Source organism: Equus caballus, chromosome 22 (genome assembly GCF_041296265.1).
Source record: "Equus caballus isolate H_3958 breed thoroughbred chromosome 22, TB-T2T, whole genome shotgun sequence".
Classification (NCBI taxonomy): domain Eukaryota; kingdom Metazoa; phylum Chordata; class Mammalia; order Perissodactyla; family Equidae; genus Equus; species Equus caballus.
In genome coordinates, this window is record NC_091705.1 from 21,303,256 (window position 1) to 21,447,434 (window position 144,179).

At 46.8% G+C, this 144,179-nt stretch overlaps 1 protein-coding gene, 3 long non-coding RNA genes and 1 other non-coding gene across 7 annotated transcripts; 2 read left to right on the forward strand and 3 right to left on the reverse strand.

The window, feature by feature from the left end:
- Positions 1-4,106: 4,106 nt before the first annotated feature.
- LOC138920175 (uncharacterized) lies at positions 4,107-12,289 on the reverse strand. Its single transcript, XR_011430917.1, has 4 exons — positions 11,641-12,289; positions 6,877-10,793; positions 6,168-6,220; positions 4,107-5,421 (listed from the first exon to the last, which is right to left on the reverse strand). It is a non-coding gene; the product is annotated as an uncharacterized lncRNA (long non-coding RNA).
- Positions 12,290-26,123: 13,834 nt separating this feature from the next.
- Positions 26,124-71,306, reverse strand: STK35 (serine/threonine kinase 35). 3 transcript variants are annotated; one of them, XR_011430912.1, is made up of 4 exons: positions 69,568-70,290; positions 56,093-56,842; positions 26,531-30,967; positions 26,124-26,336 (listed from the first exon to the last, which is right to left on the reverse strand). XR_011430912.1 is itself a non-coding variant. In XM_070247504.1 (4 exons), exons 1-3 carry the CDS (start codon positions 71,060-71,062, stop codon positions 56,130-56,132), a joined length of 1,620 nt encoding a protein of 539 aa, XP_070103605.1. In that variant the 5' UTR covers positions 71,063-71,306; the 3' UTR covers positions 26,124-30,967; positions 56,093-56,129. The 3 variants fall into 3 exon arrangements, 2 of the variants coding, with proteins under 2 accessions (XP_070103605.1, XP_070103604.1); XM_070247504.1 differs by adding an exon at positions 70,754-71,306 and having other exon boundaries at positions 26,124-30,967; positions 69,568-70,165; XM_070247503.1 differs by lacking the exon at positions 26,531-30,967 and having other exon boundaries at positions 69,568-70,291.
- On the reverse strand, positions 27,064-27,186 carry MIR8966 (microRNA mir-8966). Its single transcript, NR_127970.1, has one exon. It is a non-coding gene; the product is annotated as a microRNA mir-8966 (primary transcript).
- LOC138920174 (uncharacterized) lies at positions 65,970-68,935 on the forward strand. Its single transcript, XR_011430916.1, has 2 exons — positions 65,970-68,102; positions 68,747-68,935. It is a non-coding gene; the product is annotated as an uncharacterized lncRNA (long non-coding RNA).
- Positions 71,307-100,351: 29,045 nt separating the features above from the next.
- On the forward strand, positions 100,352-104,669 carry LOC138920130 (uncharacterized). The gene is made up of 2 exons (XR_011430832.1): positions 100,352-103,216; positions 103,824-104,669. It is a non-coding gene; the product is annotated as an uncharacterized lncRNA (long non-coding RNA).
- Positions 104,670-144,179: the final 39,510 nt, after the last annotated feature.

Sequence of the window (144,179 nt, forward strand, 5' to 3'; positions counted from 1 at the left end):
CAAGACAGATGCAAGTCCTGCCCCCTGATGCTCATACCCTAGTAGGAGGAGAACAACAGACAATCACTGCGGGAGGTCATAACTGGGACACACAGAGGGCTGTGGGGCACAGAGGGGACCCTGGGGTGACAACCAGGAGCAAGGTTCGCTTCATGGGCAGGCAACCTATGCAGTGAATCACACAGCACTCTAGCTTAGAGGGGCCCCAAACTTGGCTTAATGCTTCATTGTTGCCATCTTGAAATTCCGAATACATTTTGAACAAGGGCCTACATTTTCATTTTGCGCCAGGCCCAGCAAATCAGGTATCGGGTACTTACTGGTGTGGGATCCACGCTGAGACATGAGAGGCTGCCTGGAGGGAGGGAGGATGCAAAGCATTATGTTCCAGGCAGGGGACACAGCATGTGCAAAGCCTCAGAGGTGAAAGAGGGCCCGGAACATTCTGGAAACTGTAGTATTTTCTTCCAGCTGGAGCGTAGAAAGCACAGGGATGCCAGAGAAGGTGGCGGGGGCCAGACTGTGAAAGGCCATGTGGGTGTTCCCTGCTCAGGAGTGTAGGTTTTTCCAGAGGCCGTATCAGGTGTTAATTGTGGGGCAGGAGGGCGCAGGGGGCAAGACCGGAGGCTGCGAGCCCAGTCAGAGCTGATTCCAAGAATCCAGGGCAGAGAGACAGGGACAACCTGGCAGATTGGAGTGACACTGAGGAGGTGGAAGCCAGTTCTCAGTGACTGATTGGATATGGAGGGAGAAATCGGGCCAAAGTCTGTGTTTACCCAACACCTTCAAAGTGAGAACCCCTGGGGAGAGGCTCCCACGGGCCTGGGCATCTCGCCCTCGGATGCCGGCTATGACTCACCCCAGCTCCAGCTGGGGGAGACGAAATCCCCATGGGGAGAGGCTTGGCTCCGGCCTCTCTTTTCCCAGCTCAAACTCAGGCTGCAAAAGAGCTTTCTGCCTGGAACTTTAATGTGTTCAAAATGACTGTGGCATCTGACTCTGCCTCCCCACGCCTAATGCTGCAGGAGCCTGCAGCCTCCCCCCGGGCACAAGAGAGGAGCTGATGGCACAATGAAGGGGCCTGGCTCCACACCACCGGAGGAGTCCCCAAGGGCAGACCATTCCGTTCTGGTGAATTCTGGAACACAGAGTGTCAAAGCCAGAAGGAAAGTTAGCTGTGATCTCGTCCAACCTCCTTCCCATTTGATGGATGGAGAAACAGAGCCCGCAGGGAAGAAATCCGTTGCTCAAGGTCACAAGGAAGGGCTGGAGCATCCTGGGTTCTTGACTCCCGTTCTGGTGCTCATTCCACCGCCCTGTGTTGCCTCTCCGACCTGTGACCTCTGGCTTCCCCTACTCCAGAGGATTTGGGAGGCACGCAGCTCCAGGTCACAGGATGCCTCAAGATGCTTTTGGCTTCATGGACCAAAAACCTTAACTCAAAATGCTTTAAACAGTAGTTCTCAAAGTGTGGTTGCCAGGCCAGCCAGCATCACTGGAAACTTGTTAGACATGCAAATTCTTGGCTTTGCCTACTGAATCAGAAACTTTAGGTGTGGGGTCCAGACAGCTGTGTTTTAGCAGGTGATGTTAATGCCCGTTCAACTTTGAGAACCACTGCCCGAAGCAGTAAAGATGCTTATCTCACAGCACAGGAGGGCCCAGGGCTGGTTATCTCAGCGGCTCGAGGGCATTATAAGGACCCAGGTTCCGTCTGTCTTTCCAGTCCTCCATCCTCAGAGCACGAGTCTGTCTTCAGGCCTGGCCGCTCCCAGTCACTAGGTGGCTGCCTCCACTGTCAGCTTCATCACGAAAACATCGGGAAGAGAGGAGACTGTTTCTGGGCATCTCTTTGAATCAATGAGAAAATCTTTCCTAGAAGTGCCCCGCAGACATCCCCTCACACCCCATTGGCCAGAAGTGCAGCATGTGGCCTTCTCAGACCAATCACTGGCCAGGAAAATAGTTTTTAGTTAGGAGTAATCTCCAGCTACGGAGAGGAAATACAGCGTAGTGATAAAAAGCGCAGTCTCCAGCCCGTCCACCCCTCAAACCCCGGCTCTGCCATTTTCTTGTTTCATGACCTTGGTCAAGTTACTTAACCTCTCTGTGCCTCACTTTTCTCATCTGCAAAGTGGACATAATAAGAACACCTATCTCATAGGATTGCTAAGAAGACCAAGTGAATTCATATTTAGAAAGCATATAAGACAATACGGTTGCGTGTCACTTAACGACGGGGACACATTCTGAGAAACGTGTCGTTAGGTGACTTCATCACTGTGCGAACATCAGAGAGTGTCCTTACACAAACCTAGATGGTACCACTTACTACACACATAGGCTCTATGGTACTAAACTTATGGGACCGCTGTCGTACACCCGGTCCATTGTTGACTGAAACATTGTTATGCGGTGCATGACTATACCTGGCTATATAAGAGTTTGTCAAATATACACACTGTCCTTTATCCTGATTTTTTCTTTATCTTGCTTTTTATAATGTAACTATAGGGCTTGGGGATCATCCAATAACAGTATAGAGAGCACTTCCTGGTTCCCTTTTTGTTTTGGTTGCAGAATATTCCATTACATGTGTGTACATAATTCAGCAACTAGGTTATTTTAATGTCTTTGCGATTACAAACAGTGCTGCAACAGATAAACTGATTGTTTCATGTGTGTGCGTGTATAAATGTAAGACAACATCCTAGAAATAAAACTGCTGGGTTGAAGGATTCGTGGATTTGCAACTTTGACAGATACCACCGCGTTGGCCCTCCGTAGCGGTTAGAGCACTTGACACTCCCGCCAGCAGTGTGTGAGGCAGCTGATCCCCAGACTCCCCACCAGATAGACACCATTTCCCAACTGCTCCTACCCTCGTGACAACCCGTGGGTATCGGTGCTTTCATTTCCTCAGAAGTCTCTTTCTTCCAACAAAGTGGGTCTCCAGAGAGGTGAGATGACTTGCCTGAGGGTGATCAGTGAGCTCAAAGAAGAGCACAGGTGAGGACCCTCCCACGCCTGGCGCAGCACTTACAGTTTACAGAGCACCTCCCTTCCTGGAGCAGATGCTTCCACCGCGGGCAGCCAGCACCCGTGTCTCTCAGAGGCTGGCGCCGGGCCTGCGTTTACAGGGAGCTGGAAGTGCATGACCTCCTGAGGGGAACTCACGTCCTCCAGTCACTGGTGAGTACAGGAGTATAAACACCCCAGCTCCCTTGCCCCACAGTGGGACGACTCCGAGACGTGACCTGCACTGTCTCCCAGGCACAGCTGCAGGATCCATCCAAAGCGGGGCTTTGAGATGACACACCCTTGCTTGGCTTCTGTCCCTTCCATGTCCTGGTCTCCCATCCTCTACCAGCCCTCCTGGGGATGCTTCACAGTAAGTAGACTATGTCAGGTTATGTTATACTATAGTATATGGAATCCTTTCTTTACTTTCACAGGAATCCTCGTCTCAGGCTCACCTCCTGGGGATCCTAACCTAAGACACCTGCCATAGTCTCCTTCATGCTTCCCTGTCACTGTCCCCACTGCACAGATGAGAAAACAGAATGGGGAAGTGACAGGCTGGAAGTTACAGAGCTGCCAAGCAGCCCAGGCAGGGAGTGGGACCAGGACTTCTAACCCCTCGTCCACGTTCCTTCGAAGGAAGGACGGAAGCTCCAGCCCTGGCTGGGGATGGAGTTTGTCCCTTCCTCTTTTCTCGCCTCCTGAGTGCTGTGAATCTTCCACAAACACCTACCCACATGGGCATCTCCCCGTACAGCGTGTCTGGGTCCCTGGGCTCTGCCTCAGCTTGTCCCTGAAGTGATTATGCTGTCTGATACTAAAATCAGTCCACTATTTCATGTCGGTCACATCTTCAGTGCTGCGTTTGACAATAATTGCAGCAGGCAGATCATAATACATTTAACACACCTTGAATTAGGACCTCTTGCATACATTTGCATGCAATTTGCATCTATTTGATTGGACTGGAAAAAAAATCTACAGATGTGGCTCCTGAGGCAGGCAAGCTGGAGGGAGTGGGAGAGCACCACACTTGGCCCGCCCCAGGTCTGCGCCTGCTCGGGTGCTGAGCAGACTCTCACCTCTGCACCGCCTACAGGGCTCACCTGGGCAGGAGCTGGGCTTTTATATGAGCTCGCCTCACCCCAGGACTCACCATGCCTAGGAGAGGAGTGACGCCCCCTCTGTGTCCGAACCTCCACTGCTGTACATGCTACCCCAGACCATGCTCCATGAAGGCCAATGGCACCTCTGTTTGCTCACTGCCGGATTCTGAGACTGTTAGAGGAATGAATGAATGAACAAATAAACAAACGAATGCACACGGTCTGGTTTATCTTTCCAAAGCACAGTTCTGATCCTGTCCTTCTCTTTCTCAAAAACTCACGATGGCTCCCTGTAAACTACAGGACAAAATCCAGGCTTCACCCTGGCATTCGAAGCCTTTCACATGCTATTCCAAACCTCTGAGGGTACAAACATTGATTACACATCTACCCTGCAGGCCTGTGACAATGACCCTGAATTTGGCTTAGAAAGGGGAATCGGGGAGCAACTCGCCTGAGTCATGCATTTCCCGCTTCTCTCCCGCGCTTGGTTTGACTTCCCGGGGCCAGACCCTGGCTGCACTTCCCCAATCTTTCCAGGAGGGGGCGGCAGCGTCACTGGTTACAGGCTCCTGAGCATGGCAGAGATTCTTGGCAGGATGCGTCTGGGAGTGTCTGAAGGTGTGAGCCAGGTGTGGATGAGTGTGAGTGTTTGCAAGTGTGGGAGAGGGTCTGAGCATGTGCTGGAGTGTCCGGAGTGAGAGTCTATGGGTGCACTTATTCATTCGACCCTCTCACTTATTCACAAGCGTTCGTTAAGTGGCCACTCTGTGCCAAGCCCTGCTCTCGATTCTTAGGACACAGAGCCAGACGGATGTGGTCCCTGCTTTCATGAACCAGGGCTGAGGAGAGGGGAGACAAAGAAAAAAGCCAGCCAACAAATACAGTGATGTCACAGGGTGATCAAGACGACCTCAGGCTGGGGTCAAGACTTATTCAGACCAGGTAGTCAGAGAGCATCTCTCCAAGGAGGTGGCGCTGGGGCTGAGGCCAGAAGGACGAGGAAGGAACCCACCACTCAAAGATGTGGGAGGTCATTTCCTCGTTCCTGCAGAGGGAGTGAAGTGGGCAAGGGGCTTGCGGGGACGCGGGCAGGAGTTTGAGAGTGAGTTTGAGTCCAAGGATAGGAAGTCCTCCGACTCTAAACAGGGCGTGATGTGCTGTTCGGTTTGCAGTTTTAGGAACTCTCCTCTGCTGAGCAGAGAATGACTTGGAGTTGAGCAGGGAGACAGTGAGGCTGCGGCAATGGTCCAGACAAGAGCTGACGGTAGCCGATCCCGGGCGTGATGTGGAGCTGCGGGAAGGAGATGGACTCATAAATTTTCGACTGTGGGGCGTGAGGCGAGAGGAGGAAGCACGGGCGCTCCTGGGCTCCTGGCCTGAACGGGGCGAGGCTTCTAAGTGGGAGCAGCTGTGTCAGGGGCAGTTTTGCGTTTTAAAGGCCTGCTTCTGCCTGGGGCCTCTGTCTCAGCTCCCTGGCCCACTGGACCAGCTGAGACCTTGGTGGGCCAGCCCCTCCTCCCGCCTCTTCCTTTCGGAGAGAGGTTCTGGGAGCAGCTGCCCTCCAGGCCTACTCAGGCTTCAGAGACAACATTCTGCTTGGACCCTATATGGAGGCCATCAGCACCAGGCTCCTCCCTCCTCCTGGAGCTTTATTCTCCACTCATTCAGTCCTTCCAGGCAGCGGGACATGAGGGAGACAGACCCTCTCAGGACTCCGGCTCTGGGAGCCCAGGCGCCATGTCGTGAGGAAGCCCAGGCCCCATGGCAAGCTGCCCCACTGGAGACTCAGCCAGCAGCCAGCACCAGCCACACAGCACACAAGTGAAGAAGCCTTCAGAAGATTCCAGCCCCAGCCTCTGAGCCAACCCTGCTGACGCCAGCTGGAGTAGAGCTGAGCTGTCTCCACCAGGCCTGCCCAAATTGCACATTCACGCACGCAATAAGTGTCGCTATTTTAGGTCATGACGTCGTGGGGTAGTGTGTTGTGCAGCAAGAGATAACTGGAATAATAACCTTGAATCCCAGCCCTGCCCTTACCAGCTGTGTGGGCTTGGCACAGTTGCTGAACCTCTCTGAGTCTTTGTCTTCAACTGTGGAATAAAAATAAGGATACCCATTATGAAGTGTCCTCAGGAGAAATCCTCGTAACACACAGAAGTGCCAACTCCCTTGTGAAGGGTCGCACAGACAGCGAGCAGACACATGGAAGCTGGAGCCTGAGGTTTGTGCAATGCATAGGCCAGGGGTCTTTGTCCCAGACCCCGAAGCACTCCCTAAAGAGCCAAGCTGGATTGGCCAAGGAAGGATGAGGTGGGGTCTGAAGAAATGGATCAGTAGGCTGCGGATTCCGTAGAAATGGACCCAGAGGCTCAATGCTTCAGGTCCAAGATCCTGAGTGTGTCCACTGAAGGGACTGCCTCCTGCAGGCGTGGCCCAGATGCGGTGCAGGCCCGTCCCACCCCGCGCAGCTCAGGACGTTGACCACTTCTCTTCCGGGGACGGCCGCCTCCGCCGCGGTTGCTCCCTGGACCTTATATCACCAGGACTTGGGAAGCATGAGGCCCACAGACGATTCTCTCTTTACCTCCCCACTTCTACCTCTCCCCCAAAACCTGCCCCGAAACCCACCAAGTCCTCAGGCCCCTCCGCACCTTCCTCTCTTCAGGCCACAGTTGAGGGGCTGTCTGCTGACCTACCACCTGACTCTGGCAAGACCCTTGGCCGGGCCAAGTCTCAGTTTCCTTACCTGTGCAGAGGGGGAATGATGATGGCTGTGTGCTGAGTTCTCGTGAGGATTAAAGATAGTAATAACGACCCAGAAGAACCTGGGCACGTCTAGGAGATGCTGGAGGCTGGGGGCGGGGACAACCACATGAAAATCCCCTGCAGACGGAGCTTTGCTCCCAGGCCTCCAAGGACTCTCCACCTGCCCTCGCAGCGCCCAGGCAGATCTCGGCTGGGCTGGTGACGTGGGCCACCACCGGAACCCTTGGCCACCCACAGTGTGGGATGCTGCCTGTTGCCAGGCAACAGGCCTCAGCTCAGGCCCTGGGCCTCAGGGTCAGCCGCCCACCAGCTGGCCTGCTATTTCTGGGCTGTGGGGGCTGCCAGTGGCCTCCTAGATTTCTTTGAGCCTGGGAGGGAGGAGGGGACAGGCTGTACTTTGGGGACTCCGTAAGTTGTCATGCCCCTTGAGAGGCAGCCCCAGGAGAGGCTAGAATGAAAGATCCCTATCCGTCATCACGTTTGGGGCTCAGCAAAGGGAAGGGAGTTGCCAAGACACAGAGCAAGTCAGTGGTGGAGCGTGGGCTCTAGAACGCAGATTGATCTCCTCATTCCCGTCTCCACTGGAGAGATGATGCATATGGTTCAGAGAGGTCAAGTGACTAACCTGAGATCACACAGTGAGAAAGCGGCAAAGCCAGTATTCTAGCCACATCTGTCCATTCCAAGACATCGTTTATGTACACTTGTGTTTGCAGGTGGGACTCCTTGGGGCCTTAGGTGTCTGCAGAAGTGTCTCAGGGGCCTCGGAGGGGAGGTGACAGAAAAGCTGAGCTCACAAGTGGGACTCTGTGACTCCTCCTCCATTTTCGTCCATTTTATTTGTGTCTTACAAGGAACAAAGGAAGGCTAGGATGTTTTGGAAAGATTGCCCACCCTTCAGCATCTTAATTACATCAACGTGAAAACTGAGGCTCACCCAGGGGAAGGGGCTTTCCCAAAGAGCCCAGCAAGGCCTAGAAGCCCGGCCTCCACATCCCCACCTGGGGCTTCCAGGGGGAGGGGAGAGAGACAACACGGAGGAGTACATTGGGACCTCGCGTGCGCCGAGCAGCAGCTAATAGGACGGTAACTCACTCCCTCTAGGCCAGTACCACGAGGGCCTCCCTTCATCCCATCACGTGGCCTGAGCAGCGCCTCGTCCCTCTCTCCCACTCGTCCTGGCACCTGGTGCTCTCAGGAGTCCTCCTGTCACTCACCGACTCACTTATTCAGTGCCAGCCTCCCCCTAGCTAGAAGGTCAGCCCCGGGGGCAGGGACTAGGTCCATGGTGGCAGGTGTCTCTGTCCTCCTGCACAGCACTCGGCTCAGTGACAGGAATGACGAAGCTGAGTGCTCACAGCACCCGCAGTGGGGACGTTTATCAAATTTGGTCGGGCCAGCCGCCATCCTCCCCTTCCTAACAATGCCGTGATTTCCTTTAAGGAGATCACCTTTCCCACATTGCGTGGAGCCTTAGCAATATGACAGATCCCTCTAGATAATTTCTGTAGCTCTCCCCTCCCACTACAGAATATAATAATAATAACAATTAATAATAATAATACCAAGGAACGTTTACTGGGTGCTTCCTGAATGCCAGGTCCTGTTCTCAGCCTTACACACACCGCTTCATTTCATCTTCGCAGTTACCCAGGGACGTAGAGATGCGGCTCCCGGCCCGTCTGCAGAGGCCTGGAGAGGAGCTTGCTCGTCTGCAGCCGAAGGGGAGTGGGACTGAGGTAGGCTGGCCCGGAGGCTTCCTGCTTTATCACTGCCCTGTGGGGTCTTTCCCTCTGGCCCTGCTTCTTACTGCAACCACACAACCGAGCCCAGACATGTGGCCTCATCAGCCGCCTGGGACTTTAACTCCTGCGCAGAGTGACTCGAGGTTGGGAGGACTGGTGGAGTCGCTCCTCCCACAGGCAGGGCCCCGACAATCACGTAGCTGCCGGTTTGATTCCTGCCTGACCCCCAGCCTGGCTCTCTAGCCTTTAGGTCAATTCTCTGATCCCTAATAATCTCCCAATAAATCCTCCTTTTACGCGAGTACCAAAGAACCTAATGGAGAACCAGATGAAGAGGGGATGGATCAGCTAGCTGATGCTGTGGAACAAAGCACCCCCCAAAATCTGTGGATTCCAACAAGCAATTATTTCTCACAATTCTGTGGGTCTACTGGGAAGCTCTTCTTCTGGACTAGCCCATCTGGGGCGGGAACGTCTAGCACGGCCTCGCGTGCTGTCTGGCCGTCTCTGCTGGGATGGCCCATCTCTGTCTCACGTGGACTCCCGTCCTCCGGTGGGCCAGCTCGGCTCATTCACATGGTGGTCTCAAAGTCCCAAACAGCACGTGCTTTGCAAGCCTCTGCCTGTGTCCCATTGACCAGAGCAAGTCGCACAGCTGGGCCCCGAGTCAAGGTGAGGGGGGGCCACCAAAGGGCATGGATGGAGGAAGGGGATAATGTGTGGCCATTTTCACCATTTACCACCCGCGGGGATTATTAGAGGTGGCTGCTGGGATGATGGCTATTGTCCAGACGAGAAAACTAAGGCACAGAGAGGGCAAGAGCCTCTCACGCAGCGCACGGTGGCTAGAGGCAGAGTGGGGATCTTCCCCACCCTCTGGAATCTCTCACCTCAGGCCCCTGTTTAAGGCAGGGCCTGGTTTTCTGTCTGATGTGAAACAAGCTGATACAATAATCCTTGTAGAGTGACACTGAAACATTTGTTGTGCAAAATTAGCGAGTCCCATTTCCTGTGTGGAGTGCTGACCTGGGATAATTGCCTTTGTGCCCAGAAAAATAAGAAAGGAGCCTGAAAGCGGTTTCCAGAGCCCAGAAAGGTCGCCTTCTTTAAAAAATCAATTACCTATTCCCACTTCAGAGAAAGCGCTTCACACATGCATTTTACATTCAAAGTAGAAGTGAGCGCTCCCGGCTGAAATCTACCTGAAAAATCTTCCCAGGGACCCAGCGGCCAGACAGAGGCCCCCAATTACCTCGGCTATCGACGTTTCAGGTGGCGGAACGCAGCGGCCACCTAGATAATGAACTGCTCTTTCCACCCAGAGGAAAACCCCAAAGTGTACAGTAAGCCGCGGATTTGCTTTCTCGGGACTCCCCCAGGCTGGGCAGCGAACACGGGGGATCCTGCCCCTCTCCCCCTTCCCCTTCCACTTAATGGTCACGTAGAACAGGCTCATTGAAGAAACTATCTTCCTCAAGGTCTGCATGAGCTCCATGTCAGACAGACGCAAGTCCAGCCCTTGTTCTGCCGCTGCCTAGTGGTGCCAAATTGGCTAATGACTCAGCAGCTCTTGACCTCGGTTTTCTCATCTGTAAAATGGGCAGGATAGAAGCTCCTCACCAGAGTCGGCGGTACTTTGTGGGAAGGCCAGGTGGGGGGTGAGCCTGTGTTCCTGGGGCCTGAGCCTCCTCCTGGTCCTGATGGGGGGCAGCCCAGGGTGGGCTCTGCAGTAGGGGGCAGCCTGGGTTCAACCCCAGCCCTGCCGCCCAGCAGCCAGCTGACTTTAGGCAACACTTCTCTTCTCTGTGCCTTGGTTTTCTCATCTGCACAGTGGGACTATCCATGGTGCTACCTCGTAGGGCAGATGCCAGGAGCCAGCCAGCTAATATCTGCTAAGCGCTGAGGGAGGCATGTGGTGGCCTTGCCCCAGAGTTGCGAGGAACAGTGTGAAGGAGGGAGGATGCGGAGTGAGGTCAGCTCCACTTTCAACCTGTTGACCTTGAGGTGCCCTTGGATGGACGAGTGGAGTCATGGGCACGTTTGGATGCAGGGCTGAGGCCCCGGGCAGGTGGCTGCGGCACAGACGGCTGAAGGTGTGGCAATTTCACAAGCCCCGTCATGTGATGGGGAAGTGGTGTCTGGCTGTGTCCTTCTGGTAGAAGGAAGAGTTTGAAAGGCAGATGTGAGCCCTGGCCTGGGACCCCACCACCCTGAGAAGGAAATTTCTCTGAGAAAGGTAGTGACAGCCCTCTGTGTCCATGCCTAGGCTGAACCAGGTTCAAGTAACCCCCTCTCACTGTGCCCCGTCCCCATATTTAAAATGAGGACAATAATGTGCTGCTTTCAGGGTGCTGGTCATTAGAGATGTCTCCTGTACGTAAGGGCAGGACCCTGAGAAAGGGTTAGTCACTAGTTGTCATTATTGTAGCTGGTCCCCTCTGCCAAGTCCAATGTCAGCCAATCCTGGTGGCTCTGCCTTCAGAATCTCAGAGGAGACTCTGGCTCCCTCTCCCACCTCCACCTCCACCAGGCCCAGCACGGCCGCCTCTCCCAGGGTTACGGTGCTGGCCTCCCCACACCCCTCGCCCCCCGCTTCTCTAACTACCCCACACCCCAAATCTACGCCCAACATAGAAGCTGAGGGACCTTCTGAAAATGGCATCTAGATCCTATCACTCAGCTCAAACCCTCCGAAGTCTCCTCCTACCATTCAGAGGAGACACCAAAGACCTGGCAGTGGCCTGCAGTGCCCTGCGTGGTCTGATGCTCCAACCTCATCTCCTCCCCTCGCTTACTCTGCTGCGGCCACCCTGGCCTCCAACCCACCCAGATCCTCCACTCAGGGCCTTCGTACCTCCTGCTCCCCCTCCTTAGCCATCCGCCCAGCTTACCCCTCACTTCAGCCAGGCCCCTCCTCAAACGTCACTCTGCGGGGAAGCACCCTGGCGCCCGACCCTCTCTGTCCCATTGCCCTGATTTCTCCCCTTCGAAGCACTCACCGCCTGCTGCATACTTTTATTGATGTCTGTCTCCCTGCACTGGGCTCTAAGTGCCAAGAAGGAAGAAGCAGATTGCATGCGTGACTCTGGATCCCCAGCCGTTGGCTGCAGCCTGGCTCAGAGTAGACCCTCCATGACTGGAACCATAACAGCAGCTCTCTCTTGCTGACCTCTGAGAGGGAGCTGGGCCTCTGATGTGCATTACAACCCATAACCGTGTGTGGTCAGTTACCACTAGGACTCCCTGGCAGACACAGGAGGATGCTGAGGCTGGCAGAACCCCATGACCTGCCCTGGTCACTCTGTGGCTAAGAGGATGCCTGAGGTGCTGGGTTGTGCCCCTCAAGGCAGCTCAGGCCATGAGTCCGAGCACAGGAAAGTCAGCAGGCAGATAGGCAGAGTTCCAAGTAAGCACCTGGAGCCCAGGGCATGTGTGGGCAGGGGGACAAGTGAGCTCAGCCTCCCAGCGTCACCAATGCCCAGGCAGGGCTGAGGCCTCAGGCAACAGCGTCCGGACACACCAGCACCTGTGCTCCTCCCAGGCCCCGAGCATCCATGCAGGTTCCTTTCAGAGCCAGTGGGCAGGGTGAATGGGCACTGGGCCCTGTCGGGGCGATTAGAGAGCGCAAAGCTGAAGGCTTGGCAGCTCGGGATGTGGCCTGGGGAAGCTTCTCTGGGCAAACGCAGAATAAAGGCCCTGCCTGCCCCTCTTGCCCCCGCCCGCTGCCAGATTATGTAATATGTCAATGCTGCCAGTGGCATGCACTCAGCCCTCTGCGAACTCTGTCTACACCCCAGGAAATGAGTCTCAGGAGGACGACCCAGCTGGCTCACATTCCCGGCCTGCCCAGCACACACACACACATATTCGCACATGTGTGCACATGCACACACACACTACTGTCCAGAGGAGAGCAGAAACCTGGCTTTGGAGTTGGTCACTCAAGGAATCTTTATTGAAAAATGGGCAGAGGATCTGAACAGACGTTTTTCCAAAGAAGACATACAGATGGCCAAGAGGCACATGAAAAGATGTTCAACATCACTAATCATTAGGGAAATGCAAATCAAAACCACAATGAGATATCACCTTACATCCATCAGAATGGCTATAATTAACAAGACAAGAAATAACAAGTGTCAGAGAGGATGTGGAGAAAAGGGAACCCTCATACATTGCGTGGGAATGCAAACTGGTGCAGCCACTATGGAAAACAGTATGGTGATTTCTCAAAGAATTAAAAATAGAGCTACCATATGATCCAGTGGTTCCACTTCTGGGTGTTTATATGAAGAATATGAAAACACTAATTTGAAAAGATATTGGACCCCTATGTTCATTGCAGCATTATTCACAACAGCCAAGACTTGGAAGCAACCAAAGTGTGCAATGGATGCATAGATAAAGAAGATGTGGTATATGTACACAATGGAATACTACTCAGCCATAAAAAAGATGAAATCGTGCTATTTGCAACAATGTGGATGGACCTTGAGGGTATTATGTTAAGAGAAATAAGTCAGACAGACTAAGACAAACACCACATGATTTCACTCATATGTGGAAGATAAACAAACACATGGATAAGGAGAACAGATTGGTGGTTAACAGAGGGGAAGAGAGTTGGCGGAGGGCAAAAGGGGTAAAGGGGCACATATATATGGTGACGGATGGAAACTAGACTACTGGTGGTGAACACAATGCAGTCTACACAGAAACTGAAATATAATGACGTACACCTGAAATTTACACAATGTTGTAAACCAATGTGACCTCAACAAAATTAAAAAAAAAAAGAAATCTTTACTGAGCACTTCCGATGCTGCAGGTGCTGGGAATAGAGCAGTGAACAAAGATGACCACCCTGGGGGAGCTGGCACCCTGGTGGGAGAGATGGACAATAAACAGGACAAAGAGATGGTAGGTGAGAGGGTGGTGTGTGCTCTGGAGGAAAAAATGAGGCCAGCAAGGAAGACAAGAGGAGAGGGAGTGAGCCGAGTGGCTATCAGGACATTTCAGGAGAGTGATCGATTGCAAAAGCCCCGAGGCAGGAGTGTGTCGCCAGGATGTGTGTCCTCAAAAGACCACAAAAGTGCTGGGCTGGAACAGCATGGTGAGGTGAGAAGGAGAGTAGATGAGTCGCGGAGGGGAGAGTGGCAGATGCAGGGTCTGGATGCCACGGCAGGACTACAGCTGTTATCCACAATGAGATGGAAGCCCCTCCGGGTTTTGGCGAGCAGGTGTGGGGCGAACCTGACCCTGGAAGCACACACTGTGTTTGTCATCTACAAACAGAGCTGGTGGCCTGTGCTCTTGAAGCCGTGGCAGGGGCTCCATAGGACATCTGCAGGCTGCCACTGTACTAAATTCTCAATATTTTCTTCCTCGCCTGGCAACCCAGCTCTGCTTTATTTTGAGCTCCACTCCAGGGGGCTCTAAGAGGGAAGAGGCAGGAGGAGGAGCCGGCAGAGAGGACAGTGGCCCAGGCCAGATGGGGCAGGGCTACGGCTTCTGGGAGAAGAAAGAGGTGTCAGGGGTGGTAGGTCGGGAGAGGCCCAGGGATTGCCTGGTGGTCAAAGTCTGAGCCCACCCTCCAAGCTGGAAAGACCTCTCTGGGCCAGCTAACTCTACCCGTTCTCCTCCAACTTTGTTTTGTTTTCTTGCTGAGGAAGATTATCCCTTAGCTAACATCTGTGCCAACCTTCCTCTATTTTGTATGTGGGTTGCCGCCAGGGCATGGCTGAGGATCCGAACCCACAAACCCAGGCCACCAAAGCAGAGCGCACTGAACTGACCACTATGCCACTGGGCCAGCCCCCTCCTCCAACTTTTAGCTGGAGTATTTTCATACCAACAAAAAAATTAAAAGAACCGTATAATGAATGCCTTGACTGTTTGCATTTCACCACATACGTGCTCTCTTCTCCCTTTTCCTCCCTCCCCCGCTTTCACTGTCTCCATGGAGAGGAGAGAGAGGGAAGTCTAGCAGTATAGGTATAGCTATCATACCATTTCACTCCTAAATACTTCAGCAGGTACCCAGGCATTGCCCCAAAACAAGGGCATTCCTCTACACAACAAAAACACCAAACACCAAGATAACCAAAATGCTTGCTGTTGTTATGATACAATCACCATAACACTGTTAGAATACACTCAGCATACAGTCTCTCATCATATAGCCCATATTCCCAAGTTCCCCAAACGTCTTGGTGATGTCCTTTATAGCTGTTTTATTTTGACTTTTTTCCGTCTAGGTTCCATCCAGGATTGGACACTTAATTTGATTGCTGCATTCCTTTAGTGTCTGTTCCAGAATGAAGAGTGCCCACTGTACCACCCACGGCACTTTTTTTTCTTTCATGACATTGACCTTTTTTAGAGACAGCTCAGTTGTCTTGTTGACTGTCTCTCCATTTGGGCGGATGTGATTGTTTCCTCGTGGTTAGATTTGGGTGGAACATTCTGGGCAATAACACTGCAGAGGTGAGGTCGCATCCTCCCCAGTGCATTATGTAAGTAGGGCCCCGTGCCAGTTCGTCCCACCACCAGTGATGCTAAATGTGATCATTTGATTAAAGTGGTTCTGACAGATCTCTCAGTTGTAAAGCTAATCCTTCTCTTTGTAAACAATAATTCATCTGTGTAATGAATTATGATGTTTGAGACTGTGTGAATATCCTGTTCCCCCACAAATTATCACACAGTGATTTTAGCAGCTACTGATATTTTGCCTGAATCCATTATTGCACTGGTGCCTGCGAAATGGAGATTTGTGTAATTCTATTATTCTTTCTACATTCTTCTGTAAAGAAAAGTTTTCCTCTTTTTGCAGTATTACCACACACTTATGGATTCTTCTGTTAATTACTAGTCAATGCGTTAAACATCTGTTATCATCATGGCTGTTTTTGATGTTCAAATGGTTCCAGGTTTAGGCTGTGGGAGTCCCTTCGAGCTGACTCTTACGTCCTCTTATTTTTTTTTTTTAAAAAAACAATTTTATTGAGGCGTAGTTGACATAGAATAAATTGCACATATTTAAAGTGTCCAGTGTATTAAGTTTGGATGCATGTATACACCCACGAAACCATCACAGTATTCAAGATAGTGACCGTGTCCATGGCCCCAAAGTCTCCTCGTGTGCTTCTGTCATCCTCCCCCAGAGCCCTTCGTCACCCCAGGCAACCACGGATGGATCTGCTTTCAGTTACCATAGTTTGTGTTTTCTAGAGCTTTATAGAAATAGAATCACTTTTGTACTCTTTTATGTCTAGTTCCTTTCACTCAACATAATTATCTTAAGATTCATCCATGTTACTGTGTATATCAAGAGTTCATCCCTCTTTTTTGTGTGTGTGAGGAAGATTGGCCCTGAGCTAACATCTGTTGCTAATCTTCCTCTTTTTGCTTGAGGAAGATTGTTGCTGAGCTAACATCTGTGTCCGTCTTCCTCTATTTTATGTGGGATGCTGCCACAGCATGGCTTGACAAGCGGTCCTAGGTCCATGCCTGGGATCTGAACCTGTGAACCTCGGGCTGCTGAAGCGGAGCGTATGAACTTGACCACTGCGCCCTGGGTTTGCCCCAGGAGTTCATCCCTCTTTGTTGCTGAGTAGCATTCTATTGGACGGATATATCACAATTTGCTTATCCACGTGTTGATATGCTGATGGACATTTGGATTGTTTCCAGTTTGGGGCTATTACAAATAAAGCTGCTATGAACATTCATAAGTCTTTGAATGGACATACATCTCTTTATTTCTTGGGTAAGCATCTAGGAGTAGAATGGCTAGATCACAAGGGAGGTATAAAATCACATGATTTTTAAGAAACCGTCAAAGTGTGTCCAAGGTGGTTATGCCATTTTCCATTCCTTCCATCAGCAGATATGAATTCCATTTCTTCCACATACTTGCCTTCATTGTCATGGTCAATCTTTTAAATTTTAGCCATTCTATTAGGTGCATAGCAATAGCTCACTGGGGTTTTAATTTAATTTTTTAATTTAAATTGAATATTTTTTAAATTTAATTTTTCTTAATGACAAATGATGTTGAGCATCTCTTCATGTGCTATTTGCCATATGTTTATCTTCTCTGGTGACATATCTGTTCAAATCTCTAGCCATTTTTTTTTATTGGGTTCTTTGTTTTCTTATTATTCAGTTTTGAGAGTTCTTTAAATATTCTGGATAAAAGTTCTTTATTTAAACATAGGCTTTGTAAAGGTTTTCTCCCAGTCTATGCTTTATCTTTCGTTCTCTTAAATGTCCCTTGAAGCACAGACCTTTTACATTTTGATGTAGTTCAACCTATCCGTTTGTTCTTTTATGGGTTGTGCTTTTGGTGGCATGTCTAAGAGATAGTTGCCTAATCCTAGGCTATGAAGGTTTGCTCCTATGTTTTCTTCTAGAAGTTTTATTGTTTTAGGTTGTACATTTAGGTTTATGATCCATTTTGAATTAATTTTGTGTACAGTGTGAGGCAGAAATTGAAATTCTTTTTTTCTTTCATATGTTTACCGAGTTGTTCCAGCATCATTTTTAAAAAGGCGATCCTGTCTCCACTGCATTGTCTTTGGGGAGACTCGCCATCTTAACAAGATTGAGTTTTCTGACCCATGAACAAAGCACAGTCGATTCTCATTAGTCGTGGCAGTCATGGTCTATAAGGGCTCCAAGAACACTGAATTAGCCAATACCGAACCGCTGCTTCTGGGGGAAACACAGGGCTGGCTCCTGGGGGCCTCGAGGCCCAACGCTTTCACCAACTGATCAATCTGTAACCTTGTTTTATGTGTTTCAATTTCAAGTCACCTTATGTGATATCTATTACTGATCCATTAACACTAAACTCTTGGCCAACAGTATTATAACTCAAGCCTGAAGGAAGCTCACCTAACACATGTATTTTCTCCATAAGGCCCACTACAGACTTCTTGCATTTAGGAACTCCACACAGCACTTCAGGACTGTGTTTGAGAGCCACGTAAAAATCAACAAAAATACAGATGTGAAAAAATGTGGCACGAAATAGACTGCAAGAAGGACACTTGCCTCTAGTACAAGAGCTGAAACAAGGAGAGAGCGTGGTGCCCGGTGTGACCTCAGCCAGGGATGTGCGCATTGGGCTCCTCAAAGTTTTCGCTGCCCTGTGCACGTCTGCGAATAGTTGCAGCGGCACTGCCATTATTGATTTTGGGGTTACAAATAAATTTTAGTGAGTATGTGAATTCACAAATGCGGAGTCCACAGATAACGAGGATTGACATATCTCCTCATTTATTCAGGTTTTCTTTAATTTCTCTCAGCAACGCTTTGTAGTTTTCACCATACAAGTCTTTCACAGCTTTTGCCAGATTTATCCCTGAGTAGTTCATATTTTTTGATGATATTGTAAATGGTATTATTTTTTTCTTTTTCAATTCCTGATTATTCATTGCTAGCATCGAGAAATACAATTGATTGTTGTATATTGATCTTGTGTCCTGGAACCTTGTGAAACTCAATTAATTCTCGTAGCTTTTTTGTAGATTCCATTGGACTTTCCATATAGAGAATCATGTCAGTTTTACTTCTTTCTAATCTCATGCCTTTTATTTCTTTGGTTTTATCTCTTGCCTCTTTGTACTGGCTAGAAACTCCAGTACGGTGTTGAATGGTAAGAGTGGACATTCTTTCTTGTTCCTGATCTCAGGGGGAAAGAATTCAGTCTTTATCATTAAGTACGATGTGAGCCGTAGTCTTGTCATAAATGCCCGAAGAGGGACATGCTTGGAAGGGGTTTAGACCTTGTTGGAAAAGGTGTAGTTCAGGCACCAGGTGGCAGAGAAGTTTGACGGTTTAGCCAGGCTGGTCTGGCGCTTCTGGGCAAAAGCACCAGGCAACCTCCAGAGCGTACATGTGTGGGCAGCAGGCCTTCAGCAAACGGTGATCGCCATGGGCAGTGGGAGTCTGGGCACGGCGGGGCAGGGGACCTTCAGACTCCCCGGGGCACATGCGGGCTTGCAGAGGGAGTACTGCCGGGCAGGTGAGCCTCTCCAGGCCACAGGTGACTGTGTGCAGGCCATGAGGGACTTTGGTTTCAAGAGGCCTGTAGAAAGGTTATCCCTGGGCTGAGGCTGCAGGCTCGCAGACGGATTGTGTTCTGAGCCCGCGGCTGGGGTAGGACTCTACCGCAGAGCCCCTACCCTGAACTGGAAAGTGCAGGAAGCCTTTTCCTCCAGCAATGTCCCTCCACGGTGGTCTCCTGAGAACTTAAAATCATGCTCACTTTAAAGGAGACATGCTTAAAGGAATTCTGCTGCTCCTCACAGAGCACAGATTGAAGGAGCACTGGGAACTGAGGGGCGATCAATTAATAATGGGTGGGCAGAACTTACTATTTAACCACTCTCCAAAGCTGGCTGGGGATGGGGTGTGAGGGTCTCAAGAACAGGGCAGGGTGGGGAAGAGGTCAAATGGACAGCCCTGGGAAGCGAGTGTGGGGCCCTGAAGGCAGAGAACCGGCTGGGCGCTGGGGCGAGGGCAACTGTCTGGGCTCTGCAGGCATCCACGGCTAATCGTCTTTTGTTCCCAGATTACTGCTCATCTGATGACTCAGGAAAATAAAGGACGACTCTTCTGTGCTGGCACTGGGTGGCCTCCTCCCCAGGCCCCATCCACAGGCCTGGCCCGGCTGCCTGTCTAGAATTAGGAGATAGAGACATCCACAGGCTGCATCCCACCAACAGAGCTGAGACCAGACCCCAAGTCTCTTGCCTCTTGGGTCCATCTTGCCTGGACCAAAGTCCTCAGGAGATGTCCTCTGTGTGTCCCACACCTGACTCCACACCTTGACCTTGTCTCCTTCAGCACCGTCAGCTCGTGACACGGAGCTGGGCACACAGCGGGGGCTCAGGAAGCATCCCCGTGATGAGGGAATCACGTCTAGGTGTATTTCATCCTTGAATCTCCAGCACCCAGCAGAGAAGGTGCTCAATGAATGCTCAAGGCGGGCAGGAAGAAGCAAGTAGGTACTGAGGAGCCCCATGGGTCCATGGATAAGATCAGAGGGATTTTTTTTCAATGTTTAAACACTTTATTTGTATTAATTCATTTAACCCTCAGAATAATTCTGTGATGGTGTTTATCATCCTCTCCATCTTAGAGACAAAGACAACGAAGCCCAGAGAGGTTAAGTGAACTGCCCGGGATCACAGAGGAAGTGGCAGACCTGGGACTCTAACCTGGGCACTGTATTTCAGATGCCACTTTCTTAATCACCACAAAATAACTGCTTCTGCACCCATCTTGTCTGCATCCCCAGCCAGAAGAGTGCTGACACACAGCCAGCACTCAATACATGTTTATTGAACAAATGACACACCACAGACAGGAACCCAAGCCTACAACTCTCCCAGCATCAGATGGTCCCCTGGTTACCACACAGGTGGCCATTGTCCCAGCTCTGAAGAAGGCACCCTGGATCCCCTCTGGTTCATTTGGTTATTTCTTTTCTTTTTGAACCCAGGTCTGCAGAGCTGTTATTAATACTAATACCTAACCTTTGTTAGAATGAGCTAGAGGCACATTTACGGGGCAGAGTGGCTACTGGCCTGCCCAACACCCAGGCTCCCCTCAACCGTAGGAAGAGGTCCACTGGCTCCTTTGTTCCCCAGCTTCCTTGGCACCAGAGGCGGCCGTGCGCAAATCTCTAGCTGGTGACGTGTAAGTGGAAGGGTGGCGTGGGATGCCAGGGACGGTTCCACAAAAGGAGGGGCAGGCTCTCTTCCTCTCTCTCCGTTGTGGCCTGGGAGGAGAACGTGCCTGAAGCTCCAGCAGCCATCCTGGACTGGGAGGTGACCTTGCAGACGGAAGCCACTCGCTGAAGACGTTGGAGCAGAAGGACAGAAGGAGATGGGATCCAATGACTTCCTGTAACCAGCACGACAGCCCTGGGTGGCCGCCTCACGCCTCCTTTCTGTGAGAGAGAAACCACCTCCTCTCTTGTTCCAGATGCTGTTCTTTGGGGTCTTGTTTAGGCAGCCACCCTGGATCCTCACAGACAGAGCTGCTGTTATTATCCCCATTTTACACACGAGGAAACTGAGTCCTAAAGAGGTAGAGCCACTTGATGTGAACCCTGGCTGTCTCACGGCAGGGCGGGCGTGCGTGACCACCAACCTACAGGTGCTTCCCAGCAGAGAAGGCTAACTGCTCACTGCGCTGGGTAAACACTAGCTGGAGGGCGGCCGGGCTCTGCCAACGTGGGAACCAGGAATGCGAGGGTTTTGGCAGTGGCTTTGTCTGCTGGCTGGGGAACTGCTCTCTGCGTTCTCACCACACTCGAGTTGTCTGGGCTGGGGCCCTACAGCATTTTGGCAGAGGACCCAGACTGTGGTTATTAAATTCCTCATATTCTGATCTGTCCTCAAGGACCCAGTAGACTAAGCAGAGACAATTATTGGAGGCTTTTGCAAGAGCGAAGGGGTTCCAGCCCCCCGCGAAACAGGATGGGGTGGCTAAAGTCCCCTGACAGGGAATTAGGATCTGATCGCTGCAAAGACGATCTTGTCTAGCATCTCCCAAAGCAGAACGTTAGTATCAGGAGATGTGAATAGGCGTCCAAAGTAGACATATCGACAATTCGAGAAGCTTGGGAAACTGGACTCATGACAGGACGTCTCAGAGCCTTTAGCATGCATCGGGACACTCCGGGAGGGGAAGGAAATACACAACCTTCCTTCACAGTATTTGAATGTGAGCCCTTTTTTTTTTGAGGAGCATCTCGAAGGCTGTTTTTCCCCTTTAAAAAGTATTTTCAACAGATACCATTTTCGGATGATTGTCTGCATGCCAGGCATGGTGCTATGGATTATATATGCGCTATCTCATTAATTCTCAGAAAAATCCATGAAGTCGGCGCTGGAACTGTTGCCACTTTATAGGTGAGAAAACAGGCTGAGAGAGTAACATGCCATGGTCACAAGACTGCAAGTGGTAAGCAGTAATCCAGGCCTTTCTGTCTGATTCCAGAATCCACCATGCTATTCGGCTCAGAGAGGACAGAATTGGCCACATCCCACATAGCTGGTAGGAGGCCATGCTGGATCTGGATTCAGGTTTCTTGACTCCTGTTCCAAGTGTTTTTTCATACTCTGCTGCTTCTGGATCCATGAACATACGTCAGATGGTGGGCGATGTCCCTCTCCCTACACTGCAAACCCAGAGCTGCAGCCAAGAGCCCAGCTCGAGATGCAGTACACCCTCTGGGCCTGGGTCTTGTCCCACCACCAACATAACCTCTCATTCACCCTTACATACCTAACCTGTGACACAGGGACACACCCTGAATGGGACCCATCAGTTGTGGGCCGTGCTCTCCACCACAGGCCCAGCTCATAGAAGCAAGCCCTATACTACTTCGGGTGTGTGGTTTTTACTTTTTTAAATGGTTGAAGAAAAATAATATTTTGTGACACTCTGCTGCAAATTATATGAAATCCAAATTTCAGTGTCCATAAATAAAGTTTTATTGGCACACAGCCACACTCACTTGCTTACTTATTGTCTATGGCTGCTTGTGTGTTACAATGGCAGAGCTGACCAGCTGCAATAGGGGTCCATGGCCTGTAAAGCTTAAAGTATTTACCTTTTGGCCCTTGACAGAAAAAGTTCGCTGATCCCTATTCCAGACGAAAGAAATCAAACCCCAACAGCACCATCATCCCCATCTGGTGATTCCTTCTCAAGCGGCCGATTCCATTCCTATTTCTCAGGGGTTGGTGAGAATGAAGTAGACTGTGAATAAACCTCAGTTGCAGGCCAGGCGGGGTGGGGGGTGGGCAGAGAAGCCCTGGGTTCATGTTCTGGGCTGCCTCCCACTCTGTGGGCTCCTGAGCATGTTCATTCCACTGGAGCTGTGTTCCTCTTGTGTTTATTAAGTAGACAGATATAACATCTGTCTACTTAATAAACATGTATCGAATGTCTACTGTGGGCCATGTCAGACATTGTTTAAGGATATAGAAAGATTCTGTGTGTGTGTGTGTGTGTGTATATATATATATAGGTATTATATATATGTATGGTATTACATACATGTATAGCTATTATATATGTGTATGTAATATATAAAACTTTCTGCTAATGATAAGTGCTAGAAAGAAAAATGAAGCATGTTAAACAGATGGCGATGGTGATGAGGTGTTTCTTTAAATAAGGGGGCCAGGAGAGATCTCTCAGTTGTATGGCAGAGACCCCTACGAAGCAATGATATATAATGCATTCCAGGCAGCGGGAACCGTTAAGTGCAAAGGCCCTGAGATAGCAATGCCCTGTGTGTGCTTGAAGGACAGCAATAAGGCCAAGGTGGCTAGAGAGCAGAGCCTGAAGAGGGGTGCAGGGCAGCAAGTGGGTCTGAGGAGTAAGCAGGAAGGTGAAGGGCCTCACAGACCAAGGAGAGGGCCTGGGTAATACCCTAAGAGCAAAGGAAGCTGATAGAGGATTTTGCACCATGACCTGACGATTTGAAAGGAAATCTCTTGTGTGGGGGCTAGATCGGGGCGGGGGGGGGGGGAGTCTCAATGACACAGGCCCTCTTTTGGATCCTCAGGGTGGGATATGATGAGGCAAAGACCTCCTGGGAGGCAGGGAGACGCTGAGTTCCCAAGTTGAAGGGCTAACAAAGGGTGAGGGTGCCATGCCTGCTGCAGTCGGTCAGGGTGTGGCAGGCTGAGGCGCCGCAGCACGGCTGGAGAGGGCCAGGGGCTCCGGTCAGCCAGCAGGTTGGAGGAGCGCTGCCCTCAAGCCTCACCTCCTCCAGCAAGTCCCTATGTCCTCGCTCCACAGCCCCTGAGTCTTCCATCTCTCAGGCCCAGCACGCCACTATGACGCAGCTGTCTTCTCTGAGTCCTTCCTTGTCTGGACCTGGGGCTCCTGGCCAGCAGGGCCTGTCTGGTCCACCAGCACGGAGCTGGGAGCGGGGACTTACCAACGGACTAAGCCAGAGGCTGAACTGGAAGGACAGGCACGAGCAGGTCTGGAGGTTCCGGAAGGTCAGCAGGGCCCAAAGTCTAACTTTTCGTTCCACTGGAGTGGACACGGGCCTACTCTGGGCATGCCAGATCCTTTCCCCAAGGCTTGGGCGACACACCTCTCTCCTCTGCGTAGACTGGTGCTCAACACACCCTGTGTTAGTTACAGTGACAGGTCCCAGGTTCCTCACCACCCACAGCCAAGTCCAAACCTTGAGCTCCTGGGAACCCTTTCATCTCTGAACCCTGCCCTAATACTCCAGTGCCCAGGACCCAGGGAGAGAAGGAAACACTCTGAAGGAGGGCCCACCATGTACTTTGCATGAAGAATCGGTAGTCCTGCCAACCACCCTATAGACATTTATTACTTTGCAGATGAGAAAATGAAGTCAGAAAGGTGATCTGCCACAAGGTCAAGGAGCCAGTAAAGAGAGCCAGTCTGTTCTCTGAACTCTCCCAGGCACCTAACACTTGATGGATCAGGGACTGAATCTGAATCTAGAGTATGTTTGCTGTTCTCCCCTTATCCGCCATTAATAATACAACGGTGTAGACATCTGGAGTGCCCGTGAAGGTGACGGTGATAAAGAAGATATTAGCAAGTACTGGTGAGGATGTGGAGGGAGTGGAACCCTCACACACCACTGGTGGGAAAGCAAAATGGTACAGCCTCTTTGGGAAACAATTTGGCAGATCCTCAAAAAATTCTGCTTACCATATGACCCAGCAACTCTACTGCTAGATATGTGTTCAAGGGAATTAAAAACATAGGTCCATGCAAAAACTTGTATACAGGAAGGCTCACGTAGCACTATTCATAAAGCCAAAAAATGGAAACAATCCAAATGTCCATCAACCGAAGAATGGATAAGTAAAATGTGGCATTCCATACAATGGAGTACTATTCGGCAGTAAGAAGGAAGGAAGCACTGATTCATGCTACGACACGGATGAGCCTTGAAAACGTGAAGAAAGCCAGACAAAGGGCCCCACACTGTGTGATGCCATTTACAGGGAAGGTGCAGAATAGGCAAATCCATGGAGACAAAAGGTAGATTAGTGGTTGCCGAGGGCTGGGAGTACATGTTTGGGAAGAGATGAGAAGTGACTGCTAATGGGTGTTGGTTTCTTTGTTGAGGTGATAAAAATGTTCTGGAATTACATAGTGGTGATGGTTGCACAACTCTGAATATAAAACCCACTGACTTGTATACTTCAAGAGAGTGAATTATCTCAACAATGTTATTAAAAAAACAAACTTGTGGGTTGCCCTTCTCCAAGCTCCAGGCTATTTTCCAGGCCAAGTACAGAAACATCCTTTGCAAGAAGCTTCATCGCCAGCTGCCACTGGATGCCAAAGGCCAGGCCTGGAACGCAGCTCGCTCCTGCTCACATCAGGCAGGAAGCCTGTCTTATCTTCCCCTCTAATACACATTCCAAAGTCCTGACCCTGTCCTCCTGTCGTTTTATTACTCCTGGGTGCACCAGGTCTCCTCAGGAAAAGCCAGAGTGGTGGGTCCCACGAGAAACACCAACCCTCGCAGGCGGGTGGGCTTTCCCGAGCCAGCGCCCAGCGTCCCACAGCCTCGGACAGCATCTCCAAACTGTCTCTTTGGGAAAGGGCAACGACAGAATCATTTGCTGAGAGCCTACTAAGCACTGGGCCCAATCCTAGGTTCTTTCTTAACCCTCAATCGCTCTGAAGGCAGCTATCATCACCTCCATTTTACGTAGGAAGGGACGTTGCCTCAGCAAGGGGCTGAAGTTCCTGTTCTGTGCACCGAGCACTCGCCCAGCAGGCTGCATTCCTCTGGACTTGTTTCCTCATCAGCACAGGGGCACGCACCATAGCTACCGTGCAGGCCAGTGGAGGTAACAGGGTCCCTGGCCCTCAATAAATGCCAGTCCTCAGATGCGACTTTTGCTGGCCAGGCAGAGGGAGAAGGGCTGTAGCCTCTTTCTCCCGCCCTCTATGGCCTGGCCTGATCAGAGCCCTCTGCTCTCTGGACATGCTGCTACCCCCTCAGCCAGAGTTGTTCTGCCCTGCTCTTGAGAACCCACCTCCCTGCTGGGCTTTTCAAGAACGTCCCCCTCCCCTCGCTGCTCTGGTTTGGAGACCCCTCTCATCTCTACATTAACAATCCTGAGGGTAGAACTTGCAGAAGCACAGGCTGTGTCTGATGTCTGGAGGAGGGGCTGTGTGTTGGTCCAGGCCCTGGCCCCCGTGAAGGGCAGACCCGGCTTGGAGTGGATTCCCGCTCCAGGAGGGCAGGCTCCTCGCTTCCCGAGCGCCTGCTCCCAGGTGCGGCCTGGGAGGTTCAGTCGAAGCCCCCAGGGCAGTTTTCTCCTCCAGCTGAGTGTCCTGTCCTCTTCTCTCCTGTGCTCACCCACTGGGACCGGAGCTGTGGCCAGGCTGGCTTCTACCTCTCCTCAATGGTGGCAACAAAATCACAATGCACTCGTTTTCAAATCACATATGGCTTCTTTGACCCCATAAAATAACTTTATTCACACAAACGTCCCTTAATTTACAAAGCCTCAGTCATCCATACACATTAGGGGGATCCACAGTGTTCAAGGAACTTAAATATAATGTATCATACCAACCCAAGTAAACCAAGTACAAAAAATATTCATATAAAGTTGTTCACACGTAGGTCCTAGATTACCAGCTTCTGTGCAAAAAAAGAAAATAAAGAAAAATAGATTTATTAACTAGTATTTGAAACTAACTTTGTGCCTCGGTTAAAACCTCCCTCACACCCAAGTTGGCCCCACACGAATGTTAAATCGTTGCAACATACTCTCCTGCTCTGATGGAGAGAGGCCCCTGGGGCACAAAAGATTTAAAGTGTCCCTAAATAAACACCTTTCGTCCTGCGGCCTCTCATGCAATAAGAAGCTGGGGTCTCCTTTCTGTCAACCCCTGCAATCCTAGGGGAGCTCCGGGGAACTCGCGGCAGTGGATTCGTCTCTTGGTGAGGGCTGCAGACGCTCACATCAGCCCACCTTCCTGGCACACCTCCTGGTGTCCCCGAGGGCCTCTCCAGACAGGAGACCCTGCCCCTAGACCTAGGCAGGCAGGATCAGAGATGGGCTTGTGTTGTCCCGAACGCTGTGCCTCAGCCTGGTGTGCGAGAATGGCCATGGCACTCCCTCTGGGCCTGGTGGCCTGAAGAGCTGAGTGCAAGCTTGGCTGTTGTCAAGTTGCCAGTTCCTAGGAGACTCTGGTAGCCATCTCTGCCTGGGGGCTGCCATAAGGCCCAGGAAGGGGAAAAGAGTCACTGGGGAGCAATAACCCAAGAGCCCCACTTAGAATCAGAGCCAGCGGTGCCCCCAGATGTCTGTGTGTGGGGCGCATGAGCAGGATCAAAGGTGGGAGGTGTACCTGGCAGGCAGGGCTGGGAGCTCAGGCAGCCTTGGCATGGAGCAAGGAGAGGGCAGAGAGGGTCCCCTCCTTAGGGGGTGAAAGCCCAACTCTTGCTTTCCCAAGCTTCCAAAAGATACCCCAAGGCTGAAACCCAGGCATCCATCCTATTAAGATCTGTCTTCTAAGAAGGTAAACAGCCAACAGCATAAAAAGAAAGAAGATTCCCATAATGCCAGCTCTTTTCCTTTTCTTAGAAAAAGACTCAAGCAAAAATAATCATCTTATTGCTCCAAACGCTGGCTTTCTAGGAGACAAGTGATATGTTCAGGAGCTGAGAACCTTGGAGGAAGGGAATGACAGAGGTGGGAACGTCCAGGGGGACGAGGGCTGTGAGAAAGGTGGTGAGTGGTCTTAGCACCGCAGGGCCACGGGGCAGGGAAGTCCAGGGCACGCACCCCTGCCCCTGGCGTCTCTGCCTTCATTCGCTCTGGGACCACCGCTGGCCGTGCCATACATGAGGCCATACATGTCCAGAGAGTCAGAGCTCCACCCACTGTTGGGCACACTTCTCCTCCAGCTGTAAACAGGGTACTTCTTAAGTAAACATTGAATACACTCCCTCAGAAAGGCAGCCATGGTGGGCAAACCATGTCCGGGTGGGAGGAAAGAGTTCCTATTCTCCTGTCCCAATGCCTCTGGGATGAGATGAGACTAAGGCCTGAGACCTTAGTCCCCAGTGCCCAGAAGGGGGTCAGATGGAGCATCTTGAGTGAACAGACTGTGGCATCCTCCTGGCTAGAGGTAAGAAGCAGGGGACCTGCTGGGTAGTGAGACGCAGAGACGCGCACCTGTCTGAAGCACAGTTCTCCTGTCCTCGGCTAAAGCTGCTAGTGAGTGCCCTGGTGGTGGGCGGGGAGACATGTGCCTGGACACAGCCCGCAGCAAGGGGTCGGGAGGTCACGTGGGGGAGTAATCCTTCCCATAGACTATCTGTGAGTGGGAACAGAGTTTAAGTGACAGATGGACCCAGACAGGGAGAAAGCTGCGTACTTCCTACTGAGCCAGGTGGCCTGGTGAGGGGAGGGCAATGGAGTAAGGCACTAAGATCTGTCTTGCTGATTCTTCTCCCTGAAGGGAAACCGAGCTCAGACCCATGGGGCTGAGGCCCGGAACCTCCCTCCAAGAGGCTATCCTTTTCACAGATCCAGAGAGAAGAGAATAACTGACTGCTATTTTAAGGTTTGGAAACTCCTAGAACTTGGACAGGCCTAACAAACTTGGTGGCACTCAGATGACGCACCACAGGGTTGCTGCCAGGCCCAAGACCCAGGTGGAGAGGGTGAAACGGCAGGAAGAGGCGAGGAAGCGGACCCACGGTGGGAAGAGGTGGAAAATGGCTAAGAAAGGTGACAGGAGCTCCCCGAGCCAGACCCCAAGGCTGGGCCACTGACTGGGCAGAGGCAGCGCTCACTCCAGGCTGACTCCCACCTAACAGGCCGGGTGCCTGAGGCGGACTGAGTGGAGAGAGCAGCAGAGGGACAGGGAGGCACTTGGGGGCTAACGAGCTGGCCCTCATGACCTAGGGAAGGAGGTCCCATCAACAAGCAAGGATGGCTGGGAGTCCTGCAGATAAGGGTGCATGGAAGCTGGTTGCCTGTTCACCCGAAAGGTATGGGCATCCTGTGACCCACAGGAGGTACTCTGGTGCCAAGAAAAATAAAGGGGAGCACTACAGCTCCAAGACCTTGTTTAGACAGAGCTGAGACCAGGGAGGGCAGAAAAAAGATTAAGCAAAAGGTGAATGACTTGTCAGGCTTGAGCCCTCACTAGGGACTTTAGAGCATGGGCTGGAGCCAGGGAGAGCTGGGGGTGCCGAGTCCGGGGACTGTTTTTCCCATCTGCTCCTGTACAGAGACAGCCGCCCCCCAGGGAAGCAGGGTGGTGGGGCCGAGGAGGGCACACTGCAATGAGGGGATGCCGCTCAACCAAGCCTCCAGCTGCGGCTCAGGCTACACTCAGGAGGTCGCCTGGGAAGTCAGAGAAGAGCCGAGAGACAGGCGATCACCAAGGATTTCAGCCAAGGAAGGGAGGGGCCTGGGTACCACCTGCAGCCCTGCCGGATCTGCCAACCACAGCCAATCGTCTGCCCAGGAGGAAGAGTAGCCTTAGTATTTGAGGGGTTGGGAAAACAACGTGAGTGAACATATTGCCGAGTCTGGTCTGATGCCGTGCTGGTCTCTCCCAAACTGCCAGCGCCAAAGGACTGCTGCTTTTAGGGGGAAGCCCCCCTTGGTCACACACCAACTTAACTGCCCTCCAACTATCTCTCCTATTGAACCTATGCTGGCTTAGAGAAAACAAAAAACAAAATTAAACACAAAAGAGGAATTCCTTTCTCCTTCCCCAAAGACCCTTTCCTGCTCGGCCATAATCGGGTGAAAAGCCTTTGGAGAAGCCAAAGTTGTTTCCTGGTGAGAGGGACAACACAGGAATAGCGCCTCCCACCCTCCTTGCAAGGGGACAGAACAGACAGTTTCAGAAGCCTGCGAGGGCGGCGGCTGCAAGAGCATCAGTAAGGAGTGTCAGCACGGTTACACAGAGGTGCTTAGATCCACACTGGCGGTGAGGTCGAAGGAGTCACGTGGGGAAGCTTTAAAGTGGCCAGCCCCCAGATGGACACCTAGGGGCTGCGGGGTGTCCACCCGGTCACCTCTCTGCAGGTCCACTCTTTTCCCACCAGACACATTTACATGGAGGGTAGGCACCTAACAGTAAGTCCCTGGGAGTGAGGGAGATGGTGCCTGACACTGTCACCATATGTGACACCATGGCGCCCAGCATACAGGGCACACCCTTCACTGCCAGGAGATGACAGTGGCGGCCAGTTCAGGACACCCTATTCTTATGGCAATGGTCACAACTGGATCTCAGGGACATCGGCAGTCTCTGTGATAACCTGGACATTTGGTGAACACATCTGGGAGGAAGACAATCCAGGAGGCAGTAGGTGGTGGGTGCTGACCTCACAGGAGTGACAAATGCCCGAGGAAGACCCCGCTGTGTCCCAGGCAGAGGTTTGGCACGACAGTTTTTTCCTGGGGAACTTCCTCTGGAAAGGTGGGCTTGCAGAACTGGGGCGCTGGCTGCTCAACTGCCAGGAAGTGGGAGATGGTCACCTTCTGTCCCTCCTCAGAGCTCCCGGTCAGAAAGGGCAGAAGAGGGAATGGAGTCCCCCCACTATAAGGCCTGGTGTGGCCCGGGGCTTCCGACGACGTAAAGAGAACAAGCCCACAGGTTAGACCTTCTTTCTCAAGTTCTCCTGGCCAAACCCTGGCCTTCTTCTTCCAGGTGTTCTTTGCCTCTGATCATTTCCAAGGCCCCAGGGCTAGACAGGAGCAGCCGCCAGAGTCCGGCCGTTCCTGCATCTGGTGGGGAGGTGGCCCAACGCCTCCTTCTGTCTTAATGCCCCCATCCCAGGAGAAATCCCAAAATTCTCCCCGGAGAGGCAGGCCTTCTCTGGGGAAGTGAGGTGTGATACGCAGAGCTGAGAGATGGGTACAAGAAAGACAACAGGGAAATATAAAGGACAAAAACAAAACAGCTCCCAAACCCCTTATAAAAATTAGAAAGGAAACTTATACGTATGCTTTGTCCATGTTGAATTTCTTTAAAGAAACTGGTGCCTGTCCACAGCATAGCTTCCTGCTCTTCTGAAGTCTTAATCGTTTAAATTAAAAAAAGAAAAGAAAAGAAAAAGACAAAAAAGAAAATAAAATTAAAAAAATTAAGTGAAACTAAAAGGAGGAGGAAAACCCAAAAGCTTCACATTGCCGGAGATCCAGCTGTCGGGAGATCGCCAACCGACCAAGCCACCACCTGTACCCTCTGCCGTCCTGTGTGCGAGACATGATGAGACTGTGGGTCCCGAGGATCAACCTGGAAGACAGAAGGCAGGGAACGAATGGACATGGGGGTCAGCGGGCCTGGGGCCTCCAAGCTCCAGATCCCCCAGGAGGTGCCAGCACCCAACCCAGACGAACTCAGGAGCTATGAGGTGCTGGGGGCAGGGGAGAAGGCTTTACCACAACCACCCTGCCGTGGACACAGTATTCTCCTTTTTCAGGTAAGGAAACTGAGCCACAGGTTAAGCGCCATGCCCAAGGTCACATCAACTGAGGGGCAGAGCTTCATAATGGGGAACCCAGGCATGACGGCTCCAACGACAAATCCGATCATGAACCCCATCCCTCTAATGGCTTCTCTGAATTACGAGCACACAATGCCACAGGACCCTAGCTCTCTATCCCCGCAGGCCCTGGCAGCCCCCGTCCCCTCCTACTTCCCGCCCACCCTCTCTGACTAACCGTGCTGTACTGAGACTTCGCAGCAACTCTCTTGAGTTTATTTATCCCGTTTTAGAGACAAGAAAAGGGAGGCTCAGGCCTCTGGGAACCTGCATGAAGGAACCAAGGTTCTCAAGCCTTAAGAGGGGCCAGAGTCCCACAACCAGGGGCAGTGTAGACTCGGAGTCACCCGTGTGGCCCCACACTGCAGTACACTGCACCGTTTAAACCTCACTTCCCCAGGGAACGCCTGCCTCTCCAGGGAGAATTCTGGGATTTCTCCTGGAACGAGACACGGAGCCAGAACCTGTGGCTGAGTTCACAGGGTCTGCCACTTGACCATGGCCAAATTTAAGTCCTTGGTTCCTTGGTCTCATCACCTCTACCCATTCACAGGTTGTTATGAGTACCAAGTGAACTAACACGTGTAAAACTCAGAACAGTGCCTGGCCATATTATTATGAGCTATTATTTGGGAATCGCCTTGGTCCCAGGCCTCAGGACCTCTCAGTGGAGGTTGAGAATACAAGAACCTACAGAGATTAGCCTTGGGCCAGCCCCCACCCCCAGCCTGGCTTTCCCAGTCTGAGCCGTCTGAGCAGAGCTAAGTATAGCCCTACCCTGGGCAGGGCGGGCACCCAGGGCAGCGATGCTCTGTCACACGGACTCATCTGATAGTTTCCAAGTGCCGGCTCTCATTCTGAGCACTGACGCCAACACGTCCAGCACTGTGCGCTTGAAATCCCCCCTGGGCTCCAATGCTCTGGGAGCGCTCTGTAGCCCGAGAGGTGTACCCTCCCAGCCCTGCGCCCTCCCCACCATTACTTGCCACCTGTGCAGTCTGACAATACTGGTCCGCTGTCCTCAGGTCCTGGAGAGACGCCTCACTAGTCTCCATGAGAGGCAGCAGGGTACAGCAGTACTGGATGATTTGCTACCTGTCAGCCTCAGTTTCCTCCTCTGAGAAACGGGGGGCTCCTTTCTCAGGTTTGAGGAGACTACAAAGCAGCCAGCCACAGCAGGAAGTGACACACTCCATGAGCCCATCTCTGATGGCCATTTACCCCAACCAGAGATTACAACTGTGTCAAATTTAAACAGGCTGTGATCCTCGGCCACTTCACCACCAACGCTGCTTCTACCTGGGTCAGGGTACATGGCAAGGACGCACCCCATGTGGCGAGTGTCACCAAGCCTTCGGGAGAGCAACCTGGCAAGGTGTTTTCAGAGCTTCCAATGTGTTTAGACCCATAGACCTTATAATTCCACTTCTGGAAATGTAGCTTAACCAACAATGCGAAATATGAAAAGGACTTTATGAATAAGGATGCTCACTGAAGTATTACTTAAATTATGAGGCAAGAAACCACAAATCCAAAAGTAAGAGATTTAAGCAAATGTTGTACCTACTCAATGACATATTACAGAGGAGATGAGAAGGCTGTGTGGCACTGTCAGCACTATGGCAGAAGCACTTCCCTGGGTTAAGTGGAAAAAAGTAGGTTACAAAGTTCTGTGGCATATAGTATGACCAAAGCTATGTAAAACAAACACCTCCAAGTATAGGAAAATCTGGCAAGAAGTATATCGAAATGTTGTACTTGTGAGCACATCTTCTTCTTCCCCTGCTTTTCCACCGTATTTTCACACAGGCGTACCTCAGAGGCATTGCGGGTTCAGTTCCAGACCACCGCAATAAGGCAAATATTGCAATTAAGTGAGTCACACAAATTTTTCGGTTTCCCAGTGCATATAAAAGCTATGTTTACACTCTACTATAGTCTATTAAGTGTGCAACAGCACTACATCTGAATGTACAATGTACATACCTTAATTAAAAAATACTTTGCTAAAAAATGCTAACCATCATCCGAGCCTTCAGAGAGCCGTAATGCTTTTGCTGGTGGAAGGTCTTGTAAAAAACGCACTATCTGCAAAGTACAATAAAACAAGGGTTGCCTGTATTGAGTACCCATCACACTGTCATGCTTTACTTTTTAATGGGAAAAACAGTGTCCTTTAGGGAATAAGAAAAGCTAGCAACTCCAAAGAAAGGTAGCAGCCAAAAGACCAGACGCATGCTGCTCCACACACAGCGGACAACGGAGAACTTCCCACACGCATCAGACGACATCAGACTGCGATTCCCTCCTCCACCGCACAGGTGAGGGTGACCCAGTGTCCGCGTGTAGAGTAAAGTGGAGATGAATGATAAAGACGCTGGGGAAAAAAAGGATTTGATCTGGAAAGAAAATACTGGACTTCCCAGCCCCAACCTTTTCCTCGGCTGCTTCTGTTTCCCTGCCTTCAATTAGCAAAAATCCACTAGTGAGTCTTGTATCCCAGTTTTTGCCTTGGAAAAACCCACTTATCATAAGCACGCCCCGTAATGATCCAGCAGTCATCTCAAATCTAGCTTTACTCAACACGCCTACTCTCTTCTCCCTGTGCTTTCCAGAGATGAAGCAGAGCAACCAGAAGATGGGGGGAGCGAAGGTTTGGAGGGAACCTCACCATCCAAGACACTCTAAGTCCTTGTGAAAGATGACAAGAAAAGCCCAGGAAATCGCATGGTCATGTATGATCTGCTAAGACAATCTTTGGAACCAGTTACGACCTTTTTAACACTGCCTTCCTCCCTCCCTTGGTGGGACCCAAGCTGAGGACAACCTCCTCAAAAGGATGACCATCAGCAGGAAGGTGACCCATGGCAACTGGAGAGCAGTGCTGGCAAGGAGGCAGAGATTCAGAAGCCAGAAGTCCCTTTTACATCATAAACTAGTGGAACAGAGTGTTGACTACAGAAGGTCAAAAAAACAGCATAGCACAGCACTCTGCGAGACCTCCTGAAACAGCAGCGTCTAAGGACCGCTGTAATCACTGGGTCCTTTGCCAGGAAGCGAGGCTGACATTTCCCACAGGCTCCTCCACCCTGGCTCCAGCTTTGGCACTGGCTGCGGCCCTCCTGGTAGGACGCCTCAGGACAGCCCGCAGGTCTCAGTCTGCTTCTCCCTAGCGGGAAGGGCCAATGAAAATCAGAGGGCTCTCTCTTCCATGGAGAGGACCTTGGCTTTGGGTTCCTCTCGGGGTCCCCACTAGAGAAGGTACACCTCCCCCAAGGAGCAATGGCAGTAACTGCACTGGAAGAGAGCAGGGGCCCTTTCTCCAGCCATGAGTAGCAATGGCTCGGACCACGCAGCTCTGGGTTGAAGCTGCCGCAGATCCTCCCAGGCACTGGCCGGAACAGGAAGTGCAATAGGCCCTTGCACTCCATCCCAGCAGATGTCACACTTTAGCTCCCTGACTGCTCAGGCTGCGGCCTGACTGCCCAGCTCAGCTTCAAGCAGGGCTTGCCTTGTCCCTTTCAGCGGAACCCTACCTCCGACCAGAGCCCTCCTACCGGGCAAAGCCACAGCTGCCGGACACAATGGAAAACAGTAGTGTGATAAACCTGCAGTCAACGCCTGGAGTACACGCCATCTTTCACCTTCTCAGTCACCTTCTTCTGAGGATGGATTTGTCTCGTTTTACCAAGACAACAGGCCCAGAGAGACGGAGCAACTTGCCCCACCTCACAGAGCTGTTGAGCAGTAGAACTGGCACTTAATTTAAAGTTTTCCAGCTTCACTGGCCCAAGTCTTTCTACTATGACAGTCTTCATTTGCTGCTGTCAGAGCTGGCTCTGCCAGAGGTTCTAATGGCCTGCCTTTGAGATGGTCTTGGGAGGGAAAGGCGTCAGTGATCTGGGAAGGGGTGCTGGCACTTCCTTCCCTTTCCTATTTCTGTTTTTGGACCAAGTTCCCTCAGCACATCCGACCCTCTCATTTCTTTATTATCATGATGGCAGTCACTTACCAAGCATTTCCCATGTGCCAGGCGTGTCCTATGGAGTAGAATGCTATATAGAACAATCCGGTAAGGCCACTTTCAACCCTCCCACACTGCTTTCCATTCACTGTGTCCCAAAATGGGCCAAGTTTTACATCCACTGCCTCATTTCACCCAACAACCCTCTGAGGTAGGCGCTAGTGTCACCCCAGCTTTAGACACGAGGACACTGAAGCTCGGCGAAGATCGGCACGGCTGATAAGTGGCAGAGAGAAGGGTTTGACCCTAGGTCTGTCTCACGCCAATGCTCCTGCTTTGAACATGTAACTCTGTAATGTAAACTCCCTTCCTACAGAGATGAGAAGAGCTTAAGCAGAGTTCAGAGCTGCAGCGGGAGCAAGCGATGATGGGTTTGGGGACCGACTCCCCTATTCCTCAACCTGCAGACACGGAACGTCTGGGTGAGTAAAAGACTATCCTTTATTCTAAAAGTATGGCCTTCCTCCCTTGTGGGTGTCAAAATCTCATTTTTTGGATGAAATGATGAGAATGGTTTTAAAAACCTATCTCCATCTCCTACCCCCTCACCCCTGCTTTAAATTATACTGTCCTTCAAAATGTTAAGTGTGGCAACCACAGGATTTAAGAGTCTGGGAGACACAGCTATGTTTAACTTGGCATCTTCACTCTAGTGCTCTGTCAAGGAGACAGTGCAGCCTATGGTGGACAGTCCTGGATTCAAATCCAGCCCTGCCACTTACTATCCACTTACATTATCTGAGCCTCCTTTCCCTTACTAGCAAATGGGGACGCTGCTACATTCACTCTTTTGGGGTCTGCTGTGAGGAGTGAGGATTCAAGTAAACTGCCCAGCCCAGCACAGAGTGGGGCACTCGGTACGATCTAGCTTGTTGTCAGTTGTGTTAAGGGTCATTTTGGTTCTTAGGGTATCACAGACTGAACTAGATAACTTGTCTAGAGTCACAGTTAATTCAGGAACTTTCAGTCCTATGTTTTCAACATGGAGATGTAAGAATGACGGCAGTGGAGGTGGCGGTGGAGGGGGAGGGCAGCTCTCTGATCCCCATTGAGACCCCTGGCAAAAGCAACCTCAGCATCTTTTCATCTGCTCAGGCCTCAAGGTGGGTTTGTGAAGCCCAGGGACCTAGAAATTGGAAATACTACCTGGCTGTCTGCTAGGATCCATTTCGGTGGGATTGCACAGAAGTGTCACAGTTACTGTTGCAACGGTGGGCCAGTGCCCCGGGGGACCACTGGCACTGGTCAGGAGGAGGGCTCATGCACCCACCTGCAGGCTTCAGGGATGCACCTGAGTTCCTGTACCTACCCCTAAGGGGAGCAGGAACCTCAAGCATCAGAGATGCTGAGTGCGAGTCCTCGCATATACTCTCTCTGCTCTGCACACACATTTATCCATGAAGACCCTTCTCTCCGCAGATGAGGAGTCTTAGTCTCGGAGGTTACTCAGCAAGTTGTAAAAGGTTAAATGGCTAGTAAATTGTTAACTGGGATTCAAACCTAAAGTCCAGTTTCTCAATTTGTCTCTGCCTCTCCTCTATTTAACAGAAAAGAAACTCAACTGTTGGCATGCTCATAGACTAAAGCAAAGTAAAAATTCAAATCATGGTATTATTGGGTGGACAGCCAACAACTCACTCTTACCTAAACTCTCCCTGGAGCCCTGTCTGGTGGTATTGCCACTGAAGTTCATGATCCCTCTGATATGCCAGACACCATGCAAGGCCTGACACGCAATGCCTCCTCTGTCCAGACACTGGACCAGGAGGAATCACCCGTTTTAGAGAATGGCCACCCAAGGCTCAGGGTGCTGACTTTGAGCACGCCATGCTGCAGAGGCACACGGGGAAGGGAGTCTCAGGGTCACAGAGTGCAGGCCTCTCCTTCTAAGTAGGATTAGTTCCAAAATGAGTCATTCTTCACTTGTTTAATACACCAAAGCAGCTGGCTTTTCAGACTCAGATAACAACGTGCCAGCTCTGGGGTGTTCAGTGGCCCCAGCACTACTGTCTATCCCAATCTGTCAGAGGGACTGAAGCCAGCCGGGAGCCAAGCTCTCTGATGCTTCATTGCTCTAAGGCTTAGCTAGCAACAGTAGTGCTTAGAGTAGGGCAAAAACAGGGACAACCATGCTGTGAGCAGCCCAGAGCACAGTATATGGGGGGTCTGTCGTCAGGGTCCAAAGGATGGGGGTAGAGACGACAAACGGGATACTCATGTTTTCACTCTTCAGGTCTACAGGGGGACATGGTGTTAGGGAAAAGGGGAACAAGAGGCCAGAGATCATTGAAGCACACTCAACAGGCGCTTCACAGCGGCCCTGACAATCTGGAAGGCCATGGGCACCCGCCCTTATGGTCTCTGAGCCCTGACCAGGAGACCAAAAGAAGGTAGAGTCCGGGAGCAGCTCTCGAATGTAGGGGGAGGATCACTCAGAGTGCGTGCTACAGAATGGCAAACAGTCGGGGCTCTGTCAAGGCCATGGGGGATGGAGTAGGAAGATCTGAAATTTATACCCCAGCTCCACCAATCAGCAGCTCTGACCTTTACCAAGTCAAGGCCCCCCGAGCCTCAGTTTAATCAACTTAAAAGGTGGGAATGTCTGCTTGTAGGGTGTGAAGTCCGGAGACTACCGGTATTTGTAACAGGCACAACGAGGCACACAGGAGGCACTTAGTCAGCCATGATGGCAGCTTTAAATCACATCCAACAAACAAACAGCAGCCACAAAAACCTCACAATAGTCATTGGCTCAGGCGAAAATTCCAGACAAGACGACTTGGCCTCAAGTCAGTCTTCTCTCCAAGTGACAGCCTCCTTTCTGCTTTGGGCCTCAGCAACGGCTGGTCGGGTTGCACACGCCACCCACCCTGGCCCCCTAACTTGCGCCTCACTGTCAGTCAGACGGCACTCACCCTTCGAGGCCCCTCCACACGCTCCTCCCAGGGAGCATTCCCAGAGGACCCAGCTCTGCAGGGACTCTTCTGAGCTCCAGGGAGCAGGCACGGGATGACCACAGACCCCAGTAACCCTGCTGTGTGCTCCGCTCTTACTACCCCCTACCACAAGTTTTCTTAAGGACAGGGACAGTCTCCTGCTTCTCTTAAGCCTCTCAGGTTACCAAGCACAGAAGGAGTTCAAATACTGGGTGACTGACAGAAACTGGGAGTTAGGACGTGGCAAGAAAAAATTAATTTATACATTTCTGAGAACCATTCATTCAACACAAGAGGATTTTAACATAAAAACGTGTTTACAAGAATCCCTGCCTTTGCTTGAGCTCCCACTGAACATCCCAACCAGACCGGTGCAGAGACAGCAGCTCACTCTCCCCTCAGAAAGCCGGGCTGCTTCCCCAGGCTCCAGCGCTGGGGCGACGGGAGCCGGGATTTTGCCTGTGCTATTTTTCTCCCAGCTACACCGTGCCACTCCCCACCTCCACCCCTACCCCTACCCCTACCCCTAGAGATGAGTGGGAGAAATGAGCCCCACAGGGATGAAGGCTTTTCCTGACGTGACACAGCCCATCAGTTACAGGACCAGGAGGCTCCTGTCTCGATGGCAGTTCTCTCCACTCCTCCTTCCCTTACCAACTTCCCATCAGCAGGCCCTAACCTCATGGGGAAGAAGACAGACAACCGGCTGCAAATACAGTCTGTTTAATCTGGAGAGGGCGCTTGAAATCTGGGTGTGGCTACTCGGAGCCGGCCTGGCTTCCGAGTGTGTCCCCCGAGTCTAAGTCAGTCACAGTAAGAAATCACTGAGAAGGACAGTTAGGACTGGAAGATTTGGGTTTGGCCTCAATTCCGTGGAGTTCCCCAGATCTTAAAGACTCACCGTGGCCTCCTTCCAGGCCCAGCCATCTGTAAAATGGCAAAAATGCCCAAGAACTCTCCTTGGCTGACAAGTGGCTTGCGAGGTAGTGGTGGAGTTCTGGCTGGGGTGCTAGGTATGGTGGAGGACTCCCATATCCCACAATGGAAATACACAGATTGTGGAAACAGGCGGCAGGGGCAGGGCTGCCCTACGAGGAACTGAGCACCAGCCCCCGTGCAGACAGGTGGTCCATCTTCTGCCTAAGAGGCCACCCCTCCCATCTTCCACGTCCTCTTCATTTACTTAGGCATGTCCAGGGGAACCACCTGTGAACTCTCTGAAAGGTACACTGTCTGTCCCCCAGGCTGTGACAGCACTAATTCAACAGTAGGAACGCACTGCCAGCTGGTAATCTATTAGGAGACCCTAAAGTAAAATGCAGGGAAACGATAAAGGCTCTAGGAGTGGGAAACCTGGCTTCTGGTCTCATCTAGCTCTCCCTACTCTGCTCTGGGGATACCGTTTCTTCAAGTGCCAACGAGGGGCTTGGGACCAGGGCAGGGGGTCTTAACCTGGGGTTCTTCTAACTCCAAGGATACACAGGTTCTACAAACCCCCTGAAGATGTATGAAGTGTCACAGTGTGTGCAAGTCATGTGCATTTTTCTGGGGGAATATCCCCAACATTCAGATTCTGAGAAGGGTCTACGACACAAGGGATACTGAAAACCATGAGGGCCTGTGTCGGCCCCTTATCTGTCGAGACAAAAACCTTACCTAGAAGGCAGCACAGGGCTGCTCAGCGGGGCTCCCCATGGCAAAGGGGAGTACGAGCTGCGCAGCTGGGGCCGGGCGGTGAGGGGAGTGCCGTGGGGACAGACTTCAGCTCTCCACACCAGAGCGCACGCTCACAGTGGGAGGTGGAGGTCGCTCTCCCCAGTTCTCAAGCAGAATCGGAGACTCCCTTAAAGTGGATGAAGGGCACTGAGAGGAGGTGGGCTCTATGCCGGGCCAGCTGAGCTCGACCCGCTGCCCATTTACCATAATGAGGACACACGCTTTGGCAGCAACGACTAGCAGGCCCAATGTACCCCGGAGCACGGCTTCCTGAGACAAAGGGAATGAGCAGAGCTTAAAGCCAAGACAGCGTGTGGACGGAACCAGACGCCAGCTTCATCTCAAGGAAATCTGAAGTTCGATCAGGGCGGTGAACAGTTCTCTACAAACGGCAGCGAGCAGCTCCTGTGGAAGCTCAGACACGGAGCCTTGGTTGTATTACAGCAGGGAGCATGTTGTCACCTCTGCTGACTTGCTTGGTATTGTTTTGAACCTTCTGATTCCTTGGAGGTGCTGCCAAAACCGCTAGTATTTAAGTTTGCCAAACGCACAAAAAAAAATGTCACTGGGCAAGACCTAAGACTCAGATTTGGAGGTCTCCCGAGGTCTCCCTGGTGACCAGCAATGACCTGTGACCACACCCTGAGTCATCCCACCTGGGTCTGAGAAAAACTGGTCTTTCTAGCCTGGGAAGTGACATATGGAGGCCCTTAGGGCACTGGGGTCAGCGCTTTCCCCTAAGCACCCTAGCTGGTAAACAGGTACTGGTGGAACTCATTCGAGACAAACTAAGGGGAACTTTTTGTCTCCAGAAACAGCCCTGGTAATTGGCAGTCAGCTATGGGGATACCCTAACTAACCCCCTTCCTCAACTCTTTAAGTGTGGGGCTGAAATGCAAGCTGCCAACGCCTCAATTGGCCCCCAAAGAGACTGAGGTTCAGCTGTGGCTGCTGTGATTAACAGAGAAAGGGCTCGGGGGAGGGGCCTGGCTCCTGAGATTGTTCCCCCTACGGGCCCTTTGCCAGGAAGAAGATGTCTATGGTGCTGTTACAGCTAAAGGGGAGAGGTCGCCCTTCCATATGGGGACAGGACAATTTGTGGTTATAAAAGCAAAGGCTCAAACAAGGTCATGCCCAGAGTGGTCTGGGCAAAAGGAGACCATCTGGACCTGTGGTTACAGCAACCAGTCCAAAGCCCAGTGTGCCGAGGGGAACTCACTGGGGGCACTTGCTAAGGGGTCTGGAGCTCTCTTAGGGAAAAGAGGGCACTGTAAATTGTTCATGAGACGTGAAGTGGAAACGAATGATTAGCCTATGAGAATTTGGCAAAAACAAACAGGACGAGGGCAACACACAGAGCCACTATTTACTGCACTCTCACTGTGTGCTAGGAATTGCACTGGATACTTTCCATTTCCTGTACATTTAGTCTTCACAATAGCGTACAGTGGGCATCAGCGTTCAATGAACACCATTTAATGGACAATGGGGGCCCAGAGAAGTTGGGCAACTTCCCCAAAGTCACCGAGTTAGTAAGTGGTAGAGATGCGATTTAAACCTATGTTTATCAGCATATCAAGTTCAAAAGTAAGTCTCTTAATGTCCTGAGACCACTGGAGGCCCAGGGTTTCTAAGTGCCCTCATCAGTTTTCACCCTCTCCCTTTGCAAGCTTGGGAAGGTGCCTGTGCAGGCAAACACCTTCCTCAGACTGGTACCGTCAGGAGGAGCCTCCCATCCTCTTTCCTGAGGGGCTGACAGTTCTCCCCTCACTGTGACCAATTCACCTGCCAAAAATATAGCCTTGTACACCACCACTCCACCCCCCCCCCATCTTTTTTGCAGGATAAAGTTCACTCTCTTGGCAACTCTGTGCTATTTTGCTCTCCCACTTTAGCCTCTGTGTGAAGCAACCCAAAGATCTGCTCTTTCCACAAATTCCCAGTGTTCTGCCTTTGTGAACAGTGTGTCCCCTGCTTAGAACACTCTCATCTGCCTTCCTTTCTTCAAGGGCCATCTTAAGTCACAGGTCCTACAGGTCACCATTACTTACTTCTTCAACAAAAGCCAGCACTCCCTCCTCTGAGCTCCCGGGAGCAGTGAGACAGTACTGTGCCACTACAGACTCGCTGATGTGACCTAGCTTCAGAAGCTTGATGGAAAAGAACGTGAGCACCAGAGCTCTAGCCCTGGAGCTGGCACCTGCCATCCACGTGGAGTGGGGAGGACACCATACCCAGGACACACGTGAGCATTTAACATGATAAGCAGGGGGAGAGTATGAAGTCTGGCAAACAGCACGGGCTCAGTGAGTTCAGATAAGAGAGAGAAAGTGCCCCCCCACTCCACGTCTTGTGGTGATAAAGAATCCAGGCTCCACCAGGCTTTTTCCTATATAGAAACAATACAGTGAATACAAGACCACCAGCAAGCTGCAAAAGCTCAGTAAGCAACTACTAAACGAGTGCAACAAAGGACCCAGGCTTTCCTGGGTTCCGGGGAAGGAGATGTGGTGAACAGGCAGGTGGGGCCAGCCTCCACACCACGCCCTGTAAATAGTTCCAACCCTGGTGTGAAAGGACAGCTGAGGACTGACTGTGAAGCCCCTTCCCTGCTAGTTCAACATCAAGTTGAGGAAGTAGAGCCACCACTTAGCTCCTGGTATCACACTTAGAAACCTGAAGGCAACTGAGACCAGAGACCTTCTCCCCCAACCTTCTTCCCCTCTATTCCTTTCCTTAAATCAAAACACAAAGTATTTCCCAACTTACAAATTAACGTGGCTCTCAACATCAATTTTACAGCCAGCAATCATGGTCCTGCTGTTATATAACTATTAAAAAAACAAAGAGTGAAATGCTAGGCTAGAAAGATGCTCTTTGGCAGAACCACCGGGCTGCCCATGTGACAGGACACTGCACAGGTTTTCAGCTCTAAAAAGCAAAAGTAAATACAAAACAACAAAATGCTATGTTGTGACATAATTATAGCAGAGTGCATATGCAAATAAAGACACAGAAGAGCCAGACTCATCAGTCACCTAATGAGAAGCTGATTACAAAGGGAAGAACAAAACACAGCAAGACTCAGCCATCAAATGAAGGCTGTAAAGGCAACCCAAGGACTGAGGAGGTCACTCCATGCCCTTGAAGATGCCCTATGTTCAGCCCCAAATTCGGGATTCAGCAACCCTCCAAAAGACCCAATCACTCACAACTTATCGAACACCCATATAGATGAGAGAGGATGCATTTATGTCCATACATCCAAGATACATCTGTGTATTCAGCATCCCCCAAACCCCTCTTCTCCTGCAGCGTTCTCTGTTAAATGGCTCTGCCCCACTGCCCAGTGACTCCAGCCACAGATAATAGTCACCCTTGAGCCACCCCTTCCTTCACCCCCACCTTATTCAGTCCACCTGTCAGCCCTTTAACACCCTCCAAAATTCACCTCAAATTCACTCTTCTCCATCCCCTGTGCCATCCACCCTAACCTGGAAGATTACAGCTTCCTAACTGGGCTCCCAACCTCCATGCCTGCCTCTCTCCAATTCCACTGGCCACAGAGCCAGAGTTCTCTTGTCACCATGTGAATCGGGTGGTTAAAGCTGCTGTGCAGTGATTCACCGTGACCTACGGAGCTTGGCATGACAGGCTCCTGTCTCCACCTTAAACCTGCCGGTTCCTTGCCCATCTGCCTGGCAGATGCCTCATCCCTCAGGTCTCAGTTTCAAAGTCACCTCCTCACAAAGACTTTCTCTGATCACCTTGGGCAGGTCCCCTATTTTCTATTTCCTCCATCCATACACACCTGAAACTGTACCTGTAGTTTTCCCTTATGACGTGTCTCACACTGAGGTGTAAGTGCCTCAAGGGTGGGACCATGTCTGGTTTCTCACTGACATACTGCAAGTACTTACCCCAGTACCTAGAACACACACAAGCAATCAAATAACTAATGGGCCCATCTAGAGGGTGGGTTTTCCTTTTTATTGGTGGTGATGGGGGTGGGGGGAGCACAAGAACTTGCACACATCCTGAGACACTACTTCTAGGTCTGTTACGAGCACGGCCAAGAACTGGTATGAAAGGACAGCAGAACCCAACAGCAGTGGGGGCCTACTGCATGCCTAGCACCCTTATGCTAGCTTTACAGTAATTTTACATTTAACCCACATCAAAATCCTATGGGGTAAGTATTAGCAGCCCATTTTATAAATGAGGACTCCCAGGCTCAGATGCCCAAGGTTTAGACGGAATGAGATCGGGGCTCTTCTTCATCACCACAGCCTACGCCTGGCACACAGCACGTGCTCAATACATGCCTGTGGAATGAACAAGTTTTCTGGTCCAGATTCAAAGCCATGTGTAAGATCTACTTAGAGTCCTAAGCTCTCCCTGTGCACCCACGGCTTCCCCAATCCCAGTGCCCTACTGCCTCTCAAATTCCCCTTCTCTAAGGGTGACATCTTCTCCTACCATCACGACCTTACAGGGACCTGTTATTCTGCTGATGGCACTCACCCAGGAGCAGCCCAAGATGTTCACTGTTATTATGGCTCAGAAGTCCACTTGCCTAGGGCCAGGGGAGCCCATGGAGAAGTTCAACTGTTTTCTTCCTCCTCCTCCCAGGAGCAGGCGGGCACAGGGCCTCACCTTATCCTGAAGACACATGCACTAAGAAAGAAACTAAGCAAGAATCAGGAGTCCCTGGTCCTAGAACCACAACCACTGTAAACCTGAACGTGCCAGGGCTGAGGGTGTAGGGGAGGGGGCCGAGAGTGGTCCTTTAGGTACCCGGTTTTCTGGGTGAGGAAACCACAGCCCACAGAAAAGTGTCTTGTCTGGCATTGGGGCCAGGGAATTACAGAAGACAGAGCCTAGAACCTGGCAGACCCTCCTAGCTCTCAGGCCTAGAGCCAAGCTTTTGGGGGGCAAAAGGGTAAGAGGCAAGGCAGATGGCTGCATGTCTGACAGATGGTAAGGTGGCGGATTGCACCGTTACCCCCTTTTACTAGGGCAGTTCTCAAACCAGCGTGTGCATCAGCGTCACCCGGAGGGCTTGGTGAACACCCCTCTCCTATTTCCAACTCTGTAGGTCTGAGGTGGGACCAGAAACGTCCGTTTCTAACAAGTTCCCAGGTGATGCTGCCAGTCTGGGGACCACACTTTGAGAAGCATGGTGCTAGGGTTTGTGACTGACAGTGTGTGGCGGGAGGTGGGAGGTAATGCGGAGGAGCAGGGAGGAGTGTGGCAATAGCTTGTCAATATCTTCAAGTTCATAGGGTAGAATCTCAACGCATTCAGTAGAAAACTTCTTACTCATGACTCCTCAGTTCCTTCTGCTGATAAAATAGAAGCAATCTTCCTAACTATGGTTAAACTTTACCAAGGCCATGAAATTAGGCTGCTGATTCTGAAGACTCACATCCAGGTCTGCCTATGGCACCATCAGCTTTTGCCCAACCCAATGAAATCCTAAGAGTAGGTGGGAAACTGGAGTCCTAGGGAGAGCTGTCCCACTGCCACAGGGCTTCCAAAACACCAGGCTGGAGTGACGTGCTCTCCAAAGGCTCTGGTTGCTACACCTGGTTGGTGCCCGAGCCCTGAGATGCTCAAGCAGGAGAGGGAGGAGCATCTCTCGATCACGGCAGTGGTGACATCTGGATTTCAGTTTATGCAACTGGCTTAAAACCCCCATTTTTTTTTTTTAAAGGTAAAAGTCACCCTGTTGTTGTCTGGGGTGTGGTACACTCACACTCATTTCTGCTGCCCCACAAAAACCAAGGGTTCCTTCCAAGCAGTCATCCAATCCAAGTACACAATCTGGTTACTAACAACAAAGGAGACTTTACTTGTGACTCCCAGTTCTCCTTATGCTGGGTACAAGGCTGGGCTGTGCTGGAAAGGCCCATGTGTTCTGCCAAGACCTGACAGCACGACACTTCCCGTCCATGCCTTAGATTTGCCCTAGACTGGAACCTTCTGGGAGGACATGTCTTAGACATGTCTGAAAAAAGCAGAAAGAAAAAACAAAAGGAGCTGTAGTGATATTTAAGGGTTTCCTTCCTTTTTCCAAAAGGCTAGAAATCAATGCACAATGAGTCAACAGGCTCACATCATCTCTGACTTTCCCACTGGCACAGATGGGCAATATTACAATCCACCATGGCACCCCAAAGGCAACCCACTGTCCATCACTGCCACAGTCCCTCGCCTTGGACTCATGGAAAGCCGAGGCTGCCGTTCATGAGATTACCTGCCCAGGCCCCACGTCCAGCTCCTTTCTGCAGCCTGAGAAGACAGGGGCATTTCTGTCTTCCTCACTATGCCCTACGGTGTGCCTGGGTGGCTCTAATCCATTCCTCCTGAGTCCCTAGACATCACTTTCTTTTACAAAGAAACAAAATACAGAATTCTGACCTGTGTACGATGCAGGCTGAGTTATAGCTTTCCCCTGGCACCTCTAACTGAAAGTGAAATTCCTTTAAAGTTGGGAAATTCATTGCAGTATTTTACGGTATTGATTTATTTTAAACTTGGCTGGCAGTTTTAAGGCCTGCCATGCTCTGAATGCTAGAAATGCTGGAGGAGGTCTCCATTTCCTCTAATTCTGTAATGCCACAGAGGACTCACCAGTGGAAATGAAAAGAGGCTGGGAGCTTGTTGGCTGCTGCCCTAGTTTATCAAGACAGAACCCTGGGCATTCTCCAAAGGTCCTGGGTCTAGAAGGCATATCCAGTTGGGAATTTTGTTAGTAGAACAGGATTCTCTCTCCTTGCTAGCTGAGTCTCCTGTATCCAAAAAAAGCCTCAGTATGCCAAGGAGAGGTGCTGACAAACCCTGAGTTGTGACCTCCATTTATCACTTGGCTTACAAGGTACCCCTACACCTACCTTCGAGAACCAGCCCAAGGAACCACCGCCTCCAGGAAACTTCCCTCTACTCCTGGCAAGCTTTCTGTATCTCTCCCAAGCCACGCCCACTACAGCTAAGCATCCCTGTCTTATCATCCACACTGTTAAAGTGTGAGCTCCCAGAGGACAACATTGGGGTCTACACTATCAACACCACCACTGGGCAAGTGCCCACCATATGCCAGGAGGGCTCTTGCTCACCAAATCTTACTCGGCCCCAGAATTCGTCAACACAGGGCTACATGAAGCCACATCAATGATGGCACGAATGATGAGATCCCTTGCTGTGGTTGAGATTGAATAAATAAACAAGCTGGAAGACTTGTCAGAGAGAAACCCAGGAACCCCTGCCATTTTGCTTTGGGTTCTCATCAACCTCAAATGCCCAGGCTAAGTTCACTTGGGATGGGCTTCTGCAGGGTACCGGGGAACACAGACAACAGGGTGCCCTTGGGTCACATCAGAGCCCTGTTGTGGCACTGGTGTCACAGACTGTTCTGCCAGCACTCTCTCAGGGCTGGTGCTTTCCTGGCTGCCGATGGTGGCTCCCACTTTCCAACCTTTTGGTAATTTTGACCTCTGCCTGCTTACGAGGCTAATGCCTACTGTGGCTTGATCCTTGGTTATGTGGGTGCCTCACTGTCCCAGCCTTGCCTCACCTGCCCACGTTTAAGGCTGGATCAGCGTGACACAAGAGCAATCCACACACGAGTGATCTCACCTTAAGGAGCGGATGGTGGCCTTGCTGCAGTGTGCCTGTGCTCAGATCTGAGATGCCCATCTGCAGCGCCGTACACTGATCCTAAGGCGCCACCTGGGTGGTGCTATTCGGAGGGGGACCCACCATCTGCCTCAAAACATGAACCCATCCAGAGCTGCTTTTAAAGAGGCTGCAGGAGGCAGAAATGAACGGTGGAATTTCCAGTCAGATACCCTGTTTCAAATCCTGACTCTCAAAACCTTAGGAAAGTGATTGTCAGCGTCCTAATCTGCAGAAAGATGGCAGATAAGAGAACAGTTGCGCGGATGCTGCGTGATAATATTTGTAAAGTGGGTAATTCAGGGCTGGAGACAAAAGGGCAGGGCCTCTGCCCTGCATAAGTCAGGGGGCCCCTCAAAGCAGGTGTTTATAACCAGGGGCTGTTATCGTTGGTGGGTGTCTGTGTCCCTGCGGTAAGAGGAAATGGGAGTTGGAAGGACCCCAACCATAATGCAGCTTTGCTTACAGCTGGAGGATTACAAGAGCTATTTTGATTTGCCCAAAGGGATGCTGCCTGGCTGGAGGAGCCAAGGATGCCAGGGAGGAACAGAGTGTGAGCAGCAACAGCCCTGGGGCAGGCCTGTCCCCTCATGGATGCTCTGATGTCCTGCAGAGCTTCATGGGACAGATTATCCCTGAGGGCCACCAGTTCCGTTACATAAGGACAGTTCAGCTTCCAGCTTCCTCCCCTTGATCCAGCAGGAGGAGTCAAGGGATGGCAACAGCGGGGCAAAAGCCAGCCCCGGGGAGCTGCCTGGCTTTACAAACACCAGCCCTCCCTACCTGGGGGAACTCCCAGAAAACAAACACACCAGTAGACAGACCAAGTCCCGAGGGCTGTCTCCTTGTAGATCAGTACCTAGGGCTGCCAGGTCTTCACAGTGAAAGCTGAGCTTTAAGTTCCTGGGGAAAAGAGAAGCAAACCCTCTGATCTTCCCTCACAACCCTCCACTCTTGCACACCTCCGTGAAGAGCTAGCGAGACAGGGTAAGGCAAGGCTGGGACTTGCATTTTACAGACTGGGACTCCAAAGAGGCCCAGAGGTTCTAAATCTGCTTGGACCAAAGAATTAATCACCGGCTAGGCACATTCCCCTCCCAATGATCTCTACTTTAAATAAATAAACCCGCCATTCTTTCTAGTAGATGTAACCATCTACTTCAGGGTAAGGTTGGCATCTCCTTCCTCCTATCCTCTGTTTTGGCAGTTCAAGGCTCCACCACAGACTAAGTGGGATGAGCCTTGGGTGTAGGCATCAAACCTCTGCCTCCTGTCCCTTTGGCAGTTATACCTCCTCTGTGAAGCCTTCCTGGGGGCTACTTACCTGTTACCAGCACAATGACCTTTTTCAGAGTAGAAGAAACTATGGTCGTGCGCCGCTTACCAATGGGCATATGTTCTGAGAAATGCGTCATTAGGTGATTTTGTTGTTGTGGGATCATAGAGGGTACTTACACAAACCTAGATGGTATAGCCTACTACACACCTAGGCTATATGGTATTAATCTTATGGGACCACTGTCATACATGTAGTCTGTCACTGACCAAAATGTCGTATGCGGTGCATGACTTTGTCTCAACTGGAAACCAGAATGCCAGGCCCCTTGGGTCCATGTTACTCATCTCGATGTGCGGTGCTAGGAGGGCAGGAAAGCCAATCTACTTGGGGCTCACTTGTCTGAACTCAATTATGGAAACACGTGAGTTTTACAGAAGATTCAATGAGGCAATACACAACACTGGTTAAAGCCATGGACTTAGAGCTGGGTTCAAATCTAGCCTTTGCTCCTCATTAGCTCTGTGACCTTTGGGAAGTTTCTTGAAAATAAGTAAATGAAACAATGGTCACAAAGCACTTAAGCCCAGGAACGACCATTAAACACCACCACCTGTGGTCACCTTCAGCACTGTTCTCCTTCAAAGCCTGGAGACCTATCTGGTCGTGGATTCCCAATTTCTCACCTAAAACCCTTTTTTAATTTACCTCCCAAGGACTCTGTTTTGAAGACTTTACTGTTTAAAACAAACCACATTAATTATTTCTTTTTTGTTTTTTAGCTTTTAGTATCATTTTTTATTAACTTGATATCTATAATAAGACAGTTTGGGTACAATTCCAGCCAAAAGGAAGCAAATGATGTGAGCTGGCTTCAACGTGAGCAAACACACTGTCGCCTGTTAGATGAGCTGAAAAAGCTTGTGAATCCCCAGAAGATCATTAGGGGCCCAACTAGAGGTCTGGGGACCCCCAGGTTAAAAAACCTCAAATCACATAAAGCAGAAGCAAAATCTGAAGCTCAGGTCAAGGGGACAACCCAGGTGGCCCAGCACGTTAGCCCAGAGCCACGTCTTTGGTCTCCAGGCTAAGAATAAACATATTAAGTCAAAAGAAAAATTAGGCCTGACTTCTTTCTCTGATGTTAGGCGGCTACCAAGATTGCACACAGGGCAAAGAATATTTTCTACAACCCCTCAGGTCACACCAACATCTGATTTCCTTCAGCAGGTTTGAGCTGCCAGCTCCAAATAAATGTCATTCATTCAAGGGTCCTGGCTTCAAAAGGCCCTAGTAACTGAGGTTTGTATATTAGACAGCAAACTTGGCCACGAATGCAGATTCCCTCATAACACCCTCCCTGGTAACATGTGGGCGGGGGCACCTGGAACGTCAGTTTGGCTAGCTTCCCACTTTGAGTAAGACTTGTGGCTGGCTGGTAGAAACCATTAGGAATTATTAAACATTTTCTAAAAGTGACAAGAGAAATAGGCTCCATCATCGAGTAATCTTTAAAAACAGATAATTTTTCTGGAACAAGCAAGTGGACTGAGTTGCCTTGAGTACAGCTTTGTTGAAAAGGAAAAAACCACATTATTTGGTAATCCTCAGATGCAAGGTTAAAGACCACTGTCTTCAGAGAGGAATGGAAGACAAGACACCTCAAGCCAAAGCAAGTATCTAAAATTTTACCACAACATTTTATCTAGACAGTTTATATAGGGTACTTTCACAATCTCTTGTGATTCCCCTAACAACCTCAATAAGACAAATATGATCTACTACTCCATTTTATGGATGATAAAACCCAGAGAGGTAAAATAACTTGCCTGAGGTCACACAGCCAGTAAATCACAGAAATGGAACTCAATCCCGGATAGTCCACTAGGCAACACTCCTTTCAGAGGAATCCCATATTTCCAACCCAAAGTACCTTTCCATTTATTGTTGCAAAAAACTAAAACCATTTAGCCCTGATTTATTTATTTTTATTTTTTGGTGAGGAAGATTGGCCCTGAGCTAACAGCCATTGCCAATCTTCCTCTTTTTGCCTGAGGAACATTGCCCCAGTCTTCCTCTTTTTTGTACATGGGTTCCTACCACAGCATGGCTTGATGAGTGGTATATAGGTCTGTGCCCAGGATCTGAACCTGTGAACCCCAGGCCGCTGAACTGGAACGTAGCAAACTTCAGGTCTAATAGGAAAGCTGGCTGGGAATCAGGACACACAAGTTCTGTGTCTTCATTTGGAACTCTGAATAATTCCCTCCTTTCTAGGTCTTCAGCTACCCCTGCTTCTCAGCAACCTTCATAGTAAAATTCCTCAGGAAGAGTCACGTATACCATTGGTGCTCAAAGTGTGGTATGGAGTTCAGGAGTTGGTGGAGCCTAAACTCTTCGTAATAACACTAGGACATTACTTGCTTTTTTCACTTTCATTTTCTCCCAAGTGTATAGTGGAGTTCTCCAGAAGTTACATGACGAGTGACATGGCACCAGGTTACAAAGCAGAAGCAAATACAAGAATCCAGCTATTACGGAAGATATTAGAGAGATTTGCAAAAATATAAAAATGTCACTCACTAAATATTTTTTATTTTGAAGTTATTTCTCATAAATTATGATACTTATGTTAACATGCAACCGATTTATTATTCTTCACTTGAAAGAAACATATAAAACATTTCTCAGCTTCAATTTCTAATACCACAAATATCCACAGATAACGCCCCAAACAAAAGCTCTCTGAGTCCTCAATTTCACGAGTGTAACGGGGCCTTCAGACCAAAAACTTTGAGAATCATTGGTCTGTTCTCTCAATGTCTCCAATTCTTCTCCTTGCATTCCCTCTCCAACACACTCTAGTTAGGGCTTTCCCCCATTATGTGCCACCAAAATTGCTATGAGCACTAAAGACTTCCCACCTGCTAACTCCAATGGTTAATTCTCAGTGCTCCTCTCACTCAACCTACTGGCTCACGTGCTGTGGCTGATTACTTCCCCCTCCAGGTGTCTTTTTGTCACCCGGCTTCCAGGACACCATACCCAGGTCCCCTATCTCTCTGGCTCCTCTCTTTCTCCCCATTCTCAATGCTGGAGGGCCCAGAGCTGCGTCATCCTTTGAAATCTTCTCTGTGCCCACTCCAGCACCTTGGCCGTCTCTAAATTTGTAGCTCAGGACCAGATCTTGCCCCTGAACTCCACCCTTCCCATCACCTACTCCACCTCTGGACTTGGATTCTAAACAGGCATTTCAAATTTTCAGATGACTAAAACCTAACTTTTTTTTCCAGTCAAACCTGTTCCTCTCAATGTCCTCCCCATCTCATTTGATGAACTCTATCCTTCCAATGGCTTCCAAGGCCAAAACCTCACAGCCATCCTTAAATCCCTTCTCATAACTTACTTTCAATCCAGCAGGAAATCCTGCTGCCTGACTTCAAAATTAACCCCAAACCCAATCACCAGCTGCCCTGCTCCATTGCTCAAAGCCCTCATTCTCTCTCCCCTGGACTAGTTCAGTAGCCTCCCACCTTATCCCCTCACTTGCCCCCCTGTAGTTAACACAGCAGTCACAGTGATCCTTTCAGAGGATCAGATACTACACAGCTGAGAACACACCAATGGCTTTCCATCTGACCCAAGAATAAAAGCCAAAATGCTTCCCATGGCATGCAAGGCCTACTCTAGGTGTCTGTCAATTACTCTTCCAGCCTCTTTCCCTGCAATCTTCTCCCCACTCACTCTATCCCGCCTTCAAGCCTTTATACTGGCTGTCCCCTCTGTCTGGGACGCTTTCTCCAGATCCTTATGACTTACCCCCTCCACTCCTCTTTGCTCAAATGTCACTGTGTCAAGGAGATCCACCCTGATCTCTTCCCCCACCTCCCAGCCTTCTGATCTCCCTTATCCTGCTCTACATTCCCAGAGCGCTTCTAACACATTGCTTCTGTTTATGTCTGTCTCTCCAACAGAACGTAAGCTCCACAACTGCAAGAACTTTTGTATGTTTTATTCACGAATGTATCTTCTGTGCCTGAAATAGTCCCTGGCAATAGTTTCCTAATCAACATACTGAATGAATATATAGAATTTGCTTCTGCATCTATGCAACTCAGTGGGAGGGAGGGAAGTTTGGACCCCACAGTTCCTCCTAACTCCAGCCTCTGATTCTCGAACCAGCCAGCCAAAGCTCATTTGTACCACAACCCATGTGAAGCTTTTGGCACCACAATGCCCAGCACAGAGACCTGGCCCAGGCCCACAATCCTACGTGCCCAGCTCCAACAGGGCAGGGTAGGCTACGGTCAGATAGGCACCAATTGACCAAGTACTGTCCTTATTGGCTGTCAGAGCCTGGGACACTTGGCAGTGACAATGTTCCAAATCTTTTCTGGTCTCAAGGTCACCTATTTCTCCTACCTGAAGGAATCCCTCCTATTTAGCTGAAACTTTTCCCTGCAAAACAGCACCAATCCAAGCGTGGATTTTCAAACGAGAGCCTTGATCTCAACGGGTTGTGACAACCCCATAATCCTAACCCACATTCAGGTCCCTCTTCCAATGACAACCTTCTTCCTACTCCAGCGCAAACATGAATTCTAAGACGTTTTTTAAAAGTGGAAAAGATGAGACAGAAATGGGAAGTGACAGCATGAACTACAATTAAAACACTGTCTGGAGGCTGGCCTGGTGGCGCAGATGTTAAGTTCACACATTCTGCTTCTCTGCGGACCGGGGTTCGCCAGTTCGGATCCCAGGTGCGGACATGGCACCGCTCGGCAAGCCATGCTGTGGTAGGCGTCCCATATATAAAGTAGAGGAAGATGGGCATGGATGTTAGCTCAGGGCCAGTCTTCCTCAGCAAAAAGAGGAGGATTGGCAGCAGATGTTAGCTCAGGGCTAATCTTGCCCCCCTCCCCCCAAAAAAACCACTGTCTGGCCAACCCTTTTTGAGCTCTAACATGGTATTACCCCACACCTACCTTTAGGGAGCTCTATTCTCTTACTCATTGGGCAGTAGGACAAACTGGTTTGGCACCTGGAATGTACTCAATAAATGTTCGTGGAATGGAAGAATTAAACCTAGTAACTCATTCCAGAAGTAAGTTCACAGAGAACATGACAGATGTAACCAGGCTCAACTCAGTAGTAACCATCTCTGAATAGAAATCTGAGGGTAATGAAGGCAAAAGGCGGGACTAAGAACCCCACAGGTCCTGGAGGGCTCTGTGCGCTCCGTGCCGAGCCTCCTTCCTTGTGATCACTGGGATCAGCACCACCTCCCACCACCTTATCTCAAGGCTTCAGTAAAACATACAAGTAACATTATTTCCAGCTTGCCACATCGATATTAAGAAAAAAAGGAGGGCGGGGGCTGGCCTGGTAGCACAGTGGTTAAGTTCGCACGTTCCGCTTCTTGGCGGCCCAGGGTTTGACAGTTCAGATCCCAGGTGTGGACATGGCACCGCTTGGCACGCCATGCTGTGGTAGGCATCCCATGTATAAAGTAGAGGAAGATGGGCACGATGTTAGCTCAAGGCCAGGCTTCCTCAGCGAAAAAAGAAGAGGACTGGCAGTAGTTAGCTCAGGGCTAATCTTCCTCAAAAAAAAAAAAAAAAGGAGGGTGAAGGGGGCCTATGACTAAGATATTCCTGCCCTTAAATTATTAGGGTATTGCGCAAATGACTTAACCCCTTGCAGGGTTGCGCAGGTGAAACAAAATGGTACATGAGGAAATACCTAGCATATATGGTAGTCAATGTTCTTTTCTTTCCCCTGCCCACAAAACAAGGCTGGGGATTTCTGCTAAGGAAAAGAATTCAAATCTGACCAACAGACTAGCCAGCATTTGTGTCTACTGCCATCAATCTCCACTATCTATCACTTTCTTTCTTCCGATTCCACACGTGGCCAGTTGTCTTGCCAATCCTCTGCCCTGAAGATCTAGGCACTCATCTATCCTCAGCGCTACTCACAGGTTCAACAACCCTTACTGGTGTGAATAAAATAACTGGGCCAACTGGTCTCCCAGTCTGCAGGCTTTGGTTCAATTTAACTTGCACATGCACACGTTCAACTTCTTAACGCTGCTTGTTGTGCTCTGTCTGCAGACGGCTCCCAAATGCCTATGAAGTTAAGGTCAAATTCTAGGGCCCCAAGTTTCACCTTATTTCTGATCTCATTTCTTTTGTGCACACCTCAGACTGGTCTAACTCAGCTACTGCTGCTGCTCCTGGTCCACACTTTGGGATTCTCCACTTCAGCTCTGTCCACTCCTCTGGCAGGTCACTGTCCTCCCCGATGATCATGTGTCTACATTCTTCACTAACCCAAATTGGTGCAGTCTCTCAAATGTGCTAGGCTCCCTCTGGCTTCAGGTCCTTTGCACAGGCTGGTCCCTTTACCTGGAATGTTCCACACTACCCCCAAATCCCTACTCTTGCCTCTGGGCACCATCCCGTGAAACGTCAATTTCCCTTAATATCTCTTCTCCTTCGTTGTAAAGCAACCATGGTAAATATTGATTAATGCTTCTCTCCTTGATGAAGCTGCAGAATTCACGAGGATGGGCAGGTTTCTGATTTTGCTTACCATTCTTATCCCAGAGCCTAGTACAGTACTTGACAAACGAAAGACCACAATAAATCTGTTAAATAAGCAAAGACTCCCATATAATATTCACTCATATTGTCTGTGGTATCTAAAATGGAGAAACCACTGGATGCCTAAAGTAGGAGGATGGTTACATTATGGCACATATAATGGAATGTCAATTATTGAAAGCCATACTCTCAAAGTATGACATGGGGAAATGCTCAGATCACTGTTGAAAGAACAGGAAATAAAACTGTGCCTAACTACAGCATAACCTAAACTATATAGAATTGGATGTTTGAGTAGGAGAGAGACAATTAGGGACAGCGTTTATTCTCTGAAAAAAATTGTCCATACCTCCTTTGCACATTTTCTATGGTAAACATTTACTAATTGATGAGAAAAAGCATTTCTAAAAAACTTTGACTTGACTCAAATGCAATGTCCACTCAAAACTTCTCTACTATTCCTACTCCTACTTACGCCATCCCGCATGCCTGCTCATCGAGACTTCGGGGGATCTTTAAAGACAAGCACTTAGTTGTTTCCAACTCTGCATTCCCCCCAGCTCCACAGGGCCCATGCCAGGGCCCGGGACGAAGAATCCAGTCCAGGAAGTGTGTATGCAGAACAAAAAGAGTATACTCACCTAGTTTAAAAACACCCAAGATGCTTTGCCCTGAATGTTAAGCAGCACATGTGACCTGGTCCATTCTGGTTTCAAGTTCAAAGGCATCAGGCCGGTCCTGCGGGTTAGCAGCTAACATATCTTTCAAGAGCTGCTTGATCCCCTCAGACATGGAAGTCCTGCGTTTCTGGGGGATGTGCAACTCCATCTTTGGGTTTTCTAGCAGCGCCTCACCAACAGGGACGATTTCGGTCCCTTGTTTGATATAGGTTCCCAGGAGCTCCTTCTTGGTCTCAGAGTCAATGAAAGTGATTCTTTCTATCATTGCCCAGATGATAATGCCCAGGGCAAAGATGTCAGCCTTGGCTGTGTAGTGTCCCTCCCAGACTTCAGGGGCCATGTAGAAGTCTGAGCCGCAGGCTGAGGACAGCCAGTATTTATTCACATTCACATTTTTGTTGTCTTGATTGCCCTCTTTGCCTCGGGGGGCCAGCCCAGCACACACCTTGCTTAGTCCAAAGTCTGCCACCTTAAGGACAGGGGTGCCAGAGCGCTCCGTGATGAGGATGTTGTCTGGCTTTAGGTCCCTGTGCACGATGTGGTTTTTGTGCAGGAAGGCAATGGCGCTCGTGAGCTGTAGCATGAAGCTTTTGTTGGTTGCTGGGTCTGGCCTCCGGGACAGGACGTACTGATTCAGGTCTCCACCTTCACAGAATTCCATGACAAACCAGAGATAGCAGGGCTCTTCGGCATAACCCAGGATCCTTTCTCCTACAGCAAAGGAAGACAGGAATGAGCTCAAGTGAGACAGACACACTCATGCCACTTTTAGGCCAAAGGAATGCAGCGTATTAAAGTAAGTGACAGTGGTGATGACTGCTCCAATCCAAGAGGACCAGCACCACTGGCACTGAGCCAACTCTACACAAGTAAGTCCATCCATTTCTACCCACACAGGATGAGTCAAGGTATAACAAATAAGGTACGACACAGGCTGCAGGGGCTGGTGGCAAGCACCTGGGTAGTTACTCTGGTTTACCGCTGACCTATTGAATACCCAGGAGGCAACTTAGTTCACCTTTCCAAGTTTCTACTTCTGCTTCTTCACCTGTAAATGGCCACATGTCACCACTTATGGAGTGTCCACACGAGCACGTGACATTCAGTTTAATATTTACCACCTTAGAAGTAGGAGGAAATAGAGCCATCTTATAAAATGAAGAAGCTGAGGCTCACAGAGTCTTAAGAGTTAAGACACTCAAATCTGTCTGATGGTGAGCCACTGTGTTTCATTATCTACTGTCTCCAAATAGGCAGCACCACACCACCCCTAACTCCCAGGCTGCTGATGGGACAAGGGGAAGCATGGGAGAAGACTGTCAAATGGCTGCTACTCCACGCCAGGTAAATGACCTTCCCTCCCTTCCTTCCTGACTGGTATAATGGTTCTTGTCATCTAGAACGGCACTACAATTTTATTCCAGAGGCACATTCCAACTCATCAGTATTTTCTGTTAGCCCACCATATGCCTAGCACAAGTTTGGAACATAACATGCCTGTCTCTATGAAGCTTAGTTTCAAGGAGCTAACAGTATCTGAAACAGCAAGCATCATAAGCTGTGCATCTGCACCAAAGTCAAGTTTTATGAACAGAGAAAGGTGGGTAGCACTTGCCAGATCGAAAGAAGCCAGAAGGGCAGGAATTGTAGAACAGACAGCAGATTAGAAGGGAGAAGAAAGCAGGCTGAGAGATGCAAGGGGTAAAACAACTCAGGAACAAATGGACCAGAGAGGAAGAGGAAGTCTGGTGGGAACCCTGGGGTCTGAAGTGCTGTGTAAGGTGAAACCAAGTTGTGGGGGCCTGAAATTCCAGCTCTGCCTTTCCAAGTGTTTCCTTTTGAACCACAGAAAATCACCAGGAAAGCTGATGATTGGCATGTCCAAACAAATCCCAATATTCTTTATAAAACAATTAATGGCACACTGACCCCTTACATGAAGTCATTTGATGACTAGAAGTGTCCCAAAAGCTAAGCCTAAGCAGGCAGATGCCTTATTCTGCTGATGAGGAGGCTGGGCCTGCCCTGGGTGGTCACGTGAATCACTCATGACTGAGCCAGGGCTTGAAAAAAAGTCCTCTGATCCCCATGATGGTATCTCCATTCTACCAAAAATGAGGGGTGCAGCTGCTCATACAGCCTCTGCCACTAATTGACTTTTACCAGTCATTCACTCTACTCCATTATGAAGAACTGGTGACCCGGATGATCCCTGCTAACCCAAATGGCCCTGAAATTACCAAGGCACACAGTCTACCAAAGGCCATGGTTTGGGAGTTCTGGATTGGGGAGAGAAGACGTCTAGACAGATGAGGCAAAAGTTTTAGGTTTTTGACCACGATCTGACAGATCTCACTTCTCCTGTAATTATATAATTTGTTTGTTTCTATTACTCACAATCAAACTAATACAGTAGACCCAGTTTAGGGCAAATGGGTTTTTTTTTTTTTTTAAATCAGTTGTTTCCTATCTCATAATCCTCTTTCTAGGTCACTGGCTCTATTGGGCTGAGAACCTTTATCTAAAAACACTGCAAAAATGAAGTGGTGATCTGAAACCCACACCAGTCTAGACCCCAGAGTAAAGACTCAACAAGGAGGGCAAGAAATGTTTGCTGGTGGGAGAGCCAGAAAGGCAACGATCCGCAAGCCATCAGATTCCTTCTGCAAAGGCCACATCCGAAAACTGAAACTTTTTCACTGAAACAGTGGGGAAATAAAGGGTGGGGAATGGTGGTGATTTTATACACAAAGTTGGTAACTATGGCAACTGAAGTAAAAGGAAAACAAGTCTGCAAAACAGACGACAATCTGAGTCCAGGTTATGAGAATCCAGGGAAAGAGAAAAAGGGTAACAGAAAAAGTGCCCTGAGTTAGTGAGTGGGTGGGACAGATGGGGCCCGGGCCGGAGGAGCTTGCTCAAGGGAGTGAGCTAAGCTCAGGAGATGCGAAAGGAGGGGCTATTTGTGGAGAGGAAAGCACTGGACAGGAAGAGGCATTCTCAGAGTCAGAAACAGCATCAGTGAGCACGACAGAATGGTTGACTGGGGAACGAGGCCACTCATCCCAGAGACAGAAAGGACTTCTTTGCACACACAGGGCCTTGGGATTGCTTCAGGAAAAGGTGCAGCATCTATGTTCCCACAGGAATCCCCAGCTGCCCATTAAAAAACATAAGAGGCATGTGAGAATTCCAGTCCTTTCCTTGCAAGATGGAGGGAGAGGAGGTGGCACTCAATGCATTCCTGTCAAGAAGCAAGCCAGGATGAAGTTAACAGGAGCAGAGACCAGAGGCAAGGAGTCTGGGTTTAGACCTCTGCCTTGCCCACTGGTTTACTGCATAGTTTCTTAGTTCAAAGGAAAACATGGGGAGACTGAGGCATGATGGAAAGATGGCTAGAACCTTGGGCAAGTCACCGAATCTCTCTGAGCCTCAGTCTTGTTAAGTCACAGGCATGAAATACATTTTGCTGACTGTAAGATACTTGGGGGAACCACATCCTGACCCATCACTAACATCACCATTCCCACCGGACCCCAGTTGAATCCCAGGAAGTCACTGATTTCAATAATCCCAGTGCTGTGGGCCATAGGATAAAGGTCTCACACATTAGGCAAAAGATGAGATTGAAATCAGAAAATGAACGTGGATGATTACATTACACTTCTCAGGCTGTAACAGCCAAAACCCATGTTCTAGCCAGATCGGGCCACTTTTATTTGAAGTGATCTCTACCTAAAAAGAGACCCTCCTCCCCCAATCCCTGCAGGCATGTCTGAATGTGCACCTTAGGGACCAGCTTGAACGCCAACCCACCTGACACTTGCCTGATTTCCCAGCTAACTGCCCTCTTCTGACCAGCTAAGGCTCTATCTTATGCTTTACCAAGGTGACTGTGCACTGGGGAAGGGAAAGCGGTCAAACTCTCAGGGCTTACCAAATACTGGTTCTGAAATGACACTAATTCCTGGAAACCCAAATGTCACTGTGGTCCACCTGTCAGAGGAGGGCCTTATGGTGATCGAGGTCAGGTGATCAGTGGAGCTTTAGCTCAGGTCCACCCCACAGGGCCCAGCAGGTCACTGAAGCCACCCTGTGGTTACTTCCCCAGTTTCAGGATGTATCATTGGAGTAGACACATGCAGCAAGAAGGATCCTCACGTGAAGTTTACAGTTTTTTGGGCCAATAGAAACAAAATTTACTTAGGTTTTGTAACCCCGTTGTTTGGTATAATCTGACAGTTCCACGAGATTAGTAAGAATTAAAAATTTAGCTTCCCAGAGGGGGAGAAAACAGTGAGTGTGTTATCTGGAGGTGATAAGGATTTGAGGCAAATAAACGTAGAGAGCCCACTGGGTTCCAGGCACTATTTTAAAGGCGCAGTATGTGAGCTATCTCATCCCGCTGGACACTGTTTTATAGGTGAGGAGACTAAGGCTGGGAAAAGTAAGTAACTTGCCCAAGACCACTGCCATGAGCAGCTGGGTAGTTGCGAACCTCCAGGCCAAGTCCTCCCACCAGACAGTGCGATCTCTCAGGGGGCTAAGAAATGGCACTCTGATTCAAGAGAGGCAAGCCCACCTCCAGGAGAGTTTTATTACCTTTCCCTCAAGTCTGATAACCAGGAGACCATGAAACAAACTCTGTATTTCAAAACATATTCTATGCCACAACTCACAGGGAGACAGAGAAAATGAAAAAACAAAAATATCAAGCAGGTGCCCCGCATCTCCTTACTCACAGGAATAAGCAGTGTTGAAGTTGTCCGACAAAGTGGGGCCTGCTTTATTCAGAAACTTGAGGCCGCAGGCCTGGCACGAGGATAAGTCAGTCTGGGCGGAGGAAAGGCAGGCATCTCGTGGAAAGGGATACAAGATACCCAGCATTTTATGGGCCTAATCCCAAGCCTCCTCCAGAAGTTGGATCTCCATGCTCTCCTCACTTCCACTGAAGCATTTCCCGAGGGCACAGTGCTTGACACACACCAGAGATGAGATGCCAAGTGGTCTCTGCCCTTATGAAGGTTTCTGGTCATTAGAAGCAGAATGACTACAGTTATGAGAACCAAGAATAGGGCACAGTTCAGCCTGAGGAGCAGGGACAGGTGGTCAGGATGAGAGAAAGGCAGGCTAAGAATCACTGCCAGAGTGGTGGCCCCTGAGCTGTGTCTCCCAGAACGAAGAGAGTGGGCAACAGCACAGGGGGTTTGAGCTCGCAGACAGGGACCCAAGTAATCTGGGTGATCGCAGAAGAGATGTAGTAGGAGATAAGCAGAAATGAGGCTAGAGAGGAAGACGCTGGAGTCAAGTCACAAGAAATGGTGTTTGTCAGACTAAGGATCTGAACTCAGACTAAGAAATGGGAAGTGGGGGCTGGCTCTGTGGCCGAGTAGTTAAGTTCGCGCACTCCGCTGCCGGCAGCCCAGGGTTTCGTTGGTTCGAATCCTGGGCGCGGACATGGCACCATTCATTGAGCCTCAGTGAGGCGGCGCCCCACATGCCACAACTAGAAGGACCCACAACTAAGAATATACAACTATGTACCAGGGGGCTTTGGGGAGAAAAAGGGAAAAAATAAAATCTTAAAAAAAAAGAAATGGGAAGTGACTAGAAGTTCTTGATATATTTTAGAAAGATATACTGTTTATTGAATCGAAGAAGTCATCTATTTTAAGACACAACATTTAAGAACAAAATACAGGCTATTGACAACGCTGACTAGGTTCAGTTCTGATTTCAGAGATGTTAACACGTGAAGAGCAAGTCTTAGAATCGATGAAACAAGTGCCCACTGGAGGCATGAGGAGTTAGCAATGAAGACAGACCAGCACCCCAGAGACTCATCGGGAGTTTGTGAAACCCCAAGAGAGGACTGGCCAGGGAGGCGGTAAGAAGGCGGTGGAGAAAGGTCTCGGAGGTCTGGAATCAACAGTACTCTAGCCAATCTTCTTCCTCCAAACCCGTCTACGTAGGTGATAATCACATCCCCTTTCACAGGTGAGGAAACTGAGGCTCAGAAGATTAAATAACTTGCCTGTGGTCTCACAGCTAGTCAGGGGCAGGACTCAGAGCCTCCACAGCCACGATTCCTATCATGATGCCCTACTATTGCCTCTGAGCCCAGAGCAGAATTTACCACCTAGATGTTCACTTTCCACTTCGACACAAGCTCCTTGTAGGCACCCTCTTATGTGTGTCCCCAAGGGGTTTAACGTTCAAGTCCCTAGTGTTACAGTCCAAACACAATGTGCAGATTAATTTTTCAGTAGAGAACTAATTGCAATTTTGACTTAAATGTGCTGAGATGATAGCAATTGGGCAATATGTATCACAAGTCGTAAAAATGCTCAATCTATTTGACAGAAAAAGCCCACTGTAGGAACTTATTCTATGAGAAGAGTATCAAAAAGACCAAACAAACACAAACACCGACCACCAACAGCAACAAAAAGGAACATCGAACACCAAAAATACCTAGAACTGGTATTCCATACAGTACAGTGAAAGTGAAATACTGGAAACAACTGTCTGGGAAGAGTTCACGGTCTATTATGGTATTGCCACTTGAATGCTTTAAAGGGCTACGTTATATTTCAACAAAACTTACTTAAACAGAAAGCTAAAAGAGATTACATAATACAGCACGAGTTTAACGTGAAGTGAAAATATAAAATTATAGATTTTTGTTTAAGAAAAATAGAAAGAAATCCAGAAAACTGAAGTTTGAATTTGCTATGACTATAGCCATCCCTGTTTTTGATTCGTTAAGAGTTGTACACTAAAATATTTTATTTTGGGGCCACCCTGGTAGCCCTAATCTTTTTTTCTTAAATATAATTTTATATTTTCACTTCACGTTAAACTTATGATGTGTTATGTGACCTCTATGAGGTGGTTCAGTTTGTGCGCTCCGCTTCGGTGGCCCAGGGTTCGTTGATTCAGATTCCAGGTGCGGACCTACACACTGCCTATCAAGCTAAGCTGTGGCAGAGGTCCCACACATAAAACAGAGGAAGATGGGCACAGATGTTAGTTCAGGGCGAATCTTCCTCAGCAAAAAAGAGGAGGATTGGTGGTGGATGTTAGCTCAGAGGCAATCTTCCTCACCAAAAAAAAAATATACATATATATTTTATTTAAAGAAGTGGCTCAGCTGAAGATCAGTCCTGAGAAGCTGAAGACTCCATCCAGAATGTCTTCCCAAGGAAAGATGAGCTTATAGACCAACCCCAGGTCCCAGTCTCAATGACCTTGGGCTGTGTTGTGTCACTATAGAGAGGCTGGGTCCAGTGTCAACACCACAGGGTGTGTTCAAAGTACTTCATAAGATTAGTCAAATGTCACTGTGCATTACAGAATCCCCTTAGAGTGGCTGCCAAGGCAAGATACAGTGCCCTACAGAGGCCAAGAGGCCAAATATGAACCCTCAGGTCTAACACCAGGACAAGGGCTGTGGTGCTAGCCAGACCTGAGGTCAACACCACCTCCACTCTCTCACTTACATGGCTAAGTGCTCCGAGGAAAACTTCTTAAGACCCCATTTTCCATAAACTGAGAAGAGACACCTATCTTACTGGGCTGTTACAAGGCTTAATTGTGACATACGAAGCATCGTGCATGGTGTCTGGACACCAGAGTAGACAATTACTGCATGTTAATTATGTCACTTGTCTGGACACCACTGGCAGCCCTCCAACATGGTCATAAGGCAGCGTGTCAAGAACATGGAATTGGAAAGAGGACCCAGACATAAATTTAGACCTTGACCCTCACTGGTCCAGTACCAGGAACGTGACTCGACCTTATCTGACTTGATTTTCTCCAGTATAAAACTAGGTTACAAAAACACAAAATTAAAGTAGAGAGGATCAAATGAGAGAATGCATATGAAAACAGTATGCAAGGTGACCTATTTAGTACTCGAACATTACAGGGATCTTGTTAAAATGCAGATTCCACCAGCCAACCAGAGTGGGGAGTAACCCACGGCTGTCCTGGCTCACTTCTCTCTCCACATACCTAGGCCCTACTTCTTGCCAGGATTGCTTCTGATTTACTTTTTTACAACTTATCCTTCCCCCAACTTAGTCTACATTCCCGGCAGCTGTTCCCCCTTGAGCATCTCTCACGGGCTGCAGCGAAGTAACATCTATTGTGCTGTGTTCATCTCCTCCACAGACTGGCCACTCACAGTGGAACGAGACCAAGTCTCTGGGCTCCCCACAGCGCACCTCACACACAGTAGGTGCTCAGTAACTGGGTGAAATGAATCAAGATTAGAATTGTGAGCTGGAGAGGCTTAAAAAAGAGAAAGAACAGAGAAAGTTCTAGCATAGGGCATACAGAATATGTAAATTAAAGAGAACTAGGTAAGCCTCCAAAATTTGTAAGTCAGTAAGGAAGGCTCCTAGCCCTAAGGATACCACCAAAGGCCAAACAGGAGTTGAAAGTAAACTGACATTCTATTAGGAAGCTAAGCTCTGAGAGTTTACACTATAAAAAGCCCTAACCAATGCAACCCCAATTAACCAAAGCTCTCAATTAAGGGTTATTTCTATCTCCTGGGGCTGGTATCTAAAACCCCCAATGCACACGGAAGGAAGGGAGGCAGGCAAGAGAAGGCTGCGTGGTTGTCCCAAGACGTTCAACAGCAGACCAGAAAGGAGGTACAGGGTCCCTAGCAGCTGAGACACAGAGAAGACACCAGAACAAATCACCAGTGCCACAGTACTGATTAATACATAACTAAAAATAAAGAGTAGCCATCAGTTTGAGTAAAATACGATTATGCCTATTTAACAACCAAGAAAAATAGAAGTCGCCGAAACTTAAGCCACTTGTCTCAGAGCGCAGCCGAGCTGTCAAGGAAAGCCGCCTCAACCGAGAGTGCCTGGGCTGGGATCCTGGCTTGGCTTCTTGCTGAGCTGCTTCACACTGGGTAATCTCCTTCACCTAACTGCCTTGGTTGACTCACCTGTAAAATAGGGGTATTACGGTACTGACCTCAAACGGCGGTTGTGAGGACTGAACCAGTTAATAGGTATAAAGCCTTTGAACAGCGCAGGCACATAGTAATCAGGAGGTTTTAGCTTTTAAGAGGGTGAAAGTGGGACTAAGACCTTCTGACTCCAGGTCAGTATCCGCGTTCTACCGTATCCTGTTAACTTCCAGGGCCCATAAGGCGGCCTTCTATTTACGTGAGGGGAGCCACAGATCATCACCCAGCTCTGCCTTTACCTAGGGGATCTCTAAACTCTGAGGTCCCAAGCTACACTAGAGAATTCAGAGTTGCCTTCTAGGGGCCTGGGCAGGGGGTGGCCCAGCTCTGAGCCTAAGCTTTCCCTAGGCACTTAACAGACAGGCGGGAGTTTGCAGGCGGCCAGCCAGTCCACTGCTAGGATCCTGGACTCCCTTCCCACACTACCTCAAGTCCTCCCCTCAGCTACCTCAAGTCTACTTCCTTCCTTGCTTCCCCATGTCTCCACACTCCCAGAGAAAGCCTCTACTGTTTCCTAGGATACCCACCACTCAGGAGTGACCTTGACCTTGCCGTGTCTTCTGCATGCCTCATGGAGGAAACTTGGCATGACCTCTTCTAATACGGTGCCTGGCTCACAGTCACCACTGGGCATGGGTACACACACAAGCATATCCCCCCAAGAGCCGAAATGCCCACCCATGTCAAGCCAATTAAAGGCATCTTGAGTACAGCAAACATCAAATAACTGGTAAAGCAGAACTAGTGTCTTACCAAGCTGGGGTAAGCTAAGTTCCCAGCATTTCCAAATTTCTAAATATTCGGTTTATGAGTCTTGAGAGTTTGTTCTAGATATTTTTTTGGTCCTGACTTGCTATTTGTCAGAAAGATCACCGTGTGCATTAGTGAGAACACCAGAATTTCTGAGTTTGACAACGAGCTCAGGCTTGCCTGCCGTCTCCCAAGTGGCAGTAATCTTGAACTGAGATGTATTCAGGAAAGGGTCCATCAGCAATGGAAACAGGAGGATAAAACCAAACTGTTGATGCCTTATCTCCTCTTTTTTTGTGAAAAGTACTTAAAAGTTAAGACATTAACCAAATAATTTACAGGATTGTTAACCTGGTTTTAAAAAGCCTAGAGGCTGGTTTGAATGCTACCACTAACTCATCTGGGGCAAACTCCGTCCCTTTTCTGGGCTTGTTTCCTTTCCTGTGAAAAAGAAGACCAGATCAGTCACCTAAGACAGCTACTGACTCTGAAGCTTCTTCTCCACATAAGGCTCTGGCTGGGATCTGTCTGGTCTTTGTTCAGAGAAAGGAAGGACAGAAGACACGGAAGTCTCCCAAACAAAGTTGGATGAGACCAAGAACTACATTAAGTCCCCTCATCTTTGTGATACTGGATTATTTACATGTCAAATAACTTCTAAGACTATAGAAATGCCCTCTGAGTAGTATTCACTAGAGTTGATACTGAAGGGGGAAAAAACACATACTCTCTATTTGGCCCAAGTGTGAAATAAATTCCACTGTCTCTCTTCTCTACCCAAGCACACGGTCCTTCTTTCAAAGGCTCCCCTTCTTTCAAGCCCACCTTCTCTGCTAACTGCTGGCTGACTCCTGATTCTTATTCCCGTCAATTCTCTACAACACTCTGTACAAAGCCCTTGTTAATGAGCCACGTTGCCTTTTCCGCCCGTGCCCTTAATTAGCATTGAGGTCTTCTATAGGTCTTCAAACTTTTCAAATTAAGTTCCTTTGGGGCAAAGAGTGTCCTGCACCCCCACCCCCATGCAAATACCACTATAGGGTCTTGGTGAAAGTATGTGAATTTGGTTCAGTTGAGACTAAGGCAGATTAACGATTTTTGGTCTATTTCAAAATTATTCTAAATCGCAGGAGACTATGCAAAAGGTGATTGCAAAGGACTTTCTGTTTAACGATAAAACTGAACGAGATTATCTCTAAGATTCCTTCCAGCTCTGACATTTCTGAATGATATCAGCGTGCTGTACCCAGTGCCCCAGGGCAGATTAAGACTGCTAAATTTTGGAAGCTGAAGTAAGGAAAACTTAACTTGGAGTGGGTCTTTGTTCTCCACTTTAATATTAATAGCAAAAAACAGATGCCTATTTACTGCTTGCTATATTTACACCTGACTTGTAAATGTGAACATCAGTTTCATAAACCAAGACCATGCGCATTTTCTTTACTGCAGAGCCCAGAACATTACCTAACCCATAATAGAGGCTCAAATATTTTGAAGACTCCAAACAACTGAAAGGGACATACTAAGTATGTAGCCTAAAGCAAAATATTTCATTTCTCTAGGCCTCAGTTTTAGGTCACAAAGGGAGGAAGAAAATACCAGTGTTTCTGTCAACCTGGTGTTGCTGACAACACACGCAACAGGATATGTTCTATGGTCAAACAAGTTTGGGAAACTTGAACAAGAACACTGTGTCTCTCAAAGGGGATGAAGGTGGAAGAGAATTAAAAATGTAGCCTGAACTTACTAAGGCAGTGAATTCCTCCTTATCTGGAGCACTTAGTGACATTCCCAGGCCACACAGCAAACCTATGACATAGGTACCCTTATCTTATGGATAAAGGAATGCTCCCTACAGTTTTAAACAACTTGTCCCATGTCTCACGCAGTCAGTTTGGACAAGCCATGACTGAAAGTCAGTCTAAGCCCAAAGCCCAGGGTCTTAACCACTATGCGATGCTGCCACTGTTTCCTGTGGAGTTCTGACAAACTCGACATGTGAGAATCTGAAGAGTATTTATAAGGAGGGTGAGGAAGGAAAGACTTCAAACCCAGGACCAAGTTTCAAGACTGGCATCAATGAACTGAGGGGAGAAGGGGATCCTCTGGCAAAGCTAACTCCCACATCTCAAGGCAGTCACGTAATATGGAAGTCCAGATCACTCATTAAGCACGGCGGAGAAGACAGCCTGAGAAAGGAAGAGAAGACCTTGCAGAATCCAGGTAAGCTGAAAGAATCACCTGGAAAGGCTTTTCGAGACAAATATATTCAACCTGGGGGAGGGGAGGCTTTTCAGAATGGATGAGGCAGGGACGGACAAAACAAATGGAAGCCTGTTTTGAAAAGGGACCCCAGGTGATACTGATCACGTCCCTCAACCCACTGTCAAACAACTGACATGAAAGGGACAGGGAGCTCTCCTGGGGTGGGCTTGTAGAGATCATGAAGTTCGGTAAAAGCTCCAAACCCAATGCCCTGTGCCACCCCACCCCAAATCCTACCCATTCTTAAAGGTCAGGTCTAGTCCACCCATGGGGTAGGAGGGACACCACCACACGTTTCAAAGGATCTAGTCCTTGATCAAGACAGATCTGGGTTCATACCACTTAAGCTACGAAAAATTCTAAGGAAACCAGGAGTACAACTGAACTTCCCTTACAAGCTGATGAACATGCAACTCGTTTGTTCAACTCTAATCCTTAATTTCTCCATTTATAGGAAGAGAAGACGATTTACTTTTAAAGTTATTACCTAAATCCTCTTCTGTAAGACACCTAGGATATAGCTGGGATTCAGATTAGTAACCTCTCCCCTGAGAAGCCTCCTCAGACCTTTCCAGCCCACTGGCCCTCTCTTCTCTCCACAGATCCCTGGCTCCTTGTAGTCTCAACAAGACACGTGAGTACTGAGCACTCAGGATGAACACTCTCTCTAAATGCACTTAAAACTCCCAGGACTGCAAAGTCCCCTCGTCTCTTTGAGCCCCATCTTCCCTAAAAGCAAAACAACTTCCAAGCCAGCCTCAGAGGATTAAGAATGTAAAATGGAAGAAAAACATGTTCGACGTCGTTATGTGACAGCTCTAGGCCCACCTGCGGGGGTTATTTTTCTGCAGGCCCCAGAGGACTTAGCCAGAAAACTGCCAGTTTGCTTGACTGCCTGGGATGAAGGGCTGAGGTCTCAGAGGAAAGGGAAGACTAGGAAGCCAGAGTTTGCAGGGTGGAGCTGGAGGGTGTCAGGATATTTGGAACCACACAGAGAGGGGGTGTGGGTGGGTCCAGCAAAGTTTTCTCTTTTTCTGTGCTTTGGGAGGGAAACAGAAGAGGCCCTAGAAGGTGAGGGGGCCCTGGAGTTCTTCCACCAACGCTGAACCCACCCCCCTCCACTGCCGACCCGTCTTGAAAGTGCTAGACGTTTCATAATAATGGCTTACACTTATTAAGTACTTACTAAGATAATGGTTAGCACTTAATGAGCGCTTGTTATGAAAATACCAGCTAACGCTGGCGTCGGGGACTGACTGCGGGTCCCGGGAAGAGCGGAGGGCCCGAATGCCCGGCCCCGGGAAGGAGGGTGTGTCTGGGCCCAGGGTGACAGGATCAGGACCGGGGCCTAGGGCTCCCGGGGCCAGTCTGGGCTGAGCGGTCCAGCTCAGGGGTCGCGGCCCGCGGCCCGCGGCGCCCCTACCTTTGAGCGAGGTCTCCACCAGCCGTAGGTAAAGCTGTGAGCTCTTGTTGCCGTGGCTCATGCGCTGGGCCAGCCCGTTGCGCTGCAGGACGCACTCCTCAAACTGCACGACGTTCTGGTGGCGCCGCTTGAGGCTGGTCAAGGCCCAGAATTCGGCCAGCGCCAGCTCCACGTTCTCGGGGGCGTCGCAGCGGATCTTCTTGACCGCCACCCGGGCCCCACTGCGCCCGGCAACCGCCTCGTAAACCACGCCGTAGCTGCCGCGCCCGATCTCCGCCAACAGGCTGTAGCGCGGCCGCGCCGACCCGCCGCCGCCCTCCGGCCGCCGCCGCGCCAGGTAGGCCTCGCCCGGGCCCTCGGCCGCCACCGGATCCATGGCTTGGGCCGCCGCCGGCCTCAGCTTCGCGCTGGGCGCCCGCGGCACTGGGCTTCGCCTTTTCCGCTCGGGGCTTTGTGTACCTCTGCGGGCGCCGTCCTCCTCCCCCGTTTCCATGGCTGCGGGCGGCGGGGGGAGCAGCAACGGCGCTGCCCGGGCCCCCCCTGCCTCATCCCTCCGTCCGGCCCTGGGACGCGGAGGAGCGGGACCTTGGATGGTGACCTGCGGCCGAAAGAATCGGTTAAACGACCAGGCCGAGGCGGGGAGGCCAGGAGCGCAGCCGCAGGGCGTCCCACCTCCCCCCTCCTGCCGCAGCGGCCCCTTTAAGACGGAAGCCACTGCTGCAGACTGCACAGGGGAGGGGAGGGGAAAGCGGGCAAGACGAAACCAAAGGGCCGCAGCTGAGAGGGGGAGCCGGAAAGAAAAGCAAAATCTCCCCGCCTTCTTGGTTAATTTATCGTGTAGGGATATGAAAAACCAGGACCAGCAGTCTTCGAGATTCATGAAAATCGCCTTCAGGGGCAATTCGGACTGGGGAAATCTTTTCCCTGCCTGGCCTCCCTGGGGATCCCCCTCCCCGCGCCCCGCCTTGTGTTCTCCCGGGTGTAAACAGTCCATTGAATTAAGCCCGAGCGCAGCCCCGCGGACCGACCCAAGTCCCCGAGGGCTGCGGGTGGAGGGGGTTGGTTTAAAAGTTTGGCGTCCCCTAGAGCGCCAGGCCGGGGCCCAGCAGCCCTCCCCAAGCGCCCGAGGCGGCGCAGGCAGCCCCAGTTTCGGCGCTGGCTTCTACTCAGCATACCGCGCGCTTACCTGGCCGGCGCCCCTCCACTTCCGGGCGGCCCGTCTCCCCCTTGGGGTCCTCGGCTGGGGTTGGTCCGTTCCGGGCCTTGGCTGCCTCCCGCACCGAGTAGCGCGAGAGGCGGCGGCCTGGGCCCTGCGTGCAACGGAGCCCGCTGCCGCTTCAGGGGCGGTGGTAGCGGCGCTCGCGGGGGAGAACCGGGCGTCCAGGCTCCCGCGGCTCTCCACGTGTTCGCGCCAGCTGAGCCCTTTACATAACGTCTTTATATAAGCCGAGCCTCCCGCCGGCACCTGGGCCAGCGGGGGCTCCTGGTGGCCCATCCCCCGGGAGGCCGGTCGAGTACCGAGCCGCCCGAGTCCTGCCAAGGTCGACCGAGCAGCCGCAGCCGGGGCCCAATCACAGGCGAGAACACCCAACCCACAAAAAATAGGCGCCAAATTCCCGCGATCCGCTGCGGCCTCCGGGTCTCCGCAGCCTCCTGCGCAGCACAAACTCCTCTCTCCTGGCCCGCGCTGCGGGATGAGGAACTGCACTCAGTAGGCGCCCAATAAATACTGATTGGTTGATGGGATTGGTCGGTTTGATTGATTCAGAGCTGGTGCCTGGGCACCGCCCGGACTGGGCTGGAATCCACACCCTACCCCCAGTTAGCCCTTTGCTCCTCGCAAATCGGCAAATCGTTGCCCCAGTCACAGCCTCAGTTTCCTCTGCTCCAAAATGGGTAGACTGGGCCATTTCTCCCAAGGCTGATAGGACCAAATGAAATATGTAAATATAAACTTGTATAAAGTGGTTAATTGGTGCAGGCTATACAGTAAAGCACTGAGAACAGAACAGGGCCTTGCACACAATAAACGTTAGGTATTATTATTAAATAAACAAATACACAGGATAACTTTTGACAATAAGTGTGATGGAAATAAGTAATGAGCTACATAGCTCCTGGAATTGGGGACAGGCCACTTCTGATAGTGTGGTCACTGAAATACATTTTTTTATGTGTAAAATTTCAAATTTACATATAGATTGCAAAAATAGTAAAGAATTCTCATATAATTTTCAACCGGTATAACAAATTGTTATATTTTGCTACATTTGCATTATATTCCCTCGTGTATGTGTGTGTGTATACACATACGTATATATAAAATATATATTATATATAATATGTGGATGTTCATTTTTCCTATATAATTTTAGAGTAAGTTTCAGACATAATGCCCCTTTATCACCATATACTTCTGTGTATATTTCCTAAGAACATTCTCTTGCATAACTCAGTACAGTTTTCAAAATCAGAACTTTTCGCAATGATATGATTCTTTTAACATGCCTTCCATATTTAAATTTTGCTAATTGTCCCAGAATTGTCCTTTATAGCTATTCCCGAGGATCCACTTTGAGATCACACGCTGCATTTAGTTGTCTTGTCTCTTTAGTTTCCTTCAATCTGGAAAAGCAGTCAGTTATTCAGCCTTTCTTTGTCTTTCATGACCTTGACATTTTTGAAGAGCACTGGCGAGTTACTTCGTAGAAGTCCCTAACTTTGAATTTGTTTGATATTTTCTCATGATTAGATTCAGGTTATGCATTTTTTGGCAGAAATACTGCTGAAAGAAGCTCACGTTTTCAGTGTATCACACTGGGAGGCACATGACGTTGGTTTGACTCAATATTTGTGATGTTCACTTTGATCATTTGATCAAGGTGGTGTCGCCAAGGTGCTCCACTGAAGAGTTACTGTTTTTCCTTTTGTCACTGTGAAGTTTTCTCTTGGGAAGATATTTTGAGACTATTTATCCTGTTCTTCACCAGACTCACCCACTCACTCACTGGTTTTAGCATTCATTGATAATTCTTACCTGAATCAATTATGACTAGTGTTATTGTAATGTTTGCAAAATGGTGATTGGAAGGCCTCTGTATTGGTCTGCTAGGGCTGCCATAACAAAATAACAGGCTGGGTGGCTTAACAGAAATTTATTTTCTCCTGGTTCTGGAGGCTAAAAGTCCAGAACCAGAGTGTGGGCAGGGTTGGTGTCTCCTGAGACTTCGCTCCTTGGCTTGCAGATGGCCTCGTTATGGCTGTGTTCTCATAAGACCTTTCCTGTGTGGGGGTGCCTTTTTCTCTTCCTGTAAGGGCATAGTCATTTTGGATTAGGACCCCACCATAATGGCCTCATTTTAATTTAACTCCTCTTTAAAAGTGTTATCTCCAAATATGTTACATTCTAAGGTACTGGGGCTTGTGAATTCAACATATGAATTTGGTCGGGGCGGGGAGGGACAAAATTCAGTCTATACCAGTCTCTTTGGAATAGGACGTTTGAGCTGAGACCCGAAGCCAACCATGCTGAAACTAGTGGAAAGGCATTTCAGGAAGAAGGAAGAAGTACAGAGGCCATGAGACAAGAACAGGATTGATGTTAAACTTCAGCCAGTCTGTGAGAGTGTAAAATGGTACAACCACTTTGAAAAAAAGTCTGGCAGTTTCTCATAAAGTTAGATATAAACCTACCCTATGTCCCAACAATTTCAAGCCTAGGTATTTATCTGAGATAAATAAAAACTTACGTTCACAAATACACTTGCGTAAGAATGTGTAAGTGGCTTTTTCCATAAGAGTCCCAAGCTGGAAAATACACCGATGTTCATCAATAAAGGAATGGATAACCAAATTGTGGTATTCATATACTATGAAATGCTGCTTAGGGGGGAAAAAAACCAATGAAGTGTTGATACAATAACACGAATGAATCAAAATAATTCTGCTGAATGAAAAAAGTCAGGCACAAAAGAGTAGATACTGAATGATTCTACATAGAATTCTTGAAAATGCAAACTAATTTCTAGTGACAGAAAGCACATTAGCAGTTGGGCTGAGGACGGAGGGGAGGAAGACAAGGGTACACAGGGAAACTTTTTGAGGTGATGGATATGTCAATTACCTTGAAATTATCTTGTGATAGCTTCGATGGGGCAATACATTAAAAACACTTCAAAGTGTATACCTTGAATAGGTACAGTTTATGGATATCAATTTTACAGCTTTACCTCAATAAAGCTGTAAAAAAAAAAAAGAGGGAAAAGGTACATACTATATGATTCCATTAATAGAAAGTCAAGCAATCCTGATCTATGGTGGCAGAAATGGTTATCTTTGGGGTGGGAATTGACTACAAGGTGTACAAGAGAGTTTTCTAGGGGATGGAATTCTATTGTATGTAAATTAGACTGCAATCAAGTTGATTTAAAAGGTGGAAAAACAAAACCCTGCAGCCATGAACACCTATATCTTTACTTAGAGCCTCTAAGGACCCAGGGCTGCATTGTGTGTGCACCGGGCTGGCCCCGTTCCTGCAACCCCTGGCCCCGTAGGCTGAGCAAGTCCAGTGGCGTCTCTTCCGGCTAGTTTCCCCACCCGAATCTTAAGAGAGATTGGATCTGAAGTTCTAGGAGCGCCACAAGGAGTGCAAACTCTTCTCTATGCTGTGAGAAGGACCAGGCTACTTGAAAAATTATTGATGGCTTGACTAATTTTTTTTCTTCATTTTGATTTTTCTTAAGTTACAGAAGTAACCTATTCTGATTAGGATGAGTCATAGCAAACTTTCTTTCAAGTTTTCTATCTGTCAGGCACAGGAATTAATGAAGAGTTCTCATGCCAATCCTGGGAGGTAGTTACTATCATTAGCCCCATTTTACAGATGAAGAGACCGAGGGAGGAGGTCGCACAGCTGGCATTTGAACCGAGACCCCAGACTCTTCACCCCTGCTTACCGCCTCAGCCCTTCCCAAGGTAAGCATTTATGTGAACATTTATGACAAACACCTCTACCTTCCTTTCCATGCAGCTTCAGACAGCGCTGGACACATGACTGGAGCTCAATATTTAGTGACAGAAGAAATGAAGGGAAATGGGAAGGGCAGCATTGGGGTTTTAGGGTTAGGCGCCTTCCAGCAGGCGCCTGCCTTTGCGGGACTGGCGTAGAAAATGAGACATAATGGAATTCTGTGATTCCAAATAACATTAGTCCTTACAAAGGACAATAAAGCAGATAAAGAGACAGCAAGGGATAGGGTAGGTGCTATTTTAGAATGGGTGGTTTGGGAAGACCTTACTAAGGAGTTGACCATTTAGCAGAGACCTGATTGAAGTAAAAAAGAATCAGCCATATGCTTGTCTATTGGAAGAACGTTCCATGTCAGAGGGAAGAATGGTGCACAGGCTCTGAGACGCGAGCATGCCAGGAGGCCGCTGTGGCTGGAGCAAAGTGAATGAGGGAAGAGAGGGGAAATGAGGAGAGAGATGCCGTGGGGCCATGGTGAGGACTTCGGATTTACTGAGCATGTACAATATACCAAGCACCATGGTAAGCGATGTAGCTGGAGAGAGCTGAGCCTCAGGTCGGTTGCTATTCTCAGAGCTGCCCCAGAGCAAGAAGGCAGAATGGTGATCTCCTTTCCGTCCCCATACTTCAGGGGCTGAGAACATCCAAGGGACAGCCAGCTTTGGGGCTGATTCCACGGGATAATGGGGTTCTGGCCTGGAGGGGAAGGCTGGGTGGACTGGAGGAGCGTGGAAGGGATGGAAGCTGGGAGGGGGTCCTGAGACTGGCTGAGACTGTTCTAGTGGGCTGCGTGAGACAGTGGGGAATGAGGAGGGAGGGTGCGGGCTGTTCGTTGGGGACTATAGCAGAGAATCACGTGGGACGATGGTTGTAGCTGGGGGGTGGGGGGCTGAGGGTGGGAGGGAGTTAAGGGAAGAGAGGCTGACACATGGGTGTAGCAGGAGGACTTCAGAGGGCTGTGGAGGTGCTGAAGGACAAAAGCTTGAAGTGGGTGTCTCAGTGGGGCAGACACCCTGAGCCGGAGACACTGGGAAGGGCTGGGGGAGGGCTATGCAGCTGGTTGAACTCCCCTCCCATAATGGAGCTGGATTTCTGTCTCCAAGAAAAACTGCAGCTTGTCATGCTGACTCCCACCATGCAGCTCACGGTAACTGTGAGAGAGACAGTTTGTCCCCATTTTGTGAATGGGAAGACACTGCACGAGAGACATCGTACCCAGTGAGACTCAGCTGTTACATCAGAAACAAGTGGAATAACTGGGACTTGAATCTAGGCAGCCTCAGGTTTTGGTCCTCACGCTCTTAACCTTTAAACCAGTGTTCTCAGGCTTGAGTGCCTATCAACATCCCCTGGACGGCTGGTAAAAGCCCACACTGTTGGACGGTCCCCCCCACCCCAAGTGGCTAATCAGTAAGTCTTGGGTGGGGCTTGATAATTTGCATTTCTAACAAGGTCCCGGGTGATGCTGATGTTGCTGTTGCTGGTCCAGGGACCACACTTTGAGAACCACTGCATGACACTATATTGCCACTAGACTAACACAAACCCCAGGCAATTGTTGAGAACTGAAGTTCTGGCGACAAATTTGGGGATGGATTGGAGCTATTACATAGAAAACTAAGCAAATAAGACATGAAGTGTTTATTAAAGGCAAGAAAACAAAAGCAATTTATAAGAAAAACATTGTAATTATCATAAACTACAAGGCTCAGCTGGAAGTAATATTACATTGTCATTATAATGTAAAAACAGCACATTGATTGAACCAAAAATTATGATATAATTATTTTGGGAAAATTGGAGAGGATGTGTGTGTGTGTATGTAGAGAGAGGACAGAAAAAGAGGAAAACGAAATCCTTATCTTCCGTATCTGTAAGTTAATAGAAAAGGTCTAACATTTAAAAATCTTGAGGTGGCACTGGAATCAGGTCTGACGAGGTAACCACAGAATCAGTTACTGCCTCGTGAGAGAGGACTTGGGGGTGGAACAGGGGATTTTGTTATCAGTCTTGTAGTAGTATATAGCTTGTAGTAGTAACTAACTTTTTTTTTTTTTTCCCGAGGAAGATTAGCCCTGAGCTAACTACTGCCAGTCCTCCTCTTTTTGCTGAGGAAGCCTGGCCCTGAGATAACATCCATGCCCATCTTCCTCTACTTTATATGTGGGACGCCTACCGCAGCATGGCTTGCCAAGCAGTGCCATGTCCACACCCAGGATCCGAACCAGCGAACCCCGGGTGGCCGAGAGGCGGAACATGCGATCTTACCCGCTGCGCCACCGGGCCAGGCCCATAACTAACTCTTAAACATTATGTATATTTGTTACTTCGATTAAAATTAAAATTAATGAAAGTGGGTGTGGTCTTTAGCTGTCAGTGAAGCGCCTATCAGCTTGGTGGCGCTGTTCAGCTTCCGGCCTTAATGTTCACCTGTTGTCCTTGTATTACGTAAAAGCACCTGAGGGCTGTAAGTAATAAATACCCAAATCACACCCCGGGGGCACTGCACAAGAGACATCGCACCCGGTAAGACTCCACAGAGAGGGCCTCTTGTCTATTTAACGAAAGTCTGAGCCACAGAAAACAAAGATGGAGGCAGGTTCAGCCCCCCTGTCTCCCAAACGTAAGGAATTGTTCTGATTTCAAATGTTCTTCCAATCGGCCCCTGAAAAGGCTCAGAAGTTCCAACGCTTCTCCCTCTCCCATCTGGGAATGGTATACAAATTCTTAGTCAGGCTACGTATCTGAATATTTGCTGCAGAAAATTGGTTGCTAGGTTCTTAGGAATTGTTTGTGATTTTTGGAAAGATGAAGGACTGTAATGCAGAACTGGCAGGGCAAAGCCTTTAATTCTGTGACTACTGGGACGTTCAGAATAAATTGTTGGGGAATCTGGTTAAATGTACACAACCACAAGGCAACAAAATACACTCATTGATCAGTGTAAAGCTATCCAGCCTTTTAGGAAGGTAATTTGATAACTCATTGTTTGTTAACATGTTTAAAAATTCATATGCTTTAAACCAGCAATTCCATTTCTAGGATTTATCCCGTAGAAATACTTATTCACATGTGGAACAATATATGTGCAACAAAGATTTTTATTGCGGTCATTTGTAATAGTGAAATATTAGAAATACTCAAGCGCCAGAGGCAAGGCATTAGTTACATACAGCCACACACTGGAATGTAATGAATCAGCTCTGTATGTACTACCACAGAACAAATACTTACATATATCGTTACATAAAAAAAGCAAGTGTAAACTAGGATCTATAGTCTGACCTCATATTTTGTTTAAATTTGTATTCATAATTGCTAAGCTTCATCAGTTGTTTCGTTGTATTTGGGACTGTCCTAAGTGCTCTGTACGCACCAATTAATTTATTATTCCAATAAGCCTGGAGCATAGGTTTCATTGTTATCTCCGATTTCTATAGAAACTGAGGCACAGAGAGCTTATGTGACTTTCTCAAGGCCATGCCGCTAAGAAGGTGGAGTTTGGTTTCAAACATCGCTGATTCCAAAGCTCATGCGGTCTTTAATCATTGCATGATACTCTGTACTTATGTGTCAGTTTATGCATACATAAAGGAAAGTTTTGAATACGTAATACTCTAGATGCCAAGATGAATTCTTTCACTCTCCACATTTTTGTAAAGTTTGAACTTTTTAATTTTTTAAATTTCTTTGAGGAAGATTAGCCGTGAGCTAACATCTGCTGCCAATCCTCCTCTTTTTTTGCTGAGGAAGACTGGCCTTGAGCTAATATCTGTGCCCATCTTCTTCTACTTTATATGTGGGATGCCTGCCACAGCATGGCTTGCCAAGTGGTGCCATGTCCACACCCGGGATCCGAACCAGCGAACCCCGGGCTGCCGAAGCAAAATGTGTGAACTCAACCGCTGCACCACCAGGCCGGCTCCAGGTTTGAACTCTTTACGTATGTATTTTTGGTATTAATTTTTGAGTGCTATTTTGTAGATATGAAAAAACAATAAAATTCGGTTAAAAAATAATGTGCAATAATGTAGGTTGCACCTCATTGCTCATTTGCTCTGAGTAGTGATTAAGCTCCTCCTGTTTGCTGGATTGGGGATAGAGATGAATAAAACCCAGTTCCTATTGTGGAGGAACTCATGGTCTGATGAAGACATGAGAAAGAAATATCCAGTTTGCGGTCTTTTCTGGCCCTATTGCACTCTGATTTGACTTTAGATTTTGGATGGCCAGTGAGAAATGAGGCTGTGCCGTAGGTATCAACCCTCCAAGTGTTGCCTCTTTCAGTCAATGGGAACCACTTGCTTGGCTGGGCCCTGAACGTTATACATGGCCCTTCTTTCTCTACTAGTGGTTCAACCAACATTTACTGGGCATTAGGCCCTGTGTGTGAGTTGAGGATCCCCGGATGAATAAGACAAGTTCCCTGCTGGCAAAATCTGGTACTGTGAGGAAAACTGCCATGGTTATAAATAGTTACAGTTCTCCTGTTGATGAAAATCATAACTAACATTTAAGAAGCCCTTCCCAGACACTGGTCCAAACACTTCTTACATATACTAATTTATTGAATTCTTAACCCTGGGAGATACTATGGTTATCTCTATTTTACGGATGAGGAAACTGAGGCACAGAGAAGTTAGACAACTTGCCCAAGAACTGTAATTCTGTACTGTAAAGATCAGGGAATTCCAATCCAGGTAAGTGCTTAGGAGAACACCATCAAAGGCCCAGCCTGGGGTACAACAATCATAATAAAAATAGAATTACAATCATAACCATACCCATCACAAATCACAGAGCTCTATGAGTTTTAAGTGCTAGCACATTCTTGTCTCAATATTAGGCGGTCCCAAATATAAAATGACCCTCCCATTTTTCACAATGAGAAGATTGCAAAACGGAAAATATTTGGGGGACCAACTTGAATATATAAGTTCTTAAGGCTGCAGATGAAATGATCAAATATCTATGTATAACGTTTAATTTGTTATTTTAGGTATCACATACTTTCAAGATTAATGTTATTTAAACGTATATTAATAAATAAGATATTAATTTAGAAATATTGGGTTTCTCCACTCTCATATTTTACAGAATGGTCTTGTTGCATCTCTTCCTGTGCAGCTTTGACCTCAGTACCTTTTTCATCACTGGAGGTGATTTCTGAATCGCCCAACTCACTTTCTAGATCACATAAATTTCACTCCTGTCTAAATTGTGATCCTGCACTTTTTGAGCCTTTATATGATGCTGTCACTAAAATATTTTATCCTCGAAGTCCCAGTTGACTCAATTTTAGGACCATATTGTTTTTCCATTTGTCCTATTGGTTTGTATTTGCAATCCCAACCTCCTAATGTTTCATGTAATACTTTTGAAAGTCCTCTTTATAAGGCTTGCATCTTTATAAGGGGTATGAAGTCAACCCCCAGTATAGTGACTACATCTGTGTCAAAAATTGTTTGCCTTTTTTTAACCACTTCCTTCAGGTGACTTCTATAAATTGGCCTTCTGCAAACAGTGCTTTGTTGTTTAAAATGAAGTAGTTGAGAAAGATTTTGCAAGCCTTTGTAAGAACTTAAATATAAGGCAACTCTCATTTTCTTCTGAGGGATATTTTTTGGGAAAAACATCCTGTCTTGTATCCAGGTATATACCACACGTTAACCTCCTCTATTAAACACAGCAAGCCTGCCTGCACAAATCTGTGTGGTGGGCACTATCCTCACTTAATACATGAGTAAGTTGAGACTCAGAAGGGGAGGTGACTTGCCCAAGGTCCCCAGCAAGTGGCAGAGCTGGAACACAGCCAGAATCCAAGCCTGTCTGAACCTCTCCCCCCCCCCCCACCCCCACCCCATTAAAGCACTGGAAAGTTTCTAGCCCACAATCCTAATTTAGATTGCTGGCCCTGGGAAGAATGCAGGGCTGCGTTGACAGAATGCTAACACTGATTAATTTATTATCCTTTTATTGCCTTATGCTTGTATAGCTGTGTGTAATATTTCATAAAGAGAATGGCAAAGCAATTTGCAAATATAAAACCCAGATGCTTAATTTTAATTTCTGGGTTTCTGTTTCAAACCCGTTGTAAAACAAGACAGGTTGTTTACAACATAAACTCCCCGGCATCTCTCTGTAGAGATCCCTGGAAGCTGTTCTCAGGTCCTAAATTGGTTGTGTTTGCTTACATTTGTTTTGTTCTTGAAAAGCAACCTTTTCAGGTGTGAAGTGGGAAGTGTGAATGGTGCCTTCCTTGGGAGTGAGGTCCCTTGCAGGGGTGTGCTGGAGCTGGTTCCTCCAGCTCATGAGAGCTCATTGTACGTCTCTCTCCCCAACTCTGCTCAGTGACGTCACATCCGTAGCTTGAAACCAGCCATAGTGGGAGTATTTACACCGCAGAAATCGGCAAACCCTACAAACGACGGCACCTTCCATCCCCAAGCCCTCCCCCGAAATGACTTAACCTCCCTGTGCCTTGTGAATAGTAAGAGTATGTCCCTTCTAGGTTATTCTGAAGATTTAGTGAAGTAAAGCATATAAAGCACATAGCTCTGCTTCTATGTTTATTTACTTAAATAAGTAATGCGCATGCAGGGTTAAAAAAATCAAAGAAACAAAAAATGTTACAGTGAAAAATAAGCTGCCTTCTCAACCTGTACCTCCATTCCAGTTCCTGTCCTGAAAGGCAGCCTGTTTCTCTGACTCCTTCCAGAGATGTGCTCTGCATATATAAGCATGTATACATGTATACATATGTCTACTTTTTAAATGGCAGCGTATCACAACAGTGTTCCACCCCTTGCTATGTATATATGTGAGAGAGAGAGATACACACACATACATTTACCTCTCATTCTCTGTCTCTATCTGTCTCTCTGCTATCTATTTATCTATGATTATTCTGAGCTGGTTCATATAGATCTAACTTGTTATTTTTTTTTTTTTTAAGATTTTATTTCTTCCCTTTTTCTCCCCAAAGCCCCCTGGTACATAGTTGTATATTCTTCGTTGTGGGTCCTTCTAGTTGTGGCATGTGGGACGCTGCCTCAGCGTGGTTTGAAGAGCAGTGCCATGTCCTCGCCCAGGATTCGAACCAATAAAACACTGGGCCGCCTGCAGCGGAGCGTGCGAACTTAACCACTTGGCCACGGGGCCAGCCCCCTAACTTGTTACTTTTAAGGGCTTCGCATTATTCCATTTTTGGATGCATCATTGTTTCTTTAAGTAGCCTTCTGTGCATGATATTTAGGATGTTTCCCATCTTTTGCCAGTACAATCAATGGACATTGAATAACCTGTCTTTATTTTCATTTTTATTTTTTTTAGGAAGATTAACCCTGAGCTAACTGCTACAAATCCTCCTCTTTTTGCTGAGGAAGACTGGCCCTGAGCTAACATCCATGCCCATCTTCCTCTACTTTATATGTGGGACGCCTGCCACAGCATGGCTTGCCGAGCAGTGCCATGTCCACACCCGGGATCCGAACCGGTGAACCCTGGGCAGCCAGAGTGGAATGTGTGCACTTAACCGCTGTGCCACCAGGCCAGCCCCTGAATAACCTGTCTTTTGCACATAAACATGAGTGTGTCTGTAGGCTCAAATCTGGAAATGGAACTATTAGGTTGAAGGGTATGGGCATTTTAAATTCTGGTTTGATTGTCAAATTGCCTTCCAGGGGTTGCGCTAATTTTCTCTCCATGAGGTGCAGGCAAGTGCGTGAGTCCCCAGATCCTTGGGATATTGTCCAACTTTTTGGTCTGTGCCATCTGATAGTCCTCGGCACCCCTGATAGGTAAATGGTCATCTTTATTGTAATTGACGGAGGAACCCAGGTCCAGGGAGGAAGGGGACTTGCCCACCACCATCCATATCCAGGCTTCTGTACACAAGGCAAAGAACTGGTGGGTCCAGGTTGAGATTGACACCATGAGCCCAGTCAGGAAGTGAGGAGTGACCCTTGAGCACTGGACTTCCATGAACTCTGCTTTGCAGGCTCCTTTTTTTTCTTTTTTTTTTTTGAGGAAGATTAGCCCTGAACTAACTACTGCCAATCCTCCTCTTTTTGCTGAGGAAGACTGGCCCTGAGCTCACATCCGTGACCATCTTCCTCTACTTTATATGTGGGATGCCTACCACAGCATGGGTGCCAAGTGGTGCCATGTCTGCACCCGGGATCCGAACCGGCAAACCCCGGGCTGCTGAAGTGGAACGTGCGAACTTAAGCTCAGCGCCACCGGGCCGGCCCCTGTAAGCTCTTTATCATCCCTGTTTTTCTTGAGTGGAATTTCTCAGGAACATTAAGAATCAAGAGGGTGAGAAGCTCTACTGCTCTGGAAGCTTCAGTATGGCTCGTTCCCTCTCGCTGTAACAGAATCAGCTTCCTGAAGTACAGACCTTGTCATCTCACTCTTCTCTTTAAAACTTTCTGTGGCTCCACATTTCTCAAAGTTCCTGGACCAGCAGCACCGGCAGCACCTGGAACTGTTGGAAATGTGCATTTTGGGGCCCCTCCCAGACCTCCTGAATCAAACACTATGGAGGTGAGGCTCAGCAATCAGACTTCGACAAGCCCTCGGTGATGCTGATGTGCACTCCAGTTTGAGAAGGGGCCCCTTTTCACTACGTGTCCCCAACCCGCCTTTCCTGCTATGTTCTTCGCCCTCCCACCGCTTCTAGACAAACCTTGCTACGGGCTTCCGCTCAAACCTCCCTCCACTTCTCACCTCTGTGCTTGGGGCAGAAACCTTGAGTTGTCCCCCAGTTTCTTACAGAGCAATAGAAACTCTCATTTTTAAATTGCACTTCCCAGCTTCCCTTGCAACTATGTTCTGGCCAATAGGACGTGAGCAGAAGTGAAATGTGCAACTTCTGAAGTGTGCTCTCAGAAGGAAGGCGTGTGCCGACCCCTCTGCTCGCTCAGTTCCACTGGCTGGGATGCGGATGTGATGGTTTGGACCATGCAAACAGATGAGGGTCAGGCCTCGGGTGTGGTGGAGCATCAGGAGGGAAGAGGCCTTAGTCCCCGACGCTGGAGTCACCATAGGACCCATAGACCACTTAAGCCTGGACTGTGATAACAGAAAGCAACTTCCATTTTATTGAGCCCACTGTTACCTGAGGTCTGTGTGAACGCAGTGGACTCTCAGTTTCCCTAGTATGATACCTTTGGGTGGGTTGTTCCTCCACCTGCCTGGCAATGGCCGTCTCCTTCCTTTAAGGACAAAATCAAATGCATCTCCTCTCCCTGATCCTAGAAGAGACGATTTCTCCTCACAGGGTGCTCCTTCCACTTCACAGTCCTTGTCGGCCAGCACGGAGTCAGGTCGCTTTCTCACTAGCCCAGGCGCTCCTTAGGTGGGGACTGAGCATCGTCCTCTTGGAATATTCCACAGGTCTGGCTCAGTGTCAGACAGAGTGGATACCGACAAACATTTTTCAGTAGCAATTTTAAGTCAGTCTCTGCATTTTTCTATTCTCCCCACTAAATTGTGCTTTGATGAATATCTTGGATGAGAACTGAGAACCAATTCATAATCTGGAATGGTGGCTAGAAACTGTTTTCTCAGAGCAGCTGTGGACCAAGTGGACTGAGGCAGGCAGCTAATGAGAGCCTCGAGGATGACATAGGGAGTTAGGAGAACAAGGATAATAAATCAGGAGAAAAGAATTTATTATGTCTCGGCACAACCCACTAAGCCCCTTTCTCCCCAGCCTTGGTCTGAATGGTGTGGAGAGGCCTCAAGGTCAAGACTTGTGAGAAATTGTGACACAGCGAGACCTTTCTCAAAAGGCCACTCAGTCATTGCAGACCCATGTTTCATGCCCCGGGAGCCTCCTGGTCTCTCAGAACAATGTTTGTTCCATGGCACCGAGCTATCCCAGAACACTCTGACCTTTATTCTGACTCAGAACTAAAAGTCTAAAGGTCTGAAGCAGTACACTGTCAGCCAGATGGGTGACCGCTCTCTCGGTCTCTGTCTGTTTCTCAGGGCTAACAAGTCATTAATATTCCAGTGGTTCATCAAATATTTATTGGGCATCAGCTTTATGTCAGGCACCGTACAAGGTGCTTGGAATACAAAGATGAAAAAGATACTCCTGTCCTCACTAAGTGTAAGAGCAGATGTGTGGACAAATGATCACAATAGTGTGGGAGTTTCCAAAGGGGGGTCCTGGGACGCCTGGGGGTCCCTGAGACCATTTGAGGGAATCTGCATTATTTTCATACTAACACCAAGACATTATTTTCCTCTTTCATCCTCTGTTTTTCTTGTGTGTACAGTGGACTTATCCAGAAGCTGCACGATTTGTGATATCACAGCATATTCTAATGCAGAAGCAGATATGAGCATCCGGTTGTCTGTGAAGCCAGACATTAAAGAGATTTGTAAGCTTGTAAGACATTGTCACTCTTCTCACTACTTTTTGGAAAATATGCTTGTTTTTCATAAAAATGTTTTGTTTATATGAACATGTAATGGGTTTATTATTGTTTTAAAAATAGGTTAATAAGTAAATACTTTAAAAATGTCTCCATTTTAATTTCAAATATAGTAAATACCCACTGATATAGCCCACATCAACAAAATCTCTTTGTGGTCCTCAGTGCTTTTTTTAAACGGTTCATCCTGAGATTATTGTAAGTTCACATGCAGTTGTAAGAAGTAATAGAAGTCCTGTATACCCTTCACCCAATTTTCCCCCAGTGGTAACATCTTGCATAACTTTCGTGCAGTATCCCAACCAGGAAATCGGCAATGATATGATCACCCATCTTATCCAGATCTCACCAGTTTTACATGCACTTGTGTGTGTGCGTGCATGTTTAATTCTATGCAACTTTTATCACATGTGTAGATTTGTGTGACTACCACCACAGTCAAGATACACAGCGAGTCCATCCCAGGGATTCCTCATGCTACCCTTTCACAGCCACAGCGACCACCTTCTCTCTCCCCTCCCTAACGCCTGTTCTCCCTCTCTATAATTTTGTCATTTCAAAAATGTTATATAAGTGGAATAATACATTATGCGACCTTTTGAGGATGGCTTTCTCATCAGCATGATTCCTTGAGATCCACCAAGTTGTTGTGTATTGTTATGTCTCAGTAGTGCGTTCCTTTCTGTGGCCGGTAGTGTTCCACGGTATGGATTCCCCTCAGTTGCCCTGGGGAAGCTGACATTTGGATTGTTTCTGGTTTCTGGCTATTATGAATAAAGTTGCTGTGATCATTCCTCTGCAGGTTCTTGTGTGAACAGAAGTTTTCACTTCTCTGGGATAAATGCCCAAAGGACAGTTGCTGGGTCATCTGGTAACCACATGTTTAATTTTGTAGGAAGTCACCGTATCTTTTCCTGAGTGGCTGTACCATTTTACATTCCTACTAGCAATTTATGAGTGATCTAGTTTCTCAGTATCCTCACCAGCATTTGATGTTATCATTGTTTTTTATTTTAGCCATTCTGATAGTTGTATAGTGATATCTTGTTGTGATTTTAATTTGCATTTCCTGATGGCTAATGATGTTGAAAATATTTCCATGTGCTTATTTCTGTAGGGGAGAAAGACATTTCCTCTCCCCAAATGGAGGTTCGTCTGGCCGGAGAACGAATTAAATTCACATGAGACAGACTAGCAAGAGAAAATCAAACAAAGCTTTATGAGGAACCATGGCCCGAGGCCTTTCTTCCCGAAGGAAGAAAGGGCACCGAAGAAGTGGGGTGCCAGAGTGGTTATATACCCCCAAACGGGGTGTTTCACATGTGATTGGAATGTCCCTCCCACAATAGTCACAAGACTGCCCTGTCGGCACAGTGCTTGATGGACACAGCAGGTAGTGGTCTGCTGTCTCAGAGGGCATAGCCGGAGGCAAGTCGATTGTCTGGAGCTGGGCGGTCACAGGTGAGCTCAGCAATCAGTTCCTAGCCTAAAGAAAGATGCTTAATCCTTAAAGAAATGCCAAAGTTGGGAGGGGGAGGGAAGTCAGTTACAGGAGGTTACCAGACTAGCACAATAAAATGCAGATTTAGTCCTTGCCTTTGGTATTGATTAAGAGTTTTTGGAGAGAAGGTCATCTCCTTTCTTCTTCCTGGTACAGAGAGGGAGGCACCTTTTACAGATAGAGATTTACCTTACAAACGTAAATGTGTCCTAAGAAAGGGCAAGTTCCATTCCTCAGAGCCTCCTTCCCTGTCCCAGTTTATCAAAAGCAATCAACCTCAAATAATCCTGATACCAAAGAGACATATCTTGGGGTGGCCAATTCCAGGTCCCCACGTTTCCAACTGTGTATCCTTTTCACTGCGATGTCTGTTCATCTCTTTTGCCCATTTCCTAGTTGGATTGTTTGTTTTCACTCTTGAGTTTTGAGGGTTCTTTATATACAGTTGGTACCAGTCCTTTGTCAGATATGTGGTTTACAATTATTTTCTCCTAGTGTTTTTGTCCTCTTCACAGGGTCTTTCTCAGAGCAAAAGTCTTTCATTTTGAATGATCTAATTTGTCATTTTTTTTTCTTTTATGGATTATATGTTTGGTGTCAAGTCTAAGTACTCTTCGCCCAGCCCTGGTCCTGAAAATTTTCTTCTATTTTTTTTCTAAAAGTTTTATAGTGTCACATTTTACATCTAATCTTAATTCGTTTTGAGTTAATTTTTGCATAGGTTTGAGGTTTAGGCCAAGGTTCATTTGCCTACGAATGTTGTTCATTTGCCTATGAATGTCAGTAATTTCTGAGGGATAATGGGGCCAAAGATGGAGGACTTCTACAATAGGGTGTATGAGGAACTCCAAGAAAGGTCTGTGCAAGGGGCTGTGGGGAGGTTTGCTTTGAGCAAGGCAGTTCTGAAAGACTTCCCAGAGATGACTTTTGAGTCCTGCTTTGGAGGATGACTAGGATTTTACCAAGCAGAGGAGAAATCTTGGTTTCTTTTCTTTGTCTTCCATCACCAGCGATAGTCTCAGTGATGAGGATAATTTTAAAAGAGGGAGGTGTGGAAAATAAAGAGAAGGAATAAGGGGTCAGGCGGACCTTGGTTGAAATTCTTCTTTCAGGATAACTAGCTAGTAAGTAACTAGCTGAATTGCTTTCCTTCCCTAAGCCTCACTTTTCTTATCTGTAAAATGGGGGAAATATTCTTTCTTTTCAAGGACACTGTGAGGATTAAATAAGTGTAAACTGGTAAGTGTGGTGCCTGGCACGTGGTAGGCACTCAGTGAATTATCTTCTCTCCCCCTTTTGTGATTTCCTTTACCTTTTCTCCATGTTGCAGAGTTAGACTCTCCCTCTGGTTTTCAGCTTAGACTTGATTTCATTCTTTTTGTCCCCATAGTGCTCTAGGCAAGCGTGGTTCTCAAACTCTAATTCTGCATCAACCATCACAAAGCTGATACTCGATATTTAGTCCTGGAGGGCTTCTTAAAGCAGATTGCAGAACTTCTGGTTCAGTGGGTCTGGGGCAGGACTCAAGAATTTGCATTGCTAACCAATTTCCAGGGGATGCTGCTGGACTGGAGGCCACACTTTGAGAAGCACCGCTCTAGATAGTCCCGGTAATTGTCTCAACAAATTGTACAGAAGGAATCAAAATATTCATGTTCTACATGCAAATCGATTTTCAAGGAAATGGCTTGTTGTGTTTGGTTTTCAACATTCACAGAAAACTCAGTGAGGAGACTTCTGGTTTTAAGATAGCTGAGTTTTGTTTTTAATTGCGGTAAAAAAATACATCACGTTAAATTTACCCTCTGAACCCTCTTAAGTGTACAGTTCAGGAGGGTTAAGTATATTCAAGGATGGCTGACTTTTGGTTCCATCCTGTTGCCTTCTCATTAAATCTACTCCAGATGATAAGGAGGACACACGAATGCCCTGTCCCCCTTTGATGAGCCCAGGAGACATCTCTAAGTAGGAACACAATAAATGAAGACAGGAACAGGGTTGGGGAGTGGCAAAAGATCTGGCAGAGTGGAGGAGGGTCAACCATCCTGCCTGAGAAGTGGCTTATATTGAGGAACAGCTAAGTTACCCAGAATCCCAGAAGGCTCAGGAATTGGCAGAAGCCGATATTGCAGGAGGTAGAGGTGAAGGAGGGTCCCCAACACAGGAGGATTGACTGGAAGTCTGTGTCACTGGGCATTCTGACCCCATGAAGTCAGGCCCTTCTGCCCTCAGAGGATATGGGGGTCTAATCTCTGGAAAAATTGACCAGGGAGGTTGCAGATTTCGTGACCACCATCCCAGCACAGGGGAAAGGTGGGGCGAGGTGGGGGGCTGAACTAGACATAGGGGTTGACTAAAAAGCTGCATGCTGAATGATGACACCCCCAGTTCCTTCCCAGCTGAGCTCCGAATATTAACATCTAGGCTCATTAAGCAATGTCTCCTGCCCACCTCCACACTTCAGCCCCAAGCAGTGGATTGGAGTTTCCTTTTTGAAGAAACCCACTGCGCCAGAGAAAAGACCCGCTATCATGACATTTGGGCTTCTGGTGGAAAATCTGGCTGGACTCTCGGTAGCCCTACAGTGAAACACATCACTTATCAAGCCCTCTCCGTGCTTGCAAAGCTGTCAGTCACCCTTTACTGGCCTCACTTTGAAATAAAGATCATTAGTCCCTCAAGGTAAGTTTCCAGCCTGAGCGAGAGAGACCAAAGAAGATTTGCTGCAGAGGCAATGCTTTGCTGTGACGGCCACTCTGGCCTTCTCTGGGCCTCTTTGGGCATCTGCAAATGAAGGATTGATTTATGTAAAGGATTCCTAACCTGGGATCCCTACACCCTGTGGTGGGGTGCCAGTTTCTGTGTCTGTGTCCATATGGGCTCAAGTATGGGGTAGAAGCCATCAGAGTCTCCAGGGGAGGGGGAGTCTGAGATGCACTAAGTGACGAGCCACTTACTGACTGGATTCCTAAGCTTTCTCCCTGGGCTTATTCCCTGAGTATGTTTTGCCTTCCCACCCCTCTGGGACTCTGCACACACAGGTGCTGTGACTGGAGCACCTTTTCCTTTTCGGTAGAGTTCATTCCTACTCTTCCTTCCAGACTCATCTGAAATATCGGGTTTTCCAGGAAGTCTTCCCCCAGTCCCAACCTCCCCTCTGGGTGGGGTGACCCCGTGGTGCTTCCCCAGACCTCTGCACACCTTCCTCATCTCCTTTGGAGGGATATGTCTGCCGTCTCAATGCAAAAGCCCCTCTTCTCCCAACAGCCTGGCTGGAGAGCTGAGTAATAACATCCCGGCAGCACCTGCTTGCCCGGTCTCAGGATAAAGTGCTTGTTAATTGGGCTGAGAGCTGGACTGAATAGGTGCTCGGGAGTAAATCAGCCCAGGCCTTTGAATTATTCTTCAGAGCTCAGCAGAAGGCAGAGTGAGCTGACTGGGAAAAAAAAGGGAAAGACAGGGCAATTATTAAGACTCTGCCTCTGTCCTTAGGTTACCTAGTAGGGCTGTACTTACTGAGGCTCCTCTGAATATTATCAACTTGAATTTGAACTTGGTAAAGGGAAGTTGAGGTCAAGGCAACACCTTGACCCCGTGATTCAGCACCAGATGCTACAGCATCTGTCAGGACAAGGGTGTGAAGTGCCTAAGTCGGTCCAACCCTAACACACATGATATGTGGAATAGACGTAATTGTTAACATTAATAGGCATTATTATTGGGGGGCACCATGCATCTGAGCCCTTTTGCTATATTTGGAGAATTCTTCATGTTATGAATCATCATGGGAGACAGAGACCATTTCCTTTCTGTTACGGGGTTTTTAAACTCGAATATTTCTTTTTCATTCCTTCTTAGAATTTCCATCTCTCGCTGGCATTACCCATCTATTCTTGCATGTTGTCTACTTTTTCCGTTAGAGCTGTTAGCATATGAATCATAGTTATTTTAAATTCTCAGTCTGATAATTCCAACATCCCTGCTCTATCTGAGTCTGGTTCTGATGTTTTCACTGTCTCTTCAAATAGTGTTTTTGCCTTTTAGTGTGCCCTGTAATTTTTTGTTAAAAGTCAGACTGGATGAAAGTTTCTCTGGTAAAGAGGCCGTCAGTGATGTGGTGGGGAGGTGTAGGGGGAGCGGAAGCTTTCTATGTCTCGTGATCGGGTCTCAATCTTTCAGTGAGCCTGTGCCCCTGGACTGCGACCTTCACAAGTGCTTTTGAGTTTTTCCCTCCCTTAGATGGGACAGGATGGCTAGAGAGGGCTAGAGTTGGATATTTCTCTTCCTGCAGGTCAGTTAGGTTCTGATAAAACCCCAATAGGTTAGGTTCTGGTTAAACAGTTTCACCTGAGGGCAGGCCACGTTAAGAAGAACGCAGTGCTTTGGCATATTTCAAAATGTGATATATTTCCTCTCCCCCCAGGATGAAGGGATTTTTCTCCCATATTCACTGAAATTGCAATATTCACTGTGAGAACCTGTCTGAGCTCCTGGACGTGAAACTCACAAAGTATGGGGGCTCCCGATGAGTGGGTTCCCTTAGAGTTTTTATCTCTAAGTCTTTTCCATACTGAGTTTCCAGCATTCATACATTACAGTTCGGATTTTCCTACCCCCACACTGGTTCCTGTGGAGGTTTCTGCTCTGATAAATTGTGATTCTCTGTATCTGCCTGTCTTCAATTTTGGGGGTAGTTTTTTGCCGTGACCTCACTTCTCTGACAGGTCTAAGAAGAGTTGTTGATATTTCAGTTTGTTCAGCTTTTTACTTGTTGTTAAGAAAGAGTGACAACTTCCAAGTTTCTGACATGCCAGACTGGAAATCAGAAGGTGTTGATTTTTTTTTTTACATCTTTTTTTCATTGTAGTAAAATATACCTAACATATAATTTATCTTTTTGCTTTTGCTGAGAAAGAGTTGCCCTGAGCTAACATCTGTTGCCCATCTTCCTCTTTTTTTTTCTTTCCTCCCCAAATCCCCAGAAGTTAGTTGCATATTCTAGTTGTAAGTCCTTCTAGTTCTTCTGTGTGAGCCGCCACTACAGGATGACTACTGACAGACCACTGGTGTGGTTCAGCCCTGGGAACTGAACACGGGCCACCAAAGCGGAGCGTGCTAAACTTTAACCATTAGGCCATCAGGGCTGGCTCAAAATTTATCATTTTAACCATCCTTAGATGTCCAAGTCAGTGTCAGTAAGTACATTCACGTTGTTGTGCGACATCCCCACCATATCTTCGGAACTTTCTCATCATTCCCAAACTGAAACTCTGTACCCGTTAAACAATAACTCCTCATGATGTAGCTGCTAACTTTTATATCATTGTTGATGCTGCATTATTATTACGTAGTGAACAACTGCAACTGTTCTACTAAGACATTGGGCATCATTCTGAAGAACGTGTTTGGGGTGGGGCATCGTGACATGTTTTAAGAAGGAGGCTGGTGGGACCAAGGTGTGTGTTTCTGGGAAGAAGCGTCATGAATGAGGAAAAACTGGAGACTGAATGTGGTGTAGAAGCTCCTTCTAGTCGGAGCTAAGCAAGCTCCCCTGAAAGTTTGTCCTAAGTGGAAACATTTATCAAGGTAAGTATCCTGGGTCCGCATTGACTTCATTTCACCGGTTTTGTTTTATTGTTTCATCTGCTCAGGCATGGAACCTTGAAACTCCCAGAGAGATGAATGGGAAGATTCTATGTGCTAATCTCATTTCCAAATGTAATTGGTGCCTGAATTATGAAGCTCTCTGCTTCCAAGGGCTACGTTAACGGAGCCATCCATCGTCGTCTCCGTCTAGGTGGGCCGGCGTGCCACGGTGATGCATGTTCATTGCTCCAGAGATGAAGTAGTGGAGTTGGTACAACCTTTCTGGAGGGCGATTTGGCAATATGTATCAAAATTTTAAATTTGGAGAACCTTCAGACCAGCAATTTAATTTCAAGGATTTATCTCAAAGAAGTAATAGAACAAATGGGTAACGATGTTTGTACAAAGATGTTCAGTGCAGCTTTGGTTATAATTGTGAAAAATTGGAAACATTCTAAATGTCTGACAGAGGAGACAGTTTACATCAATTATGGGACATCCACACAATGGCACTCTTACTATGCAATGTTACCAAAGATGAGATAGAGCCACATGGAAGGAAAAACCCCACAGTATTCAGGCATATCCTGCAGAATCTTGCTCTGGTTAATATTTTCCCAGTAGAAAATATTAACTGTTGGTTTATAATACCTAAACTTGATAGGATATATGTATCTCTCAGTAGCAATGCCTTTTTGGGCAAATGTTTACAGAGGAAAACATTTATATTTATATCCCTAAAACTTAATAGAACATTTGGAACAAAATTACTTGGGGGAACAAAGTTTCGCATTCTATCCAAAATAGAATGGATAGAGCAAAATTACATGTAGAAGCATTGAAAAATCAACGTGTGACCCAGACCCTCCAGTACCAAGGGGTTCTGGCCGATGAGTGCGGTAGAAGTCACTCGGTGAGACTTCCAGGAAAGCTTTCACAGAAGGAGCAGACTCCATCCAAACACAATCCTGATACAGTTGTGTTTTCATTTTCCCTTTCTAAAACCAAATGATAAAAATATATCATGTACTGATAAGCGTACCTGGGTGAATCAAATAAAAAGAAGATACCAAAAAATCAACTAAGTGATAACAAAGAGGTTATACACATTGGCTGTTGCGAGCAGTAGGAGAGGCTGTTTTGTACACGAAGCATGTCTATAACAATCAATTTAATTGTTGATGATCTGGAAGTAATGCTAAGCCTCTTACATCCTAACATGGTAGTTTTATTTTATTTATTTATTTTTAATAGTTGTTTTCATCCATCACCATACATATGTGCCCCTTTACCCCTTTTGCCTACCCCCTCTTCCCCTCTGGTAACCACTAATCTGTTCTCTTTATCCTTGTGTTTATCTTCCACATATGAGTGAAATTATATGGTGTTTGTCTTTCTCTATTTGGCTTATTTCACTTAACGTGATATCCTCAAGCTCCATCCACGTTGTTGCAAATGGGACGATTTTGTCTTTTTTCACGGCTAATACTGCATTGTATATATACACCATGTCTTCTTTATCCATTCATCAGTTGATGGGCACTTGAGTTGCTTCCACATCTTGGTTATTGTGAATAAAGCTGCAATGACATAACGGTGCATAGATCGCTTTGTATTATTGTTAATAATAGCCATTCTGATGGATGTAAGGTGATATCTCATTGTGGTTTTGATTTGCATTTCCCTAATAATTAGTGATGTTGAACATCTTTTCTTGTGCCTGTTGGCCATCTGTATATCTTCTTTGGAAAAATGTCTGTTCATATCCTCTGCCCATTTTTTGATTGGGTTGTTGTTAAGTTGTGTGAGTTCTTTATATATTTTGGAGATTAACCCCTTGTTGGATATGTGACTTGTAAATATTTTCTCCCAGTTGGTGGGGTTGTCTTTTCACTTTGTTTATTATTTCCTTTGCCTTGCAGAAGCTCTTTAGTCTGGTGTAGTCCCATTTGTTTGTTTTTTCTTTTGTTTCCCTTGCCTGGTAGACATGGTATTCAAAATCATGCTGCTGAGACCCATGTCAAAGAGTGTACTGCCTATATTTTCTTCTAGGAGTTTTATGGTTTCAGGTCTTACATTCAAGTCTTTAATCCGTTTTCAGTTCATTTTTGTGTATGGTGTAAGATAGTGGTCTGCTTTCTTTCTTTGGCATGTGGCTGTCCAGTTTTCGCAACACTATTTATTGGAGAAACTTTCCTTCTTCCATTGTATGTTCACGGCTCCTTTGTTACAGATTAGCTGTCCATAGATGTGTGGTTTTATTTCTGGGCTTTCAGTTCTGTTTCATTGATCTGAGTGTCTGCTTTTGAGCCAGGACCATGCTGTTTTGATTACTATGTTGTAATATGTTTTGAAGTCAGGGATTGTGATGCCTCCAGCTTTGTTCCTTTTTCTCAGGAGTGCTCTGACTGTTTGGAGTCATTTATTGTTCCATAGAAATTTTAGGATTCTTTGTTCTATTTCTGTGAAGAATGTCATTGGGATTCTGATTGGGATTGCATTGAATCTATAGATTGCTTTAAGTAATATGGAAATTTTAACTATTTTTATTCTTCCAATCCATGAGCATGGAATATCTTTCCATTTCTTTATGTCTTCTTCAGTTTCTTTCAATAATGTCTTATAGTTTTCAGTGTATAGGTCTTTCACCTTGGTTAAATTTGTTCCTAGATTTTTATTCTTTTTGTTGTGATTATAAATGGGATTGTATTCTTGACTTCTCTTTCTTCTAGTTCATTGTTAGTGTATAGAAATGCAACTGATTTTTGTAAGTTTATTTTGTAACTCTGCAACTTTGTTGTAGCTGTTGATTATTTCTAATAGCTTTCTGGTGGATTCTTCAGGGTTTCTATATAGAATCCTGTCACCTTCAAACAGCAAGGGTTTTGTTTCTTCCTTTCCAGTTTGGATGCCTTTTATTTCTTTTTCTTGCCTAATTCTTCTGGCCAAAACCTCCAGTACTATGTTGAATAGAAGTGGAAAGAGTGGGCATCCTTGTTCCTGTTCTCAGAGGGATGGCTTTCAGTTTTTCACCATTAAGCATGATGTTGGCTGTGGGTTTATCAAATATGGCCTTTATTATGTTGAGGTACTTTCCTTCTATACCCATTTTATTGAGAGTTTTTCTCATAAATCGATGCTGGATCTTGTCAAATGTTTTATCTGCATCTATTGAGATGACCATGTGATTTTTAGTCCTCATTTTGTTAATGTGGTGTATCACATTGATTGATTTGCAGATGTTGAACCATCCCTGTGTCCCTGGTATGAATCCCACTTGATCATGGTATATGAACCTTTTAATGTATTGCTGTATTCAATTTGCCAATATTTTATTGAGGGTTTTTGCATCTATGTTCATCAGCAATATTGGCCTGTAATTTTCCTTCTTTGTGTTGTCCTTGTCTGGTTTTGGTACCAGGGTGATATTGGCCTCGTAGAATGAGTTAGGCAGTGTTCAATCTTCTTCAAGTTTCTGGAATAGTTTGAGAAGGATAGGTATTAAATCTTTGAATGTTTGGTAGAATTTCCCATAGAAGCCATCTGGTCCTGGACTTTTGTTGTTTGGGAGGTTTTTGATTACTGTTTCAATCTCTTTGCTTATGATTGGTCTATTCAGATTCTCTATTTCTTCTTGATTTAGTTTTGGGAGGTTGTATGATTCTAAGAATTTATCCATTTCTTCTAGGTTATCCAGTTTATTGGCATATAGTATTTCATAGTATTCTCTTGTAATCCTTTGTATTTCTGTGGTATCCATTGTAATTTCTCCTCTTCCACTTCTAATTTTATTTTATTTGAGACTTCTCTCTTTTTTTAATTAGTGAATCTGGCTAAGGGTTTGCCAATTTTGTTTATCTTCTCAAAGAACCAGCTCTTAGTTTCACTGATCCTGTCTATTGTTTTTTAGTCTCTATTTCATTTATTTCTGCTCTAAGTTTTATTATTTCTCTCCTTCTGGTGGTTTTGGGCTTTGTTTTTTCTTCTTTTTCTAGTTCTCTTAGGTGTAGTTTAAGATTACTTATCTGAGATTTTTCCTTTTTGTTGAGGTGGGCCTGTATTGCTATAAATTTCCCTTTTACAACTGCATTTTTCTGCATCCCGTAAGAGTTGGTATGTTGTGTTTTCATTTTCATTTGTCTCCAGGTATCTTTTGATTTTTTCATTGATCCAATGGTTGTTCAGTAGCATGTTCTTTAGTCACCACATACTTGTGACTTTCCTAGCCTTTTTCTTGTAGTTGACTTCTAGTTTCATAGCATTGTGGGCAGAAAAGATGCTTGATTTGATTTTAATCTTCTTAAATTTATTGAGGCTTGCCTTGTTTTCCAGCATATGGTCTCTCTTTGAGAATGTCCATGTGCACTTGAGAAGAATGTGTGTTCTGCTGCTTTTGGATGGAATGTTCTATACATACCTATTAAGTCCATCTAGTTTAGTATTTTGTTTAAGGCCACCGTTTCCTTGTTGAGTTTCTGTCTGGATGATCTATCCGCTGATGTAAGTGGGGTGTTGAGGTCCCCTACTGTTACTGTGTTGCTGTCAATAGTCTCCCTTTAGGTCTGCTTTATATACTTTGGAGCTTCTGTGTTAGCTGCATAAATATTAAGTGTTATGTCCTCCTGGTGGAATGTCCCTTTTATCATTGTATACTGCCCTTCTTTGTTTCTCATTGTCTTTTTTATCTTGAAGCCTGCTTTGTCTGATATAAGTACAGTAACATCTGCTTTCTTTTGTTTGCCATTTGCTGGAAGTTATCATCTTCCATCGCTTCACTCTGAGCCTGTGTTTGTCTTTAGAGCTGAGATGTGTTTCCTGGAGGCAGCATATTGTTGGGTCTTGTTTTTTAATGTATCCAGCCACTCTGTGTCTTTTGATTGGAGAATTCTATCCATTTGCATTTGGAGTGATTGTTGATATATGAGGGCTTACTGCTGCCATTTTATCTCCTGTTTTCCAGTAGTTCTACATTCCATTGTTTCTTTTCCCTTGTATTTCTGACTGCCATTTCAGTTTGGTGGTTTTTTGTGATGGTTTTCTAAGTTTTCCCTTTACTTATTATTTGTGTCTCTGCTCTGATTTTTTGTTTTGTGGTTACCATGGGGTTTGTATAAAAGATCTCATAGGGGCCAGCCCAGTGGTGCAGCAAAGTGTGCACATTCCTCTTCAGCAGCCCGGGGTTCGCCGGTTCGGATCCCGGGTATGGACATGGCACTGCTTGGCAAGCCACACTGTGGTAGGCGTCCCACATGTAAAGTAGAGGAAGATGGGCATGGTTGTTAGCTCAGGGCCAGTCTTCCTAAGGAAAAAGAGGAGGATTGGCAGCAGTTAACTCAGGACTAATCTTCCTCAAAAAAAAAAAGATCTCATAGATGAGTTAGTCCACTTTCTGATAGCCTGTTATCTCTATTAGCCTAAGGAGGTTCCATCCTTCCTCTTCACCTTCTTAGTTATTCTCACAAATTGTTCTTTTCTGTGTTGTGAGTTTGTGACTAATTTGAAGTGTTTATAGTTATTTTTGATGCTTTCCTTCCCTTTGTCTTTTATGTTATAATTAAGTGTTTACTGACCTATTCTGGTATAGAGCTGCACTTTCCTGATTCCATTTGTGTATTTATCTCCTTGCTCAAGGTTTTGTAAACCTTTGCTTTTTAGTTTCAGATGCGAGGGCTCCTTTCAGCAGTTCTTGTAGGGCAGGCCTAGTGGCAATGAACTCCCTCAGTTTTTGTTAATCTGGGAAAGCTTTTATTTCTCCATTGTATCTGAAAGACAGTTTTGCTGGATAGAGTATTCTTGGCTGAAAGTTTTTGTCCTTCAGTATTTTGATCAAATCATTCCATTCTCTCCTAGCCTGTAAGGTTTCTGCAAAGAAATCCACTGAAAGTCTGATGGGGATTCCTTTGTAGGTTATTGTCTTCTGCCTTGCTGCATTTAATGTTATTTCTTGGTCATTGACTTTTGCCAGTTTTACTGTTATATGCCTGGGAGAAAGTCTTTTTGCATTGATGTAATTAGGAGTTCTATTGCTTTCATGTACTTCTAAGTCCAGTTTCTTCCCCAGGTTTGGGAAGTTCTCAGCTATTATTTCTTTGAACAAGCTCTCTGCTCCTTTCTCCCACTCTTCTCCCTCTGGAATATCTATAATCCTTATGTTGCTTTTCCTAATGGAGTTGGATATTTCTTGAAGAATTTCTTCACTTTTTAAAAACCTTAGTTCTCTCTCCTCCTGCACCTGAAGCATTTCTATATTTCTATCCTCCAAGTCACTAATTCTGTCCTCCATAATGTCAGCTCTATTTTTTATGGTTTCTGGATTATTTTGTATTTCATTGTGTTCTTCATATCCAGAATTTCTGTTCGTTGTTTTTTTTCTGGTGAAGCATTCCTTCTGCTTGCTAATTTTATTCCTCAGCTCTTTGAACTGTCTTTATGAGTCTTCTTGTAACTTGTTGAGTTTCTTTATGATAAGTAATTTGAATTCTCTCTCATTTAGATTGTAAATTTCTGTGACTTCAGGATTGGTTTCCAGAGACTTGTGATTTTCCCTCTGCTCTGAAGTGTTAATATAGGTCTTCATGGTGTTTGATGAAGTGATCCATTGCTGGTGCATTTTTGGTAGTATCAGTTCACAGAGTCCATATGCCACCACTGTGGGGAGCAGGAGCTGTGTTTTCTGATCCTGCCCTGTCTGCTGGAAGTTGTGTGAGCAGGGCTACTCTGTGTTTTCCCAGGCTGGCCACAGCCACTCTGCAGGTTGTGCTCGTGTGGGCAGGGCCTCTGCAGTGGGCCGTGTGTCAGGCACCATAGGCGGAGCTTCTGTGCTCAGCAGGGGACCAGCTGAGCTGCTGCCCACTAGGTGGGAGGGCATCTACCCAGAGGCTGACCTACCATTTGGTGGGTCTCATGGGCTGCTATGCGATGCAGGCAGGGGCACCTTCTGAGTGGGCAGTGTGCCTTCTCATCTGCACTGTGCTAGAGAGGAGGGGCACCTATGCAGTACCTGAGCCACTGCCACTCTGTGTAGGGTGTTCCCATGGGCAAGGCCACCACAGCATGTTGGGTGGTCTCACAGCTGGGCTGCAACTCTGAAAGTGTTCGCGCAGGCCGGCTGTCCCCACCTCTTCTTATAGTTGCACAAGGCGGCTGTGTGAGAATCTTCAAACTGGCTTACTGCTGCCAGGGAGGGGGAAGGGTGTACTTACTTAGTTCCACTGCTTCCCAGAGATCCAGTCCACCCACCTTCAGATGTATAGTTGTGTGGATCTCTCAGATGTCCTATTGTGCTGTGCAGGGAATCCTCTGCTGGTTAATGAATGTCCTTTTAGTTCTAGCTTAAAGGGGAGAGACTGAGGGAACAGCTCAGTCCACCATGATGCTGATGGTACTCTGATATGCCTAAGATGGTAGTTTTAAAAAACTTGTTATATATAGACATTTTACTGAGTTTTAGTAAAATTTCAGGAAATTGGTTGAGGGTTTTGAGCTAATGTATACACAGTTTTTCCTATTTGACATAATGGGAATAGGTTTCCTTTTGGCATTTTCATTAAGAACATCTGTTTTATAGGAACTGATTAGGGACATTATGTGGGAGATGTCTGAACTGAGTTAAAAAAGCAGGTTATGAACAACTTTTATACTGTACTGGTTAGCAGGACTTTGGCTGTATTGAATTCAAAATGGTGAAAATATTAATGAAATCTTATTATTTCACTTAAGAAGTTCAGAAATAGAGTATTTTGAGATGGCTGATTCGATGGCACGATGACATCATCAAGACTCAAGTTCTTTCCATATTTCTGCTCTGCCATCTCTAGGTCATTGGCTCATGCTCTTGATCTCATTCCCCTCATGGTCTCAAGATGACTGCCATTGTCCCAGGAGTGGCACACTGCTGACAATGTATAGAGGCAGAAGAGACTGTAAGCAGGTCCCTCATTGAGACTGAGGAAAACTTTCCCAGAACCTCCTCTGGCTTTCCCTTCGTTGTTCATGGCAAGAACTGGTTATATGCATCAGTGGCAGGGGAAATGAGAATATCACCAAGAGTTGAGATCAGTAGGTCTCAACCCCAGTTGCATACAAGCAATACCTGCAAAGTCTCGATGCGTGAGCCCACAACACACCAACAGTTTCTGGTGCAGCATCTCTGTGGGGGAGGCGGGCTGGGGCTGTGTGTATATTTTTAATTGCCTAGGTATTTTTGATGGGTAGCAGGGGTCGGAATTGCTCTTTCACACTAATCATAACTCATCGCCTGGGGCTAAGGAAGGGGCAATTTTCTCTGAAGCTCTTGGCCTGAGGAACGGTAGGGCCATTCGAAGAGAAAATGATGGGAAGTTTTGTTGTGTAGGCAAATGATAGTGTTTGGCATATATGGTGTGCTCCTATTTCTTTAGGTTAAAAAACTATATAAACATATATAAATACATAAAATGACATATATTCCGAAGACTATAGATCAAACTTTTACTAGTGCTTATCACAGTTGATAGTTGAACTTTTACAATGAACATGAATCACAGAATCAGAAAAACAATGAGGACACATACATTTTGGAAAAAAAGATTTAAAAAAAAGAAAAAAGAAGTTGTAAGGGATGAAATGCTGCTTTATCCCTGTGGGGTAACCTCTGTGGGGTGAGCCCAGTTCATTGTTCGGAACTCCTTGCTGTGAGCTTAGAATTTATTGTTGATCCCGCAAGGGTTCCTCTCTTTCCCACATGACCAGGAGAAAGGTAAACTCTGATCAGGACAGCCCCATTTCCTTTGCCAGTAATTGGTTTAGCCTGGGACATGCGATGTAATTGTGACCAATAAGATGTGAGGAGGCATCTGCTGGGGGTGTGGTGTGTATTTCTGTGAAATGTTTCTTTACTTTTCGAAGAAGCGCAGGACAAGAGAGTCTCCTCTTGCCCTAGACACATTCTTGACTATATGTGATGCCTAGATATTGCAGCCACCATCTTGTGATTATAGGTGGCAAAGTCCACACACTGATGATGGCAGAATGAAAATCCTTGGTAGCACATTTTTTTTTTAAGATTTTATTTTTTTCCTTTTTCTCCCCAAAGCCCCCTGGTACCTAGTTGTGTATTCTTAGTTGTGGGTCCTTCTAGTTGTGGCATATGGGACACCGCCTCAGCGTGGCTTGATGAGCCATACCGTGTCTGTGCCCAGGATTCGAACCGATGAAACACTGGGGCACCTGCAGCGGAGCACACGATCTTAACCACTCGGCCACAGGGCCGGCCCCCTTGGTAGCACATTTTTAAACTGGAAGTGTAACTTCCATACAATAAAGTGCACAGATCTTAAGTATACAGCTTGACAAATGTTTATGTACGTACGCACTCATGTAGCCACTACTAGATCAAGATGTAGCACATTTCTAGCACTCCAGAGGGCTCTCTCATGCCCCTTCCTAGTCAGTATCCAGTACCCACTGTTCTACTTCCTATCTCCATACATTGTTTTACGTGTTCTTGAGCTTCATATAAATGGATTCATATGGTACATGCTCTTTTGTGTTTGGCTTCTTTTGAGGAGCATATTTTTTTTTTAGATTCATTCATATTTTTATATCTATCAATAGTTTATCTTTTAAAAAAATCACTGTGTAGTGTTCCATTGGTACCACAATTTATTTATCCATTTTCTATTGATGGACATTTGGGTTATTTCCAGTTTTGGGCTATTATGGGAAAAAACCTTCTATGGACATTCTTGTACCTGTCTTTGGGTGGATATGTGTCCTCATTTCTCTTGTGTGTGTACCTAGGAGTGAAGTTCCTAGATCATGGGATAAATAGATATTTATTTAGCTTTAGTAGATTCTGCCAAACGGTTTTCTAAAGTGGTTGCACCAATTTTCACTCCCACCCAAAGTGGGCGAGATTTTCAGCTGTTCTACATTCGTACCAACACTTGGTATTGTCAGTCTTTTAAATTGTGTTCATTCTGGTGAGAGGCGTAGTGGTATCCTATGGTAGTTTTAGTTTGCATTTCTCTGATGACATTTTCAAGTGCTTTTTGGTCATTTCCTCTTCTAAGAGATGCCTGTTCAAGTCTTTTTCCCTTTTTAAAAGTGAGTTTTGTCTTTTATTTACTGATTTATTGAAGTTTATGTTCTGGACATAGGTCATTTGTCAGATATATGAAATGCAAATATCTTCTCTGAGTCTGTAGATTGTTTCTTCACTTGCTTGATAATGTCTTTTGAGGGGCATAAGTTCTTATAGTTAATGAAGTCCAAATTATCAATCTTTTGTTATGGTGGTTTTGGCACTCAGTTTCAGAGATATTTACTTATCCCCAAGATCATGAAGATATTTCCTGTGTTTTCCTTGAAAGACTGATTCTTTGAAACTTTGCGCTTAGGTCTGTGATCCACATCACATTAATTTTTATGTATGTTGTGGGGCAAAGATTCATTTTTTTCCTACAGATGATTTTCTGTATCGATATCCAATTTTTCCAGCCCAATGAATTGCAGTGGCACCCTTGTAAATCAAATGAACATACATGTTTCAGTTCATTTCTGGACTCTCAATTCTGTTCCATCAGTCTATTTGTCTATCCTTGTATCAGTACCACCCTGGCTTAATTACTGTAGCCATATTTTGAGCACTGACATCTGGTAGTGTAGTTCTTCTTCAAGGTTGCCCAGGTTGCTCTAGATCCTTTGTATTGCCATATAAATTTTCGAATTAGCTTGATAATTTCCATGCATAAACTTCATGTGAATTTGATTGTGATTGTATTAAATCTATAAGTCAATTGGAAGAGGATTGACAACAATGTTGAGTCCATGGTATATTTCTCCATTTATTTGGATCTCCTTCTTGATGACTTTATGGAACATCTGAATTAATTTAAGCAACCCTGGAGTTACCTTACCTTGGTCTTTTTGTTGTTATATAACAAGATTATAAAATGTATCATATAATACACTTTCCTTACTGCTTAAAGTCATTTTTTTCTTGTTAACTGCAGCCAAAAACATCTCAACTGATATAACGAACTTGCCCTGTAGTGTGATGGATTAAGCAGAAGGCTTAAATCTATGCTACTCTCTGTGTGGCCATGGGTAAGTCACCTAACCTTTCTGGGTCTATTTCCTTGACCGTGGAAACCTCATAAGCTTAGAAAGTTCTCTTTTTCACAAACTGGTGAGCATTGACTCATCTTTTTTGTCTCAATTTAAGTTTCACTTTCTTTGGAAAGCCTTCGGGGCTCTTCCAGTAAAATCTAGATATTCTTTTTCTATACTTGCCTCTCAAAGTGATCAGCACACTGTAATGTCATTATTTGCATGCTTGTCTCCATCAGTGCCTTGCAGGATCAGTTAGGGACTTGGTAGGGAACAGAAGGCACACTTGAAGGGCTTAATTGAAGAGAGTTTAATGATGAGACAATTACAGAGGAATAGATGGGATTAAGGGAACCCATAAGGGATGATGAGGCACCCCAGGGACTAGCCACAGAGGCAAGCCATTACCACTCTTGGGTCTGAAGAGTTGAGATGAAGGAAGTGTTACTGGAACCCAGTGAGACCTGTAGCTGTGGAGGAGGGGCTGCCCAGCAGATGCAATGGGTTATAAGGGAACATAGCCATTATGAGAACCAAGGGTATATGGGGAGAGGAGAATAGATCCTCCACCCTCTCTCTTCTCTCACCCTCTAATTTCCTTCAGCTCCCATTGGATCAACCTACCAGAAGTCAGAGGGCAAAGGAGTCTTGCTGATACAGTTTGTAGAGATCAGTCTTCTGGAGCGCAAAGTAGGGAAGCAAGAGACAGAAAATGGATATAGGAGAAGAAATAGACAATGGTCACAGACTTACCTTCAACATAAACTTCTTGAGAATGGACACTAAGTCCTTGAAAAAGAATGTTGCCATAGTGTTTTACACACCTGTTACAAAAATCCAAACATCATAGAAAATATGATTAACCCCTATTGGCCCCGAAAAATAGCCATAGCTATTTGTTATATAATATTTCAGATTTTATATACATGCACATTGAATATGTGGGCCTGTGGAAGATTGTATTTCTGAAAATGACCCCAGCAAAATTACTGGTCTTCCATGATCTCCCTGACGTTTTCACTCGCCATCATGAGGTGAACGTATTTCCCCTCCCCGGAAACTGGGAAGGGCTTTGTGATGGCCTTGACAGACAGAACGTGACAGAAGTGATGCTGCGTGACTTCCCAGGCTAGGTCATAAAAGGCATTACGGCTTCACTTGGAAATCTCTTTTTCTTGGGATTTATCCTGGGAACCCAGCCACCAGTTTATAAGGAAGCCCAGGTCACATGAAGGAGCCGCGTGCACGTGTTCCGGCTGATTGCCAGCTGAGGTTCCAGCTGATGGTCAGCATTAATTGCCAGGTAAGTGAAAGCATGAGCCTCTGGATGATTCCAGCTTCCAGAGTTGGAGCCACCTCAGCTGATGCTGCCCTGAGCGGAGTCCCTTATGTCCACCAAGCCCTGCCCACAGTGAAGATTTGTGAGCAAAATAAATGTGGCTTTTTTTGAGCCACTGGGATTTTGAGTAATTTATTATATAGTCATAACAACCAGAACAGAGGCAATATTAGAGGGTTATACTCTCAGGCTCTGGAACCAGACTTCTTGGGTTTGAATGTGGTCTCTGCCACATTTCCTGTGTAATATTTGGCAAGTTGTTCAAATCCTAATCCTCAGTTTCTTCTTCTGTAAAATGGGAACACTGATATTAAAAATCTCACAGAGAAGGATTAGTGTATAAACCAATCAGCTCAGTTCCCAGCACATATTAAATGATCGTAATTATTGATCATTGATTCCCTAAAAGACCTATAGGAAAGTTTGTTTGTCAAACAAAGCTAAGTGCATTAAACTTGCTGCAGAAAGGGAGAACACCTTGAAAAAGCCTTAGTAGTATAGTCATGCACCACATAATGACATTTCAGTCAACAGAGGACCGTGTATACAATGGCGGTCCCATAAGTTTATCATGGAGCTGAAAAGTTTCTGCCAACTAGTGACGTGGTAGCCGTTATAATGTCACAGTGCAATGCATTTCTCATGTGTTTGTAGTGATGCTGGTGTAACAAACCTTCAGGTCCCTAGGGGGTGTTCCTGGAGAAGGCAGTGTTATCATAGGAGATGACAGCTCCATGTATGTTATTGCCCTGAAGACCTTCCAGTGGGACAAGATGTGGCGGTGGAAGACAGTGACATTGACGGTCCTGACCCTGTGGAGGCCTAGGCTAATCTGTATGTGTTTGTGTCTTAGTTTTTAATAAGAAAGTTTAAAAAGTAACAAAAATTTAAAAAATTAAAAATAGAAAAAAGCTTATAGAATAAGGATATAAAGAAAGAAATTATTTTTGTATAGCTGTACAATGTACCTGTGTTTTAAGCTGTGTTATTATGACAGAGTCAAAAAGTTAAAAGAAGATTAAAGAGTTTGTGAAGTAGAAAAGTTACAGTAAGCTAAAGTTAATTGATTATTGAAGGAAGAAAAATATTTTTAAAGATATTTAGTGTAGCCTAGTGTACAGCGTCTATAAAGTCTACAGCGGCGTCCACTAATGTCCTAGGTCTTCATGTTCACTCACCACTCACTCACTGACTCACGCAGAGCGACTTCCAGTCCCGCAAACTCTATTCATGGTAAGTGCCCCATACAGGTGTGCCATTTTGTATCTGTTCTATATTTTTACGGTGCCTTTTCTATGTTTAGATACACAAATAGTTACCATTGTGTTACAGTTGTCTGCGTATTCAGTACAGTCACATGCTGTACAGGTGTGTAGCGTAGGGGCAATAAGCTATAGCATGGAGCCCAGTGTGCAGCAGGCTATACCATCTAGGTTTGTGTCAGTACACTCCAGGATGTTTGCACGTGACGAAATCGCCTAACAACAAATTTCTCAGAACGTATCCCATCCTTAAGCAACACGTGGCAGTATCTCAAAGTGAAGACATTGAGGAAGGATACTTCGAGGCTGTTAAAGGCTGCACTGGCTGGTTTTAAGGTGGGTCGTAGAAGTCAGGTAACTGGTGGGGACTGGGCAGAATTTATGACATGAGAGCTTTGGATTGGTGGCCCAGAGAGGCGAGGGCCTGGAAGAGAGTCTAGCGAGCAAGTTTTCTGTTCTGATAAGTAAAGTGTTTAGTTGATTCTGTCTTATCTTCCAAGAGCAGGTGTTTCCCGGAGCAAGCGGCTAAATTATTCCGTGGTCCCAGTAATTATTTAACACAGGGACAGAAAAGTATGTTGCTTTCAGTTCTCCTTATTATAAATCTTTTTTGTGGAAAAGGGCTCATAGCCTGCCTCACCTGTGATACTGAAACTTGCCTTTTCATTGAACAACACACTTGGATATCTTTCCTTATCAGCCACATCAATTCATTTTATCTTTTTAACATCTGTTTGATATTCACTTGTATAGATGCATCATGCATATTTGCCCTGTCACATATCAACAGACACTTGGCGTCTGTATGTAGTGGGGTGGGGGGCCCAGACCATCAGCACAGTGCCTGGCACAGAGTAGGCACTCAGAAGAGGTTTGTTATCGAAAGGAGAGAACCTGAGGTCTGTAAAATGCCGTGTACGTGTAAGGTATGGGTGAATGGTTGGGCTGCCCCATTACTGCATCTTATGCCACCTCAGTTTTGTCACCTGTATTAGGAATCATCTCAGGATGCACATGGCGTGCGGGAGATCCGCAAGTCCCTAGTGTGCCCAGTGAGGAATGGGGGAGGTTGCTGAGAGGCATGAAACAGTAAGCCTGCGGAGCCGTAGGGCAACCAGCTGAGGCTGGGCTGGGTGCGGGATGCAGCTGAGACTCAGAGGTGCTCAGGTGCCCAGGAGAGAGGTGGTGGCATTGAGTTAATGCCAGCGAGAACAGATCACCAGTTTCAGTGGCTGTGGAGTTTAGCAGCTCATGCCGTCAGGACACCACTGACCGGGCAAGGCATGGGCTACCTTGTGAAACCAGCAAGGACCCAAGAAGAGGACAAGGTCCACCTCTCCCCGTTTCCAGAAGGACGTTTCCCCTATATCCACATGTCATCTTGAGGAAAAGAAAGCTGAGGAGGAAATATTTGAAGAAAAAAAAGCAGCCCCTGTAGGGGTTTCTAATTGCTAACCAGACTCAACACTTATGAAAAAGAGGCTGATACAAAATGAAAGCATAGGTTTTCAGCCAGGGGTATTACCACCCAATAGCGGGTATTTGGAAATGAGTGGGGCAGTTCCCCTTACTTTTTTATTATGAAAATTTTGAAACAGAAAAATAAAAAGAATAATTGAACAAATATACATATATCCATCACTTAGATCTCTCAGTTATGTTTTTTTGCCATAATGGTTTTATCTATTTTTTTCTGACGTAGTTTAAAGTAAATTACAAACATCCTGACACTTCACCCCAAATGCATCTCTCAAAAATGACGTTTTTTCTGCATAATGCGGGGGCGTTCTCCGTTGACACTGGGGAGGGCTACTGGCAGTTACGTGGGCGAGGGGCAGGGATGCTAAATGCATGGTTTCCTTCAGCTCAAGGAAGAATTGTCTGGCCCAAAGCGCCCACAGCATCGTGTTGTGGACAGCCTACTCCACAGAAAGTCACACTTGTGTGGGAGTCTGTGTATGGGGTGGGCGGGAAGGGTGCGAACACATATTTATTCATTTTATATAGTTCTTTATTGTAAAAGTAACACGTAAACTGATAAGACGTGGGGACACCCACAACAAAAGTTATAAAGAGCAGCGGGGAAAAAAATCACGTATAATCCCATCCTCCAGGATCAACCACTGTTAACATTTGGCGTATTTCCTTCTAGTCTCTATCTTTTTACATAGTTGAGATAATAATATCTATATACAGTTTCGTGTCTTAGAAAGGCACCCTTCTAATTGGTTACTAAAAGTCTCCTCACCCCTGCCCACTTACCGCGACCTACCAGGGTGGGGAGCTGGAGAGCAAGAGGAAATCTGTGAAAAGTATGAAAAGTATGCCACGTTAAAAAAAAAATGAGTCTGATTTGTTGCTTGTTAATTTGCTTCCACCCGACCCACTTGTGACCTCAATTAATCCTCAGAATGACTTTATGATGTAAGCTTATCATGCCCACTTTCCAGATGAGAGACCTGAGGCTGAGGGAGCTCAGGAAGCCGCCTTAAGTTTCCACAGCCTGCGTACGTCACCATTCTGTCTTACAGCCCCTAGGACAACTCTGGCTGTCTGACCAGCTCTGGGGACAGGGGAGCAGAGATACTGGGGACATGGAGTAGGCACTTGACCCAGAGATCTTGGGAGATGAGAGAGTCACAGATTGTCTTCTACTGAGTCTTAAATAATGAGTAAGATTTATCCATTTTGGAAGGGGTCGCTTTTCCCTCCTTTGATCATCTACTACTTGGTCGGGGCATGGTTTGGAGAAGAAGAGCTTACCCATCTATGTCTGTGTATGTGTACCTGGAGCCAGTACCTGGAGTGAAAACGCAAACTACCTGTAGTAGATTAAAGATGGTTGCACATCCCTGACATTCTTTCCATTCAAGAGGAGGGATCTGTGTTCCTCCCCTTGAGTCTGGGCAGGCTCAGTGACTGCTTGACTAATAGAATACAGTGGAAATGAAGTTGTGCCCATTGTCAGCCGAGACCTTAAGAGACTTGAATCTCCACATTCTGTCTCTTGGAACACTTGCTCTTAGAACCCAGCACCAGGCTGTGAGGAAGCCCAAGCAGCCCTATGGAGAGGCCATGTAGATATAATGGCGACCACTGGTCCATAGCCCTGGCCGAACTCTTAGCCATCAGCTAACACCAACTTGCTACCCATGGGAGTGAGCCCCATGGATGTGAATCCTCCAGCCCTACTCAAACCTCCCCAGCTGATGCTGCACGGAGCAGAGATGAGCCAACCCTGCTAAGCCCTGCTCAAATTGCAGATTTGTGAGGGAAGTAATTGATTGTTTTTATTTTAAGCCGCTATGTTTTGGAATGATTTGTTATGCATTATTAGATAACCAAAATACCACTATTTTCTGAGCTGATCTAAGGCAAATTTTATGTGAATCCTTTCACACATACTGTCTCCTTTAATCCTCATTCTTCCCTCTAAGGTAAGAAAAACAGTAGCTCACGGTTATTGAGTGCTTGCTATATACTCGGTGCAGTTTGAAATCCTTTTCCTGTGCCAATTCATTTAATTGTCCCAATGTTCTGCCACAAGCCCAGCTGGGCTATGGCGGTGGGATATCGTGCTGAGAGAGCAAAGAAATGACCTGGAGACTGCGAACGAGACATATGGGTTTATTGGGTCCTACTTACAGGAGAGTGTCCAGTGGCGGCTAGCTGGATGGAAGTATGCATACACCCGCAACCGCCCCCTAAAAGAAGCTTGCTTAAGTAGGCAGAGGAATGAAGGCTGCATGCTTGCCAAAGGGCTGTCCTTGGTATGACCAGCATTCTCAGGAAAAGTAGCTCACATGGAGGGGCTCTGTGTACCCGTAAGACGCAATGTTCTTCTCGTGGGATAAGGGAGGATCCGGGCTGGCCAGGCCCAGATCACTACAAATCCCAGTAGCTGGGCTGCCTGCCCAGAAGGGAGCTAGAAGGACACATGGTTGCAATGGGCCTGGGGGTTTCTGCTTAGCAAGCAGGGCTCAGGCCCTACACCCAACAACCTTGATTCAAAGATACTACTATCCTCATTTTACAAATGTGGAGACAGGCATGGAGAAATCGGAGAACTTGCCCCAAACCATGCAGAAACTGGCAGAGCCAGGGACTCAGGTATCTAGTTTCAAAGCCAGCAATCCTACACACTATAATTTTCTGCCTGAGAGGGTTGATGAGAAGACTGAGTCTCAGAGAGGTGAAGTGACTTCCCCAAGGTTGCATAGCTAATGAGTGACTTTGGACCACTTATCCTCTGGGTTCCTCCACTGAAGCTGCCATGGCCCTGACAGCATTGACTGCTCTCTTGGGCTCATCTCTGTGTGAGCCACGGCTGGCTCTTGATCTCTGATGGCGTCCCCTAACCTGATCTGCTTCCTTCCTCTGCAGCTGGAGCACCCAGTGACCTTTGGCTGTTCTCAAAGCATGGGCTTTTTCCAATCAAGAAAGTTCTTTAGAAGAATGTGCCTCAGGCTCGGAAGGATTTTCCAAAAGAACTTTCTGACATTCCAAGGATAGTTTGTACTTTGAGCCTTTCCTGATGGTCTCTCCTCTCTCCTGACCTCTGCCCTGTCTGCTCTATAAACGAGGGGGGCGGTGAGCAGGGCAGGATGCCAGGGGTGAGAGAAAGTGAACATGAGCTCTATCGTCACACAGACTTGTGACCTAGGAAAAATTTTTAACTTCTCTGAATCCTACTTACTCATCTGTAAAATGGGCTTATGAATAGCCTCTTCCTCATAGGGTTGTTGTGAGGATTAAATGAGGCAATGTACGTGTTTCCTAGAGTAGGACTTGTTGCCTGGAGCTCCACAGTGGCCTGGAGCTCCCATGGTTGTGGGGATTGTCTAGAGGCTGCTGCAGAAGCCTTTGTGGCTGTCTGCTGAAGCCCACGTGTCTGTCCACCAGTGCAGAGGAGCAAATCCTGCCTTCTGCCTCCCAGATCTTCTCTGAGTGCCTTTCATTGGCAGATCCAACCTAGAAACCTGGGAAGGAATTCTCAGGAATGTGTCTTCCAGGCTGCTGGTCCTTGCTATGGGAGGAGCATGAGACGGTGAGGATGGTGCTGAGTTGCTAACAGGAAATCTAGCATATTTTATTTCTAAAGAACCAATGGGCGAGGGCAATGCTTAACCCACATGGGGACCAACAGGCCTCACTGGATGAAGGTGGAAGAGGTGTGGTTGAGCGGAAGAGAGGGGAGGGGAGCAGGGCCCACCTTGAGGGAAGCAGAGACTGCCTCACTCAATGGAAGCTGAAAAGTCCAGTGTCTGAATCTTAGGCTTTATGTCAGCTAAGTTTGAACAAGTCACCTGGCTCAGCCAATAGGATGTGTCCTACCCTCCAATCAGGGGCTAGTAACATAAAGATGATGGAGGGGTGGAGAACTTATTGTGGTTATAGAGGCAGCAATAACTATGGTACTCTATTTCTGGTGAGCAGGAGTGCATACCAAGCCTGCAGTAGTGTCCTGTGACCAGTTCTGTTGGGGACAGTGGTATAAGCTACAGGGTCCAGTATTCCATGGAAGCAGTGTTCTCCTTAGACTAGTTCGGTGGCACAGTTTAGGCTGTGTTTTCCATTGCAGAATTTCCAAGCCTGGTTCTCCAGGCTTCCCCCTCCCAGTGATTCACTGGGTTAACTATCTTTTCAATAAGTTCATTTTCTGCTTAAATTGGTCAAGGTCCCTTCTGTTGCTTGCTACCAAGTACCTGACAATATTGAATTCAGAAGGCCATTGTGAAGATTAAACATAAAGAACTTAGCACAAGTCGTGGTGCACGTAAGCACCCTGTGTACATTAGGTTCCGTTGCAGATAACAGAAACCACTCAGACCAGGTTAAGTCGAAAGAGATTTAATACAGGGGATTAGGTGCTTGCAGGATTGTTGGATGTGCTGGAGGAGCAGGTTCCAGGTAGAACTCCCAGGAATGTCTCCCAAAATGTATCAACAGGATTGGCCCACCCAGGGAGCTTCTAGAGCCTCCAGGGTCAGGAAGATGCAGATGCAGGAAGTCCTTGTTCCAACTGCTGGCTCTAGGACTAGGTACCTCAGCCGAGATGCATAGATCAGGAAACTGTGCTGCCACTGTGGGTTCCAGGGCCACACTGCCTCTGCCTCGATGGATGGCAACAAACAGATGTCCCACGACCTTCCTCTCAGCAAAACAAAGCTGGGCACCAGTCGCCGGATCTCTGCTGTCACGGCTGCAAGAAAAAACAAAGGCTCCCAGAACGTGCTTGCTGGGGCTGAGAGTGGGAATACCTTCCCCGCCTCACTTCTAGCTTCCAAGAAGTGCATCCATTTTTTGGAAAATAGGTAACTCAAGGACCCAGTCTGTATACTTGGGTTTGCCAACTTCTAGAAGGCAGTAAAGGGTGGGAGGGAGTTGAGTGAGCTAAGCCATGATGTCAGAGACACGCCCCAAATATAGGAACCACTTTTTCTGTTTATTGTGTTGGTTTGCACTTATCAACTGTCACTTTTTGGTGCCCTGTTTTGCTGGTCCCCTAAGTGTATGCTCAGTCTGCTGCCACTAGACTAAGAACCCGATGAGGAAAAGCTTAGCAGCTGCAGCTGGAGCCTTCCAAGGCGGAAAGATAGAAAGTAGGCAGGATGTCTGTTTCTTTTGTGCTCAGAGGAACTATTCTGACAGAACAAAGAGCCTTCCCATGCCACTTGTTTCTGCAAGCCCAGAGGCCTAGGCTCAAAAATAATTCCCCCAAGGAGGCGTTCAAAAGGTGATGCTATGTGGTGCCTCTGGGACACGCGTGGGCAGAAGAGGCTAAAGCCAGAGGCAGGTAGAGAGAAGACTTGCTCCTACCCACCTGAGCTGTCTTGGTGGGACACCAATTAACAAGGAAGAGAAGCAGCAGAAGACATGCCAGTTCCTGGCAGCAGCTCCTCCCAGAGCTGATCTGGGTCATGTCTGACGAGGGAAGACGCTGATTGAAGCATCTGGCAACTGCTCTCTGAACTCAGCACAACTGGGCAGCATGTCAGAAATCAGCCCTTGGCAGCTCTATGCAAGAGCTCTGGAGTCAGTCACGGTTCTTATGTGCTCAGTGACCTGGAGGCAGTGACTTAAACCCTCTGCCTCTATCTCCTCTTCTGTATAAGATGGTAATACCTGTATCACAGGTGTGGGTAGCACCAATACAGTGCCTGGCCCGGAGTAAGTCCTCAATATGGTGGAGCAATTATTAAAATGAAAAGGGAAAGGGAATGGACCCATACCGAGGACCTACTGTATGTCAGGTTCTTTCCTTACATCATCTCCTCCAGTTTTCACAGCAACTCGGGCCCTCCACATTATGAACAGTAACCCCTGGAGTTTGCGTCTCAGCAGCACAGTGGCAGCCATGTGAGGTAGGAATTCTCCTGCCCATTTTAGAGAGAAGGAAACCGCAGCGGAGCAGACACTTCTGGAGCCTCACTCACATTGCCGTATGGCCTCAGTGACTTCCAACAGCTGCACCTGTGTTTCTCTGTCCAAGGATTTCCTGTTGCTGTTGGCCTGGCAGCCGGAAGTACTGGAGCATCAACAACTCCCTCTCCAGCAGCTTTCCACCACTGAATCGTGGGGGTTTGTGCATAAATACACTGCCTCCTTTGACCCTCGGGGGGATAACCCCAGGGCATGGGTTCTGCACTGTCTCCCAGAAATCCCCAGTGAGATTAAAATTTCCATCTAATAAGATATGGCTATCCTTACTAAAAGTGAAGAACTTCTCACCTTTTCCTCAAGATGAGGAGACGCACCATCCCAACAGTCATTGTATCCACTGCCGGCTATGTTAATTATTCCTCAATTTTGTCACAGTCCCACTGAATATTCTGTTATCTAAAGATGAAATTGTAAAATTAAGCTTCACAAATTTGGATATAAAGCAAAAGTAAGGAGAAGAAAATAGCATATAAAAATAAGCACATACACAATCCCAAAGACAATGAAATCTATAACCTAAATCACGATGATTTCAAAACTGCCATTATTAAAAAACTCAACGAGTTAAAAGAGAATTCAGATAGACAACTCAATGAGTTCAGGAGCTATGTCACAAAAGAGCTTGACACTATAAAGAAGAACCAGTTAGAAATACTGGAGATGAAGAACACAGTGGAGGAGATTAAGAAAAATCTGGACTCTCTGAACAGTGGGGTCGATAATATGGAGGACAGAATTAGCAATTTGGAGGATAGGAATATAGAAATGCTGCAGACAGAGGAGGAGAGAGAACAAAGACTAAAAAGAAATGAAGAAACTCTCCGAGAATTATCCGACTCAATTAGGAGATGCAACACAAGGATAATAGGTATACCAGAGGCAGAAGAGAAGGAGAAGGGAGCAGAAGGCCTGTTCAAAGAAATAATAGCTGAGAACTTTCCAAACTTGGGAAGAGAGATGGAACTTCATGTGACAGAAGCCAATACATCTCCAAACTTTATTAACGCAAGAAGACCAACCCTAAGGCATATAGCAGTGAAACTAGCAAAAGTCAACGACAAAGAGAAAATACTAAGGGCAGCCAGGCAGAAGAAGATAACTTACAAAGGAAACCCCATAAGGCTATCAGCAGATTTCTCAGGAGAGACCTTACAGGCTAGAAGAGATTGGAGTGAAATATTCAAAACTCTGAAGGACAAAAACCTGCAGGCAAGAATACTCTACCCAGCGAAAATATCCTTCAAATACGATGGAGAAATAAAAACTTTCCGAGATAAACAAAAGTTAAGGGAGTTCATCGCCACAAAACCTCCTCTTCAAGAAATGCTCAGGAAGAACCTCATTCCTGAAAAATCAAAAAAAGGAAAGGGGCTACAAAATCCAGAACAAAGGAGATAAGCAGAAGGACCATAACACAAAGTAACAGCTCTCCAACAGGACAAAATGCAAAAGAACCGGAAAACAAGTGATAAAATGGCAACAGTAGGCCCCAACGTTTCAATAATCACTCTAAAAGTAAATGGATTGAACTCTCCAATCAAAAATAAGCACATACATAGAACACGCAAACAGAACATATGCAGAGCTGCTATAGTCCTTGATTCTGTAGTTGGTCCTGAGGTCATAGCTGCTATCTGTGGCTTCCTTCTTCCACTACTCATTCTGTATTTCCCTTGCTCTCAGACAGAACCTCAGCTAATTAAGATTCTTTATTTGATGGAGTGACCCAAACTTTCCTTCTCGAAGGATCTGAGTCCTCAATTATTCTACTTTTTTTGTTTGTTTGTTTCTATAGTTTTACCTTAACATTTACTGTTGGGCATGGACACACTAAGAGGTGACACAGAGAATCCACTGCATTGCAGACATAGTTCTTCTTGTCCTCATTTTCTAGTAGCAATCCAATTTCCTCTTGGTAATCAAAATCAATCATTATATCCATCCTATAGAATAACCTCCTTTTCTGCTTCCTGGTTCAGTGGCATAAGGAGCTTTAAACAGCCACATCTATAAGACAGTCTTAGCTTCCAATTCAATGGAACCATTCTTGTGTCCTCTGGTTGAAGTATTCCCAACTTGGGACTAAGACCTCCAAACCAGCAGAGTTCAAGTTTCCTGAGAGGGGAAGCAAAAATTCTGTGAGTAGGTTATTGGGTATAATAGTGGGAGGAAACACTTCCACTTCTACCCTTTATTCCTGGACCCATGTATTTAGTCCGGCTGTGGTTTCTCCTAAACAGAATCAGTGGTCTCTAATTCAAAGTACATACTGTATCCTGTAAGGCAGAACCTAGTCCTTTCAGAATGTTGTCTCATCACTGGTGCGATAACCAAGTCTTCAGCAAGCTATTCCATCTTCCAGTCAGTCCAGTCCAGCTTCCAGATGATGAGTGTGTGGCAAGAACAATTAATTCGATAGGCATGATTCCATTTCTGCACTTCCTTTGCTGTGAAATGAATTCCTTGATCAGAATTAGTACTACAAGGAATACCATGATGGTGGATAAGGCATTCTGTGAGTCCACGGATGATGATTCTGGCAGAAGCACTATGGGCAGAAAAGGCAAATCCATATGCAGAATATGTATCTTTTCCAGTGAGGATGGATCTCTGCCCCCTCCGTGATGGAAAAGGTCCAGTGTAGTCAACCTGCTACCAGGGGGCTGGCTAATTCCTCTCGGGAATGGCGTCTTTGGAACTCAGTGTTGATCTATTTTCTTGACAGATTAGGCACTCAACAGTAGCCTTAGCCAGGTCGACCTTAAGGAGAAATCTGTGTTGTCGATCTCAGGCATAGCCTCCATCTCTACCTCCATGGCACCTTTGTTCCTGGGCCCATTCAGCATGCACTGGGGTGGCTGGGGAAAGGGGATGTCTGACATTCACTGAATGCATCATTTGGTCTACCTGATTATTAAGAACTTCCTCTGCAGTGGATACCCTTTGCGGAGGTATTCATATGGGGCACAAATATCTTTATAGTGTGTGCCATTCTGAAAGGTCCGTCCATATGCATCTTCTCCAGACTTCTTTGTCACCAGTCTTCCAATTGTGTTCCTTCCAGGTCCCTGACCATCTAGCCAAACCATTAGCAGCTACCCCTGGATCAACACAGATCTATACCACTGGCTTTCTCTCACTCCAGACATAGTGGACAACCAAATGTATAATGCAGTTTTGTCCAATGGGCAGATTTTCTTTTACTATTGCCCTTCAGGGTCACTTCTGAGTAGGGCTGTATGTAGTACTAAAGCTGTCCACATTCAGATGGTAACAAAATTTTGTGCATACTCATATGTAAAACAGATTCAAGTTTTTTCTTCCTCAGTCAACTGGCTGTAAGGAACACCCTAGGAGGCCAAAGGCATTGATTAAGAGAGAGGAGGTGATGCAATAGGAGTTGATGTCAAAGGAGTCTGAGCTATCAGCTCATGCACCTTACTTGTGCCTTCTGGATCCATCCAAGCTTGGTCTCTTATAAGACCATTTCCATTTTATGATAGATTTATATTGTACATCACTCACCTTGTGTTTACATGAGTCAGACAACACGCAGTTCATGTATGAGAAGCTCAGGGCTACATGTCCCATGATTAGGTGTTTAGTCTCTAGTCAGGCCCAGTAGCAAGTCAGAAGCTGTTTCTAAAAAGGAGCATAGTTATCTGCAGAAGAGCTTATAGATTTGCTCCAAAATCCGAGTGGTCTGTACTGTGATTCTCCTACTGGTGCTTTCCAGAGGCTCCTCAGAGCCTCCCTATTTGCCACAGACACTTCAAGTATCATTTAACATGCCAGCTCATAAGACCAAAGGCTGCTTGCACTGTAGTTCAAACTTGCTGTAAAGACTTCTCTTACTCTGGTTTCACTTGAAACCGACTTACAGACAACTGTCTAGATGGATCAAAGTGCATGCTTAAATGTAATACACATTGCCTCCAAAATCCAAAAAAGACCTTCTAAACATGGTGCCTATTTTTATTGCAGGTGGTGCACGGTATATCAACCTGTCTTTCTCCTTGCAGGAGCTATCCTGACATGCTCCAGACCATTGAATCCCTTACACTTTATCTCCCATCTTTTGTTCACATATGTCTTTCTAAGGCATCTCATGTGCTTGCTACTTCCTGCTCATTAGATCCAATCAGCAAAATGTCATCGATGTAGTAGACCAGTGTGTTGTTTTGTGGAACGTCAATATAACCAAGGTCTCTGTGGACTGTATTATGGCAGAGAACAGAAGAATCGATGTATTCTTGAGACAACACTCGAAGGTAGACTGTTATCCCTGCTCGGCAAAAGCAAACTGCTTCTAACTGTCCTTATGAATTGGTATGGAGGAGAGGGGGAAGGCATTAGGAAGTTCAATAGCTGCATGCTAAATGCCAGGGGCCATGTTGGTTTGTTCCAGTAAAGATAATACATCTGGAACAGCAACTTTAATGGGAATTACCACCTGATTAAGTTCATCTGACTTTTGCATAGATGAAACTAGTGAGCTAAATGGCGAATATGATAAGTATCACTATCCCTACTTTGTTCAAGTCTTTGAAAGTGGCATTAATCTTTGCAATTTCCCCAGTGATGTCGTATTGCTTCTGGCTTACTTTCTTTGTAAGGAGGGGAAATTCCAAGGGCTCCCACTTAGTTTCTCCTACAATAATGGTCCTAATCCTATTGGTCAGAGAACCAAAGTGGGGATTGTTCAAGTTGTCAAGTATGTCTATTTAAATCATAAATTTAGAAACTGGGAAAATAACCCACAGCATGCATTTGTGGATGAACTGGGCCTACTGTGAGTCTGACTTCAACTGAGACTCTATCTCCTGTCTACTACAAGCCCTACTTTGGGCTGCAGTGGCATTCTGGGTCCCCATCAGTTTAGAACCAGTGTCTAGTAATCTCTGAAAGGCCTGGGTATTTCTTTTTCCTCCTAACATACTCACTCTAGCAAATTGCTGCAGGTCCCTTTGGGGAATTCCTAGAGGAAGATTTAGTGTGTACTTGAGGCAATGGTGCAGGGCCATTCTTCAAGGATACACTGCTTCCCCTTCAATCAAGGGCTCTTGGTGTGTGAATTGACTTAGGCTTAGAGATTGGGTGACAGCCATGACTCTTCACTGTGGAGACTCAGGTCAGATTTTGGGCTACCAGACCTAGAATTTTTCCTGTTACAGAAATGAAACAGTGTTCTACTAGGCTGCTCATCTATTTCATTCTTATGACTCTGTGATCACTTAACCATTACCAAAGATCTCTGTGGACCAAGACATTCTAATTACTGGTACATCCCTGCTGCCCTTTGAGATAGATGTGCCCACTTGGTCTTTGGCAGTTAAGTACTGCCATTTGTTCTCTGCTCCTTCAGGATCCCATCATTTTCACTGAAATCAGGGAGCCCATATCAATTGTGGCATTCCCTATAGTTGAACCTATCATTCAAAGAGAGTAACCACAGAGCTTTCAAGGATGCGGGTGCTCTCCTCCTTAATGTATTTCTCCATGCCATAGTGAAGGGAGTGTCTTCTGGACCTTCTCATGAAACACAGTTGGTGAATGGGTGTGCAGGTTGTATGTGGTAAATCCAGTCACACTTTCTGATCTCCTTAGGCCTCTGAATTTCTTCCCCCATAAAATTCTAGTCACATAAATCCAGGCTTTGGCATCTCAATCCCATTAAATGTAGGTCATTGTTCAGTCCAAGCTTTGCTCAATCACCAAGTAAGTAGTTAGAGACACCTCCAGGGGCATGAGAGAACACATTAAATCTAGAGTCCCTAGTAAATTTACCCATATCAATGAATTTGTTCATTCTTGTGTTATAGTACACCATCTTGGTCTAATACCCTTCAAATCCACACTCGCACATATTCCCAGGTTTCTGATGATATATTTCTTTTAGTATTTCAGCTATTTCCTCCAAGGTCATAATGTGTACCTATCTCCATGGAGCATACTGATATTTGATCCTAGTTATGGATTTAGTGGCAACAAGGGGTGGTCGTGGTGAGTATTGAGGAGAATGAGCATACCCTTTCAGGCATTAGCCTCAGATGAGGTTATCACAGGGTTTTCAAGCAAAGAAATGCTAATATCCTATTACCACAGAGGGCAAGCTACTGCCACTGATAAGGAAGGCTCAGAATGACTTGGGGGTTCAAGATTGTCAGGTTCCTCTGAGTCCAATCCAATGTCCACATTTCAATTTTTATGATCCCATTCTTTCCCAATCAAGCTTCACATGAACAACTTGATGAGGCTGTGAATTCAATTGACATCGTAATTCAGCAACTCACACAATTAAGTTTTATGTTAGATTTTTAGCAATATCAGCTTTGTGTGTATAACAAATAAAACAGTCTTTTAACCTCTGTGGTTCTCAGACCATGGTTTGAACTGAGTTTGGCATTTTCTCTCTCTTAGCATTCAAGTCTGCTCAAAACAATATATCCCACACTATGATCATTAAAGTAATCATTCCTGCATTCCTGTAACAGTCAAGTGAAGGATCTAATTGGGCTCCCTAGCCACTGGTTTCACTTGGCTCTTCATCACAATCGACCACAGGTGATAGCTTATTTAATTGGCACTGCATGCCATGGATGACTAGCATCCCATTTCCCATCAGTAAGGAGCTCGTTACTGCACTAAAGCCCAAGGGCATGACTAAACCAATGCCAAAATCCCATTTTTATAGGTCTGTCTCCTGAGCCTACTCTGTATCAGACAGGGTCCAGTCAGGAGCTAAAAACTACACTGTAATTTGAACAGAGAAAGTTTAACTTAAAAATCAGTAATTATAGAGAGGATTGGCATAACAAAGTGTCAGCTAGTAAGAAGCAAAGAACTCGAAAGAGTACAGGAATAGTGGATATAAGGCTATGAGGGTGGTCTTTCCCTTAGGACTGAGATAGAGTGCCTAAGGAAGGGCCCCCAGCCCCGGGGCGTGTCAGACCTTGTCAGAGAGGGCGTGGTTGTGGTTCATTGGAGAGTGGGTAAGTCTCTGCAGTACTGCACCAGCAGGATTTACTGGAAATCTGCCCGCTGAGGTTCCAGTGCAGAGCCATCCACATGGAGATGCCATGCCTTAGAATTTGCCATCAAACTGCCCAAGGGGGTGCTAGAGGAGGCTGTCACAGGGAAGTGCTCCAGCCCTAGCATTCCACTCTGAAGCCACCTGCAGAGATTCTGGGGAAAGGTGCTCGCCCTGGGCACTGCTGGCTGCGGCACACTGCGGGAGGCGGTGCTGCTCTTCAGGAGCTGAGTGTTGGAGAGCAGCTCGTGTAACTGGAGCCAGGTGCTGGAGAAGCCACGCGCACTGCAGGAGCAGCCGTGGGTGCTGCTGGAGCTGGGAACTGCAGAAGCTGCATGCACTGCCAGCGCCTGGTGATGCATAAACTATGCAGAGCTGTGGAAGCCTGCACAGAGCAGTGGAGTGAAAACAGGAAGAGAAACCTCCTTCCTCCTTCAATGTCTCTCCTTTGCCTCCACTGACAAAACTTAACATTGGGCTGGCTGGCAAAGGAGAAATACTTACAAGGCCCTTCATTATCCCAGAGCAGGCAATGAGGGGTGAATTTGGAACTGAGGAGCAGTATATTTATAATTTACACACCTGGAAAACTGTGAATTGTCTAATGCCACGCTGTCCAACACAATAGCCACTTGCTGCGTGTGGCTATTCCAGTTTATATTAATTAAAGCTAAGTAAAAATGTAAAATTCCAGTCCTCAGTCACACTAGCCACATTTCAAGTCCTCAATAGCTGCATGTGACCAGTGGCTACTATATTAGAATGGTGCAGATACAGAACATTTCCATCATCACAGAAATTTCTATCAAACAGGGCTGATCCCGTGAATCCTGACTGCCTCTTTGCTTTGGCCTCTAGAAAGCTTGGAGATAAATTCAGTCTCCAGGGTCAAGGATAAGGTCAATCTCTAGCAAAGTACAGGCCCATATTCTTATCCCTGGTCTCCTTCATCCCAATATCCTAATCTATTTGTTTTATCCTATTTGCTCTATTTTATTTTGGTATTTGCTCTATTCCTTTTGGTAAACTTTTTAAACATACATTTTGGAGTTAGGATGGGTAAAATAAAGACCTTGTAAGTAGAATTTACTTATTTTTTAAAGCTGGATAAGTCCTTAGAGATCATCCAGCTCATCTTCCAAATGTGGGCATCAAAGCTCGGGGAGTGAAAGTAAGTCACGGAAAGTCAGGGAGTCAGAAGTGAGATGGTGACTCAGTTGCTAGGACTCCCATTCCAGGTCTTGGTGCACAGGATTCGCTCTCTGTGTCCAGGGTTTGAGAGGCAGGGTAATGTCACCCCAGGAGATAATTAGACCTGACATTTAACCCATGACTCATGGTCCCCCTCCAAGGCTCAAAGGCACAGATGAGAAGAGAAATACAAGCAGGTACAGGGAGGGGTCATGGCAGCCCACGACAGACTTGTCGGGTTTGCTTGTCACCCTCAGATTAGTCTCCTTATTCATGGATGGGGGCTGGTCGTTCTTTTGCAGCCATCTCTCGGGACCCCGTTCATACCTGAGGTGTGTCTTGATTCCAGCCCGTCCTGCTGTCCTCCTGTGAATTTCTGATGCCCTGGGTCCCCAGTAATGCCCCTGCCCACTCCCCTGACGGCCGTCCCTGTCTCCATCCCCTTGCGACCCTGCGAGGCCACAGCCTGCTCTAATTGGCAGGAATTGCAGACATAGATTTGCAAGTTGTCTACGGATACTTGTGGCTCATATAAGTGACACAGAGAGAGCAACTGAGAGCGAGCCTGCAAGGTGTCAGCCTCATGCTGTGTGGCCCTTGGTGTCCATACTCACCTCCTAACTAGCTCTCGAATCTGCCTGCTTCTCCATCCTCACTGCCACCCGCCGGCACAGATGCGGTCATCTCTTGTGTCTTATCTGCAGAGGACTTCTAATTGTCCTCTGGCCCAATCTAGTCTCCTCTCTGTAGCAAACGTATTGTTTTTTTTAAAGGTATAATTTATATGTAATAAAATTCACTGAACACTAAAAAGCATCAAAGTTCTGTGAATTTTGACAAACACGTCATCGACCATCATAATCAAGATATCAAACAGTTCTGTCACCCTCAAGTGTTCCCTTGTGTCCCTCCCTCTCCCCCTACTCCCTGGCAACCACTGATGTGTTGTCTCTCCACATAGTTTTGACTTTTCTGAAATATCATATAAACAGAATAACATAGTAGATACTCTTTTTTTTAACGATTGGCACGCGAGCTAACAACTGTTGCCAATCTTCTTTTATTTTTCTTTTCCCTTTTCTGCTTTTTGTCCCCAAATCCCCCAAGTACATAGCTGTATATTCTAGTTATGGGTCCTTCCAGTTGTGGCATGTGGGATGCCACCTCAACATGGCCTAATGAGCGGTGCCATGTCCGTGCCCGGGATCTGAACTGATGGAACCCTGGGCTGCCAAGGCAGAGCACGTGAACTTAACCTCTCGGCCACGGGGCCGGCCCCTAGGTACTCTTTTGAGCTTGTCTTCTTTCACTCATCATAATTCTTATGCGATTCATCCATGTTGTTGTGAGGATCAGTAATCTGTTACTTTTGGCTGCTGAGCAGGACTCCGTTGAAGGGGTGGATCCCTTGACCAGTCAATGGTCAATGGATTGTTTCCAGTTTTTGGTGATTGTATATAAAGCTGCTACAGATATTCGCCTCTTGTTTCTGTGTGTGTGTGAACACATGTTTAATTTCACCTGGGTAAAGACCTAGGGGTGGGATTGCTGGGCTGGATAGAAAGTATTTTTAACTTTGTACAAAACTGCCAAACTGTTTTTCTTACTTATTTTTAAATTTTCATTGAGGTATAATTAACATACAACATTATTTTAGTTTCAGGTGTGCAATATAATGTTTTTCAAAATAGTTGAACCATTTTATACGCCCACCAGCAACGTATGAGAGTTCCCGTTGCTCCACATCCTTACCAGCACTTGGTATGGTCTATTTCTTTTTTTTAATAAAGGCTTCTTTTTAAAAATTCATATTTGACCCCTTCACTCCCCTACTGAAAATCTTTGATTGCTTCTTATTGCTCATAATTCTCAAGGTGGCCTTCAAAATTCTGCAGTTTTGCCCACCGAATTCCAGAGCTCTCAGACCAAACATTACTTCCTCACCTGTGCTTAACGGCACACGTCAGAGCGCGTCCCTCTCATGTCATTGTGTATCTCTCACAACTGTAATAAGATGATTGACTTTCTAACTAGATGTTGAATATCTGTCTCCTTCATTAGAACATCGGCTCCACAACGGGAGGAACACATTTGTCTTGTTCACAGCTGGATCTGCAGGGACAGGCAGAGCCTGCACATAGTAGGTGCGTCAGAAGGATCTCTTGGGGAAGAGACCTCATTTAATTGTTTCAACAACCTCGAACGGGGGTATGATTATTTTCGTTTTTCAGGGAGGCTCAGAGAGGTGCAATAATCGCCCACGTCACTCAGCTGGAGCCCGGATTTGAGTCCTGGTCATTCTGAAGCTGTTCCTCTTCCCTCATCATCTGGTCAGGAAGCCCTCTGCTCCCAGGTTTACAAGTGGCGGCAAGAAACTGGAGCCTGGAGAGGAGGAAGCCGCCCTCTGAGAGGCACCCAGGGACTTCCCTCTCTGTTGGTTTTCTCTTCGCTGTAAAGGTCTGCATATTTCTGGAGCCAGTGAACCAAATCAGCTGGGGCCTGCCTTTTGTCCCAGGGACTTTTTCCTAAGGTCTTCTGGGAAGACAAAACAGAGGAGGGATGGGCCATTCAGACTTGTCATATACCTAATTTCATTGGCTCCTCACAACTACTCTTATTTTCACCCATTTCACAGTGGAGAAAAGTGGGGCCCAGACGAAGGAAAAGGCTTACCCTAAGTCACACTGCTGCCATTTTTATCCACTGTAGGACAGTAACCAATTAGGAGGGTTCTAGGAGGACTGGAAGGATGCCTATGGCGGTGGTTCTCAGGCATCACCCTGCATCAACGTCACCCAGAGGTTTGGTAAAACCCAGATTTATGGCCCCCTGCCAGAGAGTCTGATTCAGTGGGTCTGGGTGGGGTCTGAAAATTTGCATTTCCAACAAGTTCCCTGGTAAAGCTGGGGGCCACACCTTGAAGATCGCTGCCTTACAGTCAGCTTACTTCTTCAGGCCAGTGGGGCCTCTCACTGCCCCTGAGACCCTAATAATAATAGTATACAACATTTTCTTGAGCAGATACTATGTGCTTGATACTGTTCTTATGACTTCACACACAACGACTTGCTTAAACCCACAATATCCCCATTTTCCACACGGGGAAACTGAGATACAGTGATGTTGGGTGACTTGCTCAAAGTGGTATCACCCATAAGAACTGGAGCTGGGCTGTGAGCCCAGGCAGTCTGGCTCTAGAGCCGTCATCCGTAAGCACCGCGCTCTAGTGCCCACTGCTCATCAGTATCCGTCCTTCCACCAAGACCGAGGGGCCAGTCCTGCCTGAACACTCCAGGGCGTGGGCCAGCGGCCATGTTGCCCATGTGGTTCACAACTACCCTCCCCTCTTCGCCCCTAGTTTAGATCCTAGACTACATTTAAGTGGAATGCAAACCTTTCTCTGTTTCAACTGAGTGACAGTTGACACCTCTGCTGGCCTTTCAGGAGCCAATCTCTGGCATAATGCTACTTGTTGACAACTCCTCAGCTAGATGCAATCAACAATTATACGCTGTCAGAGGCTTATAAATAGCTTCCCTCTTGGAGTGTGTGGCTGTGGAAGGCAAAGGTGTCTTGAAGAGGATTCTGTAGAGACAAGCTGGCGATGACACCCGGGGGCCGGGAGAACAAAGCTTTATATTGAACAGTGGCCAAAAATAACTCTTTTGTATTGGGAGGAAGAGGCTTTGGAACTTCACGGTAGTGTGAAAAAAAAATGCAGATGTCAACTTTCCTCGGGCTTTTTTAAGTGGCTAAAAGTGGCACATTTAGCTGGTCTCAGAGAACATCAGAGGGAAGTAAAATGTCAGAGACGGAGAGATTCTTAAGGACCTGTGAGCCAGTCCCTTTGTGCAAGGAATCGGAGGCCCAGCGAGGGTCAGGTCCTGCTTAATGTCACACAGCAAAGCAGTTGTCTTGGCTTCGCATCCAGTGAACGGGCTCAGGGACCCGGGAGGTGAGATGCAGGTTGTCTCGGTGAAGGTTGGCACACAGAAAAGGCCGGTCAAAGGTGGGCTTGCAGAAGAGACCAGTTTTGTCTTACTCTGTCCAACTTGCATAGTCATCAGAGGGGATTTTTCTAATACACACATTTTATCGGGTTATTCCCTTGTTTAAAAGCCTTTAATGGCTTCCCATGAGACCGGATGAAGTCCGAGCCCTTGTGGAAGGGAGAAAGTGCAAGCTCACATGGTTAACAGCACGGACCCTGGAGTCAGACAGACCTGGGTTCAAGTCTTCACTTTGCCGTATATGAGCTGTGTGACCTTCAGGAAGTTACTGAATCTTTCATATGCTCAGCTGCAAATTGGACTAACAATAGCAACTTGCCTCACTTATTTGAGAGGATTGGATCAAGTCAAACAAGTAAAAGTACTTAGCAGAATGCTTGACTCAGATGGTTCAGTGCTATGGCTTTTAATTGTTCTATATATGGCATTCAAAGCCCTCGATGACATGGTCCCAGCCCACCTCTCCAGTCTTGTCTTTTTTCCTGCTTTGCTCTCACATGTAAGAAGGACTCGATACATCTCCTTGGCGCTAGGCTCTCTGTTCTTCCTGCCTGGACAGTCCTTTCTTCCAGCCTTTAAGACTCAGCTCAGGTGTCTCCTCCCCTGTGAAATGTCTCCTGACTCCTCGTTGGTGTTATGAGCTTCTTCTGTGAAGAAAAAGGTCAGTCACAGAAACTGACCACAGAGGTCAAGACCAGGAGCTTGGAGTTTTCAGCAGCCTGAATCCGAGTCCTGATTTTGCCAAGTACGCACTGTGTAACTTAGAGATGTGCCTCTCCAAGCTCCAGCTCTCTTATGGGTATAGTAACAATGCCCTCAGGATTTTCGTGAGATGACCTCTGTAAAGAGCTTAGCACAGGCTTTGGCACATAGTAGGTACTGAATTACAATACTTATTAACTACCAGTAAGTAGCTGTTATTTTAGCAAGGAGTAACTGGGCTCTTAAGTACCTAACTATTCTTGGCTGCTTCTTCATCCCCACTTTACCCGAGGCTAATGCCTAATCTATAGGTTATATATCATGAGCTTTTAAGTATAAAGCAAGTCTGTGCCTCTGTCCATCTACCCACCATCCATCTATCCTCCCGTCATCCACTCATCTCTCATCCGTTCACCTACCATTCTTCCAGCCACTATCTACCCATCCATCCACTATGCGTCTATCTAGCACCATCCATCCATCCATTCATCTACCCACCCCTCACTTACCATTCATGCACCATCCATCCATCTCTCTACAGTCCACCCATCGTACACCATCTACCCATCCATCCACTATGCGTCTATCTAGCACCATCCATCCATCCATCCATCCATCTATCCACCCCTCACTTACCATTCATGCACCATCTGTCCATCTCTCTACAGTCCACCTATCATACACCATCTACCCATCCATCCACTATGCGTCTATCTAGCACCATCCATCCATCCATCCATCTATCCACCCCTCACTTACCATTCATGCACCATCCATCCATCTCTCTACAGTCCACCCATCGTACACCATCTACCCATCCTTCCATCCTCTCCATCAATACGGAACAAGCATCTACTATGCTTCAGCTCCTGTGGAGAAGTTGAGAGAAATCAATGAAGGCAGTGAGACGTCACAGGAAGATCAGGAGCTGTGGCAATAGGTTGACCTGAATTCTAGACCAGGCCAACTTTGTGACCCCTACATTACTTTCTTGTGAGAATCTGGCAATATGCTTCTCAAACTACATCTGTCTGTAACAGATGTTCTCATTTTGAACATTTATATACATGTTCACCTGAGCATCTCTTCTGGCTTGATTCTATGCTGGAATCCAGCCAGAGATGAGCTAGTTCCCATCCTTGGAAGTGGAGTTCCATTGGAGCTCACTCCAGTGCCCATACTGTGTGTCTCAGCATCTGTGCCACCTTGAAACATCTTTTATAGGGGACTCCTTGCTAATCGTGTGCATTATTGTTTGACTTGCCCCTGCATTTTATCCCTTTTCCCCAACAGAGTTGTGAGATCCTTGAGAGCAGGGACCGTTTTCTTGGCCCTTTGCATCTGCCTCCATGTCTAAGACCCTGATTCTGCCTGGCAGCTCTCCAGGATTGCTTGTCTCTGTTTGTCATCCCTGGATTGTCTGTAACAACAATGATAATAATAGGTAAGATTTATTGAGCACTTACTACATGCCAGGTTTTGCCATTGCATTCATTATTTCATTTCAGCCTTACCACCAATCAAGTACTTTTTAAACCCCATTTTATAGATAAGGGAACTGAGGCTCAAAGCAGCAGTGTCACTGACCCAAGTTTACAGAGCTGCTAATCGACAGAGCCCAGGATGAATGCAGGCAGTGTGACGCCAGAGCCTGAGCTCTTCCCCGTGACACTGCACCGCCCCCTCTGCTATCAGAGGGACGGATATAACTATCTTTGTCCCACTTGCGTCAAAGGATGGTTTGAACATAATAAAATGAAATAGCTAAAGAGTGCTTTTAAAAAAAAAAGGAGTTAGGAGTTCAGAGGAAAAGCGTTATCATTAAGCCTTTGGGATTTCCAGAAGTTATTTAATAGTGCAAGTTCCCTGACATTATCTTCCAGTATCATCTCCCTCTATTGATGCCTCCCAGGGGAATAGTGTTGACGAGAGACGAGTGGTAATTGGGAGGAAATTGCTCCTTACAGGTCTTTCGGAGAGAACTTTAAATCTCTGCCTTGCAGATACAGCAGTTTTCTGAGAAGTTCAATCTTGGTGCCTCATTTGAAGGAATGATAGAGAAACGACCAATATTGATCTTTTCGGGATTTGGGATGGTAGGGAGCCGGATGTGCATATTGTCTGTCTCCCTTTCTAGACCCAAGGAGTGCCTGTGTCCACGGCTGGGCTTTATCCACTTCGGTATTTCTGGTTCATCGTAGGTATTCCAGAACGTGTTGGTAAAGATCTCCTAGGGAGGACCCTGTGTGAGATGATGCTTATCTTGAAAGTAACCACTGCTGTCAGGAGGAGAGAACTTCATCCAGGACTGGGTGGGTGGCTGCCCTGGGAGCAGTTGAGGAAACAGCGCTAACCCAGCTCACACCACATTGTGGGGCTTCCCTTCTCAAAAGGGGGCTCTTACCCAAAGGAGTTAGGAAGAGGGGCTCTAAACGACAGGTGTCCACTGGTCAGCCATCCAAATTCAACAGTCGGAGCAAGTCTTTCTGCTCCAATCCATAGCAGACATCACAAACTGTGACCACCTTCTCTGGCACTGACAAGAAAATAGCAGAGCTCATTAGCTGGGTGATGACTTTCCTGCCAAATCAAGAGAAACTCAAGACAATGGAATTATGCATTCATTAAAGAGAACGAGGCAGATGATAATGACAGCTAACATTTACTATGTCAGGAGCTATGATACGCACTTTGCAGGTATTATCTCATTTAATTCAACAGCCTCATGAGGTAGGTTCTGTTATTATCACCCTTGACAGGGGAGGCAATGGCACTTGGAGAAGCTGAGTCACCTTCCCACATGGATCATGAAGATCAGACTCCAGAGGCCAACTCCCTTATCCTCCCCTTTTTATTTTGAAAAATCTCAAGCCTACAGACAGCTTGCAAGGATTGTACAATGAACACCGTATATCCTTCACAGAATTTCACCGATCATTAATGTTTTGCCATATTTGTGCCATACTCAGGAAATTCAACATTGATACATTAATTAATACATTTTATACATTCTATATTCAAATTTATATTCTACATTCAGCTTTCTCCAATTGTCCCCAAAATGTCCTTTTTAGCTACTTTCTTTCCAATCTAGGATTCCACTACATTTTGTTGTCATATTTCTTTAGTTGCCTTCATTCTAGAACATTTCCCAGCTTTTCCCCCCTCTCCCATAATGCTGATATTTTTGAACAGTCTAGGACACTATCTCACATTCTGGATTCGTCTGTTTCCTCCCAGTTGGATTCAGGATGTGCATTTTTAGTGGGATGCTTTGGAAATAATGTTGTGTCCTTGTTAGTGCATCCTGGAAGAAGGCATGTGGTATCAGTGTGTTCCTCATTGGTGATGCCAAATTTGATCCTTTGGTTAAAGCAGTGTTCATCAGCTTTCTCACTGGAAAGGCCCCTTCTCCCTCTGTACTTAAGAAACCCGTGGGGTGATACTCGGAGACTGTGTGAATATCCTGTTCTTCATACATATCAGTCTACCTCATGATGGAGACTTACACGTGCAGACATGGATGTGTCCCTAGGACAACATTAAGTTAAAACGCAGTGGCAGAGCAGTGTGGGTAATCACAACCTTCTCTCCCTAGTAAGCAATTACACATGCAAATAAATGCATTGGAGACAGGTGTTGATGCGGAAAGGCTGGACTGGCTGGGCTGTTTATTTGGGAGAGCCTCAGCTGTGAGTACCTGTGGCCTTTTCTCTTGGGCTGCTCATTTTTCTCAGAGCAGAATCCTCTAGCTGCCTGCCTGGTGGAGTAGAAGCCTGACTGTCAGAGCAGAGAGGAGAACGAGGCCTCAGCCTTTAAATCATCCCTCTCACTTAACTCAGCCCTTCCTCATTTCCGGATGGAAGTCCTAGGGCCAGTGTCTCTTGCTTCAGTCCAGAAAGACACTCGCTAATCTTCTGCCTGGCTGAGGGGGTCCTCACCCAGGGGCCTAACTGCTCCTTTACAGACTTTTAACAAATCTGCGATTTCCTGCCCTATCTGTATCCTATTTTAAGAGGCACATGACACCTCCAATTCCTGAGCCTTTGGGGAATCCATAGATAAATCAGATGGCTTTTCTGCTCTCCACTGTCTTGCATAGGTCTCAGCTTTCTTAGATCTGCTAAGTCAGGTACCATGTGTCCACTTGCTGCATAGCTTCAGTGTTTCATTGCTGTTGTCTTCTCTCTTGTTCTCTTCCCCCTCATGGGTCACCTCTTTGATCTTTTTATTTTAGTTGTGGTGGGAATTTGGAAGGGTGCAGAGGTAAGCCCATATACTTCATTGTTTACGCTTAACCCCAGATTTATATCTTTTAGAGTTTTGGATGGTTTCAGGCGTTTTTTTTTGTTTTTTTTTTTTTTTGCTGAGGAAGACTTGCCTGAGCTAACAACCGTTGCCAATCTTACTCTATTTTGTATGTGGGTTGCTGTTATAGCATGACCACTGATGAGTGGTGTAAGTGTGCCCAGGAACCAAACCCAGGCCACCGAAGTGGACCACGCTGAACTTCATCACTAGGCCATGGGGCCAGCCCCTGTTTCAGTTTTTTAAATGAGCCCTATTTTGTAAAACAAACTAAAATGTTATTGAGTCATGTGTGGCACAATGACATTTCAGTCAATGACAGACCACATCCAGGACGGTGGTCCTATAAGATTAGTACCATAGAGCCGAGGTGTGTAGTGGGATATATCCTCTAGGTTTGTGTAAGTGCTCTCTGTGATGTTTGCACAAAGATGAGATTGCCTAACGACACATTTCTCAGAACGTATCCCCATAGTTAAGCAACACGTGACTGTATATATAATATTAACATTGTTTGTTTTAATATAAGTATAATATATGTACTTTTTAAAAAGTACATATAAGAGGCATGATAGTCAGAAGCCTTCTGATTGTAAGTGAGAGGAAATCGCCTCATACTGGTTTAAGCAAAGAGGGGAGTTTATTGGCTCCTATAAGGGAGACATCCAGGATGAAGGTTTGGGAACTCCACGGACACCAATAATGTCACCAGGAATCTCTCTTTCCATCCTTGCATCTCTCTTTTCCATCTTTCGTGTTTTGTTGCAGTCTTTCTGCTCTCCCTCTGCACATTTTTCCACCTGCAAAATGGGGCTGTCAGGAAGGATGAGTGATGGAGACGGCTGAAACGGAACGCACTCGGCAAACAGAGCAGCTTTCTGAAATCCTAACCAGTAATAAGCATAATTGCTTTTCAGAAACCTACCCGGAGCCCCCGCTCCCGGGAACAGGCACACAATGAGGCAGAGGAGAATTTTCAGCTTTGCGTCAGGAACCGCCTGAGCTGAGAAAATGGGAAGGTACCTGGGTGAATGAGTCAGTCGTCAGGCTCGGTGCAGGCTGGTCTCTCCGCGTGCCCCGGGGTGCTGTGCCCCACTCCACGGCTGCTCCAGGTCTCCTTGTTCTCAAGGCTCAGCACTGGGGGTGCTGGGGGCGGGCTCCCAACCGTCCTCCCTTCCACGCCGTCATGTGCGGGCGTCTGTGACTTCTCTCTCCAGCTTTTAGGGGCTGAGCCCTGTTTTGCAGGTTGAAGGATGGGCAGAGGGTCTATTTGTACAGCAGACACTAGGATAACGGGAGAATGTGGTCCAGTCGGTGAGAAGCACAGGAAACAGCAGGAGGGAAGGCATGGGGGCAAGGAGATGCGCCGCAAGTTCAGGGCAAGGAGGTCGTTGCTGCGAGGGTGGCATCCCTTAGGGTGTCGTAGGCTGCATATGTGCAGGACCTCAGACAATCATGTTTTTTAAGCCTTAGTTTTCTCATTTATAAAATGGGGCAGCTTTAGCCCCCTACCTTATAGATGTTAAAAGCCCAAGAGAGCATTTTTACTTTCCACTTTTCCCTGTTATTTGTTTGGAGACAAACTTTGATAAGCCTGTGGAGGACGAGGGACACGGAGTCCCCCTTCCCAGGGCACGTCTAAAGCGTGGAAGCGATTCCTACGCTGCTGTACAGACAGCCAGAGGGATGTATTTTGCTCCTGCGAGGGGGAGAGCAAACATCAGGCGCTGAAGCTGGCCGGACAGCGCTCAGTAAGTCACTTGCCTGCTTCCTGCGGTTCCCAAGTCTTTATTCAAGTTGACAAAACTTACAAAATGCTCTGTGTGAGTACAGTTCTTGGACAAGCAAGTGAAGAGGCGGAGCCGACAGGGCGTGAAACAGACATTCCTGCAGAGGGCGCAGTAAAGAAACCCCCTCTGCAGAAATTTTGAGGGAGGACTTCACAGCCATCAAACTGGGGTCTGAGCAAATCTCTCAGTTTACAGGGTCTACAAGAGGGGCCCTAAGGGAGGGCGTTACCTATGACGTCTGGGGGGTTAAACACCGTGGTGAATGGAGAGTGCTGGGCACAACGCTTGATCATAGGCAATGCTCTTTAATGGTAGTTACGACTTACTTAAATTATTATTACACCTAGTGCTCTTGTTACTCTCTGCTGCTTCTCAAGCACTGGGGGCTGCGGGTCTTGAGCTGGTTCCCTCTTACAGGCATTTCACTTCTCCACCAGCAAATGCAGTTTCTACAGGAGGAATTGAAATTCGTTGAGCCTCGCTAGCAATAAAAGAAATGCAAATGAAAACCACAAAATGTCACTTTGTCTGTTTGGCAAAGATTTTGTTTTTAAAGTGTTGATATCCAGTATGGATATAGGCGGAGGGAAATCAGCAATCTTAAATCATGTAGGTGGGAGGATAAGTTGTTACAACATTTCGTGATGACAATTTGACAAAAAAGCATCCAGAGCATTAAAAGCACGCAGGTCCTTTGACTTAACAATTCCACATCTAGAAATAACATTCAGTGGATGTTTGCAATGATTTAGTTAAGAGGCATACCGTGCTGACTATTGCAGTGAAAAGCTGGAAATATCTAAATGTTCAATAACAGGGAACTTAAATAAATAATGGTGCATCCACTCTTGGGCTACAAAGCAGTCATTCTGCATGATGTTGTTGGAAGAGCATTCATTGGCATGGAATAAAGTTAATCAGAAAAACGCAGGGAACAGGATGGGGTGTGTGGTACGATCCCTGTGGCGGACACGAGCTTTTCATCTCCCTGGGATATTCTTAGCAGACCACATCAGCAGAGGACCTCCTGGGCTCATGACTCAAGCTGGGCCAATGAAGGCCATTCCAGGATGAGGATAAACCTCTCAGGGGAAAAGCAACTTTCTACAGGCACAAGGACTGAGGACCATGCATGCCAATAGCTGTAGTGTCCCCTTTTTGCCACCATGTGGGAGAGCCTGCCTGGGATGACACCAACCAAGGGAAAGTAGAACCAACAGGTGGAGTAAGACAGATCCTAATGACATTCTTCTAGCCCCTGGATCCGCTTGCTCCTGAAGTCAGATCTTCAACTCTATGAACCAATACATTTCTTTTATTGCTTACCTTAGTTTGCAATGGATTTCTCTCATGTTCACGTAAAAGAGTCTTGACTAAAACTAATCCAGTTTTATAAAGATCAATAACAAAAAAAGTATCCATAAAAGTAGACACCAAGATGTTGATTGTGATTTTCTCTGGGTGGGCAGGGTTGTGTTGTTGCTTATTGCCTTCTTTTCACATGAATATTGTGGTAGTTTTAAAGTATTTCCACAAATGTTTTGATAACCCTGCTAGCAAATGATGAGGTCTGTGTCCTCTCCCACTGAATCTGGAGTGAACTTAGTGACTGAAAGTGGTGGAAGTGATACTGTGTGACTCCCAATGCTAGGTCATAAGAGGCCATGAAGCTTGCATCTACTTCTTTTGAGACACAAGCCTTAGAGCCTGGAGCTTCCTTATCAGAAGTCTGAGGCAGCCATGCTATAAGGAAGTCCAGGCCACAGGAAAAGGTCACATGTAGGTGTTCCAGCCAACAGCCCAGCTGAGGTCCCAGCTGACAGCCAGCATCAGTGGCCAGACGTGTGAGTGAAGCCACCTCCAGACGATTCTGAGCCCAGCAATCAAGTCAATCCCAGCCATTGGTCTTCCCACTTGAGGCCCCACGGTGGGGAAATACCTGCCATCCCCACTGTGCCCTTTCCAAATTCTTGACTGATAGCATGTGGGAGCATAATAAAATTGTTATCTTAAGCTGCTAAAGTTTGGAGTGGTTTGTTACATAGCAATAGATAGTTGAAACAGATATTTTCTGATTTTTCTGTAATGAGCAAGGGTTGTTTTATATTTAAAAACAGAAAACAAAAAATGGCTCTTAAAATTTGCAGATACACACATAAAAATTCACAGCACTATCTGCGAACAGAAATTTGTCTCCAAACTACCTGGTCCCCCAGGTCAGGGGTGATGGATACCACTTGACCTTATATTCTACTGCTCACTGGAGAGGGGGGCAATATAAGTGAGTCAACATCCTAGAGTCTTTGTGACCCCTGATATCCTGAATTATTGAATTCTCAGAAGCAGCTGTCTTATCTAAGAGGTTAAAACAATTTCTGCCTAATTGCAAATGTTGACGACTCTTTGAAAAACAATTTGGCAGCCTGTAGTACATGAGTTAGGATGCTTATGTTTGAAAGTAAAGACAAAAATGCAACTTAAAGTAGCTTAAACAAGAAAGGGAATGTATTGACTCACACAAGTAAAAAGCTGAGAGGTGAGTTGAATTTCAGGTGTGGCTTAATCCAGGAGCAATGTGACCATGATCAGTTTCTTTTTCCGAATTTCACTCCTCTGATTCCTTGTAGGAAGCAGGGGTATGTACTCTAATCCTCAGAAAACAATGATGTTTCCCCTTATGGCCACAAAATTTGTCTCATCAACAGGTTACATGCTTTCTGGCTCTGGTCAGAAGAGTACATTTTCCTGATAGTGGGAAAAAAAGGTATTGACTCTGAGACTGGTTGGCCCTTGATGGGCCTGGCTTTGATCATGTGGTCATCCCTAAAACCATCAGGGCGCCTGTGGTGGCTGGGTATGGTGAGTGAAAGGATATCCTGACCGGATTAAACCAGAGATTTACTCAAAACATTGAGAGTTGGGTCAATTCTATCGAAATTCTATGAGTGACCCATTCCAGGGCTTGTTAGTGTTGACCTTTAACAAACAAACACTTATTTCTCCAGCAAAGATGGGTTTATTTGGGATCAACAAACAATAGCATCTTGGAATGAGCAAACACAGAGCGACACATGCAAGTTGGAAGCAACAGAAGGAGAAACTCTTGTAGAGAGGAAGAGGAAGTTGGGAGGGCTATTGTAAACAAAGAGTCCATTGGAAGAATTGAGAGGTCTATGCGTGGCGGCTTCTCATTGGCTGAGTTGTGACAATCTGTCATTGGCTGAGCGCCTGCCCGTCAGGAAGAGGAAGTAGGGCAGAAGGGGGAAGCCCTCCCAACTCCGTTATAAACTGTGGTTGTTGATTTTGCATTGGGAAGGGGGAAGGGAAAAGTATGGAGTCAGACACATATACGATAGCAAGAGACACATGAATCTTTATGTCCCGTCCCCATAGCCCTACTTCTGGGGAAATATTCTAAAACACAAGAAAAGGTTTATTTATGAAGATGTGCACTGTTGTTTACAAGAGTAAAAGGCTGGAAGCATCCTCGGTGTTAAATTTGCCCATTTATTGCAGTTATTAAGCTCTTTTACAATGGGGAAGGGATTTGTGCTGGACTCTGGGGACGCGTAAGTCATAAGACACAATCTGTAACACGAGGTTCAGAGGGAAACAGAAAGTAAACGCGCGCTTTCACCAAGGTGTTAAGTGTGAAAACAGTAGACGTACAGTGCACTGTGGGAGCTGAGGATGAGCACCCAGTGTGGGTTGGTGAATGACAGTAGGAAGGCTTCCTGGAGGAAGTGACACTGAAAAGGCCAGTGAGAGTTAACCACACAGGGGGAGTGGAAATGGTTAAGGGTAGTGGGGTTGTGGGGGAAGCGTGGAATTAAATAAATCCAAATACCTGGGTCCTACTCCAACAGATTTGGTTTCTGTTGACCCAGGGTGGGACCCAGGCATGGTTTGTCTTAGAAGAACCCCATCAGTTTTTAAAAGAAATAAATTGATAAGCTCCTTGGGATGGATGGATTATGAGATCTTCAAGATCATTGCTTAGCTGTCAAGAAGTGATTGCTGTAATGTGGAAACTGAGACAAGGAGAGGAGTGTGCTCTGGTTCTGAAATGAATTAGGAATGGTGATGGGGTGGGGTGCTACCAGTGTTTGTGGGCCCTCCCTCCCTCCACCCCACCCCTTGCTCCCTCCCTGTGGCATGCCTACGAGGGTGGGTCAAGGGTCGGGGTCCCAGCCACCATCCAGTCCTTCAGGACACCTCCCCGTAACTCACCCCGGGGTTTGTTTAAAGCTTGCTGTGATTGGAGTGCTGGGGGAGCCCACTGAGGGGGCTGCATAGGGGGTTTGGGAAGATGCAGAGATGTGAGAGACAATGGCCCCAGATACAGTCAACAGAGGGGACCAGGCAAAGCTCCATGGAAGCCAGAGGAACTTGGTTGGGGGGAGTTCTGTTCCTCAGGCTGTGGAGTGGGGGTTTCTGGGCTCTTCGAGGCATCAGGGCAGGATGCTGGTTTAGCTGGGACTCTGGGAGCTTCGTGTTACTCATTTGACTCAGTGGTGTGGGAGGCAGTGGCGGACAACAGGGCAGAGAGGGCGCTGGTCAGATGGTCAGATAAGCCGGGTTCAAGCACTTGGACTTTATCCTGAGGGATATGAGGAGCCAATAAGTGGATCTAACGGGAAAAGTGGCCTCATCAGATTTGTCCTGCAGAAAGGTCCTGGTGCTTCTGTGTGAACTCCTTGCCTATGGTAGACCTAGCCTGTGTCTTGGGGCACTGCCATTACAAGCCGGAGTACTTGGGTAAGTGGTTTTACCTCGCTGAGCCCCGGTGTCCTCATCTGTGAAATGCGGATGGTGATATTTACCCGCTCTGGGTCGTTGGGAGGGTGCAGTGTGATAAGGCGAATGAAGCAAGAGGGCGTCATGCTCAGGAGGACTGACCACGGAGCCCGGCTGCCTGGTTTGAATCCTGGCTCCTTTACCAGCTGTCTGACTGTAGGCAAGTTATCTGACCTCTTTTCACACATGTGCCTCAGATTTCCCATCCCTAGAATGGGGATAAATAATTCCTACTTCATAGGATTATTGTGAAGATTAATATTTGTAAAATGTTAGAACAATCACTAAAGAAGTGTGTGTTAAATAAGAAAGTATTTGATTGTAACTGACAGGGCACTGGAGGGGAACTGACTTGCCCCAAATCATATGGCAGGTCGGTGACATCGGATCCTGACCTGGGTGAAAGCCTCTCTCCGTACTGTGCCTTTCAGGGTAGATTGTTCATCTGATTACTATTATTATGAATCTTTTCTTTAACTTGAGAGAAGAGCATGGATTTGAACCAGAAACACGACATGTTACTCCTTCTCCTATATAAGATACTGGGCATTTAACAATAATTAATGATCAAAGAAGCAATTTCCCCTCTGTTATTGGGCTGGGCCAGGAGGATCATCACAGTTAAGAAACGGGTGCTAGAGGGGCTGGCCCACTGGCGTAGTGGTTAAATTTGTGCACTCTGCCTCAGAGACCTGGGGCTTGCAGGTTCGGATTTCGGGCATGGACCTACACATGGCTCATCAAACCACGCTGTGGCAGCATCCCACATCCAAATTAGAGGAAGATTGGCGCAGATCTTAGCTCAGGGACAATCTTCCTCAAGCGAGAAGAGGAAGATTGGTAAAAGATGTTAGCTCAGAGCCAATCTTTCTTACCAAAGAAAAAAAAGAAAAGAAAAGGAAAGGGTGCCAGAGGATGCTAAAGAAATCCTGGGGTGGATATGTGACCCTCTGGATCTGGGTTTGTATTCTGAGTTCAAGGCTTGGCTCCATCGGTTAGTAGGAGTATGACCTTGGGCAAGTCACTTAACCTCTTGTGTCACACTTTTTTCATCTGAAAAATGGGGAAAAATAATAATATCTCTCTCCTAGGGTCATTGTGAGGATTAAGTGAGTTAATACATGTAAGTGCTTCTTGTTCCTGGCACATACTGAACTCTGAAAAAGTATTGGCTATATGATGACGATGCTGGTGATAATGATGATGATTCTTGAGTGTGTACTCTGTGCCAGGCTTTATATTTATTGTCTTATTCCAGACTCACACAAACTTCAGGAGGCAGGAAAAAAAAATATCTATATATATACATGTTTACCAAAAGAGGTGAAGTGAGAGCTTGGGCTCAGAGACTTTAAATAACTAGCCAAGGTCACACAGCAAGGACGTGGTGAAGATAGGATTTGAATCTCCATCTATTTGATTTGAGTCTAAATCCTAAACCACCCACTATCCTTCCTCCTGTCAGTCAGCAGCCACACCAGACTTTGAATAACATGGAGGCAAAAACTCTGTCTTATTAATTTTCATACCCTCCACCACCCCACTCCCTACTCCCAGAGTAGGCATCAGGAAGTGTTTGCTGAATGAATCGTTGATCTCTCCTCCCACTCCTGGCACAGCCGGTGCTTCAAGGACCTCCATCTCTACATCCTTGAACCAGCTTTTACTAAATACAACTGGAGGAGAGATGAAAAAGTCTTTCTCCCCAAGGATACAATTAATCAGAGTTGCACCTATACCCGTGTCTGTATAAATACATGCATTTGTATCTATATAAATAGTAGCTCTCACAAAGGTTGCTGGCTCAGTGATGTGGTTGACTGAGAGACTGACAGCAGTGTGATTCATGGCTCAGGTCAAATTTAACTCTAAATTGTTTGTGCAAGACAAGTTTAAAGAATGCTTTCTGCTGTATAATGCCATGGGCCCACCTTCTCCTCAGGGAGAGGATATTTCCACAGCAACCCACAATCTCTTGCTGCTGCACACCCAAGTCAGACCTGGAGTCCCTTGGCTACTTTCCCAGCAGTGTGGGCCCAGGTGAAATCCAACCAGGCAGTCTTTGTCAGCAAAGGAAGGAGGAATAATCAAAGCTGCAGCAGGAGACAACCTGCCGGGAAACCTGGGAATATGAGGTGGAGAACCCTGTGGGATAGGTAGTCAAGAGAAAGCCTTTCATCCACCCATCCATCCATCCATCTATCTATCCATCCATCTACCCATCCATCCACCCAACCATCCATCCATCCATCCATCCATCCATCCATCCATCCCTCCATCCATCCCTCCATCCATCCATCCGTCTATCCATCCACCCATCCATCCGTCCATCCATCCGTCCATCCATCCATCCATCCATCCAACCATCTATCCATCCATCCATCTATCCATCCCTCCCTCCCTCCATCCATCCATCCATCCATCCACTCATTCATTCATTCAGCTATCCGTACACAGTGTCTATTCATCTATAGCATCTTTCTGTCCATGTGTTCATCCATCCCTGTATCCATCTGTTTATTCATTCATCCATTCATTACATCCATCCATCCATGATATCCACCCATCCATCACATTCATTTATCTATCCCTTCAAGTATAAGATACATACTGAACACCTACTATGTGCCAGACCCTGTGCTGGACATTGAGGGAGTAGTGAACAAGTCAGATATTTTGCCTTCACAGAACTCCATTCTAGCACAAGTTCAGACAATAAACAGATAATCCTGCCAATGCCTTTTTCATTATAGGCTTCAAGAAGTGCTATAGAAAAGGGGTAGGTGGTGTTAAGAGATCTTGTACCTGGGGAACTTGATCTAGTCTTGGAGTCAGGGAAAGCTTCTGAGAGTTGATGGATGAGAAGGAGCCACCTGTTTGCCTGGGAGCTGAACGGAGCTTTGGGGGCAGAGAGAAGAGCCTGAGGACAGCTTTGAGGTTGGAAGACCTCTGGGTGAGCAAGGAGCGAAGTGACCTGAGCTCAGTAAAGAGGGGAGAGTGACAGGAGACTGGATCGGGGAGCCAGATCGCCCAGGGCTTTGAAGGTATGGAAGGATTTGGTGTCTGGAAAGGTTCCATTTTCCCAGTGGTTCCATTTTCTCTGAAGTGAGAGTTTCATAGCTTTGTTTAACAGGAAGATGGGAAAGCATGGTGGAAAAGCAGAGTGCTAAGCTGAACTGTTGGCTCTACCATTCTGCAGATGGATGGCCTTAGTTAGGCGAGCCGTTCAACTTCTCTGAGCCTCAGATTTTTCACCTATAAAATAATGATAACTCTGCTTTCCTTTCTTCCATTGTTTACTATTTATAGAGCATCTACTATGGGTCAGGTTTTTTCTGGACACTGGTGATATTCCAATGACCAAAAGACCAAACTCACTGAGTTGTTATAAAATTAGATGAGACAGTGAATATAAGACATTTGGTACCATGCCTGGTCCATTGTTTGTGTTTGTTAGATGGTGGATGTTTTCGTTATCATTTAAAAAAGTAATCAAGGAACATTTTCCTAATGTTGCCCAATATACTGGAAGCCCCAAGGAAACAGCAGGTAGCATTTTCCCCTTAGTCCTAGCACCCCCATTCACCTATTCTACCAACTCAGAAACCCGAGAGGCATCTTCTTTCCTCTCTCTTCCTCATACCTGATGGCCAGTCAGTCACCAAGTTCTGCCCTTCCTATCTTGTAAATATCTCAGCTGTATCTGCTCAGCTCCAGCCCCTATTCACTGGCATAGTTTGGGGTTCTTAATCTCATACCTGTCTGACAGATACTGCTGTTTACCCAAAGTAGACATTGCCTCTTTCTTCCATACTAAAAGCATCATGATTTTTTTTTGCACCTATATTGTGCATAATCTTAGGCTAAATACTCACTTTTCCAGCCTCTTTTGCACTTAGAAGTGACGGTTCTGACCAAGGAGATGGAAGCAAAAGTCTCCTGGAGGTAAAAGGGGTATATATAGAGCCTTATACCTGTCTGGAATTTTTCTTTCTTTGAACGTGGATGTGATGTCTGGAGCTGTGGCGGCCATCTTAGAACCATGAAGTGACAACCATGAGGATGAAAGCCAATATGATGGAGCAGAAAGACAGAAAAAAAGAAAAAGCCTGGATCCTTGGTGAAATAGCTGACAACCCTAGTAACTGCTGATCTCTGAATTTCTTTTGAGAAGAACAAACACCTCTTTTGTATAAGCCACTATTATTTGGGTTTTCTGTTACTTAGAGCTGAATGGGTTCCTAAATGGTCTACCTGTTTTATTATAACAGCCTTTATTATAACTTGCCTCCTCCAGGTTTAGCCCTCTAATTCATCCTCTGCATAGCAGCCACAGATGTGTTTTGAAATATACAAATCTGATCACTCCTGTGCTGAAAACTTTTCAAAGGTTTCCCATCACCTCCAGTAGTCCCTGGGCATGGTGTTATTTTCTGGCTAAATAAGAGTTTTCAGAGAGCATTTCAGCACCTTGATCAGATTCTTTTTTCTGATGAATATTGAGAGATTAATCGCTCCTTCAACTCGTGTTATATGGGTGTTATTGCAATAATATTTTAAATAAAAGCATTAAATTTAACTTTACCTGAATTTTAAGATAAAAAAAGAAATGGAAGTGAAACTGAAGTAATTGCTGATTTTCAAATAATTTTTTTCTTCACCTGAGGGATATTATTTCTTAACAGATCACTCTAAGGGAGTTCCTAAGGACATATGACTGCTCGATGCAATGTGGGGTCCTGGATTGGATGCTGCGCAGCAAAAAGGACATCAGTGGGAAAATTGGCAATATTTAGGAAAGTCTGAAGTTTTGTTAGTAGTCTTATTGTCAATGTTGACTTCCTGGTTTTTGGAATTGTACTATGGCATGTAAAATGTTAACATTAGGGGACACCGATGAGGGCATATCAAATTCTATTATTTTTTCAACTTTTCTGTAATTCTAAAATTATTTCCAGATAAAAGTTTTTAAATCAGTTTTTTTTTCCCCTCCCCAAAGCCTCGAGTGGTGCCATGTCCACGCCCAGGATCCAAACTGGCGAAATCCTGGGCCACCACAGCGGAGCGTGCAAACTTAACCACTCGGCCACGGGGCCAGCCCCTATCTTTATTATTTTCATTATTCTTTATTTTTATATCTATCTTTGTTATTTCCTTATGATTACATTGGGTTTATTTTGCTCCTTTTTTCCCCTAGTCTCTTAAGGTGGAATATTAGATTGTTGATTTGACACCTTTTTTCTTTTCTCATACGCGTATTTAATGATATACATTTTCCCGCTAAACATTGCTTTAGCTATATTCCACACATTTTGAAATATATTTTCACTTTCCTTTGGTTCAAAAGTTCATAGTTTCTCTTAAGCCTTCCTCTTTGACCCGTGGATTATTTAGAAGTTTTTAAAAACTTTTAAGAAGTATTTGGAGGATTTTTCAGGTACTTTTTGTTATTTAAATACACATTTAAGAATGTTGTCTTTTTTGCGACTCGACCCTTTCATCATTATTTAGTGCCTTCTTTATCCCTGGTAATTTTCTTTTCTGTGAGGTGTGCTTTGTCTGGTGTTCATGGAGCCACTCCAGTTTTCTCTTTGTTAGTATTTGCATGGTATATTATTTTTCATCCTTTTACTTTTAACCTACCTGTCATTAATTTGAAATGAGATTCTTGTAAACAGCTTATAGTTGAGTCTTTTTTAAAATCCAAACCTGACAATCTCTGTCTTTAACTGGTATGTTTAGACTATTTTCATTTAATGTAATTATTGATAAGTTTGAATTTAGGTCTCCTATTTTATTGCTATTTTTTATTTTTGCCGTCTGTTTTTCTCTGCTTTGTTTTCCCTTTCCTGACTTCTTTTGTATTTTTTGAGTATTTTTTAGTATTCTATTTAAATGTCTTTATTTTGCTAGATCTCTTTGTATAAAGTTCTTAGCGGTTGCTTTAAGGATTAAAATGTACATACTTGGCTTTTTAACGGTTTACTAGAATCAAGAGGATGTCGTGACTGAGTCAACGTGGAGATGGGAAAAGGAAGGAGTCAAGTACGATGCTGAAGCTTCTGTATCAGGTAACTGGGTACAAGGTGATGTCGTTCGCTGCCAGGGTGAATTTAAGTGGAGGAGTAGATCTAGGGGAAATGAGCTTTGTTTGGAACAGGCAGAGTTTGTGATACTTGTGGAACGTTCAAGGGGAGATGTCAGAAAGCAGTTTATCACATGTGTCTGAAGTTGAGAGAAAGATCCTGGGCTTAGGGGTAGACTTGGAAGTCCTCAGTTGCAGTTGGCATCTGTTGTTTTTGCTACCCAACATTTCTGTGTCTCTGGAAGCCCATCCCCAACTCTTGGCCGCACAAGAGGGACTAATCCACTCTCAACTCTAGAAGTGGGCCTCGAGCGGACTCAGCTAGTTGCCATATCCCATTCTTCCTGGCCACAGGGACTGGTTCAGGTTTAGACCTGTAACTGAATTTGGCCAATGAGAATGAGGTCCAGTCCTTCCATCCCATCATCTCGGGGAGACGCACAATGTTTCTAGTTGGACTTAATCTGATAGGAAGTAAGATCTGAAGATGCTGCTGCCATCTTTCTTCCCTGAAGGGAGAGCCATCTGAAAATATGTCAGCAAGGGATGAAGCAGAGCTGAGGGATGCTAGGAAGGACTAGGTCCGGGGAATATTGTTTGAGCCCCTGGCTGATCTGTGCTCAGTCTCTGGACTTTTCAATTGTATGAGCTAATACTTTCCCTGTTTCCTAAATTATGTTTCACCAGGCTTTCTATACGTTTCGAGTGAAAGAGCTCTGACTGGTGCATAAGCATCTGGTGGGTATGGAACCGTGGTGGTGAATGAGAGTGTAGAGTAAGAGTGTGTCAAGAGAGAAGAAAAGAGGGAGCCCCATTTAAGGGATCAGTAGAGGAAAAGGAGCCCCTGAAGGAGCATGAGATGAGTGCTCAGAGAGACAGAAGGAGGGTTCTTTGACTTGGAAACCCTACAAAGAGAATGAGACAAGAAATAGAGAGTAATTATCAGTGTAAACTACTTTTGGGGGATGAGTCAAGATAAGGGCTGAGAAGGGTCCTTTGGATC

Coding starts and splice junctions, on each gene's coding strand:
- STK35 (XM_070247504.1), bottom strand. CDS start 71,062: ATGGGCCACCAGGAGCCCCCGCTGGCCCAGGTGCCGGCGGGAGGCTCG. Junction 70,166..70,753: donor AGTGGAGGGGCGCCGGCCAG/GTAAGCGCGCGG, acceptor TTTCGGCCGCAG/GTCACCATCCAAGGTCCCGC. Junction 56,843..69,567: donor GGTGGAGACCTCGCTCAAAG/GTAGGGGCGCCG, acceptor CCTTTGCTGTAG/GAGAAAGGATCCTGGGTTAT.